General features: G+C 33.5%; 6 protein-coding genes and 1 long non-coding RNA gene across 7 annotated transcripts; 5 read left to right on the forward strand and 2 right to left on the reverse strand.

Annotated features, from left to right (window-relative positions):
- Window positions 1-2816: 2816 nt before the first annotated feature.
- On the reverse strand, window positions 2817-8522 carry LOC134245519 (DCN1-like protein 1). Its single transcript, XM_062727802.1, has 7 exons — window positions 8467-8522; window positions 8168-8381; window positions 6197-6365; window positions 5036-5166; window positions 4823-4905; window positions 4145-4241; window positions 2817-3140 (listed from the first exon to the last, which is right to left on the reverse strand). The coding sequence occupies exons 1-7, from the start codon at window positions 8467-8469 to the stop codon at window positions 3064-3066; spliced, it is 774 nt and encodes a 257-aa protein (XP_062583786.1). The 5' UTR covers window positions 8470-8522; the 3' UTR covers window positions 2817-3063.
- A 2562-nt stretch (window positions 8523-11084) lies between these two features.
- Window positions 11085-19895, forward strand: LOC134245530 (DNA replication licensing factor mcm7-like). The gene is made up of 16 exons (XM_062727810.1): window positions 11085-11214; window positions 11294-11373; window positions 11707-11871; window positions 12038-12168; window positions 12945-13125; window positions 13412-13549; window positions 15038-15142; window positions 15407-15484; window positions 15646-15859; window positions 15983-16066; window positions 16234-16445; window positions 16942-17127; window positions 17161-17167; window positions 17284-17356; window positions 17650-17928; window positions 19342-19895. The coding sequence occupies exons 1-16, from the start codon at window positions 11184-11186 to the stop codon at window positions 19547-19549; spliced, it is 2172 nt and encodes a 723-aa protein (XP_062583794.1). The 5' UTR covers window positions 11085-11183; the 3' UTR covers window positions 19550-19895.
- A 645-nt stretch (window positions 19896-20540) lies between these two features.
- LOC134245520 (uncharacterized) lies at window positions 20541-28243 on the forward strand. The gene is made up of 11 exons (XM_062727803.1): window positions 20541-20579; window positions 20659-20691; window positions 21278-21360; window positions 24594-24665; window positions 24858-24981; window positions 25179-25273; window positions 26013-26081; window positions 26197-26362; window positions 26451-26852; window positions 27164-27559; window positions 27772-28243. Exons 1-11 carry the CDS (start codon window positions 20549-20551, stop codon window positions 28143-28145), a joined length of 1845 nt encoding a protein of 614 aa, XP_062583787.1. The 5' UTR covers window positions 20541-20548; the 3' UTR covers window positions 28146-28243.
- A 5774-nt stretch (window positions 28244-34017) lies between these two features.
- On the forward strand, window positions 34018-47296 carry LOC134245521 (uncharacterized). The gene is made up of 3 exons (XR_009987450.1): window positions 34018-34094; window positions 46868-46900; window positions 47118-47296. It is a non-coding gene; the product is annotated as an uncharacterized LOC134245521 (long non-coding RNA).
- A 501-nt stretch (window positions 47297-47797) lies between these two features.
- On the forward strand, window positions 47798-49488 carry LOC134245541 (uncharacterized). Its single transcript, XM_062727822.1, has 2 exons — window positions 47798-48162; window positions 49202-49488. The coding sequence occupies exons 1-2, from the start codon at window positions 47874-47876 to the stop codon at window positions 49486-49488; spliced, it is 576 nt and encodes a 191-aa protein (XP_062583806.1). The 5' UTR covers window positions 47798-47873.
- A 19545-nt stretch (window positions 49489-69033) lies between these two features.
- On the forward strand, window positions 69034-71133 carry LOC134245522 (uncharacterized). Its single transcript, XM_062727804.1, has 2 exons — window positions 69034-69374; window positions 70631-71133. Exons 1-2 carry the CDS (start codon window positions 69083-69085, stop codon window positions 70903-70905), a joined length of 567 nt encoding a protein of 188 aa, XP_062583788.1. The 5' UTR covers window positions 69034-69082; the 3' UTR covers window positions 70906-71133.
- A 17314-nt stretch (window positions 71134-88447) lies between these two features.
- Window positions 88448-131848, reverse strand: LOC134245531 (glypican-5-like). The gene is made up of 7 exons (XM_062727811.1): window positions 131494-131848; window positions 131045-131224; window positions 111528-112234; window positions 100810-101075; window positions 93290-93395; window positions 92943-93159; window positions 88448-92668 (listed from the first exon to the last, which is right to left on the reverse strand). The coding sequence occupies exons 1-7, from the start codon at window positions 131666-131668 to the stop codon at window positions 92556-92558; spliced, it is 1764 nt and encodes a 587-aa protein (XP_062583795.1). The 5' UTR covers window positions 131669-131848; the 3' UTR covers window positions 88448-92555.
- Window positions 131849-144179: the final 12331 nt, after the last annotated feature.

Raw genomic sequence — 144179 nt, forward strand, 5'->3', positions numbered from 1 at the left:
ACGCTGTATCTTACATGGAGTATATACACGATATTGAAACTCACACAGGAGTTCAGAGAGAGATGACACGTGTTATTATTAAGCTTTACGGTATCCTGTGTGGGTGGGACCAACTTGGTGTTACTCTGCCTAATGAGAGATTTCACCCTCGGTCCATTGAAACCCACGACAGGCAATTAAGATATGATTTTATGTTTATAGTTTTAAACAATGTTTTGAATGTTCTACGAATTTTAAGATGATGTAATTCACATTAAGCGGATGTTTTTATGATTTTAAAATAGATTTCAGGATTTCAAGTCACAGATTATCGGACATATTCCTATGTCATGATAGGAACAGATAGTTTAGAATATTGTTGTGTTTAATATTATAAGTGTATTGAATTGTGGAAATAATTCTATGTACAACTCATAAGAAATAAAGTGGTTTTGAGACACTATTGATGTTTAAATTTCATACTAGATATTTTTTTCTCAATTGTTATCTAATGTTAGTGAATATTTCTCTAAGAAATATAGAAAACATATAAAATGAACCATACATACTAGTAGTTGAAAGCAAAACAATGTTTTTGTTTAGTTTTGTTATTTTTAAAAAGGATTTTGTGAATTTTCAGTGAAAGAGGGATAACTTCATTTAACATATAGAATCAGAATTCGATAAGGGTGTATCGAGATAGGTCCGTGGGATTTTTATAGATGTATTTTAATTATATGTCAAGTAGATTACCTCCTCCAGAACGACATTTAATCTATAAAAAAAAATGTCGAATATTCAAAAAGGATAACATATAAAAAGCAATATTTCTTATACTGTAAGATCACAAAAATAAACATGATTGTAAATGAATGATTGCATTTCATATACTTAGTATTATGCAATTGCGGATCTTGCAAACAACACATGAAATCAATAGCCCAGCAGTTTTTCTGCAGTTGAGCATCATAATTCAACATATTTCCGAGATGCACTTTACATCTATCTTTTTTAATGTATGACAAACATGATGATGTTTGTCAACAGCCAGCTATCTTTATTTATGTAGCAATATTCCGCCATCACTTGCATAAAAGTGTACATCTCCTATCGTATTTGATACTCAAGAGTACGCTCTGAGTACGAATAAGTTTTAAACTGATGTAGGTTGCTTACAGATAAGTTGATGTTACAGGGAGTTCGACAATCTCTTGTAAAGAAGGCATCTTATAAATTCTCTGGTCGTCATAAAATGAGCTTCATCGTCGGAACCCATGGGTTTCTCTTCATTACACTTCGTTCAAAGCAGTGTAACAGGGAGAAAAACTGTGGGTTCCGAATGACCTTGTTAGCAAAAAATTAATATAATCTATCGAAGTTTCGTTGAATTGTTTGAATTTGTTTCATATTATTGTTTATTTTGTTTGTTGTTTTTTTTCTATTAAATTTGACTACGAAGGTTCAATCTACTTAAACAATGTAGGGCTAACGACGGCTGTGACCGATCAACGGGGATGTTTACTCCTCCTAGGCACCTGATCCTACCTCTAGAATTTCTAGGGATCAGTGTTTATTCCCTGTTCACAATTTCAATTGTTTGTAGATTTTTTTTAGATCGATCACTGTTCGTTATTTTCACTTTTTTTCATTAATTCTCCATGGCACCTGATCACACGTTTAATGTTTTTGGAAGTCCACGTTATTTTAAATTTGTATTCAGAACAAACTTTTAATGTCGTTTACTATTGGCTGTCGTAAAATCGTGGCCAAACAAACCGATGAAAAAAATCAGTCCATGTCTGAATTAACGATATATTGTTTTTAAATAATATATATATACCACGGTATATTTGAATTGTTAGGTTACCATTAAAGATTTTTTTCCAAAATAAGTTGATAAGACATAAACAACATAAGCAGGTGATAGTGGCTCACAGCGGATGTGACATCAACAAGGGATGCTTACTTCTCAAAGGCACCTGATCCTACCTCTGGGATTTCCAGGGGTCCATGTTTCATGCCCTCTGAACTGAAGTAAATTGTATCTTAATTTTTTCAGATCGGTCACTGTTTTATCTTTATTCTTTTTGTCTTTATCTTTTTTTTTTAATTCTACGTTTCACTCGATTTAAAAGAAAAAATTCAGATACTTTTTATCAAGCTGTATATGTTGATATAATTCGATATGTACCATCAAATTGCATCATTTTTATTAATTGAAACTTTCTTTGACTCTGACCTTTTGTTTTAAATTTGGAGAGAAATTCAAGATAAGTTTATGCAAGTCTATGCACTTGTAAATACAATTTTATTTTACTTTGACCTTACAATAACCATTTAAACATTTGGTTATGTCTCATGTTCCACAGACAATTACTCCTTGTTGTCTGTCTGTCTCCCTTTGTCTTCTACACTAATCTTTCTTAAAAGTCTTTGAGTAAAAATCATGGAAGTTTATTCCTTGCAAAAAAGAACATCAGCTTTTAGTCAGAAAGCATTCTAGGTTCTTTGGGCAAATTAGGGACTGTATGAGCATTTTATTGTCTTGTTCTAGCTGCAGAACTATAGCTCTCTGGTTGAGAAAATTCGGAAAGACAAAACCAGAGATTTACAGATCCAAGCACTAGACAACATAGTCCATGTTTAACACTTAAATAACACTTTCTGTGCATTTGACTTCACTAATACTCACTCATGTTTATAAATGAATTCATATCACCACACAATTCAACATATCACCTGAGTTGAAAGTATTTAGCACCAAATGCCTTTCTTACTGCTTGATGCCATTTAACACAATCAAAAAAACCATGTACACTTTTTTTTAAGATATATTACATAAAACATATACAAAGACATCACTCCATCATCATGTAAACATATCATTAAATAATTTGAATATTTAATATTCTTTGCATGTCTATTAATATATTGTGGCAAATGGGAGGAATATTTGTGCTATCATTTAACAAGATAAAATCGGATAAACTTTTGTCTATTCTGGTGTTTTTGATGAAAGTATTCTCTTTTTCAAGTAATCCTCCTTGAGAATAGAGCACAAAAGTCACATAATATGAGCCTTTCTCAGACTGTTGTACTCTTAGGCCCTATCATTGGTTTTGCATATTCCACAAATTCATCTATTAACACCGGCCAGGCTCCTGAAACACAGAATATGGAGGATTTAGTTGTTTGTTGACCATCTTTTTATAAACAAGGTACTTTTGCTTTTTCAATTGATTTACCCTCTTACACTATACAGAGGGTAGAAATGGGTTTACTTTACAAAAGGCACTCATCAAAATGTTACTGTGCAATATTGTTCACAAGAAAAGTTATTTTAACACAAGACTTTTGACATTTTATTCATGAAATAAATCATAGACGAAAACTTAGCTAATCCAGCTAAAAATTACACTAGTAGCATGGTAAATTTGCTGCAGTGTAGGCAGCAAACATATGAAGACCAAGTCTTAATACTAAGCTACTGACAGAGGGGAGAGAATCACTTCTGAAAAAACATAATTATTTGCAATGAAACACCAACTAAAGAATAAGATAAAATGGATTGATACCAAAAAATGTTACTGTTAAAAAAATATACCCGCTAAAAAAACAAAGAACTGCACTAGCTTTTGTCAAAACATAGAGAGGGGGTAAAGAATACAATAGTACAAAGGCACTAGATTTTTTTTAAATTTTATTTGATGGAACTAAAAATTTATTTTAAAGGAAGCTTAAATTCTGTATTTTGTGCATGTAAAATATAACTTTCTAAGAATTTCCAATTTCTGTTTCTAAGTCCAGAGAAAAAAATACAAAAACAATTCATATTTTGAAGGTGATGTCCAAACCAATAAACTATAAGTTCACATTTTTATTCTAGTTCCTCAGACACAAATTGTTTTAATAGTCATTTGATGGTTGATATACCAGTACATTAATTTCTAGTCTACTGTTTTTGAAAGACAGATTAACAGTTTGATATAGGGTGCTTTGAGTCTTGACTGTTTTTTTTTTTTTTTGAGGACATACCAAGATTTTGATACAGGGTGCCTTTGAGTCTTTACTGTTTTTGGAGGGCATACCAACAGTTTGATATAGGGTGCCTTCTAAATCAAACATTTTTAAAGGCCAGGGTGACAGGTTTGATATATGGTCTTACCTTCTTCATCATAATTTGACATATCTTCATTTATCATATTACAAAAGTCTAATAAAAGGTTCCATGTGTCTTTGGGAATTGATCTTTTGTGATGTTCCTAGGAAAAAAGAATATCGAATGTTAGAAGTACAGTAAAGCAGGGTAAAACTTGTTTATATAAACATGAATATTGCACATTTATGGAAAAAGTGAAGGGTTTATTTTTTTTGGGAATTTGAGGCAAAATTCTTAACAAAAATGTTAATCTTGTAAAATATTATGAAAATAACAAACTCAGATGTGGTAAATTGACATTCTTTATCTGAGTTTGAAAATATTGAAAATATAGATCTTTATAAGAAATTTCCAAAGATTTCAATTATTTGAACATGTAGGCATAATATTCATTAACAATTTTTAATTTACATTTCAATTCATCTAAAACTTTTGAATTCTAAGATATCATTTACATTTGATACTTTTTGAAGTACATTTGCTAGTCATACTTGCAAATTCACTATACAATATAACAAGTTTTTTTATAAGGACAAAATTAACATCAGATATAACATATTAAATTTGCAAGTGCCCATTACTTCAATAAAACCAAGTTTACTGTTATTTCATAGTTCACAAGTATTAACTAAATAAAGTACGATTGAAAAAAAATATTTATTTGTTCTAAGAATTCATATTTACCTGCAAAAATTCACTCCAGATTTTGAGAAACTTGAATTTGCCTGCAAGAACTATATTCCAGTATGCTATTGCCATATCAAGATCTGTTAAAAAAGACAAACATTTTAATATTATCAAACAAGTCAAAGCATACAATAAAATCAACTCTTAATTATTTTTAATGCATTGGTCATATTTTGCTAAATCCATTGCATTCATCTCATATACACTCACCTAACCCTTTTTGTCCTGGATTTTTCGCGTAATTGAATGTGAATTGATAAAAGTCTTTAAATCTGCTGGAATCCCTGATTTCTTGCTCTAGCACAGGACACTTACTTTTCAATTTGTCTACTGAATCACAGCTAAAACAAATCAGCAGATTAGATTACTAGAGAAACATGTATGTGATAAAGTAAAAATGTTATTAAAAGTTATACATGTTTTACTGTATAACATTTAATGCAAATAATTGCATCACTTTAAAATAATATATTAAATGAAAATATATCTAGACAGTAGACATCATATGAATCTAAATGTATAAATTATCAAAAATTATCTGGTGATTGTTTGATTGATTTGTAAAAAAAAAAAAAAAATACAAATGCTTTTCCTTAGTTAAAAACTGTTTGATAAGTAAACCAATTCCTATGGGATAATGATGATCTAGTATCAATAATGTGGACTAGCTTGTGAAACAAATTCAGCTTTTTAAGTTGTTTTTTTCCTTCTATTCAAATCTTACTACTAGGTACTAGGAGTGAAACGGTTCACCGCGGTATCGGTCCACCGCGGTATTTTTTCTCGGTTCGATACACGGTACAAAATCTCAACTTTCGGTTCAGTTCGTTTTTTGGTCGGGCTCATCATTCAGTCGGGTTTGGCATAAGGTATTCTCTGCTTCTCTGTATAATTAGTTCAAAAACGTAAATTTTTGTGGACTTAAAGTTTGTAAAATAATTTTTAACAGACAGATCAATTAAATTTATTTATTATATCCATTCTGCACAAACTTCTTTTGACTAGATTAAGTTAAAGGAAGCATAAAACAACAGTTGAATATGTTTCCTTCTATCAAAATGTATCGTATCGAAAATAATCGAAACCAAGACCAAAGTTTACGATACGTATCGAACCGTGAAGGAGGCGTATCGTTTCACCCCTACTAGGTACTGTGAAATCATATCCAATATTGACAAAGTTGCTATGTGTTGTATGAAAATGTACAGAAACAATTAATCTTTGTTTATAGAATTTCTGTATCAAATTTACAGTTTACTAGATATCTGAAAGAATTGTCAACTCTGTTGGAAAGTTTGCAGCTTCAATGTGGATTCTGTAGTTAATAATTTGTATTATTTTCATTTTTATTAAAAAAAAATCAAATATTACTTTAATTCTGTCATGCCGTTGATAAATTCTTCTTTTGTAAATTCACACTGAGTTGCTGCCTTGAACTTCCATGCTATGAGTAAAACAGTTCGTGATTCTGGACTTAAACTCAAATCCTCCAGAAATTTCATTACTCCGTCCACTGTCATCTTGTCTTCCTCATGGGGATCTGGAAAATGTTATAATTAATCGCTAGGACATTAATGAATATTTATTTAATTAAATTACATACCTGTCAACTCTCCCGAATTTATCGGGAGTCTACCGATTTTTAACCATCCCTACCGACTGTCTACCGATTTTTTTTTTAACTGCCGTTTCTACCGATTTTGAAAAAATCCGGATTTTTTACCTACTTGGGTTCGTAAAATACCGACTAGTCAACACAAAAATGGAGGTCATGCAGTGTTTACATCGATAGCTAATCTGTTTATTGCCACTGATAACAGGTAATCAACAAGGTGTCAACTGTGCTAGCAGATGTAATTGCAGTTGTAATTGCTCCTTATTCTCATTAAAAGTGTATATTATCAAAAACAGAGATGCCAGATGTGAAAATTTTTACAGAACATTACGGTAAATAACGATATGGAAGTACTTGATACTTTGCTGCAAATAAGTTTACAAGTGCCTAAGACCAAACTATTTCTCCATAAACAATTCAGTGATCAGGAAAGATGTAGCTACAGCACTCTATTATTACTTTAACAAGGAGAGGGAAACAATTCCATGGAAGCTAATATGAATGAAGAGTCTGGAGATTTCCCCACAGATTTTGAGATTCAATGACAATGTCTTAGTAAATCCTGCATCAGCATCAGCATATAACAACCCCTGAAACTACAGAGCAACAAGACAGTGTCTTTAGAAGACTTCTTTAAATTTTCAAAGCTAAACAGGGTAATGCATTTCTAAATTAAAATATAAAATTAGCACATTAGAACTAAAGTATTATATTTAAAAATTCTGATATATGTTCTGAGATTAAAAGAAAAAAAATACAGTGTCCTTGTATTTCATTCATACTAGATTACACATTATTTTAAGAATATAAGCCTGAAGTTTTGACAATTATTTCAATTTCAGATCTTTAAATCCAGGACACAACTCATGTTCCTTAGACTTGGAGAGAAATATCCATTCAAACATCTATTAAAAGCTGGAAACACAGACTTTCTGCAGTACCTCATTAATTTTTCTAATTGCCAAGTTAGACTACAACATTTGCCATGAATATTATATAAATGGTGCTCTTATGGACAGGCAGAATATATAGTGAACATAAATTTTTATAATTTCAAAATTAAATCATATTGTACAAGTTTCTAAACAATGTATGAATAAGAAGTAAATTTTATGAATTAATGATAATGTTAATATTAATAATAAAGTTTTATCTTGTAAGTTGTTTATTTTTGTTCTATAAAACAGTGAAATGCGCGACTTTTTGTATTTGCAAAAGGTCGTCGCGCATTTTCTCCCCCGAAAAATTTTGGCAATGTTGACAGGTATGAAATTATTAGTTCAGATGACAATGATTACCTTTTAAAATAGGTATAAATTGAATTTTATATAGATATAGAATTTCATTATATGTTCATTTAGAATATTTTCTTTCAATTAATTACTCTCTGACATTTATAAAATGAAAAAAACATAATATCATAGGATTAAGAGTCTTACAAGTCCAGTATGCTTGACTTTATTCTAATAACGGGACACATATCATAAACTTACTTATCTTTGGGAGGTATCTGTCAAAACATTTACCTACCTTAAAGATCATGTGTCAGTTCTATTTAGCATCTTAGCATAGACGTATTCATTAATACTCAGAAATTTGGAGATACTGTATAAGAAGCCCGGGTCTGAATTTGCAGCACCAGCTCGTATTACAGCATAAACACTGCAGAGAAAATTCGAACTATATAACAACATTACCATCACAGTACCTCGTATCTGTGTTTTTACCTCTGTATCTCTGCCATAGGGCATCGAGTTTCTTTTTGTCGACGGAAGATCTAGGCTCGCTACTATAGCGATCAGGGTTTTGAAAGAAATTGTCAACAGCAACATCGAGTTTCCAATCGTGAGCTCCTAAGCAGTTGATTGCTGACTTTTCTCCCGTTTGTGTGAAGGCAATAAATTGCCTCACTTTGTCTTTCTGGGAACTTTTCAACTTGTGCTACAAAATCAAATAATAAAAATATCACTTTAACACAACAGATAGGTCTCACTATTAATAATCGTATCGTTTTCCATTTCCTTACCATTTCAGATATTACTCCATAGTCTAGGGTCAAGAAGGTTATCGCGCATGCGTTAGAAAAACTTGTAAACACAACTGCCTTTTCAGGAAAAATGCTTACACAAAGCACATTTTTGTGGGTTCTTTTTTTCAGTTAAATTATTCTGAATTTATTCCCTAGCAAGGAAATATTCCACTGTTTTGAATCTTTTAAATTTTCATGATGAATATATATACATCCAATATTTGACTTTTCTCAAATAAATTAAAAGAATATTTTTTTTGAATATGAACTTTCTCACTTGCTGGTCCGGCCTGCACAACAAGATAGGTAAGTAAGATAATTAACCAAAGTAAAAATTGTTTTGTACAAATATGAACAGATTCATTAAGTTTTAAGTTTAAAAGTTTTTTTCTTAAAATAAAATTTATCTGCATGATATACTGAGAAGTACACTTCTAAACACTGGCGGAGCAAGGCGCAAAATGAAGTGCATGTTCAAAAAGAGAGGAGATCTATGAGCGCTTTTTATCAATGCGCGTATACGTTTATAATTAATACTTTTATTTTATGGAAAGAGTATATATTAACATTTTCTTTATTATGAACATTTTCAAGGTTACTGAAAACTTTGCAGTGTCCTAAATAAAATAATAAAAGAGGAAGTCTAAATATTTATTTAAAATGATTATTTTTAAATCATTCTTTCGATAGAGTTACCTGGAAAATCGTAGAAATCGTTCTTTTAATTTGAATTCTTTATTATAAAGTTAACATCTCTCTTCTAAGGTAAGTTAAAGTTGTTTAATTCAAAAGTATTCGACTCTCAATTATGTGATATTTCTATAAAAAGGCTTCGAATATTGCATGAAATTAAAAATATATACACGTTTGGACAATATATCATATCGAAATTCATAGATATGCAATTAATTCAGATACATCATAGTAGTGCATTTAAGGGGGGGAGGGGGGGACAAAAGCCAACTTGTTCCAAAACAGGTAGTATTTTAATGTTGAAAATGTTCTCATTAAAAGGGTTAGGATGATTAATAATGTGATGATGATTATTTTTTTTTTTTTTTTTTTTTTTGGAATTAGTTGGAATCGAAATCATATGGTATTTTGAAGTTTTCAGAAAGAAGATGGGCGCATTTGGCGTGTGATCTACAGGAATCATTTGTACGAAACATTTATGGTTTAAATGTCCATGATTTCGTTGGTTGAACATAGCTGGTCAGATTTTACAAACACGTCCATAGAGTTTTTTTTAATTTAGTTTGAAATACCTTGTGAGATTGTAACATTTAAGTCCGTTTTTCCTAGGGGGTACTATAACAAAGTAATTTTTCGCAAACAAACACACATAAAATATTTAATTTATAGATGCATGATACGTGTACATGTACATTATAGAATAGAAGATTGGAATTGATTTCGCTCGAGAACCAAACTGAACCAAAATTTATCTAATTCAAAATTTTAATACATCAGTACATAAAACGAAACTGACAAAATAAATGGTCGTTTGCATGAAAAAAAAATTAACGCCCCATGACAGGCTCGAACCAAAAACTTTTCGCTAAGAGTGCACTCAACAGGTAGCGCAACTTACTGAGCTACATGTATTTCCGCTACGCATATAAAGACGATTTTAAAAGGACAAAGAAGCACCACATTCACACATTTGGATTTTTTGGGAAAAAGTTCATTTTTTCGTGGTCTCTGGGTCTTGTCTCCATTTTTTTAAAAATGTGTATTCGTTTCTTTGAATTAAAATACACAGAAATAACGATTCAAAATCATGGAGAGAAGACCCAGAGATAGAAAAATTTTAGAAAAAACGTTTAAAAATGTACCATTTTATACCAAATGTCTGATCTGGCCAATTTTCAAGTTATTTTTTAGCAAATCAAAGCTCAATTTTGGGAAAATATTTTCCTTTCCTGTTGCACAGAAACCCGATAAATAAAACAAATGTTTAAATTTCATGTGACATGTCGATAAAATTTTCACTTTTCAATTACGCCCAGATTCCTGCCGAATGCCAATCAAAAGCGCCCTCATTCTTTCAATTAATGATTGAGATATATTTTTTCCCTACGTCATGTCACCGGAAAGATTGTCCAGATAGTTACCCCTATCATATTATGACTATGTGAGTGACAGTACACATGTATAATAAATGTCTGCTGTCTTACATGTGCAAATTGGAAAGAGTAGTTGAAGTATTATAGAATACCATAAACCAAAGTCAACATAACATAGGCGACGGAACTCCGGGGGGGGGGGGGGGGGGGGGGGGGGGGGGGGGGGGTTGGTACTACGGTGGTTAGCCCCAACCCCACCCCATCCCCACTTTCTTTTTTTTTTTTTTTTTTTTTGCAAAGACCAGCTTTGAAATTGTTGTTCTCTTTGAACATGTTGAATTAGCCCCCCCCCCCCCTTCCAATGTGCTTCAGACGCCAATGCATAAAAACTGTACATTCATCGAAGACAAGAAAATAAATGTTTATTCCATTTAATATGTGTTCTTAGCTTAAAAAATGAGAATACTGGAAATGGGGGGGGGGGGGTGCCGATAATATCCGAACGACATCTTTTAATCCGTTGAAGATTGTCACTTCCTATTACCGAAACCACGTGGTACGATCTTCGCGCCATAAATCGAAGCATTGTTGTTATTTGGTAGACTGCTGGAAAGTTGTTTTACAGTCAGATCACGCCAAGAAATCAAAATGCCACCAAGAGATTACGCAGCAGATAAAGGTTAATAATGCTTCCAAAGACATTTAACAATTATATATCAGCTGATATGTATGTTTAAACTGAAATGTTTTTGTTGCAGAAAAGATCAAAACATTTCTTCGGGAGTTCTATGTGGACGGCGATGATGGTGGAAAAGATTTTGTCTATGGCCAACAATTGGTAACGACTTTTGATATTTATTATTTAGTGTGCGCATCTCTTTGCAAGAAAGTGTATGAAGAGTCGTATACAATGTATTTTTGAACACATTAATATTTTACATACCACAATTATATTCCCTATAAACAGAAGGTTGAAGTGATTTACTCAATTGCTGACTTTATTTGGAGACCAAAGAAAAACACCTTTATATTAGTTTTGTTTTGGATTGCCTCAGGGAACTAGGATTCAAAAAGGTGGTAAAATATGGACAGATCAGTAGACCAGCAGGAAACCCATTGACTATTAAACATATGGACATCATGAACTTGAGTAACAATTGTATTTTGACAGGTCAAAATAGCCCACAGAGAACAGGTAGCCTTGACTATTGATCTAGACAACATTAATGATTTTGACCCAGAACTCAAGGAAGCTATTGAAGAAAACACTCGCAGATACACTGCACTTTTTGCTGATGCCATTCAAGAAATTCTACCAGATTATAAAGAAAGAGAGGTAATTTTGTATGTAAATTTTCATAGTTGAATGAAACTAATACATATACAAAAATGAAACTAATACATATACAAAAAACAATTCTTAACTAGTGTGGAAAAAAATGTATGAATTCCCTATATCTTGAAACATGGAAAAGATAAATTTGATCTGTGTATTATTGTAGGTTGTCCATAAAGATGCCCTTGATGTTTACATTGAGCACAGGTTGCTGATGGAGCAGAGAAACCATCCTGATGGTCAAGAAATAACCCGTGACCCCCGGAATAAGTACCCAGCAGAGCTGATGAGAAGATTGTAAGTACCCTGATAATGTGGTAGTTTTTAGTCTGATTCACAGTTTTTTGGGGTGATTTCAATTTCACAGTATGCATTGCAATAAAATATATATTATTAAACTTCAAGATATAATGTTTAATTTGTAAGAGATGTCGGTATATCTAAGTTCTTTAATACCACCCTTAAGTTCTGGGGTTCCTTCTGCCAAAATGGGGTTACCAGGTATTTATTTAATTTAATTTTTTCACATTTTCTACTAAGATGGAGTTTCATGTACTTCTTTGAGATACTGCTAACATTTAATGAGTGGGAAAACATTGTTCAATTGATCTACTAAGCTGCCACTATGTTTAATAATAATTATTAGCATGTTTATTATAAAATTTAGGAGAATCTGAAGTAAGTGGCAAATTCTGATAATTATACCATGACTTGTGATGCATGTTTAATTATACCCCCCGCTTGAAAAGTGGGAGGGTATATAGTAATCGGTATTTCCGTCCGTCCGTCTGTCTGTACGTCCGTCCGTCTGTCCGTCCGTCTGTTACGCTTTGGGGTACCCATCTCTTATCCGCAACTCCTCTTATACTACTGAGTGAAATTTAACGAAACTTTCACAGAATCTTTATTATATATTGCCATTGTGCACCTCCTATTTTAATTTTTAATTTGACATATATTTTGGATTTACCAGAGCAAAACATGGACACTGCTATTATATTCATATGGGAGGCGGGGGGTATCATTTAGTGAGCTCATTGCTCACAGTACCTCTAGTTTGATATCTTTTGCAGTGAGGTCTATTTTAAGGCCCCAGGCCATGAAAAGCATCAGCTGATTCGAGAGGTGAAAGCAAACTGCATTGGAAAGCTGGTGCAGGTCAAGGGCATTGTGACAAGGACAACTGAGGTGAAACCAATGATGGTTGTGGCAACTTACACCTGTGATACGTGTGGAAACGAAACTTATCAACCTGTAAGTGTTTACAGAGAAAAACACAGTTTATATAGATACATGATCTGTTTAAAAGAATTAATATACATTTTAAATTTTGCAACCTGTTGAAAGAGAAATTTTCCAAAAAAGTATTCTTGTTACTTTAAAGTACATGGTATAGCACAAGTGATCTATTTGATGTGTTTAAAGACTTCTTTAGAAATAAAGTTCTGGTTTCAACATATTCTACTTGAAAAGAAAAAAAGAGATTTTGCTCAACTTGCAAATTTTGCTCTCAGACTGTAATTAAATTTTTTTTAAACAGATAAACTCCCCATCTTTTATGCCTTTGATCATGTGCCCTAGTCAAGAATGTACCACAAACAGATCTGGTGGAAGATTATATCTACAAAGCCGAGGCTCAAAGTTTGTCAAGTTCCAGGAAATCAAAATACAAGAGCATGTATGTATATCAATGGAATTATATTCCTTCAGTTGCTTAATTGATCATTTCTTTACAGGGATTTATCAAGGCTGTTTTTACTACCGGTAAACGGTACCTATCCCCTCTTTAAAAAGGTGAAAAATTCCCCTTTTTCAGATAGAAAAGTCTCCAATTAAACTGAGAATATTTAAAACATCGTACTGAAATTTTCCGTTTTTGTCCGATTGAAGTTTAACAGCATATCCTAATTCACAATCCTAGTCATTCAAACGCTTTTAAAAGCGAGAGTAGATTATTCAAGCTTCTAGTTGATATTGATCGGTAAACATGTGCCATGTGGCCATGATGTCAAAATATACGTATGCGATTGCAGAGTTAAGAAAAGTGTAGATGAGTAAGATGGAGCTTAAATCACTATGAATCAGAAGAATGGAGTAACAACAAAAACAATGTTAGTAGTGAAACATGAAAGACAGAATTGATTTGTGATAGATATTGAGAGAAAAAATTAAATAAAGTACTGACTTGGTTTAAATTTTTTTTTTTTTTGTTATTTAATATTTTGTCTCAAAAGTGCAAGTTTTTGTGGCTTTTGTAAAGGTCTACAAATGACCCTCAGAAGCTCTAAGAATGCAGGATTTTGCTCCATTTATTTAAAAATTTTCCGGGGGGGCATGCCCCAGGACCCCCCTAGAATACTCGCGCCTCCGGCGCTCAGATCGAGCCTGCGGTTCTCATTTTTCCCCTTTACTTATAACACGGTAGTAAAACAAAATAGCTAGATAAATCCCTGCTTTATACCCCCCGCTTGAAAAGCGGGAGGGTATATAGTAATCGGTATTTCCGTCTGTACGTCCGTCCGTCTGTTACGCTTTGGGGTACCCATCTCTTATCCGCAACTCCTCTCATACCACTGAATGAAATTTGATGAAACTTTCACAGAATCTTTATTACATATTGCCATTGTGCACCTCCTATTTTACTTTTTGATCCGACACATATTTTGGGTTTCCCGGCCACAGGAAACTACTCATAAAAACTTAAAAAAAAGAAACATCATCAAGTGTTAAAAACAGTTTTTACATTTAATGTAATTTCACATGGACTTTTTCACCAGTTAAAGTCATATGGGAGGCGGGGGGTATCATTTAGTGAGCTCATCGCTCACAGTACCTCTAGTTTATATACTAACTGCTATTAAAATTTAGTTCAAATTTTTCAAGTTTTGCATATATCAAATTTATATTATTATGAAGATTATGAAAAAGGCAGTTCACAATTTGTATGAAAATCTTTGAGAATAAGCAGAAATTGGACTTTATTCAATAGAAAACCGAGAGATGTGTTAATCTATATTGATACAATTTAAAGAAAGAAAAGGGTATTCGTGCCTTTGTATGGAGAATATTTGATTGGATATAACAACTTTTTTATAGCAAATGCAGTATATGAAGTTTGATATGTGAATAATTGGTAATAATGAACGTTGCTGAATGTTGATTTCAGAGTGACCAAGTTCCAGTGGGAAACATTCCCAGAAGTATGACAGTGATTTGCCGTGGGGAAACGACAAGATGTGCTTTACCAGGGGACCATGTCAGCATAACAGGTGTATCCTTAACACAAATTTTTTTTTTGTTCTCTGTGTCGGCTCTCTTTAATATCTCTTTTTTTCAACTATTTGAGCATTTTTGTTTTTAAAAAAAAAAAAAAAAAAAAAAAAACGCAATTTACAGAATTAAGCAATGACTTAATATCTCTTAATCTCTCATCAATAGGGTCAGTTAAGAACAGAAAGCTTCCTTTAGTTTATCAGATTTCAGATAGTTCGAAATAATGTTGATCTAAGCTAGATATTTCCTTAACTCTGCGAAGGTATTTCTACCTTTGATGAAGCAAGGATATGGACAACTTCAACAGGGACTTTTGTCAGAAACATACATGGAAGCTCATGTAAGTGGCATTGATGTAAAGTTGCATATTTGTTAAGTTTCTGATTTAAAATTTTTGAATTTTCTTTCAGAAAAGATCTTCATATCTGATGAAAAACCAAACTATTCCAAGTATTCATATTTATCAATTATTATTAAAGTTACTTTACTTTTCATTAACAGAGAGTTGTCAAGATGAATAAAACAGAGGATGATGAGTTAGGAGCTGAGGAGTTGACAGAGGACGAAATAAAGCAGGTGGCTGAGGACGACTTCTACGATAAACTGGCCAGCAGCATCGCTCCCGAGATCTACGGACACGAGGATGTCAAGAAGGCCCTCCTGTTACTCCTGGTAGGGGGCGTGGACAAGTCTCCCAGAGGCATGAAAATCAGAGGTAAAACTTACTTCTTTGTAGGATTATTTTTGTTGGACTAGTTTTGCTTAATATTATATTTAAATGTAAATGCTGCTGATGTTTTATAAATAATTGATATCTGTGATATGTGTGTACCTTTAGGTAACATCAATATCTGTTTGATGGGAGACCCTGGTGTGGCCAAATCTCAGCTTTTATCCTACATTGACAGATTGGCTCCTAGAAGTAAGTTTATTAAAGCAGAGTCCAATGAATGATTATGGAATGGAAACTTTAATACAATAAATCTGTAGAACTTAGAATGAATGAGTAAATCAGATGTTCTTCTGATCTCTCATTGGAAAGGACGTGAAAGTAAATACGAGTTCTTATTTCTGATATTGACATTTTAGGTCAGTACACCACAGGACGGGGATCTTCAGGAGTCGGTCTGACCGCAGCCGTAATGAAGGATCCCATCACAGGCGAGATGACTCTAGAGGGCGGAGCCTTAGTCCTGGCTGATCAGGGCGTGTGTTGTATTGACGAGTTTGATAAGATGATGGAGGCAGACAGAACAGCTATCCACGAGGTCATGGAGCAGCAAACCATCTCCATTGCCAAGGTAACATTTTCTTATCTTTTACAGGTCTTGGAATTCAGCATTCAACAGCACTGTTGATCTGTTTTTTAAGGATATCTGTTTTTCACGTGAGGTCTGTTTGGGTAATGGTTTAGACAACTGAAAGGGTTTAGAACTTTTGCATTGTTAATTTTGTCATTTTAATTTACCAAATTTGCCTTGAGGGAATTGTTTTGAAAAAATAAGGAAAACATTTTGCATAATATAAGAAGTGTATAATACTATTGTGATTAAAGTATTGTGTGAAGGTGGTATAATTTTGCCAAAGTGTCTGATTGTAAAATGACCCAAACTAGTATTAAGCAGTTAGCTTTCTTTAACACTAAGATGTAGTATTAAGTTAAGATGTAGTATTAAGTTAAGATGTAGTATTAAGTTGTAATTGGAGTATTTCATTAATCAAATCTTGATATATATATTATAAAATCACTCATTAGATAACCATCAATTACCTTCTTTATTATTATGAATTTTGTAGGCTGGTATCATGACAAGTCTGAATGCGCGAGTCTCCATTCTGGCTGCTGCTAACCCAGCCTATGGTCGATACAACCCCAAAAAGTCTATAGAACAGAACATCCAGCTGCCCGCGGCTCTGCTGTCTAGGTTTGATTTGCTTTGGCTGATACAAGACAAGGCAGACAGAGAAAATGATCTGAGACTAGTAGGTAGGTAGGCTTTTTTTTTTTTTTTGGAGACAAAATGTCAGAAATAAATTTCGATGATATAGAGGTATTAACTATGTCTCAATTTTCACCTTACTTCCCAGGAAAATTAAAGCATTCTAAATGAATTCAATCTTTTATTGCTCAAATATCAGCCATCACATATGTCCACCAGCATAATGTTCAGCCTCCATCCCAGTTCACTCCCTTGGACATGAAACTGATGAGGTAGAAATTTTTTTTCAATAGATGAATTAATTTTATGAGAGATTTCAGCTGCCTTTATTTTTGATCTTGCATAAATTGAAAAGATTAGGATTTTTTGAAACTTGAGTAAATCACATTTTAATCAGAATGGTCTCTTTGAAACTCAAATGTAACAATTTATAAGTTCACAGAGAACAAGCATATTCACAATATTTTAACCTCTTTGGATTGTGATTTGGGTCATAAATATCTTGCATTTTAATTCACATAGGGAGGATGAAGCTTCAGATACACAAATATTTTCTATTTTGTAGACGGTATATTGCCCTATGTAAGAAGAAGCAGCCAGTGATTCCAGAGAATCTGTCGGATTACATCACTGGAGCTTACGTAGAAATGAGGAAGGAGGCCAGGAACAGTAAGGACACGACATTTACCTCCGCTCGTACTCTGCTGGCTATCCTCCGGCTGTCCACTGCTCTCGCCAGGCTGCGATTGGCTGACGTGGTGGAAAAGGAGGATGTAAATGAGGCCATGAGACTGATGGAAATGTCCAAGGATTCACTCAATCCAGCTCATGAAATGCACAACAGGTAAAATAGATGTCCTATTGTTATACTGTCGAAGCATTTTCTTCCACTTGCTTATTATATCATGTACTGGTCACAATAAGAAATCAGAGGTATTTTCTATCCACAGTTTGAACAGAAATTTTGATTCCATAAAATTTTGACCATTTGTAGCAATGCCCAAGCAAGGGGGAGATAACTTTCCAGATTTCCTCAGCCTCGTTTTGATTCCGTATCAAAAAAGAGCTTAAAAAGTACGGCTTAATACACTACTTTCCCTCGTGTTTTCAAACGTTTTGATGACCTTTCTATGAAGTTTGAGATGCCCCCTAGCATTACCAACCCTGAATGTTTGAAGTATGGCGCGATTAGTCGTTTTAAAAATAGATTGAAAAAATTAAAAATCTCTAATTTTCATATACGGACGAGTACAGTGTCAAAACATGCAAAAATAGCTTCTTCTGATATACCACTACAAATGCATATCACTTACAGGCAAGTATTCAACCGTTCTTGTTCGCCACACGAATTTTCTAAGGCCTACTGGAGCAAATTCGGATTGTAGCAGCCAGCCAACACGTGTGTAGAAAAAATGTACACAACGTGAATTGAACGTCTGATGGTCTGTTTACTTCATTGTCAAGCTGATACAATGTTATATTCTTGTTTTTGAACTATCCTGAAGCATTTTAATAATGAAATTCCGTTCAAAGACTATTTCGTGCGCGAAAACGAAAGTAGGGTTCATCTCAAAGTGAACAAGAATAAATTTCAAGATTGACTTACATTGGTGAAGAAAACAGTGAAAGTCAAATGAAAACTTCATTTATAATCATACTTTGATTTTTATTGCTAAGTTTATTTCTTTAAATGACAACACAGCATACGAATAATGAGACATAAGCTATTCTGTATAAATAAAGAAAACAAAGGAAGACAACTCTTGCATTTCACATTCTGTGTCATATTTTCTTCTGTGTCTCAACAGTGGCACGAGAAAATTATGAAATTTCAGATAAAATTAACAAACTGGTACATAGGTTATATTCTAAAATTGTTTTGATCTAGTATTCCTGCATTATCTGCTTTTAATCTGCTGATGTACACTTTCCAATCATTTTCCTCGGAAAGATGGATAACTCTGCAAGAATTCTGCATTTTTTAAACATTCATTAAAAGCTCAATTTTCACCCGATTTTAGAAATGATTTCTGATATGGAATCAGTGGGTCATACTTTACACAATGGACATAATAAACTAACAATTTTTTGACTCTTTAAAAATCATTGGGCATTGCTACCATTTGGAAAAAAAAATCTTTAACAGTACCTTGATACTGATAATAATGAAAGGAAATATTTACGAAGGATTTTGAAAATGTGCTAACATACTTAACTGAATTGAAGGTATTAACATGATTATGACATTTGTTTTCAGAGCCCACAATGTGACTGATCAGATATTCAGCATTGTCAGGGAAATGGCTCCTTCCAAGGGTCTTCGATCAGTGAAGATTTCAGAGGTGATGGAACAGTGTGTCTCCAAGGGATTCAAACCAGACCAGGTGGACGCGTGTATAGAGGAGTACGAAGAACTGAACGTCTGGCAGACAAACCAGGCACACACCAAGATCACCTTTATCTGAGCCAGGAGTGGCCATATTACACTCAACCTGAGGCCCAGCAATGCCAGAAATTGTTTGTATGAGGAACAAATCTCCCATGGGAGTAGATTAAACTTAATTCCACAAAAACTAAAAATAAAGGAGAATGTGATTTATCGAACAGATTATTTTATGTTTTGTAAGTAATTTTACACAAATGTTTTGACATTGTGTTCAGGTGCCACCAATTATGTGTTCAAAAGCAAGCTCAGAATTAACTGTGTTCATGATAAGGTATATAATGCATGGTTTCAAGCTGACATTTTTATGATGTATATGTATATAATATTTATAGAAATGGAATTAAATAAAGTATTAAGAAATGTGAGGAAAATGTTTTCATTTGATATTACCTATCATTGCTTTGAAACATGTATTAAGAAAAGTACTAGCAAAAGAGAAAATTTTATTCCTGGACTTCTGGTGGGAAAGGGAAACGTCTGGTGAATTCTTGGCATTTGCGACAGCCTTATTGCTGTGTTCAAAAAGATATTTACAGTAAATAAATTTCAATGTTTAAAATGCTGACTTCATGAAATTCTATCATTATACTCGATGAGGTCTTAGTGGCAAAGAATTTTGAAAATCCTCTGAATTTTGGCTAAAGTTGAGAACCCAGAAAATGAGATTAACATTAAATTCAAGTTTTGTGAGATACCTAGACCATGTAGTACTTGTGATATTTTTAGAAATCTATTTCCAAAGCATTGGGAATAACTATTAAACCTAATAGTTAAGAACTCCGAGGCTTGTCAATTTGAAGATGATTGCTAATTATATCGCCTTGCCAATAGTGAAGAGGACAACAGGACCTGGTTGAAAATCATGTATTTGGTAACTGAAAAGCATTGTCCAATAGCTTGGAATTTGTTAATGCTGATTAAGATACAAGACGAACATGTCCAAGGACATATGTACTAAGTCTTCAAAGATAAGAGTACTTGCATTAATTGATAAAGAAGAGATTGTCACATGCCAGCCATGTTGTTTCCAAGTGGTGTTTTTCTGTTAGGTAAGATTCTCTCTCTCTCTCTCTCTCTCATAAACCATTCACCACTGAGTAAATAAAATGTTTTATATATTTTTTGCAGCCCTGACCACTTTGTTTTCCGTCACTGTTATTGGTATGTATAGACATTTCATTCATCACATTACTACTCTTTTCTCTTTACTTGATGACTCTTTAATAAGACAATCATTTCTATTTGATATTAAATTCTCTGTACCATCATATCGGTAATGCAGAGCTTGTCATGAAGAACTGGTGACGAAAACATGTTTATACATTGTGAATATTATTTATTATAATTATGTAATATGCTTTTTTCCCCAACCACTAAACCCGAAAGCCTTGACAACCAAAAAAAAAAAAAGGAAATTGCCCGAACTCGAAAATCCTAAGGGGGGTGGGGGGGTCAACTTCTTTCAGTACCAAATTTTATTCCTAAGATACACACCACTACATTACATTATCCTTATTCGACCCCACTATAACAAAAAGTGGGGGAAGGGGGGGGGGGGGGGGGGTTGCAATGAACGTTCTCAATAGTAAACAGTTATGGTTGGGGACCCTCCCCCTCCGTTGCTGTGTACCTGCTATGGGATCTAATCTAAGAACAATTAACGTTAATCAATTGACTGTACATTTCTACTTTATTCTTAAAACCATGAATAATTTTTCTAAGCCTGTTTTGCATATCTTACTCCAAGGTCTTGGATTAAAGTGTCTACGCTGTGATGACGTACTAGAGCCTCGGTTCTGTGAGAGAATTGAATACTGCTCGACCGGAGATGTAAGTCAAGTTTCTTTTCTTTTTTTAAGGACGGATGATAAAAACAAAAAATGGAATCCTGGAGTAATACGCCAGTTTCGAGATTGTAACTCTCCTACGATAGAGGCACAAAAAGTATCCATTTCGGCAGGGAGGTGGGACAGGTTGTTTCTATATACAAACGTGCATAAATAAATGAACGATATTTATGGCTTTTAAAATTTATTAAAAGTTATAAAAAGATAATGATATTATGCAGTGATGCATTTGATGATTTTATCAAGTACAACTATGCATATTTACACATAATACTTTAAATTATAGGTACAAGTGTACTTTAAAACGAAAGAAACGTCGTAGTCTTAATAAAAAGTTATCTATTTTCTTGATCGTACAAACTATTTTTAATAGAGGTCAAAATTTCTTCCCTCGTCTGAAAAGTCTCACATCCACCGACATTTTCTTTTTTGTTACGATTTCTTTGCTTTACAAAATGACGTCTTTAAATTAATTCAGTTATTTTCGAAATGTAGAATGCATCCTAACAATCATATAGTTATGATAAACTAAATATATCGATGATACAATGTATCCAATATATAAATATCAAATATTAGTCCCACCTGTTTGTTTACGCGGCAACGAAACTCCCCTCCTCAACCGAAAGAGCGCACCAAGGGAGATAATCTCGAAACTTGCGTATTGGTACATATTTTTGGACTTAATATGCCCCCCTTTGAAGAAGGGAGGGCATATTGCTTGCTGCTGTCTGTCGCTTGGTCTATCGGTCCACTTAGTTTCCGTTCATTTTCTTCACAACCGTTGTACATACTGTTCAAAATGGAATTTGGTATACAAATATATCAGATGAATATCTAGGTCAAGTTCTGTTTTGGGTACGATAGGGCCATTTTGATAGAGTTATGCTCCTTGGACTTAGAAAAAATTCAATTATTAGCTGTATCCGTTCATTTTCTTTACAGAGGTTGCAAATACTGAAATGAAATGTAGTATACAGATATATCAGATGAATATCTAGGTCAAATTTGTTTCCGGTACGATCGCGCCATTTTTGACAGAGTTATGCCCCCTTGCACTTAGAAAAATTCCCATTATTAGCAGTTTCCGTTTATTTTCTTCGCCGAGGTAGCACATACTGATTGAAATTTAGTATATAGAATTGCAGATATATCAGATGAATATCTAGGTCAAGTTCTGTTTTGGGTACGATCGCGCCATTTTTGACGGAGTTATGCCCCTTGGACTTATAAAAATTCCAATTATTTGCAGTTTCCGTTCATTTTCTTTACAGAGTTTGCACGTACTGAAATGAAATTTAGTATACAGATTTATCAGATGAATGTCTAGGTCAAGTTCTGTTTTGGGTACGATGGCGCCGCCCTTTTGGGCGTAGAAAAATTCCAATGTGGGGGAGGGGGGCATTAGTGTTTTAAAAAAGTCTCTTGTTTTGATTGTAAATGATGCGAAAAATACATTTCTAAAATATTTTAAAAATTAGTAAACTTTCTATGATGTCCAAAGTTCTACCTTTCTATAACACTCCTTATTATTTGTCACATAAAATCATATTATTGTGAAATTTTAGATAAAAAATTACACATATTAGTTAAATAAACATGAATAAAGTCTTTATTTTCTTTAGTTAACAACTGTTTGACAGGTAAACCAATTTCTCTGGGATATAATGATTTAGTACAATAACATGGACTTATGAAACGAATTTAGATTTTAAAAGTTATTTTTTACTTTTATTCAAAATCTTACTACTAGGTACTGTGAAATCATATCCAATATTGACAAAGATGCCATTTAATTATACATTCATATTTCCATTTCCAATTGTTTTCCCTATATGATAAACACTACAAAAGAGAATCTTGTTAATTTCTCCGTGATTCCTCTGGCATGTAAATTTCTCTATATTGAAATACTGCTGAAAGGTTAAATGTCAACCTATACGTATGGTATTTGACTGGCGTATAAATACACTGAAGAAAAAATAGATGTTTTGTTTAATTGTTTACTACGTAATTAGATATGATATATATTTTTACAAACAAAATAATTACTGAATTATCTCCGGATCAAAAGCAAGTCACCGAGGCCCCGCGAGACCGAGAACTCCGCTTCCGTAAACATGGAAAACAGCCCATCTGAACCACGTGGAGAAATCGGCATCACCAAATAGATCTCCACTTCATCATCTGATACAGACATCGTCCCTCAGTCATTACCATCCAACTTATTAAGCAACTCAACTTCCTCCGTTATTTTAACATCCACACAAATCTGTTTCCTGACCATGCTGACCAACTCCTGTTTCATCAACTGCAACATTGCATTCAATATGGCGGCGGAGAAGTCTCCTAGGGCCTATACACGTGTTGGTGCTTCCGACAACCTAAATCTAGGTCACATATATAATTAAAGTTAACAAGATTGCTTTGGTCATAATTTAAAATTCTCTTGTTGTTTATTCTATAAATGTTGATATTTGGCTACAGCAACTAAATAATCATTAAATTTGGATCGTGTTTTATGGGACTATTTTTTATAGTAAAATTTGAAATAATGGGGCAGGGCTATGGAAAATAACATGGAATGCCTCGTGTATTTCAAATCTACTAAATTAGACGGTATTCCGATTAATTTTTAGCTTGTTATTTATAGGGATATATAAGTAAAAATCAAAGCTATGAAATATATAGAATCATCCTCAGGTAGTGTAGAGGCTATGCCAAATGATGAACGCCTGGGGGAAACATGGGATAATTTAAGCATAACTGCTTCGCCCGTTATGCAAATTAGCCCCTGGGCCTCTTGTTTAAAATCTTACCACTAGGTACTGTGAAATAATATCCAATATTGACAAAGATGCCATTTACTCGTAATTATACATTCCTCATCGCAAAAACAAACAAAAAATATATACATGTATTCAAAATCACAAACCGAACAGTCCTTCAAAATTTATTCTTTTCACAGAATATTAGCTTTCAAAGGCCTTGCTTAATAATTTTGTAGATTTATTTGTTGTTGATGGTTCTCTCTCTCTCTCTTATACTTAAATGTTATGTGTGGTGTCATATTAATTGCCAACATATCCTTTAATATATCTTTTTGGGGGAATCATGTTTGAATAATTTTTTTAATACTAAAATGTTTTGTGTGGTGCCATATAAATTGCAAACATGGATGGACAACAAAAATAACTTTATGTTATTCTTTGACAGGTGTGCAGTGTGCAGAGATACCGTAAAGAAAATGGGGACATCTCCTTTTGGCTCGGATGCCTCTCTACCATAGTAAGTTACAAAATTACATAGAGTGCTCTGAAGGTACAGATTGCTTTCATCATATGTACAGGTTGTGTACAATATAGCTTCAATCTAATTGCTACAGCACCATTTCTTCATTATTCAAACAAGATTTTAAAAATCACACTCACAATAGGATATTATTAAAAATAATCCTTTTTTGTTGTTGTTACTTTTCAGTCATGTGCTAAGACCCCAAATAAAACAGTGCTCCACCCTAACAAAAGAACAATCCATGGATCTATATTATGTAATGATTGTTGCTTTGGGGATCTGTGTAATATAGATGGCTGTGGATCGCCAGGTGATTTTTTTTTTCAAACTTCTATTTTAGCAGGATCATGTACATGTATGTTGATTTTTAAATCCTACCGTATTTATAACTGTGCATTTTATTGTTAAATGTATATGTAACTTTCAAGTAATGGGTTATGTCACTAAAATTTTCCTCTTTGGGACACCGGTCTTGATGGGTTAAAATAAAATAACGTTTTTTACCAGCTTTTTCGACATCACGTGGACCGATCTGTTTTAATTGTGCTCACACTATACACCCAACTGACTGTCACCATGTGACTCTTTGTGGAAACAATGAGGTACGTACATTTGTCACCCGCATATTGAGTTCAATTGATACACAAGAGCATACTCTCCCTGAGAAAAGTTTCTTAAACGATGCAAGCTATTGACAAATAAGTCGTTGAAACATGGATATCAACAGTCTTGTTTCAATTAGACATTTTGCAATGAATACGGTCGATACAATGACCTTATAAGCAAATGCAATCTATCAAAACCCGACAGGCATTTTCATACCATATGTTAAACCATTTACACACTGAATTGTCGCCGGATTTTCCCGTTATTTTCCGATCAGGACAAGGAACACACGGCGGTGTGACCGGTCGGAAGGGAATGCTTCCTTCTCCATGGCACTTCATCCCAACTTAAACTGTTTTTTGTTTTCCAGAATCTATTAGTACATGTATTGCAAATCTCCATAACATTGCAAATCCAAATATTGACTGTTTTTCGTTTTCCATAATCTATTACATGCATTGCAATTTGTCCATAAAATTGCACACATTCTAATACCGGTAAAAGATTTCATTAAACTTTCATAATTTTTGTAAAAAAACGAAGTTTGACAAAACAGATATACATGCCAACAATATTAAATACACAACTAATTGCAGAAATCTAAAGAAAAAGGTTCTTCCATTGAGATGTTGATATCTAATTGCAATTGACTACATTACTTATCAAAATACATATAGTGTATAAACAAGCGTTTACTTGTACTTCTATTAATATTAGTAACGTTTTCTTCTGAAGCGTTGTTTCCTTGGGGAAAAGCCACTATTTGGTCAGCGTTACTTCACTAGCCATTGTGAGGATGTACATGTGAGCTATTAAAATAGATTCATATAAGTAAAATGAATTGAAAGTACCAAAGATTGTATTGATTATGTACATTATAGTGACAGTATGCTGTATTTTCTCCTGTAAATATAACCAGGCCTGTGACAACCATATATCGGCACCGATTATTGTTGGGAAGAAAAGATCAGAGATCCAGCAGCGGTCATACACGCCCTGCTCCGGATGCTGCAGTGGGGACTTGTGCAATAGCAACTGTAGTGCTATCTTTACATCAGGGACTGTCATTAACTCAGGGACAACAAGTAAGAAACTTGTTTCTGATTCATTATATCGAAGCTTATTTAAAGTTTTTTTCTATGCAACAAAAAGGAAATTATTATTTTCATCAAGAGAAACCTGGAGCTTCAGAAATACCCGGAAATTATGCATTCTACGCCCAGCTAACATACACTGTGACAAATGAACATGCCATTTTTAAGAATGTGACGATCAATGAGGGATCCTCTTACAGCAGTTCCACGGGAATCTTTACTTGTAAATACAGTGGTGCTTACGTGTTCTCTTGGACCATTGCAACACATGGTAGTAACAAGGCCTTTGCAGACTTGTATGTTAACGGTAATATCGTGGGAACTGTCATTTCTGACTCATCTGAGCATTCAGTTAATGCAGATTCAGCCACAGGTTTTGTAGTGACTAATCTTCAAGTAGGAGACGAAGTCAGAATCCGGATTTTACAGGGCTCGATAGATGGAGAATTCTCTACCTTTTCTGGATGGCGTCTAAATCACAGTAAATGTTTAAGTTTTTGATCACTTTATTTTGAAGTTATGTAGTTTGCATATAAATTTGTTATTGTATGCAGTTGTCGACTTGCGCAATTGCACTTTTATTATTTTTTGTCACTCTAATAAGAACATTGCTTAATGTATGGAATGCATACATTTATAATGGACTGTAATCAGAAGCTTGCCATTGGTAGTGAACAGAGAACAATGTCACTTTATCTAATATAAAGTTTACACCCACGTGGGGCAATCAAATTCAAACTTTTTTAAATTATTAAAACATAGATCTACTCTTATTCTATTTTACTTTTACAGATGTCTCTTTTTATGCTAAGGCTGACAAACCTTTAACAAAACCCAGTTCTACCCGAAATGGCTTTATTTTCAAAAATGTTATTACCAACAATGGATTGCCGTACGTGGCGGGAAATGGCACCTTTGTTTGCCCAGAGTCAGGACTTTATGCTCTTGCTTTCAACGTTGAGGCTCTTCACAAGGATTATATGGTGTACTTTTACAAGGACACGTCTAAGCTGAATACTCTTGGTGTGTGGCCAGACTCCTCCAGTGGCAGCTATAGGGACTCGTCCACCACCCTACAGCTGTTTCAGCTACATGCTGGGGATGCCGTCCACCTTTTCAGTGGAGATAGTGATGCCATATTAGAGTCTCCAAGGTCGTCTTATTTAGGATGGCTCATTCAGCCGGGATGTAAGCATTGTCAAAATCCTATTATAGTATATTACAAATATGTTATGTTATAAATATAGAGCACTCTTTGTTTGAAATCCAATTCTTTAATGTCTTTAACGGTTACTAGATGTCAGATTGGTATGCAATCTATACAATACATTTGTATTTTAATTACAAAGTCATAGCTTTAAAACAAAGTCAATACTTTTTTTCCAATTGCATGTTTGCAGCCTCCTTGAATACCCCGGCCTTTATGGAACAACTAACTTCTACATCTCCCTCGTCATACAGCGCAGTGTTGTTCAGTAGGGAACTTCTCGATACAACAGGATCATTCTATCGCACCACCGGATACACCGCTCCTAAAGATGGCGTCTACGTTATATTTTGGAATATGGAAGCATATGAAAATTATTTGAAGTCTACGCTAGTCGTGAATGGGCTGGCGTATGGATACACCGTGTCTGATGGCCGATCTTCTGATTATGACAGCGGTTCTAACGTTGCTGTTCTGCGGTTGCGTGCAAGAGACGTTGTGAAAGTGATGCAGTCAACATCTGCAGATGGCGATCAAACAATGATATCCGGATTCATGTTGTATTAAAATATTAATAATCTCTAAATTCTAGTACGCCAGACTTTATATTCACTGCTTCTTGATTATATTGATTACATATTATGGATCAAATTCTATAGGTAGCAGAAAACGGAAAATAGGCTTACGATTTCCATGAAAGTAATTATTTGGAAACGTTTTTCCTGAAGTCTTAGAATGTATTTGAATCCTTAATCGTAATGAGAGCAGTTAAACTCGAAGCTTTGTTTTTACTCAAAGGTTTAACTTGCACGAAGGTCACATTTTAGCCGATGGCCGGGTTACAAAAATTTTCTAGCATCTGCTGAAAGAACATGATCGGTCCACACTAGCATGGCTTGTATCGGACGACACGATGCATTAACATCAATTCATAGGAATACTGATTACTGTAAACCCTCTTGCTGATATTCCAGTACACATATTGGGCAGACAGTAAGTTATTGATGTGATTGAAAGTATGTTAATGATATGATTTATAAAACAAGCCACTTGTCTTAACTGGAGGCTTTTGACGTCCTGTCGATCCATAGTGCTATGCCACTACTCTCTCTCTCTCTCTTTCTCTCTCTCTCTCTCGTTACCCCCAATGAATCGAGTTGTGTTTCTATAGTCTCTTTCCACAGCTTGGTAGGTTTTGTTAAACTTGTCCAATAAAGAGGCAGGATTAAACTAGACTCTAATAGCTGAGTTCAACACCTTAAATATTTTCGGAAACCTGCAATATTCCAATACTACGAGGGTTGTTCGAAAAGTTCGTGGACGGGTTCGGTACTGACGGCTGTATTTGTATGTTTGAAGTGAAACTTTATATACTTTTATTATACCATGTTTCCAGTAAAAGTACAACTTTTCAATTTTGGGGTCCATTGAATAAAAATTTTGAAGCCGTTCTAATTTCTTTAGGAAGGGGTCGCGGAGCATCCTCGTTTTCTACGTATATGAATATTTTAAGTCGATATCGTCATTACCTGCGCACAAAATCTATGATATTAAATATGAAGTCACAATAACATGCACTCGTCATATTTGAGAAGTTTCAGTTATTTAAAGCAAGTGGTTCTCAGCTTACCGATTCATAATGAAAGGGGACGGTCTCGATTCACCGTTGAAAACGGCGCAAGAATTGGACGCCACAGAGCAGTGCGCTGTGATGTAATTTTGTATGGTAGCTGGAAAGACTCCTTTTGAGACAAAACAATATAGCTAGATGAACTTGGGGATAGGTCAAAAGTATCAAGATGAATGGTGTACAAGTTGTATAAACAAATTAAAGAAGGTCGATGTGATTAAACTTGACGAAAAGTCAGAAATCCACCTATTGATTCTTTGCGTCAATGAAAACAAAGATAGAAGAAAGTAAAGATAAATCGGATAAATTTGAAATAAGTACGTCTTCGTATGAAATAATCACAAAATTCTTGGATTTGAAAACTGCTGTTTTATTTATGAAGATTAATAAAACATAGCGACGTAACGACGTCAGAAAAATTACGCCACAGTTGCTCCGCGGGCATTGACAATGTATCATAAAAATTGGTATAACTATAATAAATATAAGTAAAACTGACTGAAATTTTGCATATTATTTCAAAATATATTATCATTTAATGTAATATACAAAATTTTTCGAATTGCAACAAATCGGCGGAGAAAATTACACCGTCCACGAACTTTTCGAACAACCCTCGTATAAGGCTGTTTTATTTGTTTTCTTAGTCCTAAAATCGTAGGATATCTTACCAGGACGTAATGAAAACAAAGAAACGTTATAACACATGGTGAACCACCAGTGTTGCAACCACTATTGAAATATGACCACTATTGAAATGAGAGTACATTTCAATAACAAACACAGGTACTAACCACTATTGAAATACGACCACTATTGAAACTAGAGGTACTGTGAGCAATGAGCTCACTAAATGATACCCCCTGCCTCCCATATGAATAAAATGGCAGTGTCCATGTTTTGCTCTGGAAAATCCAAAATATATGTCAGATCAAAAAGTAAAATAGGAGGTGCACAATGGCAATATGTAATAAAGATTCTGTGAAAGTTTCATCAAATTTCATTCAGTGGTATGAGAGGAGTTGCGGATAAGAGATGGGTACCACAAAGTGTAACAGACGGACGGACGGACAGACGGACGGAATTAACGATTTCTATATACCCTCCCGCTTTTCAAGCGGGGGGGGGGGGGTATAATAATTTTTTCAATAGTGGTTGAGAGTAATTTTTTCAACTATTGAAATAATTAGTGGTTGAGAGTACATTTCAATAACAAACACAGGTACTAACCACTATTGAAATACGACCACTATTGAAATATTTTTTCAATAGTGGTTGAGAGTACATTTCAATAACAAACACAGATACTAACCACTATTGAAATACGACCACTATTGAAATAATTATTTCAATAGTAGTTGAGAGTACATTTCAATAACAAACACAGGTACTAACCACTTTTGAAATAACACCACTATTGAAATGATTTTTTCAATAGTGGTTGAGAGTACATTTCAATAATAAACACAGGTACTAACCACTATTGAAATACGACCACTATTGAAATAATTATTTCAATAGTGGTTAAGAGTGCATTTCAATAACAAACATTGTTACTAACCACTATTGAAATACGACCACTATTGAAATAATTATTTCAATAGTAGTTGAGAGTACATTTCAATAACAAACACAGATACTAACCACTATTGAAATAACACCACTATTGAAATGATTTTTTCAATAGTGGTTGAGAGTACATTTCAATAATAAACACAGGTACTAACCACTATTGAAATACGACCACTATTGAAATAATTATTTCAATAGTGGTTAAGAGTGCATTTCAATAACAAACATTGTTACTAACCACTACTGAAATACGACCACTATTGAAATAATTATTTCATTAGTGATTTTATGAACTTAAGAGGTGCTGTATTTCACTGTAACAAACATGCTTTTAAAGAAATTTTTACTAACCACGTATGAATATATGAAATACGACCACAATTGAAATAATTTTTTTCAATAGTGTTGTTGAAAATCTATTTTTAGTATTTGCATTTCAATAACAAACAAGTGTGTGAAGTAACCACTATTGAAGCCCATTACCACAATTGAAAGAATTATTTATTTATAGTGGGACATATAATATTCAATCCTTGTCCTGAAATTGATTAATTGAGTCGATTTTTTTGTAATTTTGTCAATTTCTCCAAAATATTCTGTGCAGTAAGTTAATTGGGTGTATTTTAAGCATTTAATCCCTTGTTTTTGCTTAAGAATAGATATTTCTTCTATTAAAGCAGTTTTAATAGTTAGATCAAATCATTTGAAGGGCGCCATTTTTATGACTTTTAAGCCTGTGTTTTATGTTTTGGCTTGTGTGTTTTTTGCGAATAGGTAGGTAGGTTTTTGAAAGATGGGTGGACGCTAAACAGAGAAAAAACTTGGAATGGCCTAAATAATAAATGTACATGTATGTAATTTTTTATATTGAACTGTGTTTGGGGCTAGAGTTTAAAAAAAAGACAACAATACGAATGACTTTTATTGCTGCAGAAATGAACCGATTCTTCACAGATGTATACTAGTATTTAAATAAAAGTAATTTAAATATTGTTTTTAGATGAGTTCTTGCGTTTTTTTTATTTGTCATACCTGTTATTAAACATTCATAAAAGCACCCATTTTCTTGTGAAATTAAGTACGTGTCTTCACCGGCTACAAAACTTTTGTGATGCATTTGAATAAACTGATCATAGCTTGGTTTTCTTTTCTAACTTGATTGGATGATTGATTTAAGATGAAGTTTATAAATATACTCACTGTCAATAGAAACGCAACACCCTAATTTTAGGGTGAAAATTATATACGAGATATAACTATGTACCCAAAAAGTTAGGACATCTTTTACTTTGCCAAATCAATTATTTAACGGTTGAATGATTTTCATTCCATTACCGAAAGTTGCTTTTTAGCCCTCTTAACAGATAACTTAAAACTTTTTCCTTCCGACTATTTAATCAAAACGTGCTAGTCCGCCATGTACAACATACACAGCCGGATCTCTACTATGCATTAGGTTTATTAATGTCTTTATCTGAGCGAAATAAATATTCTTGGGCATTTTTAAATGCCTGTTTTTCAGATACGGAGGTCGAATTATCTCTAACTTGGCGTAGTGTAGTAACCCTAAGACTTCCGGTCAAGGAACTGTCATTCAACATGCTCTTGAAACACATGAGCCCGAAAAGTCGTTATGTAGTGTATATTTGCATCTGTAGCTCTCCTTTTTCTTTATTTTGAGAATTTCCAACATTAGCCATGAAAATCCGTGCTTTCAGTCATTTTGAGGAAATACAGGCATCACATCCGGAAAAGAAAGAAGGATATTTTTCCGGGATTTTAGAACAATGCTTATGATTAACAGGTACAAAACCTTAAAAACCCATTTATTGTCAATAATTTTATTTAAAATGCTAATTTTTGGTTTCTGTTAAGAGGGCTAAAATCAACTTCCGGTAATGGAATGGCGGTGAGCCTGCCGAGCATTTGAAGACATAAATATTTTTATTTTATACATGGAGATTTCTACATGGATATTTTTATTTTCTACATGGAGATTTCTAGGGCATTTATAAGCCATTTTTTTCTTTCTCGTCTATAGATGCTTATTTTTGTTCCGTGATCGCCCGTCTGTTTGTCTGTATGTCTATTTAAATCTCAGAACTCACTATGCTTGAATAGAAATGGCATCAAAGTATCAAAGATTTGTTTATTTTCATTATGATTCATTTTCTTAAGAAAAAAATCACATCTTAAATTTACTCTTTAGTCGAGATATCACAGTACTGGAGGGTGATTGTAAACGAAGATTTCATAGATATTCATCACAAAACTAATTTGAGTATTTTGCTCGCGACAAGTAATAATTAATATACATAAAAAGATAAAAACAAATTGCATTTCATTTGTTATTTTATGCAAGTTTATTATCAAAGATCAATTATAAAGAAAAATAAAGGTTAGGATAATTTCCTGTCTTTTTTCACACATTTATTTTTTTTTATTCGGGACACAGTTTAAATTCTGTTTCGTATATTCATTGTGAAAAACTCTTTCATTGAGTGAAAACTTTTTGACCTTGACCTTAGTGTTTGACCTACCTTTCATTTCAAAAACGTTAACCTTGACTATTATTTTTATTCCTTTAGAGCTTGGGCTCTCAAATTTCACTTGTATTTCTTGTGACAAGACCTTCATTTGAAAACAAACAATTTTGACCTTGACCTTAGAGTTTGACCCACTTAAAAAATAAACCTTGACCATAATCTTTGAGCCATTAGTACCTGGGTTTTCGTTTTTCACAGGTTTGTCACTTGTGGGAAAACATACTCCTTTGAGTACCAACAATTTTGAAATTTTGGCCTTGACCTTAGAGTGAAAACTGCATTTGTGAAATTTCGATCCTCGCGAAAGGCTGTCAAATGGGGCATCAGTGTATCACATACACATCTTGTTAGTTATTTTTTGTATATTAATAATAAATGTACGTTATTGTCTTTATATTGAACTGTGTTTGGAGCTAGAGTTAAAAAAAAAAGGACAACAATACGAATGATTTTTTTGCTGCAGAAATTCTTTTAATAAATAATTACCTGTCATTAAATTTTCATAAAAACATCCATTTTCTTTGTTAAGTGAACTAAAGTACGCTTCTACACCTACTACACAACTTTTGTGATGCATTAAAATAAACTGATCGTAGCTAGGGTTTTCTTTTCTAACCTGATTGGATGATTGATTTTAAGATGAAGTCTATGGGTTTAAAACATTTATAATAAAATTCAAGTATTTTATAGATTGAAGGCAAAGAGATTCAAAAGGAGACCAGAAAATCATGAAACTTGGCGCTGCACGTTATTTACTGCTCTTTATTTGTAAGTACACTTTGTAAGTCATTAAACTCTTCTCATTAAAAGAAATAAAGGTTGTTCTATGCAATTAATTAAAAATATCATTGAGATAATAAATACTGTTAATTAACAGAGAGATGTTTTTATGGGGAAGGTTTTACGTTGACTTTTACATGTACATGTATAATAATTTTGCAAATGTATATATAACGATGGTACAATTTCAAAGAGTAAAAAGTTGATTTTTTTTCGAAAGTATAATAAAAATGTATTTTTCTTATGTTTGTTGAAATGTTTTAAAATATTTTATTTTGAGTACTACCTGGAGATTCCTAGGGCATTTATTAGTCATTTTTTCCTTTCTGGTTTATGGATGCTTATTTTTGTTCCCCAAAGGCGGAAGTTCTGTGACCGTCCGTCTGTCTGTATGGCCATCAAAATGTCAAACTCTCCATACTTGAATAGATATGTCATCAAAGTATCAAATATGTGTTTATATTCATTATGATTCATTTTCTTAAGGAAATAAATCACATCAGATCTTCACTCTTTATTCGAGATATTGCATTACTGGAGGGTGATTGTAAATGAAGATTTCATTGATATTCATCACAAAACTAACTTAGAGTATTTTGCTCGCGTCAAGTACTAACTTATATACATAAAAAGATGTATACAATTTACAATTCATTTGTCATTTTATGCAAGTTAATCATTAAAGATAAATTTTAATGAAAAATAAAGTTGGAGAGTTTCCTGTCTTTTTTCACACATTAATTTTTTTTAATTAAGGACACAATTTAGACCCTATTTCGTTATAAGTCTATCATGATATGAAACTTTTTGGGGAAAAAGTTTATAACCTCTTATTAGATTTTTTTTAAGTGTTTGCCAAATAGATAAAGCCTTTTATCAACTTTTTTGTACTATTGTATTTAACAACATGCACAATGTTTATTAACTTTTGAGTTGAGACTATTGTAATCAATTTTTTTTTGTCATTTAATATTGCGATATATTGCTTTATGAAGTTAGATGTATATGTACTTGGTTTACCTCTATTGCACTGCTTTTATAAATACAATGAACATGTTCATACATAATCATTAACCAAGAAATATTTTCGAAACCTACTCACATTTCTTACCATATATTACCTGTTGTTTATACAAAATATTATTTTTAAAATCTATTTTGATTACCATAAAATATTTACATCCACGAAAATTTTTATTATTTAAGAATACCATTGCTGTTTACCAGTTCGTAAACAACACACGAAGCATGACACGAGTAAACATTTTTTTTGATCAGTGGTTCGTCTATTTTCAGTGAAACTAACAGTGACGCAAAAATCAGTAATAAAATGTTTAATTTCATTAATTCAGCTTTAAATGATAGTTCAAACAGATATAAACAATGAAATGTCTTTCTTTGTGTGTTAATATGGAAACTAACGCACAGCTATTGCAGAAAAAAAACACGATGTATTGTGAAACACTATGCGCCCGGTGGCAACAAAGTTCGAGAAAGTTATTTTTAGCATAAAGGCCAAAGTCAAAATACAAGGTCATTGACCTTGGTGTCATTTGAAAGAACTAAATTAGTAGAGTATGCATACTAAATGTGAAGTCTCTATCTCCTATGGTACAAAAGTTATGGTGAAAATTCGAAAAAGCTATTTTTAGCATATAGTTCACAGTCAATGTCACAAGGTCATTGACCTTGATGTCATTTGAAGGAGCTTAATTAGTTAATTATGCATACCAGTATGAAGTCTTTATCTCTCACAGTTTAAAAGTTATAGCGAAGGTCAAAGTTGACAACAGACAGACAAACAGACAGACAGGACAAAAATAATATACACCACGGATCTATCACAGAGCAAAATTAACATTTTTTAATTAAAATAAATTTTTAATATTTTATACAAAATTCGGACGTTTATCTGTGAAATTCTTTATCTGTTTTTAATATGTGCTTATTTGTAGTAAATTGTGTCTTATTTATCTCATTCCCTTTGAAATAGGATTAAGACATTCCAATTGACACTCTGTGACTCTCTCAAAATAAATGTTGCTCGTTAGGTGTTACGGTACCTAATGCCTCCGGATTGATTAATCCTTTATCAGTAACTTTATTTGTACAATTTCTTTTAATAACCTCTGTCATGTCCATTTTATCAAAGAAACACACCTGTCCATCAATTAACTCAACTAGTGTCAAAAGTCAATTATTGTTTACTCTTGTAGTATCTGCATTTCAAAATTATAAATCATTTTCTATTTCCCGCACTTTTATCATGTGATGCTAAGCGTAGGAATATTTTGTAAGTGATGACCATGCAGTCTCCATTAAACAGTGAACTATAAACCACGTGTTATTCTTACAACATCCTTTACACAAGGATATAATAACTCTTAATCTTATATCTATGTCCATTATAATCCCTTCAGTTTGGAGGCCCAACGCTCTACCGGCCACATCCAACTCGATTAAGTCTCGTATGCTATTGTTAAAATTCATGTTTGTTATTCACCATCGTCTTTAATAAATTCGGAAACCTGATTTACCAATTGTTGGACCTTATATTGGAAGACCATAAGGAATACGGCACCTTAACCCTGTACGTTTTATTACGGCCCCACAGCGCCACTACTTTGTTATACCCGCCAACATTCCTTCTTCCCCGTTTACGCAAAACAACGGATTTAGTCCAGGAATTACTTTACAACTTATGACCACAGGTGCTTGAGGACAACTATACCCCCGGGCCTGTTAGACTTTTTTCACATAAATTATATATGAATGACACATTTGTGATATAATATATCCTATCCATTTAGAAAATTTGCTTAAATAAACATTTTATAAAAATTTCTACCCCACTCTCTATATATAAATTAACAAGGTTGCCAACTTCGTCTGCAAACCGAGATTTATATATATACCGAAATACACAGTTCTGCAGAAAGTCTGAAACACTGTTTTGAAATAAACATTTGAAGAAATTTGGTTGAATTACATTTTAAAAAATGTCTTTCAAATGTATTGAAAGAATAGAGTTCTAAACTGTAAATGAAATATTTCTAATTATTTTTAAATACCTGATTGGCATGTATCGGTTTTGAGAGTTATGCCTTTTTAAAATATATTTTATTAAAATACCTTCTTTTCCGTAAATATTTCGTGTAAAATCGACAAAACATTTGAAAATAATATCTTTATGAAGAATTCGTTCAAAAAACAAGAATATATCTATTGTTGATATCTTACACACATGTTTGGTTATATGGGGAATATGGGAAATTAGTCCTCTCCTCATCACTTCCGTTCGATAAGCTTTTTACGGAGTTGGCAACCTTGTTGATTTTTATATACAATGTAGGGTAGATTTTATAGAACATTTGTTTTAGGTAATTCTTCGATTTGTTGGTATAGATCTTATCACAAATATGTCAATGAAAGATTATTTATGAGAAAAAAATCGAAAAAGCCCAGGGGTCTATTTCGAAGGGGGGGGGGGGGGGTCCTGTCCTCAAGCACCTGTGCTTATGACCGAAAATCTAACTGGTTATAGATCTATGGATTCGGGCGCATAATTACATCACCCGCGAATGTTGATAAGAGTAAGTGAAAACGTCACCGACACGGTTGGTTTGAAACTGTTTCATTTTTCTAGATAACACGGATAAAATGCTCTGTGGTGGAAAATTGCCTTTTTCTTCATTTCGGCAATTTAAATACTAGACCCAATGGAATAAAAAGTGACTAATCTGCAATAACTCACACAAAACGTTAAGCATTCCTTAATTATTTATAAAACTATGTTGCCTGGCTTATGTAAAAAATTAAACATTTTAGTTGACAAATCTGCAAACAGAGTACAACATACGCGCAACATAAATCAATAATCAGATATCAGAATCCCTTTGATTGTTGGTGATAAGGGTTATTATTTTTCAATTTTTAGGATTTCTTAAACAAAAACATAATATATAGCTCTTTTAGATAAACACAATTGCAATTGTATTTGTTTTGCTGACGTGAGACATCATTTTTGCCAAGGAGATCTACAGACCTTTATTCTTTATTTAATGTGATTGGAGAAGTGATTTGAAACTGTCTTTTTGTTTCCTTTCTAATCAATTAGTATTGCAATGTTATAATAGAATTTTAATGAAGGACCAGTGAACAGTAATAAGCCTACTTTTTATTGAATTAATCGACTTAAAGAATACTCGAAAGGTTTTAAGAAAGTATGGTCGAGACAAACAGACAGCAGTACAAATCAAACTGGGAATAGAACGGAATATCTAATCTTGGTTTAAGAAGTGTCCTATTCACTTTTTGTAAGTAAAGAACCGGTATTGTAGAGTAGGGTTTCCCCCATTGCCAGCTTTCCCCCCGGAAATCGTACTCTAGAGTAGGATTTCCCCTCGAGTAGGATTTCCCCCCGAGGGGAAATCTCACACCAGAGCCAAATTTTCCCCTCTTTTCTTCTCACAGTAGAACACCCCCCACCCTTGTTATAGAGTCAATATCAACCACAGCCGCGATATTTTTGTTAAAAAAAAAAAGATAAATGACAAACTGATTTTAAAAAGGTAAATGAGTGGGGGTTTTTTACCTATGTTATAAGAATTTTCTTAGCATATATTTTGAATCATGGAATCTCAACCAAAATATATAGATTTCAAAAGAAATGTAAATATTCTCAAAACATGATGAAATAAAAAAAAATGGATGTCTGGATTAGTATATATTCTGGACCTATTTTGGTTGTAAATGATTATATAAATAACTTTTCTTAAATATTAAGAAATTGTAAACTTACTATGATGTTCAAATTTCCACCTTTCTGTACATGTAACCATCCTTATTAATCTATACATTTTTATGTATGTTTTTCAGAAAAAAAATCATGTTTATTTTTCGTATACGTATGTTCAATACATCCGGTCATCATTTTGAAGAAGGGACACTTGTAGCGATGTGCCAGCCGTTCCTCCTAGAAAATAAGAAGAGCAATTATATTGCATCGGGGGAAATTTAACTAGGGGAACTCGCACTCTATAACTACTACACAGAGTAGGATTTTCCCCCGGAAAATTGACTCTGGGATTTCCGTAGGGGAAATCCTACTCTAGAGCTAGTTTTCCTGGGGGAAAATTCTACTCTAGAGCCAGTTTTCCGGGGGAAACTTCTACTCTAGAGCCAGTTTTCCGGGGGGAAAGATTTTAGGGGGGAAAGCCTACTCTACAAGACCGGTATATATAACCTTTATAAAACCTTTCCGAATATGCTTTAAGTCGATTTATTGAACCTACTTTCAAGTCCTCAGGTTATATATACTTAGGAATTAAAAGTAGGTTCAGTGTCTGTAACATTGACATTGTCTAATAGATGAAAGGGACATATAGTTTGTCTGTATATCAGCTAAAAAAAACTTTAACCTTTCTTGTAACTTTTGATTGGTTGGAGTTATGGCTTTCAGTTTACACCGAGGAATTCCTTGTGTCATCTTTCTATTAATAATAGCATATTTGAACTGAGTCTTGACCACATATTAGAATGTTGTATTCTGTCTCTGTCAATTACTTTATTATGTTTATATGTAATTTTATTATATGATTGAATAATTTCCAACTCTCTGATTGGCTGAGATCCAACTATGTTAGAAAAATACTACGTTGTATTGACCTGCACGTGACGTTCCCGGTCAATACAAGGATTTATTTCCTCTACATTGATCTAAAAATAGATTGGGAAATTCCAAATTGATACAAATTGTTTTAGAAAGCTATTTATATGACTATGATTTTTTTATGTCAACAAAACATAAGCGGATACATATTTTAGAGTGAGGGTGGTAAGAGGGGATGCAGCCCCCCCCCCCCCCAACACTTTTACTGAACAATTTATTTTTTACTTTTTGGCAGTCACTTTTCCCGGATAATACTCCTTCCTTTCAAAATATATTCTATGAAAAAGACTGACATTATGTATTTTTTCATGGCAAATAAAACTGATTAAAAAAAAGATCAAATTGATATGACTGGTAAGGTTTATTCACATTTTAATTCTGCTTCTCTCTTGTATTTGGCTATATGTTTTGAACAGTTAGATCTTTCATACTTCACATATATATTCCTGGTAATATGACCATTCCTTAGATTTAATATATTTTAACCTTTAGAGTTTTGTCGTAACGTTTGATCTAGTAATAAAAAAACTAACAATGGACAAAGGTTTGAATCTTTGAAGACAGAACTTTCACAACACACTCTAGACAGGTGTATTTCTTGTGAGACAATCTGTCTTAAGATATCAACAATTTGTACTTTGACCATAAAGTTGGACTCTTTTGGTCATCACCTTTGAACGATTAGTGCAAGGGCTTTCATATTTCTTTATTTATTTCTTGTAACAAGACCGTTCCTGGTTAGAAAGAATTTACTCTTTCACCTTGCCCTTCAAGGTAATCTACTTAAAAAAAAATTACCTTGGCCATATTGAACGGTTGGAGCTAAGACTTTCATTTATATCACGTGTGTTACAACGCACTTTGAAAAATTACGCACTTTGAAAAATTTTTTGAATATCAACATTTTTGCCAAGGTTAACGCACTTTGAAAAATTTTTTCAAAGTGCTTCATTTGAAACGCATGAAAAAATTTTTCAAAGTGTTGACTATCACTTTCAACATTTGCACTTTGAAAAAATTTTCATGAAACAAAAAATTATTTTTAGAAATGACAGCAGTAATCGAAACGTATGATGGGTATATAGTGATGCGATTATGTGTGTTATTACTTTATGTGTATGTTATTTTTTTCTGTGTGGTCGTAATTTGTATCGCGATCGATGTCAAAAATTAAAATTTGATGCTGCCTTGATTCATAATGCTTTTTTGATTTAGTGGAGCTTTGATGTGTGACTTTAAAAACATATTTCACATGTGTATGCCTTTTGATAAGTCCTTTCTTTGAGTTCCACCAAATTTGACCTTGACAATGGATTTTGACCTACTTTTACAAGGAAATTTCAAACTTTTACTTTGGCCATAACTTTTGTTCATTTTCAGGAAAATCAGAATATTAATTTTTAATTACATATTAATTTTATTACAATACTTCACTTTTGAATGGTGAAGGCTAGGGCTTTTTTCTTCACATACTAGTATGTAATCCTTGTGGAAAAAGCCTTCAGGTATTTAACTTACATGATATTTGACCATGAATTGAAGTTTAACATATATTAAAAAATATCTTTTCCATGTTTTAAAAGGTAAATAAGGCATATATAAATTAATAATTTACAATATTTAGTTTTAAATAGCTTTAAAATTGGTGAAAAATCAAGCATTTTTTTTGACACTTTGACCTTGCAGTTTGAAACACAAAAAGCTTTGTGCATAAATTCTGTAAATTTTTTGCGGGGGGGGGGAAGGGGGTTGTTTTAAAAATATTTTCAGTTTTCCAATGATTTCTATGTGGAAAACACAAGTTGACGGCCAAAATTTTGAGTCTGTCTCTCCGTGTATCCCAAATAAGTAAGGTTTTATGAAAACATTAAACCGCTACAAAAATTTTGATGCACACTAAATGTTAACTTTTGCAAATTCCTGAGGTGCGTAGCTCCGGTTATCATCATACTTAGCCCGTGTTGCGTTCATCTGTGTTAAGGTAGGATTCTTCTCACATTTCTTGTTTTTAAAAATTAATGAAATTTTCACAGAATGAAGAGGACAATATCACTAAGTGATGGTATCAGTGAGATTAAATTTTACCGTTTAATATTTGAGGAAAGGTCAGGTCAAGGTCATTTTTTTTTCAAAGTCGTTAATAGACATGAAGAATAAAAAATTTTTGTTTCAAAGTGCGTTAACCTGGCAAAAATCCCTACTTGTAATTTTTAAAAGATTGAATTTTTTCAAAGTGCGTTGTCACACACGTGTATTCTTTGTGACAAGATTTTCTTTGAATATAAATAGATACTACAATATGAAAATACTTTAATGTTGATATCACTTTCAAATTGAAAAAAATTAATTTAAATAAAATGGATATTTGCTAATCCGAATTTCCGTCTGTGTGTCTTTTCTTCGCAAAAATTTTTAGGATTTATTAGTGATTTTTATATGCTTCCTATATTTAACTTTCCAATTTCCACATATAGTAAAGTTGTCACTTTTAAAGAAATTTCAAACTTTTACTTTGGCCAAAAACTAAAAGTTTTGATCTTCATATAAGAGAGAAATAACACTTTTTACGGATTTTTTTCTCAAATTTGTACATAAATTTGAAGCATTTAAAAGCCAACATAGTTCTAGTATGTGTAAAAAATCTTATTTATTTGATATACTTTGAAACTTTAGTCCCTTATTATTAATTTAACTTACATTTGAAAATTTCATCTAGTCTTTGATTGAGTCAAAATTATAACTAAATTTAATGTTCTATAATAATTTTGAGAGGCAGAAAATCCGAAGATAAATTTTCAACCTACTGGTGCCACCGGTTATCGCCAAAATATAGTCCCGTGTTGCGTTTGTCAAACGCAGTTTACCATTTTTGTTTTTAAAAGTTGTATAATTGTGATGAGGAAGAGAAAAACTATTGTCTTTTAAATCTCTTAATCTAAATATATAAGACATATCAACAAATGTACTTTGAATATTCCATGTAATTTAAAAGAAACGTTTTGCATAAATAGATACTACAATATACCTATAAGGTATGAAATTGACAGCATAATTCAACATTGTTATCAAATCTTAAATTATGAGTTTGATAGGATTTTTATTGTTTCTATAAATCCAATATCACATGAAAATAAAGTTGTCACATTTACAAGAAATCATGAAAAACACTATTTTCATAAACATGATTATTCAAGGGAAATAAATAAATTCAACAATTGGGTTTTAAAACCCCATGTTGTCCTTTAAAAAATCTTATTTATTTGATATACAATTATAAACAAGGTCCCTTGTTTAATTTAACTTACATTTGAAAAATTTCTTTGATGAGTAAAATTATAATAAATTTAATGTTCTATAATAATTTTGAGAGGCAGAAAAGAAGATAAACTCAGGTGACCTATTCCGCCAAAAATATAGTCCCTGCTCGTTTTCAAACGCAGTTTACCATTTCTATTTAAAGTTGTATAATTGTGATGAGGAAAGAAAACTATTGTCTTTTAAATCTCTTACATCTAAATATATAAGACATATCAACAAATGTACTTTGAATATTCCATCTAGTCAGAAACCAGAGAAGAATCCTACCTTAAGGTATGAAATTGCAGCATCAACATTGTTATCAAATCTTAAATATGAGTTTGATAGGAGGTGTTTCTATAAATCCATAATATCAATGAAAATCGATTTAAAAAATCATGAAAAACACTATTTTCATAAACATGATTATTCAAGGGAAATAAATAAATTCAACAATTGGGTTTTAAAACCCCATGTTGTCCTTTAAATAGATCACAGGTAACCAATTATAAACAAGGTAGTTGTTTCATATACTTTTTCAAAATTTCTTTGATGAGTAAAACAATGTGCGTTTCTTTTTTTAGGTCACCTGAGTAAACTCAGGTGACCTATTGCTATCTGTTTTCGTCCGGCGTCGTTCGTCGTGCGTCGTGCGTTAACATTTGAACATTTTCAGCTTCTTCTCTGCAACCACTGAACCAATTTCAACCAAATTTGGCACAAAGCATCTATGGGTGAAGGGGAACAAAAATTGTGAATTTCATGATCCCTGCCCTGCTCTATTGATTATATAATGAAAATACATGAATTCTTTGAAAATCTTCTTCTCTGCTCCTGGGTATTAAATAAAATAACTAAGTACATAGTTATGATAAGCAAGAGTGCCTCTACCAAAATTGTGAATTTTATGGCCCCAGGGTCAGGAGTTCTTGTTTTAGGGTGGGGCTCTAATGATTATATAGTGAAATGCATGAATTCTTTGAACATCTTATCCTTTCTCCTGGTTAATATGCTAATGATCTAATTACATATTTAAGGCCAGGATTTATTTTATTTTCAGTTTTACAAACCCTCCGCTCAAGGCTTTGAATTTTTAGAAAAAATAAAACAATTTTTTTTCTTTCCGATGTCAAATTTGAGTCGGGATCCAGATTTCAAATTTACGAACTCGCACTTCCGCTTTTACGATAAAACGGCGGGTAAATAAAACTAGATCTGAGAAGATAGCTTGGTTTAGTGTAAAATTCATCGATAAGAGTGCCATTCAAAACGTTTCACCCGTTCAAAGGACAAATAAAATGCTGACGACTTTGTTGCACAATGACATGCTGGTGAGATAATTATGTATTCGTTTCAAAAGTAACTGTAAATTATTTTCCTCCCCCAGGTTTTAAACTGCCCGTGGTAGCTATTGCATATTGCCAGGGACATTGTTTAGGTCTCTGTTATAGCTTACAGTCTAAGCATCATTCTTCAGAAAAGGGTTGCTTATGCATCAGATGTAATGAATAAAACTATGGGAGAAGTGAAGTCCATTTGAGGAAGAAATAAACAATAACCTGAAGAAATAAAAAAAAAATCAACTATTAAAAGGCAAGAATATACAAATATATACAGGCATGTAGTATCATTTGTATCAGCCAAAAAAAATATTTTACACTTAATTGAAAAAATGTTGACCCTACTCAGTACTCCCCAATATTCCCTGTCTGTTTTATGATAGGAATTATAATTTAAGGCATCAAGTAAATTTTAGAACTATATCTACACATTCACTTAACACATATTTAAAAAATGAAGATAACTTGAAAGACTTTTAAAGAATTGATTTTTTAAAATATATTTTGATCAACATCACAAAATTTATATAACTGGCCAAAACTGGCAGATGATGAAATAAGCAATTAAATGTTCTACTTTCCTATTTGTAAACATTATGTGTCCAGTGGTAAGGAGCCGATTAGGATAGCATAAAAAAAGAATGTACAAATGTTAATAATTGATTTATCAAAAAAAAAGATTTATTTCCTTCTCCTTCGGGACTTTTTTATTCTCATGTTCATAACTAAACCTAAACATAAAAAAATGCTGGCCTTATAATGAAGAAAGGGGCCTCTTTCAAAATAGATAATTTCAGGGCTGCTGGGTCAGGGGTACCAGGGGGGTTTTTTTACTAAAAAAATGCTTTGAAATCTGAAATATATAAGCAATGGTGCCTCTTTCAAAATTTGTGAATTTCATGGCTTTTGGCTTAAAACACGAACCAAATACAATCGCTGGAAAGTTGTTACATGATACTCAGGTGACCTATAAGGCCCGTGGGCCTCTTTTTTTTTTTTTTTTTTTTTTTTTTTTTTGTTTTGTTTTGTTGAGTATACAACTAAATGTGCAATGAAAATAAGTTCTTTAAGGATATTATTAAATATCTTAACGTCACCAGTAATGGCGTGTTTAACGGGACTACTGCGTATAGTTGTAATTAAAAAAAAAGAAAATCAACATATTGAAGAATTATCTTTCAAATGTTCGATATCTTTTTACTTTAGAGGTTTTTTTATGTAATCAAAAAGTTTGAAATGAAATATATGGAGATATAGAACAGTATTCAAACGAAGAAAGTTCATGCAAATAATACAAATTAGAAGCAGGACAAGCACGAATCTCTAAAACTCAGAGGTGAGATCGGATACCAGGAAGGAGCTAGCATCCCCTGCCGACCAGTTACATCCGCCATGTGTTCTTTGAAACGATCGGTAAATTTAAAAAACCAAAGCAAAAAAAAAAAAAAAAACTTCCATCAGCAATTAACTTAAGATTGTTTTTCCTTGTCATTTTATCGCCCATAGAACTTGGAATGTGATGACCACCAATAAACTGTTGATATCCTTGCCTTGTGTTATTTACTTCTTTGTCAGAAGCTTTACTCGTTTTAAGGATTTTTCGTATTTAAAGCATGGTTTTGCGCATCGAATCAACTGAGAGGTATAAACTCCATTTGTAGGTGGAGAGGGTACATTGCTACATAAGTTTGGGAAGTTGACTATTGAAAAGTTAAAAGTCCTTACGTTTGTTGGAAGTTGACTATCCTTACGTTTATTAAAAAGCTTGCTGTAAGACTACAATTAACTTTTTTCTAGTAAAATTTCCAATTATGGAACAGATATGTAAGATATTTTTTATTTCTAGCTCACTGACATTTGATTTGGAAGTATTTCCTTATAATAATGGATCCTTGAGTTTAAGTTTGATTACCCCGTATAGAATTACACCCCAGTACTCCTAAAATACAATAAAAATAATGAGCCTTTCAAACAATGACAATGTTGTCACCTGTTTTATCAACATCATCAAGATGACTTTACATTCCGTAAACAAAATTAGATGATCCCAGTATTCTTAAAATATAATAAAAATAATAAGCCTTTTAAACAAAGACAATGCCGTCACCTGTTTTATCAACATATCAAGATGACTTTACCTTCCTTTTTGAACATTCGCCGTAACGTTTGAACCATAAGAGATAGAGACTTTATATTTGGTATGCATACTCCACTTATTAAGCTCATTCAAATGACATCAAGGTCAATGGCCTTGTGACCTTGTCTGTGTCCTATATGCTAAAAATAGCTTCGAATTTAGTTGCCGTCGGGCGCATAGTTTCCAAACACCTCTTGTTCTTTTCAAAACGTTATGTTGTAATTAAGTTATCGATATCATTTCTTTCACAGCCTTTCTTTAACACACTCGAGAATTCTAGCTAGATACAAATGTTAAAAGAAATAAAATGTTTTAGTTGCAGTTATTCGTGGTGCTGAGATAAGATGTCGTAAGTATAAATAAAAATATTTTTACTTCTATTTTTATTTCCTTTACTTGACAATAATGAGTTTTGACCTAGATTTGATTATTTTTATGAGGGACCGACGTGATTTTGATATAATCTGATGATCAGTAAGATTTTGTATAAAGAGAACAAAGGAGTTATATCCATGATTCTCTTTATATTTGTTTAATTCACGGAATGAATGATGAATCTGATTTAGAATTATGCCCAGTTGTACAGTACGATGAGGAAGCAGTGATGTATACATTAGATTGTGGATGGTCTCGGAAAAGGATAAGTTTTCAATGCAGAGATGGGTATTCATACCAGTCAGGATCGTACCAGTCAGAATGTTCGTTTTCGTGGACATGGTGGAGATGGACAGGAACTTCAATGAAGTGCATCTGTAAGTTAAAGCAGTATGAAAGGGCTCACTGTAAATTCAATCCAAGTAGTTATTAGCATAAAGTATCTATGAATACATGTTTTTGTTTTTGTTTGTTTGTTTGGTTTTGGTTTTGGTTTTGTTTTGTTTTGGGTTTTTTTTTTCTTCTTTTTTTTTTGCCAGACCTTATGTTCACCATATGATTTAAATTCTCGAAAGGGACATGAAAGACAAACAAACAAAAACAGAATGTTAAATTTTCAATAGATAACAGCTTCAGCTATACAGTTCTTTAACGACGCAAACAATTATTATTCCAGTCTTTTCCCTACATAAATAGGTTATTTAGTAGTTTTTTAAGTTTTTTTTCCAACAAATTGTAAGTGTGCAAAATAAATATTAATTCGATATAAATCACAATTTCAAGTATTTTTTGTCTTACCCTGGGTTTTGATCGGTTAGTCGTAATTTTACATAAAAGTTTAATATTTGTGCTTTTGTTTCACAGTCACGAAGACGAGCACTACAACCACGACGACAACAACCATCTCTCTCACGGATGTTACAATTCCTACCGGGAGACCTACTACGATGGATTTATCTGTCCCCCAAACTGTTCAGTATCCCTCCTCCACTGTTAGAAGTTCAACAAACGATTTCAAAACAACTTCAACCAGAACTTGTAGTGGAGAAATTCTTCTTTCAAAAATGGATACGTTAAATGCAGTTCCACTTCTAAAGTTTGATCCAAACGCCACATTCAAAACAGATGATAGGGTTTTGTATGAATGTGCAAATGGTTATAGGTTTATGAATGGACCTTTGGAACACGTATGTGGAAATGACGGTGCCTGGAAGGGGGCATTACCTTATTGTAAAAGTACGTTATCGTCTATAAAACTACGAGCAAATATAAAGTAAAGTTTTTTTCACTACTAACATCTTCACCAAGATGTTTCTGATACGGCACTCTCATCATAAACCCTTGGCATATGGTACTGTGAAAAGAAAGGGACTGTTTTCATCACGTGATCTCGAATTTGAACAGCTACACACAGATTGCGTCATCAACAAAAATAACGGAATTAAATCAAGAAAGTTTTTAGAAGAATGTATTGGTTTTTCCTTTGTTATTTAACGTGCAAATCTACATTTTCAATGTAGATTCTTAATTATATTTTGCACGTATCTAAGATATTAGACGACACCATATCTGTTCATAGAATAGTATGTGGTCGTTGATGATTAATACTTGCGTTTTTCATTCCCGAGAGGAAAGAGCCAAAATATGTCCACGAATCCAGATATCGTCATTTACAAAAAAAAAAAAAAAAAAAAAAAAATACTGATTGGTCGATCAATGTCGATCCAATCGAATCACAACTTGAGAAGAAAAATCCCAGCCTTTGTAGCACCGTATGCGAAGGGTTTATGAAGTGAGTAGCGTATCAGAAACCCCTGACTAGCGAAGATGCACTAATAATTACTTCAAGGAACCTGGATTAAAAATATGAATTTTGTCACAAGTTATAGATTTTGATATTCACTATGCGTGAGTGGCGGTATAGCTGCATAGCTCTCTAGATGGAAAAAAAATCGAAGAAACTGGGAAACCCTGATTTTTTTGGCCGAATTTTCTCAACCAGAGAGCTAGTATACTAAATACATGTAGCTAGTAACATGAGGATGATTTTATTCCCTAAAGTGTGGCCCCAAATCTTAAAGTAGGAGCATGGCTTCAGAGGCATTAGATTTCTTGAATTGGGAGAATTAATTTTATGCAGTGTTATATTAACACAAACTTGTGAGGATTACCAAAGTTTGAACCATGGCAAAGGTTTACAATGTGTAAAGAAATACATACAATGTATTGTATACTAATTCCCTCACATCACATTGATAACCTTCTAATCTTTTAGGATGCAGATGTCCATGTAGCCGAATGAAGAACCAGGTTATCATAAAAACACAAGAAGAACTTCAAAATAAAATAAACGTCATGACAGAAAAGCTTAAAGTGAAGAAGTCAGATTTAACCAGTGTGAAGAGTAGGAAAACTTCGGCTCCCGATCCTCGCCCCTCCTCAAAAGCTGTGGGATCTCTTATTGGTATAGGAATCCTTGTATTCATTTTTGCCGTGATAATCATTTCAGATTTTCCTCTATTATACACACATATCAAATATGGACCTTACCATGGAAGATAAATCAATTTAAACCAAACGTGTGCGAGGACAGTTGACTGATGTACATTGTATTAATATTGAGTGTTGTTTGTTGATGCTTTGTTGATATTGTCTTTTAACAACGGATATTGGAGTCACACAATGGTTTCAATTATCATAGGCAAAAATTAGATTTTTCGAGTTCCAGATAAGCTTTAGCATCATGTGTAAATTAATAATTTAAAACTATATGTATTTGCAAACATTGGTTTGTAATATATCAGAAATATATATATATTTATTTTTCTTTCTTTTTTTCAAGAAAGATTGATTGCTGTGTATCCTTGTAGCTTACACTTTATACTTAAATGCATTTTTATTTCATATATCATTATACCCCCACTTAAAAAGCGGGAGGGTATATAGTAATCGGTATGTCCGTCCGTCCGTCCGTCTGTCTTTTACGCTTTGGGTTACCCATCTCTTATCTGCAACTCCTCTCATACCACTGAATGAAATTTGATGAAACTTTCACAGAATACTCATTACATATTGACATTATGACCTCCTATTTTACTTTTTGATCCGACACATATTTTGGGTTTCCCACGGCAAAACACTGCCATTATATTCATATGGGAAGCGGGGGTATCATTTAGTGAGGTCATTGCTCACGGTACCTCTAGTTCATTTCTACGCCTGGCTATTGAGCAACAAACTAAGTGTAAGAGTATACTAAACAGTGATTACTCTACTTAAATACCCGGTAGTTAAATTGTGTAAGGGGTTCTGGTGTTAGGATGGGGTTCCGTTTATCGATCGTAAAATGATATGCATGGATTGCTTGAAAAGCGGGTGGCTGTATAAAGTAATCGGGATCTCCGTCTGTACGTCCGTCCGTCCGTTACGCTTTGGGGCACCTATCTCTTAACCGCAATCCTCATACCACTGAATGAAATTTGATGAAACTTTCACAGAATCTTTTTTACATATTGCCATTGTGCATCTCCTATTTTACTTTTTGCTCCAACACATATTTTGGGTTTCCCACAGCAAACACCGCTATTATATTCATATGGGAGGCGGTGTATCATTTAGTGAGTTCATTGCTCACAGTACCTCTAGTTTTTTTTATTCTTTTCCTCTGTTCATGGACGTCTAGCAGGCTAATCAAATACAAATGTACATGTAATTCATGAAGATATGGCCACTAGTAAAGGCGGTACTGGTGCTAAGGCAATACCCTACTGATCATAGATATAAATTTTTCTCTATTTTAAAATTATCACTTAATAAATCTTAGTAAATTATGCAATGAATAGCTTGTTTTGAAAATTTTCCCTTCTGTATTGTAAATACCCCGGTATATTTTAAAGAACAAGAAATTATGCAAAAGGATTCGTAACTTGAAAGTTTTTATTGCCATTTTATGGATCATCAACAGTGTTTATTATATTCAGGTGACAGTTCTGGCCATGGGGCCTTATGTATATTCTAAGCATCTGTTTACCCATTTTCATTAATTTCTTTTTCCCCTCATTTTGTCAATTTCATTAGGCCTAAATTTCGTTATGTATTCATTTGTTGTTTTTATGCCCGGATCGAAACTCGGATCGAAAGATCGCAGGAGTACATAGTTTTTGTCCTGTCTGTCTGTTTGTCTGTCTGATGTCAACTTTCACCTAGCCCATTACTATTGCGCTGTCAAGGGTAAGTGTATACCACTTCAATCTACGCCCCACTCCAGAATTTTGTTACCCTCTGGAGCATAGTATTTCACAAATCACAATCTTGTTTTTTTTCTTCATTGATTTTCCAGAATGTACTGTTACTAATAACATAAATGATTATTTGTCCAAATTTGGTTAACTTATTTCCTTTCCGAAGTAAAATTGTCCTAACAGGCTATTACGGGTTTGTTTTGGCTTAATCTTTGGTCGTATATACAATATTTTAGAAATCAACGTAATCTCTTGTACATTTTCAACTTTTTGGAGACACTGAAAATGAAAAACCTTGGTGTATTTTGTTTTAATTTATTCGTTTTATGTAAGTTTGTTAACAACTATTTATGAAATTTATATCATTCTTAAAATTCATGAATTTTTAAACATAATATCATGATTATTTCAACTTTTTGGAGACACTGAAAATGAAAAACCTTGGTGTATTTTGTTTTAATTTATTCGTTTAATGCAAGTTTGTTAACAACTATTTATGAAATTTATATCATTCTTAAAATTCATGAATTTTTAAACATAATATCATGATTATGCCTATAGAATTTTTTTTACTCGTCACTTCCGTTCATTAAGCAGAAACGCTGGCTGCAGCCTGACATCCTTTTGAAAAACTGACCATAACGACTGTTAAAGTGCCTTAACCTTCATGAGAGTTGGTGGTTAATGAAAAAAATATTCAATTTACAATATGAGTTGTTGATTTTAGGGCTTTGTTTAGATTAGGAGACGATTCAACCAAAATTTCTCGCAACTGTAAATTCCTTTCCTAGTTTTAATTAAGTATCGAATATGTTTATTTTTTTAAGAAAGAACATTGAGTGAAATTATTAACGATCCTATTATGTATTTAAATGGGGGAAATGAAAGGTCAGTTATGTATAGTAATCGCAGAATGTCCAGAGATACGTGTGATATAGAATCATTTTCAATATTAAAATCAAATTAAGAACCCTCCATACATAGCACATTAAAGAGTTCTGTAGTATTTTTTGGCAGTTAGAGTGATTTGCCAAATTCTTTGATCTAAATTCCAAAAAAATGTAGAAATGTATTGTATATTTCTCAATTTTGATCAATTCAAGTGTTCTTAATATTTCAAAAGGCCAATGTGAATTATTTGAACATATTAATTTCATGTATTTCCTCCATGGAAGTAAAAAGCAGAGATTTCATTCACTGACACTGTATTGTTGTCGTTTTTGATCATTTTGAACATTACTATATACCGAAAATTAAGCTCAATATAAACACCTTTATACAATATATATTTCTCAATGTCGAAAAAAAAACAATTCGCACTGGTGTGGAGAGGGTCCTTAATAAAGATACGTTGATACTGTTGTTTTGCTTTTCAAATCACCAAATAGCAGAAATCAATGCCTCTAAAACAGGATTTTTTTTAATTGCTAAAAGTACTTAAAAATTTCAGCTGTAAGACAATGAAGTAGGTCCATACTCAGTTCAAAACAGTTTATGAAAGGCTGTTTTGACCGGTCGACAAGAGATGCTCACACCTCCATGCCACCTGATCCCAGCTATGCTGTTTTAGAGTTCCATGCTTGCGCTGCTTCTGATTCGTATGAATTTAATTTACATTTGAGCTTTATTACTGTTTCTTATTTCCTATATTTATACCCAGTATCAGTGTCGGAGCATTTGTGTGAACAATTATTTTGCAGATATACATTTGCTCACCTGAGGCCAAGTGAAAGAAGATTGGAGGATAAGGCGGACGAAGTGCCTATAGTGCGACAAAAATGAAGTGAAAAATTAAATCTCAAATATAACAAAATTTTCTTTGATATTTCATCTAACATTAAAGTACATTTAATGTAAAATCTCTTTCATTTTCAAAAATCTCACAAAGACTGAAATTATTTGCCTATGAAAATGCACAAACACACTAAAAAGAACAAAAATATCATCGTCTTATACTTTTGACAAAATTTTCCATTAAAAGTGGGTCTTCACTCCATTTTTTGAAAGATAATCCTAAAAGTTTGCCATAAAATATACATTTTTGGTTAACAAAAACATGGAGCAAAGACCCTCTTTACTTTAAAAGTACAATTTTATGACATAACATTCGCATTTTTCATAGAAATACTTCAAGTTCATTAAGTAAAGGGTCATATTACAAACATTATTTAAACACCCCAATTAAACAAGCCATGTAACCTAGTAGTTAGCACGTTAGTCTCAAAGCAGTACATGTATTCTATTCCGGATTTGTATTGCTTAAAGTTCAAATCCCAGGATTACAATCTTATATTTTTATTTTTTTTTTAAATTCCGAAACTTTTTTCTCTCAAAAAAGGTTTGTATTTTCATAAATTCATAAATTTTAAATACTCAATCTACAAATTGAATATCATTTCATAATATCTGAGGCTCTAAACATTCTGCACGCCTTGTTCCCCCATACCCTGTGTCATCGTCGTTGTTCTCGTTGCAAAGATTTCACATTTTCGTCTTCTTCTCAAGAACCACCGGGCCAAGTTCAATCAACTTTGCCACAAAGTATCCTTGGGTAAAGGAGATTCATGTTGGTTCAAATGAAAGGCCATCCTTTCCTGCAATGGGGGATAATTTTAATTTTGTTAAAAAAAGAAAATCATGGCGTCTTTTAAAAATCTTCTTCTCAAGAATAGCTTTGAAGCTTATGTGGAAATATCTTAATTTTTTCAAATCATGTGCCCCGGAGGAAGGGTGGGACAAAGTGGGTGATCAAGGTTTCACATAGGAATATATAGGGAAAATATATAAAAATCTTCCCAAGAATAGCAAAGCCATAATTAGTCATATTTATAGGGAAGCATCCTCAGGTAGTGTAGATTTAAGTTTGTTCAAATTATGACCCCTGGAGGTAGGATGGGCCCCAGTTGGCGATAAAGTTTTACACTGGAATACATAAGGATGATATTTAATAATATTTTGAAGAACAGCAAACCTATGATATTTATAATGAAGCTTCCTCGGGTAGTTTGTATTACAAATTGATTAAATTATAACCCCCAGGAGTATAAAAAAGGTCATAACATAATTTTGGACATTTAAAAATAAGTGATATCAGGTCCTCATTGTCAACTATTTTGCATCTTTGGTAGTATAAGTTTCACGCAGTAATATAGTTGTAGGATAATGAAAAACAAACAGAATCGTGTTTCATTTAATATGCCCCCGCAATCAAAGATTCGGGGGTATGTTGTTTTTACCCTGTCCGTTTGTCTGTGTGTCTTTTCTCTATCAATTTATCTGTTTGTTAGTTTTGTACAAATAAACTGTAACCTTGTCCATAACTGTTGATTGGGTGGGACAATGGCTTTCGTATTTCAAAAGTGTATTTTTTGTGACAAGACCTTTCTTTGGGTACCATCAAATTTGACCTTTTATCTTGACCTTGGAGTTTGACCCACTTTACAAAACTTTAACCTTGACCATATCTTTTGAAAAAGTTTATCTAGAGACTTCATACTTCATATGTGTATTCATTGTGACAGTACCTTTCAAATTGCTATAAATATTTTTTTTTACTTTGACCTTAGATTGATTGATTGATTGTATATTGTTTAACGTCCCTCTCGAGATTTTTTCACTCATATGGAGACGTCACCGTATACCGATGAAGGGTTCAAATTTAGACCTATACTCGGCCCTCAGGGCCATTAAGCAGTGAGGGTTCTTTATCGTGCCAGCGCCTACCGTGACACGGACCTACGTTTTTAATGTCATATCCGAAAGACCCGTGACTTTCACTTCTAGTGCCGAGCGCTTGGCGATGGAACAGTCACTACCTTTGTTTACGTCTTAGGTATGACGCGGCGCCGCGAACGAGAATCGAACCCGGGCCTCCCGATCTTTGACCTTAGAGGTCTACCTGCATCGTAAACCCTAAATCTTCAGATAACTTTTGAACAGATAATACTAGGAATTTCATATTTCACAAGTGTATTCCTTGTAAAAATACCTTTTTCTTGATACCAACAATTTTGACCTTTTGACTTGACCATAGAGTTTGACTTGCAATTGAGAAACTCCAACTTTTGCCATAAGCTGCTATATGGAGGCAGCAGTGTCTCACGATAGCATCTTTCTTTTTCTTTTTGGTAATAAAAAGGTTTGGAAGCAATAGTCGATGAATGTTAGTAAGAAATACAAGGTGTGGAATTCAATTTGAAATATGGTGGAATGCAATGTGCGGTTTGAAATTCAATTATTTAATTTCAATTAGTTGACATCTGTTATGGAATTTAGGTCAAACGGCAGTGTCGTAAGTACTACAGCTTTTTTACAAGTCCCTGTGACAGTACATATTTCTGTTTTGTACACATACTGTTGTCGACGTCAATATATACCGGCCATTACTGCACATATTGACGTTCATCTGTATATATTGTACAAAGTGTATATTGTCGTCCATCAGTATATGGCACACGACAGTGCATGGAAGTGCTTTCATATTAATATGACTTATCCACGGAAGCGTATTAAGGTAATATTTTATTTAAGTTGGTAATTCCAACTTTAAATTTAACTTTTCCGACTTTAATCTTGGCTTTTTCCAACTTTGAAATTAGTATACGTAATTCCAACTTTAACCTTGGATTTTCCATCTTTAAGCATGGCTTTTCCAACTTTAATTTGTTACTTCCAACTTTAATATTGGCTTTTGCAACTTTAAAAATTAGTAATTTCAACTTTGATTTTGGCTTTTTCATCTTTTACTTGTTTTTTTCAACTTTAATTTAGTTCTTCTGGTCCTTTTTTCTTAGTTTTTTCTTTGTTTAAAATTATTACCAACCTTATTAATGTTAAATTAGTACATTAAAATAGATTGGTTTTGGTTTCCAATGCATCGTCGCAATCGAGAAGGAGGGGTCGATTTGTGTAGTGGGTAGGGAGGCACTTTAAGAAGGACAGGTGGGTCCATAGGGAGTTATGGAATAAAACTTGAATTTATAATTATGCAGAGAATAATTTAAGAAAAAAAACTCCGTACGTGACATGTTTCCAACCCTACCTGTTAAAGAGATCGGACATTTATTTTGTTTCTTTAAAAATGAGAAAATGAGACCTTTATTAGGTATTTGATAAACAGAATTAATCAAAAACATTACACGCTGAAAATTGTATAATTTCTATATATAGAACACAACAGTCCGTAGGAAGCAATTTCATTTTGGGGGGCACAGTCATATATTTTCAGTTGATGGTACTAACAAGTACCAAAAACTCCTTGACATGCAAAAAAAAAATGTCTGTTGAGGGCACCCAACACATTCACACACACCCCTCCCCACTGGTTGTGACATAAAGCTTGATTTAAAGTTTGACAAAAAAAAACTATATGAAATATGGTACTAGTACTTTTCCCAACTTTTAAGTTGGAATTAAAATGTACCAACTTTAAAGTTTATAAAGCGAATGAATAATCAAGTAATGCGATCATCACCCTCGGCCAAAATTTATGGAAACATAAAATTTGAGTGTAATTATAGATTTCTCAATAATCTATTTTATTCCATCCTTGGAAGACAGGAATGCAAGTTTGAAGTATTCTTTTTCTCTTAAGCTTTCTCTTCTTTTCTTTGATATTGTTTTTAAATTGGTGTTTGTGTTCCCAAAATTCTATTCAATGCACCATTCCCCTCGATAAATCAAAGTCTAGGCTTTATGATATCAAGACAACAGTTTTTGTAAATAAAAATGGAACGTTTAATTTACTTGCATAGGCCATTTGCACATTTTATCAATTTTTTTACGTTCTGATTGTACACACAAGTACCCTGAAGTTGGTATTAAAAAGGTGCTTGAGTTAATTTCTCATTGACAAGCTAAGTACTTTTTGGAAATACAATGACCTTGCCATCAAAAACTATCTATCATTAGATCAAACGCTGACTGAATTGTTCATACTAATTGTTAGGCTATTATTTAAACACTGAAATTCCTTCGGATTTTTATGTTTACGCAATTAAGTAAAAGAGCACATGATGAGTTTGAACAGTCAGGGGATATTTACTTCTTTATGACACTTCTAATGTCTCTAATGTTTTTGGAAGTCCGTGTTTTTTCTATTCCGATTTATCTATTTGTTTGTTCGTTGTTTGAAAGTTGTTTATCACGTTAAAAATTATTTAACGTGTAAAATTCTTATGCCGTATACTGGGTTTGTAGTATTGCCATAGGTTTACCAAACAAACTCCGTGACATTTTCTTTACATTGAACTGTGTTAGGAGCTTAAGAGTGTAAAAATGAAAAAAAGGAAACAATACGAATTTAATGACTTTTATAGAAATTAATTATATCTTTACAGATAAATATTTGTAAAAGAAAAGTAAAGTAATTTAAAAATAATTGTATTCAAATAAGTTCCTCTTCCGTTTCTTATTCATTTTTAAAGAATAAATACCCTGATTAGAATTTCACTAAAGCACCCATTCTCTTGTTAAATTAATTACTTACATGCATCGACTGTCAACATAAGGATGCCAGTGAGTTAAATGATCATACTCTGTAGCTCAGCTTTCTTTTCTAACTTGATTGGATAATTGATTTTAAGATGAAGTCTTCGTATATATAGCATTTATAAAGTACTAGTATTTCATAGACTGAAAGCAAAGAGATATAAAAGAAGACCAGAAAATGATAAAACTTGGCGATGCATGTTATTTACTATTCTTTATTTGTAAGTACACTTTGTAAGATTTAAAATATGTAACTCACTTGTCTTTTGAAAGTAATTAATGTCTCGACATTCAAAACAGACTAAACGTTGGTCCATGCTATTAATTAAAATATTATTTAAGGAAGGATATGGAGATAACGAACAGTATTCAAAATCAAAGTCCATAAAACAATACAAAATAGGAGCAGAACAAACACGGACCACCAAATCATCGGAGGTGGGATCAGGTGCCATGGAGGAATGAGTATCCCCTGCTGACCGGTCACACCTGCCGTGTGCTCCTTGTCATGATCAGGAAATAACGGAAAAATCCGTCGTCAATTCAGTGTATAAACAATGGACTAGCAATTAGTATGAAAAAGGTCAGTCAGCATTTGTCTCAATGATAAATTGTATTTGCTGACAAGGTCATTGTATCGACCATAGAATTTACGAAATGATGCCTTTAAACGAGACTTTTGATATTCTTGTTTCATTAACTTGCTTGTCAATAATTTACCTCGTTTTAGAAAGTGTTCATACGTAGAGCATGCTCTTGCGTAACGAATCAACTGAGATATATAAACTCCGTATGCAGGTGATGAAGGTTTATTGCTGTATTAGTAAGGGAAATTGATGATAGAAAAGTTAAAAATACTGTTAACATAGAGACGTTTTAATAGGGAAGTTTTACGTAGACTATAACGTTTTAACAAGTTATATAACAATGAAAGAATTTCAAAGCGTAAAAAGTTTGGATTTTATTTAAATTTGTTGGAAACATATGAAAAAATACATTTTTCTTATGTTTGTTTGAATGTTTAATTTTTTTTTTATTTGGAGTTGTTCTACTTGGAGGTTCTTAGGACATTTATTAGTCTTTTTTTTCCTTTCTGGTCTATAGATGCTTATTTTTGTTTCTTTAAGGCGGAAGTTCCGTAACCGCCGTCCGTTTGTCTGTATGACCATCAAATGTCACAACTCTCCGTGCTTGATTTGATATGACATAAAAGTATCAAAAATGTGTTAATATTTATTATGATTCATTTTCTTAAGAAAAAATAACATCTTCACTCTTAAGTCGAGATATCACTGAAGGGTGATTGTAAATAAAGATTTCTTTGATATTCATCCCCAAATTAACCTTGAGTATTTCGCTCGCGAATGTTCGAATTAATATACATTTAAAGATAAATACAAATTGCAATTCATTTGTTATTTTCTGCAAGTTAATTATTAAAGATAAATTTTAAAGAAAAATAAAGTTTAGAAGACTTTCATTTTTTTTTCAATTCAGGACACAATTTAGATCATCTTTTGTAATAATTCTAAAACTTTTTTTTCAAAAAAGGTTTATAACCACTTACTAGTATTAGAATTTTTAAGTGCTTGCCAAAAAGATAGCCTTATATCAACTTGATTTACTACTGTATTTTAAAAAATCACCATATTAACTTTGAGTTAAAACTGTTGTAATCAATATTTTCATTTAATATTGTGATATATTGCTTTATGAAGTTAGATGTTTATGTACATTTAGTTGGTTTACCTCTATTGCACTGATTTTATAATTACCTTGAACGTGTACATATATAATCCAAAAATATTTTCGAATATTTACATCCTTGTAATATTTTCTCCATTATTTCTTAAGAAAACAATTGCTGTTTACCAGTCCGTAAACAAGACGAGTACCCATTTCTTCATCAGTAGCTTTTCTATTATTAATGAAACGTACAATGACGTACGAGCGTACATATTAGTAATATTAAAATATGGGGCGCCGTTTTGGTATTTACTGTCAAAAAGTGATATCATCTATTCGAATAGGTGATATCACCTATTCAATTGGTGATATCACCTATTCAGATTTTGAATAGGTGATATCACCTTTTTCGAATAAGTGATATCACCTATTCGAATTGAATAGGTGATATCACCTTTTCGAATAGGTGATATCACTGATTCAGCACGAATAGGTGATATCACTTATTCGAATAGGTGATATCACCTATTCAAATTATTTATGAAATAACAACAGCTCCAAAGATTATAGGTCCCTCAATCTTATTTACTTTCATTCTAGGAGACAATAGATTACAGTTTTGCATTTAATTTTAATCAACCCCAATAGAAATTGTAGTTTGTTTTTCTCACAAATTAATTTATTTCACTTATCTATCATTTAAACGTTAAGAAAAATTGGAAAAACGCATGAAAACTGGGTAGTCCGAATTTTCTTGGTTCCAGTACGTGGTAATCTGTATATTATAGGGAGCATTCATTATTTAATGTTGTAAGAAATTCAAATAGGTGATATCACCTATTCGAATTGGTGATGTCACCAATTCAAATTGAATAGGTGATATAACCTATTGGAAAAGGTGATATCACTTATTCAAATAGGTGATATCACCTTTTCGAATAGATGTTATCACCTATTGAAAATGAATAGTTGATATCACCAATTCGAATACGTGATATCACCTATTCGAATAGATGATATCACTTTTTGCCAGTAAATACCAAAACGGCATCTCATAAAAACATTTAATTTAATCAATCCTACATTGAATGATGGTTCAAACAGATATAAATATAAACAATAAAATGTCTTTCTTTGTTTGTTAATACGGAAATTAACGCCACAGCTGTTGCAGAAAAAAAATACACACATAACCCACTGATTGCACACACAACTCCAATATAAGGATAAAGTAGTACTTTGACTGAAACAATAACATATAACAATAACATATTCATACATCACTGTATATTTCAGTAATGTTACGGAGTGAATTATTTCTACATTCCACACATGAATTTACCGTCGACCAGGGACAGGTTGACGGTTGACAGTTGACACTTCCCTTGTGTTCTAGTGTCGACCGGGGACAGGTCGACGGTTGACAGTTGACACTTCCCTAGTGTTCTAGTGTCGACCGGGGACAGGTCGACAGTTGACAGTTGACACTTCTCTTGTGTTCTAGTGTCGACTGGGGACAGGGTTGACGGTTGACTGACATAAACCGGGGACAGGTCGACAGTTGACAGTTGACACTTCTCTTGTGTTCTAGTGTCGACCGGGGACAGGTCGACGGTTGACAGTTGACACTTCCATTGTGTTCTAGTGTTGACTGGGGACAGGTCGACGGTTGACACTTTCCACATGATCTAGTGTCGACCGGGGACAGGTCGACGGTTGACAGTTGACACTTTCCATATCTTCTACACAATAACCCTAATCACATCTATAAATGCGAAACTAACCCTAATCACAGCTATAAATGCGAAACTAACCCTAATCACAGCTATTTATACGAAACTAACCCTAATCACAGCTATAAATGCGAAACTAACCCTAATCACAGCTATTTATACGCGAAACTAACCCTAATCACAGCTATTTATACGAGACTAACCCTAATCACACTTATGAATGCGAAACTAACCCTAATCACAGTTATGTATGCGAGACTAACCAACACTGTCCCCGGTCGACAGTAGAAATGATTAAATGTCAACTGTCAACTGTCCCCGGTCGACAGTAGATAGTTAAATGTCAATAAAAAAGTAGAAATGGTTAAATGTCAACTGTCAACCGTTTGTCAACAGTAGAAATGGTTAAATGATTGTCAATCGACAGTAGAAATGATTAAATGTCAACTGTCAACCGTTCCCGGTCGACAGTAGAAATGGTTAAATGTCAACTGTCAACTGTCCACGGTCAACAGTAGAACCGAATCACTACTTTTATATATATATAAGCTTCCGAATTGGGACTACATACCCTTATATTGGAGTTGACCCCACACAAGTACTCTGAAGTTGACATAAAAAAGATTATTGAATTTCTGATTGACAATATCTATGTGGATTTTGGAGACCAGGTCTTTCAACAATCTATTGGAATTCCCATGGGTACCAATTGCGCTCCGTTATTAGCAGACCTATTTTTGCATTCATATGAAGCAATTTTTGCACAATCTTATGCGTGAAAAGAAGAAAACACTTGCTGTGGCCTTCAACTCAACATTTAGATATATCGACGACGTATTGTCAATTAACAATTGTAATTTCCATTCCTATGTCGATTCGATATATTCTGGTAAGCTTGAGATAAAAGATACCACAGAGTCTGGCACATCTGTTTTATACTTGGATATTTTACTTGAAAAAGACGTTAGTGGTAATCTAACAACCAAGCTTTATGATAAACGTGATGACTTTTACTTTTCTATCTTAAAATTCCCTTACCGATGCAGCAATATACAATGAAGCGCATTGAAGTGGTAAAATTTTCCGTTCGAATGGAAGGTTTTGAGCTATCTTTAGAACGTTTATTGTCATCTTATGACACGCCCATTTCTTTAGAAATGGATAAAACTGTCAATTTGTTTATTGGAATACCTGTAGAGCAGGTTTTCCATAAATATAATAGCCAATGAAATTGTCGGTCTACATAAACACCGAGTAAAAACGTGTTCGACCGGAACATGTGTTGTGGTAACTTCAATAGACATAAGTTCAAAAATATGTACATATGCGTTGAAGTTTGAGATTTACAGAAGCAGGGAGTCTCTAACTCTCTCTTCTAATTTTTATAGCTCCATTTTACAGTGTAACTCATATTGCTTGTCGCGAAGATTGGGGTGTCCTAAAACATTACGACGAATATTTTTTTCTCGTTTCTAAAAATATGGGCATGTCATTATGTTGTAACTGACGTTCAAAACATGACTCAGAACGTTTCGTCCACACGGAAAATTTTACCACTTCAATGCGCTTCATTGTACCTTCATCATTTGCATATGGCGTTTATATATCTCAGTCGATTCGATATGCAAGAGCATGCTCTACGTATGAACACTTTCTAAAACGATATAAGCTATTGACAAACAGGTTGATGAAAGAAGAATAGCAGCAGTCTCGTTTAAAGTCATTATTTCGTAATTTCTTTGGTCGATACAATGACCTTGTCAGCAAATACAATTTATCATTGAGTCAAATGCTGATAGACGTTTCTCATACTAATTTGTTAGTCCATTATTTATACACTGAATGGATGACGGATTTTCCGTTATATCCTGATCATGACAAGGAGCACAAGGCTGGCGTGACCGGTCAGTAGGGGATGCTCAATTCTCAATGGCACCTGATCGCACCTCCAATTTTTTAGAGGTCTATTTTTGCTCTGCTCCTGTTTTCTATTGTTTAATGGACTTTGATATTGACTACTGCTCGTTATCTCCATATCCTACAGCTAATATTGATAAGGATAAGTGAAAACGTCAACGACACGGTTAGTTGGAAACAGTTTCATTTCTCATTTATGACAACGGATTAAATGCTTTGTGGTGGAACATTTAAAAACCTTTTTCTTCGTTTAGGCAATTTAAATACAGGGCCCAATGGAATTGTCTAAGTAAAAAAATCTGTAATATGCACAACAATTGATCACACAAAATTTAAAACATTTCTTAATTATTTATAAAACTATATTGCCTGGCTTATGTTTAATAAAATTAAACATTTTAGTTGACAAATCTGCATAGAGAGTACAACATACGCGCAACATAAATCAATAATCAGATGTCAGTATCCCTTTGAATATTGGTGATAAGCATTATTATTCTTTTAATTTTTAGGATTTTTGTAACAAAGACATATATAATTCTTTCAGATATAAACAATCATATTAGTTTCGGTGACGTAAGACATCATTTATTGCCAAGGAGATAAACCTTTGTTCATTATTTATTTTGATTGGATGAGTGATTTGTAACTGTCTTTTAGTGAATTTAACAAAATTAATTAAAATTTTTATGTAGGAACGGGATACAGTAAGCATAAAGACGTCGCACACGATGTTGTTGTTAAAATGTTTTCTCGGTTTGTGCGCTTAGAATTACACTAATTAGATTATTGAGAAAAAAATAAAGATACTCGTATATGTAATATTGTGTACTAATCAGCTGATAGGAAAGTGGACTAACATAAAATATACAATAAACTGTAGAATTTTTTTTTCATATTTGAGAAATCAGTTTACGTTATATAAACCGCCAAGAAAGAAAAATTTACACAAGTTACTCAGCATAAATTCTAGATTTCTTTTTATTTAAATTTATTTTAGAAGGAGTGAACAAAACTATAAATAGACAATTTAACCCTAAACCTAACCATAACTGCTTACGCAGGTTATGTATTCTTCCCGCTGCAACAGCTGCGATATTCCTTTAGGTACTAACAACCAAAGAAATCATTTTCATGTTTGTTTTTTTTTTCTTTAGAGCATGGTTTTGCGTATCGAATCAACTGAGAGATATAAACCCATGTGTAGGTGTAGAGGATACATTGCTACATAAGTTTGGGAAGTTTGAAAAGTTTAAGTCCTCACATTTATCAAAAAGCTTTTTGTAAGACTACAATTAACTTTGTTCTACTAATTTCTAAGAATGAATCAGATATATCAGACTCTGTGATGTTTTTTTTTTATTTAGCTAACTGATATTTGATATTGAAGATTGTCCTCCCTAAAAGGGATCTATAAGTTTAAGTTTAAGTTTGATCCCTTGTAGAATTACATCCTAGTACTCCTAAAATGCAATAAAATTAATGAGCCTTACAGTGTACGAACAAAGACAATGTTGTCAATATTCAAGATTATATTCCGTAAACAAAATTAGATGATCTGCTGTTCAAATTTTCCCAGTTTTAATATAAAGTCTCTTTCCATTAAGGTTCCCAGTACAAGAAGAGTTGGTTATCAAAATGTCACAGGTGTTTTCGAAGACATTTTGAAATTGAAGAATGAAGCATTGTCATGATTTTTGACACATTCTGCGTCGATCATTTAAGTTTTAAGCAAAAGATTGGTTTTTCTTGGTACCCAATTTCTTTATCTTGTATTGTAATACAATGATGTAGTGATGAAAGGAAATATATTATGACATGGTGGATAATCAATCGCATAATGTTTGGTTAGTAAAGATTAATTAATTGATTGAACGTCATCATTGTATATTATTCAGAAATATGTGTAGAAATCTATTACAAGAGGTCTATGGGTCACATCGCTCACCTGAGCACATGGGTTAGTTTAAAAAACACAAATCAGATGTGTATTGAAAGGTTTACTTGTTGGGGGAGGGGGGATTTGAATTTTTTAATACTTGAAATACATAAAACATACATGCATAATTTTGCCATACTTGAGAACAAGAGTTTTAAAAATTTTCTTAATTTTTTTTTTATGTAAAGATTCGATTCCCAAGGGATAATGATATGAACAAACTTGAATTAACTCTAACTGATATCACCAATCATAGCTTTTCTGATCTTGAGAAGAAGATTTTAAAAAAGATTTCTTCCTATGTATTCCTATGTATCCTATGTAAAACTTTGATCAGCCATTGTGGCCCCGCCCTATCTTTAGGGGTCCTGATTTGAACAAAATTAAATCTACACTACCTCAGAATGCTTTCACATGAGTTTCATTTTTGCTTGCCCAATGGTTTTGGAGAAAAAAATTTTAAAAGATTTTTCCTATACATTCCTATGTAAAAATTTGATCAGTGATTGTGGCCCCGCCCTACCCCTGGGGGGTCATGATTTGAACAAACTTGAATCTACTCTTCCTGAGGATGCTTCCACATGAGTTTCATTTTTCCTGATCCAGTGGTTCTGGAGAAGAAATTTTTTAAAAGATGCCATTAATTTTTCATTAAGTCATAACTATCTCATTTTGAAAGAGGGTTTGGCCCTTCATTTGAACAAACTTGAATCCCCTTTACCCAAGGATACTTTGTGGAAAGTTTGGTTAAAATTGGCCCAGTGGTTCTTGAGATGAAGATGGAAATATGAAAAATTTCACGACGACAACAACGACAATGACAGACAACGGACAAATTTTAATCAGAAAAGCTCACTTGAGCCTTTGAGCTAAAAATCAGTCGAATGTTATTATTTGTTATTTTCTAAACGTTATGTTGTAATTTAGTTTTCATTTCTTTCACAGCCTTTTATTACCTCACTTAAAATTCTAGCTAGATACAAATATTACAAAAATAAATTGATTTTAGATGCAGTCATTCGTGGTGCTGAGATAAGATGTCGTAAGTATAAATGTGATTATTTTTACTTTTATTTTTACCTGCAGAACTTGACTTTAATGAGTTATGAACTAAGTAGATTTCTCTTTATGACGGACCGACGAACAAACAGAAAGACGTGATTTTGATGTAATCTAATGATCATTAAAGATCATTTTTTAATAAAGTGAACAGAGGTGTAATATTCATGCTTTTTATTATAGTACTAGTAGTTTAATTCACGAAATGAATGATGAATCTGATGTAGAACCATGTCCAGTTGTACAGTACGACGAGGAAGCAGTGACGTATAAATTAGTTTGTGAATGGTATGAGAAAAGGATAAGATTTCAATGCAGAGATGGGTATTCATACCAGTCAGGATCGCACGAGTCAGAATGTTGGGCAGAATTCTCGTCGATATTGCGGGAATGGAGATGGGGATGGACAGGGATGTCAATAAAGTGCATCTGTAAGTAATAGCAGTTTGAAAGCATTCACTTAAAGAAGAAGGTACAGTTTGGGCTTCATTGTGCCCTAAAAATTTAATGTTTTTAAAAGGTAAAGAAATTGGCTTTAACAATACTTGAGTAGATGAATATGATAAATTATTAACGAATATGGCATAAAGGAGGACCATTCTAGAAATATGACGTTACTAACTTGGTACATTTCTAAGTTTTATGCAGAAAAGCTTTAGAATGACTCATTTCTGTGCTTATTTTTATTTAGAAATTAGTGTCTGCCACCGTCGCCCGCTTCAATTTTTGGTTATATTATGTAAACTGCTTTAAATAATCATATATCTCAAAATCTTTGTGGGCGACGGTGGTAGAGTATGTTTTATGGAAGAAATTCCACTGAAAACTGATGTCTTCTGCAACTTGTTGGGAAAATATTGGGAAAATGCACAAATCCAAACACATGTTCCTTTTGCTGTCCATATGAGTGAAAATTTTTGAGAGGGACAACAAACAAACAAAAACCATTCATTTCCCCCATATCTTGCAAAATAATCATTGTTAGAATTCCGTTTTCATTAATTATCCTATTCTATCAGATAGAACAACTTGTTCTTTGCTTTATAAATCATTTATAAAGTCATCATTTCGTAAGTTCTATGGTCGATACAATGACCTTGTCAGCAAATACAATTTATCATTGAGTCAAATGCTGACTGATGTTTTTCATACTAATTGTTAGTCCATTGTTTATACACTAAATTGATAATGGTTTTTCCGTTTTATCCCGATCATGAAAAGAAGCACACGGCGGGTGTGACAGGTCAACAGGGGATGCTCATTCCTCCATGGCACCTGATCCCACCTCTGATGTTTTGGAGGTCCGTGTTTGCTCTCCTCCTCTTTTGTATTGTTTTATGGACTTTTTGTCTTGAATACTGCTTGTTATGTCCCTATGTTTCATCATAACAACCTTTGTCCTAGAAGAATAGTGAAATACTAAGCAATATGTCATTTTCCTAGGGCTATGATATTTTTGTGGAATGAAGAGACAACGAATTTGCGTCCTTTACAAGATCCGATATATATACCGGGTATATATATACTGAAAGGAAAAAGAAACGCAGGGTAGCATAATATTCGGTATGTTCTTGACTGCATAACCGAAAATTTCGACTGGTCAGATGAGAATGTTAGTTACTATTCACAAAAATCGATGTTCAGAATTACTCAATCGTAAAATGTATGACGTTCGTCATGTAGGTAAAACGCTAAAAAACAAAACATGTGCAAATTGATGATGACAAGTTTGTCAATAAATCGTATTGTTCCATTTGATGCACCTGAGGTATACACATTGTTTTTTAATATTTACAGACGATATGAATTTCTTTTAATCATGGTACAATTTACGAAAGTTCCTTGGGGTCTGATTTTCGAATTGCCAAAGTAAGGATAAAGGCAACAACGGGTTACTGAGCAATGCCTTATAAATTTTCCACCATGTAACGTGTTATCCGTTGTTAGAGAGGGCCTGGAATGGTTTCCAAAATTCGTCTTGCCCCTTGTTTAATCGCCACGGCACTTCATCAAAAACCGATGCTAATACAGTAGACTATCCTAATCATCACATTCACCCCAAAACTGAAAGAAACCAATTGCGCAATTAGGATTTTTTTAGCCGGTCAACTTTACGTGTTTGTTCCTCTCACTGGCGCATGCGCGCGTCGTTTGACTTATTTTTCGGCGTGGTTACCCATGTCAAATATAGCCAGAGTTTAAAAGATAAACATTCTGATGAATTCCATGCAAAGGAGAATCAAGTCTGTGACCGATGCGCGGGGGAGACCCTGGAGATAGTGAGAGCTTTCGATTTTGTCAATTTCATATCGTCATATGAGTTTCAATATCATCATGATTACAAGACAAAATCAAATGAGATTTTGGATACATTTCTTTCAAATGATTTTAAAAGTAAGATAGAAATACTGAAAATGATAAAAAGGAAAATAAATTTTATTCGCCTCAAAAGTTTACCTTGCGTTTCTTTTTTCCTTTCGGTATATAACAGATTTTCATTTCCTCAACGGAGAAATCAAATCCCAGCAAAACAATTATTATTCCAGCCTTTTCTGTACAAAAATATATTATTTTATTAGCATTCAAACAATTTTTAACTAAGTATAAAATCAATATTAATTCAATATAAATCATAAATTTAAGTTTTTTTTTTCTTGTGTTCGACAGATCTCTAACCGTAGTTTTTGATCGGTATATTGTTTTATAGCAAAGTTTATGTATTGAGCTTTCGTTTCACAGCTACGAAGACGAGCATCACAACCACGACGACTGCAACCATCGTGGATGTTAATATTCCTACCGGAAGTCCTACTATGACGGCTACAACCATCACGGATGCTAGAATTCCTACCGGAAGTCCTACAACGATGGATTTATCTGTCCCTCAAACTACAACCTTGTCTATCACGGATGCTAGAATTCCTACCGGAAGTCCTACAACGATGGATTTACCTGTCCCTCAAACTACAACTATCACTATCACGGATGCTAGAATTCCTACCGGAAGTCCTACAACGATGGATTTACCTGTCCCTCAGACTACCACCATCTCTATTACGAATGTTACAATTCCTACCGGAAGTCCTACTACGATGGATTTATCTGTTCCTCAAACTGTACAGTATCCTTCCTCCACGGTTAAAAGTTCAACAAACGACCTCAAAACAACTTCAGCCAGATCTTGTACTGGAGAAATTCTTCTTTCAAAGATGTATACGTTAAATGCAGTTCCACTTCTGAAGTCTTTTGATCCAAACACCACATTCAAAACAGATGACAGGGTTTTGTATGAATGTGCAAATGGTTACAGGTTTATAAATGGAACTTTGGAACACGTATGTGGAAATGACGGTTCTTGGAAGGGGGCCTTACCTTATTGTAAAAGTACGTTATCGTCTATACATATCAAACAAATATAAAAAGAATGCCATATTAATTTAAATATTTATATATTTGAAACTTTCTTTAAATAATTGTACATTTCTTCGTATAATTGAACCTATCTCTAAAAGAATTGAAGATAGGCACAATCGAATTAAAGATAGGTACAATTGAATCAAAGATAGGTCTAAATGATAAACCTATCATTAAATAATTAAACCTAGGTTCAAATGAATTACACCTATCTTTAATGCAGTAACACCTATCTTTAATTCAGTTAAAGATATATTAAAGTGAATTATACCTATTATGAATTCATTTACAGATAGGTTCAATTGAATTGTACCTATCTTGAATTCTTTATACTCTTTAAAGATAGGTTCAATTGAATTATACCTATCTTTAAGTCATTTCAATTTTGCCTTCAATTCATTTCAAGATAGGTTCAATTGATTTAAAGGTAGGCACAGTTGATCTGAAGATAGGTAGAAACTGAACATATCCACAGAGGTTTTTTGAAACTAGCTACGTTTCACTTATACCAAGTATAAACTCTTTTTGAGAAGTAGTTGTTATTGTCAGTATCTTTTTTGTTATTAAATATAGATTCAATTCAATTGCACCTATCTTAAATCAATTGTACCTATCTTTAACATGCCTAGTAAACTCACTTAAAGAAATTGTTTGAGAAGTAGTTGTTATTAGCAGTATCAAAATTTTCACGAAGTGTGTTATTATAATAAAGGAATTCAATTCAATTGCACCTATCTTAAATCAATTGTACCTATCTTTAATCCATAGTATTTATGCCTATCTTCAAATCAATTGTACATATCTTCAAATCAATTGCACCTATCTTCTAATGAATTAAAGATAGGTATAACTGAATCAAACCTATATTTGAATTTAAAGAAAGGTACAAGTGATTTGAAAATAGGTACACTTAATTGAAAATAAGTTGAAAGATTTGAATATATGTTAATTTGGCCTTCCATATATATAAAAGAGATTTTAAATGTAATAGCTTCAAGGAACCTAAATTAAAAGAAAATGAAGTTATCGATTTTAATATTCATTGGTATGATTTATTGAATTGGGAAATTAAAATTTAAATAAGTGTTATATTAACTTAATGCCAGGTTTACCAAAAACTGAACCATGGGGAGGTTTACAATGTGTTAAGAAATGCATACAATGCATTGTACAAGAATTCCCTCATCATATTTCCTTCTTGTTAAAACAACCCATTAATCTTTTAGGATGCAGATGTCCATGTAGCAGAATGAAGAACCAGGTTATCATAAAAACACAAGAAGAACTTCAAAATAAAATAAACGTCATGACAGGACAGCTTAAAGTGAAGACGTCAGATTTAACCAGTGTGAAGAGTAGGAAAACTTCGGCTCCTGATCCTCGCCCCTCCTCAAAAGCTGTGGGTTCTCTACTTGGGATAGGAATCCTTGTATTCATTTTTGCCGTGATAATCATTTCAGATTTTCCTCTATTATATAGACATATCAAATATGGACTTTAGGCACGGGAGGTAAATTCAAAAAAAAAAAAATTGTGTGAGGACCGTTGACTGATGAATATTTTATTAATACTAAGTGTGTTTGGATATTGTCTTTTAACCACGGATATTGGAGTCAAACAATGATTTCAATAATCATAGGCAAAAATTAGATTTTTCGAGTTCTAAATAAACTTGAGCGTCATGTGTAAATTAATGACAAGAAAATATTTTTATTTCATTTATTAATTAAAACTAGTTGCAATACATCAGAACATTTATTTTTTTTTAGATTATCTGGTATTTTTTTCAAGAAAGAGTGGTTGGTGTGTACATGTATTCTAGTTGCTTATACTTTATACTAGTTTGAAATTTTATTTCATATATTATTCATGTGGCGTTTGAATTGTTATTATGTTTAGGTCACAATTATTTTTAATTGAGATACCAGCATTCGTTGCCATAGGGATTAGAAGTCGTAGTATAAAATTAAAGGATGCCTTTATTGTACTGTAAATGCATTCATTCTTTTCTGCTCCTGGCTATTTAGCAATAAAGTAAGTGTAAAAAGCATGGCAGACAGTGATTACTGTTCTTATTTTAAAAATTGTGTCAGGGGTTCTGATGTTAGGATGGGGTTCCGTTGATCGTAAAATGATGTATATATATTTTTTTAAATTCTTTTCCTCTGTTCATAGGCGTCTAGCAGGCTAGTCAAATACAAGTGTACATGGAATTTATAAAGGGTCTTTATTTAAGAGTGTTTATTATATTCAGGTGACCTTAAGGACCATAGGGCCTCTTGTATATTTGAAGTTTCTGTTTTCCCATTTCCATTAATTTGTTGTTTTTTATTCATTATGTCAATTTCATTATACCTAAATTTCGTCATGTATTCATTTGTTGTTTTTATGCCCCTGGAACGAAAGATCCAAAAGGTATTTTGTTTTTGTCCTGTCTGTCTGTTTGTATGTCTGTTGTCAACTTTAACCTAGCGCATATCTATTGCGCTGTCAAGGGTAAGTGTATACCACTTCAGTCTACGTCCCATTCCAGAACTGTGTTACCATCGGGGGCATAGTGTTTCACAAAACATATAGGTTTTTTTATGCGCCTTGAATGATAGATCCGGGACGTTTATTGTTTTATCCTGTCTGTCTTTTTGTCTGTTTATATGTTTGTCTGTCTGTTGTCAACTTTAACCTTCACCATAACTTTTGAACCATGAGAGATGGAGACATAATATTGAAAATGCATACACCACTAATTAAGTTCTTTCAAAGGACACCAAGGCCAATGACCTTGACTGTGACCTAAATGCTAAAAATAGCTTTTTCGAACTTTTAAACCATAAGAGATAGATACTTCATATTTGGTATACATACTTCACTTATTTAGATCTTTCAAATGACATCAAGGTCAATGACCATGTGACCTTGACTGTGACCTATATGCTAAAAATAGCTTTTTCGAACTTTGTTGTCGCCGGACGCATAGTGTTTCACAAACACATAATGTTTTTTCAATGATTTACCGGGATATAATGTTTTTAATAACATTAATGATTATTTGTCAAAATTTGATAAATTTATTTCCTTTCCGAAGTAAAATTATCGTAACAGGATACTCCGGGTTTGTTTAGGCTTAATCTTTGGTCGTATATTTTAGAAATCAACGTATCTCGTACATTTTTCAACTTTTTGGAGACGCGGAAAATGAAAAACCTTGGTGTATTTTGTTTTATTTTATTCGTTTTATGTAAGTATGATAACAAATATTTCTGAAATTTATATCATTCTTAAAATTCATTATTTTTTAGCATATTATGATGATTATGCCCATAGAATCGAAAAATTCATAAAGGTATGTTATAACTGTTGTTTTGCTTCTCAAATCACCAAATAGAAGACATGCAGACTGAATAAATGAATGCCTTTCAAACAGTAATTGTAAAAATTGAAGGATTTTTATGCTCCCGTAAACAAAGTTTCGGGGGTATGTAGTTTTTGCCCTGTCCATCCATCTGTCTGTCTGTTTGTCCGCAAAAACTTTAACCTCGCCTCGCCCATAACTTTTGAGTGGGTGAGGCAATGGCTTTCATATTTCACAGGTGTATTCCTTGTGACAAGACCTTTCTTTGGGTACCACCTCTTGGCCTTGACATTGGAGTTTGATACAAGTTTACACCAAAGAACTTTATTTAATTCTTAAATAGGGGGGTATATGCTGACTTCAATGCACTGAATATTTTCATAAGTAATTACGTCATATGTACGAAATGACGTCACAAACATGACTTAAATTTCAGTTTTTTATGAATTCTGCAGAAAAATGTAAATATTTCGTCGATATTTTGAGTAATAATCACCGAGCGCATGTGTGTTCAGGTTCAATATTTTTAAATAATGTGTAGAATGATAATATCAATGAAATATGTAAATATTGTTCCTGAACAAACTTGCTTTCTATTAATTTCAAAGCTAAAATTGTTGAGATTTTGTCCATTTTGTCCTCTTTCTGAAAAAGGATACAAAATCGGACTAGTTTGTGACGTCTTAAAAACAAAAATTGTGAATAAACTACTTTGAAACAATAATATGTTCTGTTAATTTATATTTCTCATACAATTTATTGAATTTAGCACATTTCAGGAAGTTTTCAAAATCTGACTTTTGTGGGGGGCAAATATATGCAATACACCGCATATAGTTCTTTTCAAATATTTACTTTGGTAACAACTTTTGAATGTTGGTGCTAGGACTTTCAGACTTCATACACATTTGCATTAGATACTCTAAACTTTGACCTTTTTACCTTGACCTTGGAGATTGACCTACTTTTAAAAAACTTCAACTTTAGCCATAACTTTTGAATGGTAAGGGCTAGTGCTTTCATCCTTCACATACTGGGTATGTAATCCTTGTGAGAAGACCTTTTGATACCAACAACCCTTTGACCTTGACCTTGGAGATTGGCCTACTGTTTAAAAAGTTTAACCTTTTCAATAACTATTGAACGGTTAGGGCTAGGGTTTTCATACCTCCCATATGTAACCTTTCTGTCAAAGCCTTTCTTCAGAAACCAACAACCTTGACCCTTTAACCTTGGCTGCGGGAAGGAGGACATATATGTGACGTCATTAATTTTATTCCGTAATATGTAAAGTAATTTCAGTAAAAGAAAATTTTGTTAACCTTGTTCTTTATCTTATTTTTTTAATTACAAATTACACTGCATTTTAATGTAATTTCATTTTTGAAAGTTTAAAGAGAAATATAATTCATGTATGTTTTTGACATTTTCGTCCGCATGTAAAAGAAGTTTTACTATCTGTAACCAACACTGTTTTTTATTTTGATTTATTCCACCTGTCCATACCGAGGAAATAATGGTCGATTTTGAAATTATTACATAATGTGGCATTTGAAAGGTAGTGCTAGGGTTTTATATTTCACATTTTTATTTCGCTGGCTGAAAGAATAGTCTTACTTAATTGAAATTTATATATTATAATATTAAATTTGAAGTTTTTGGGTCGAAACAATCGATTAATGAAAGTTGAAAGTTAAAAAAAATATATTATAATAAACATGTTTGATTTACATTAAAATTGAGAAAGCTATTAAAATCCATATTCACTACCTCAAAAATAGTTTTACTAGGTACGTGTATTGGGTATATTTTACTAGTAAGATAACATTAGTGAATTGAGAATTCATAAGCAACTTTCACTAGGCCGGTATCTAAATATCAATACGACCCTAGCTCCACAACTCACTTTCTTAACTGAAAGCTTGCAATTTACGACAAATGATTTAGTATGTTCACTAGTTAAATTCACTAGGTTTTTGTCTTAGCGAATACCTTTTTGCAATTTAGTTCTAACATAAATACCGGTAATATATGTATCTGTAAACCTAAATTAAGGATCTTATAGTCAATTTTGTTGAGGAAAAATCATAATTGTATATGATAAAAGATATTAAATTAAAATTTTTACTAAATGAAATTACAGAACACACGTTACAGAGTATATAATTTAGAAATATTTCAAAAAAATGTACAATATTCAATTTTTATTCATTTACACATTTTTTCCAAGAATTGATAAAAAGTGCTTCTAAAAATTATCTTGATTTTTAATTTAAATAGGAAACTGACAGCGGAAATGATGTTTCAATTTTTAGAAGTATCATATCTCAGTTCAGCAAACCAACACCTTGCACTCATTTAAACCCAACTTTTATGAACAGGAATAATTAATAGATTATCTGTACCTCAATTTAAAAGCTTTATCAACTTTCTTGGAAGAAGAAACAAGTCGCTTTAAAGATCTGAACAGGTTTTATTTTCGCAACATGACCCCAGACTGGATTCAAGTAGGTTTCTCCATTGCAATGACTGATATAAATGCGATACCTACATTACTATTTCGTCTAACTAAAAAAATCTTAAATATCGGAGTTAGCATCGTACTCTTTACGCATTAGTTTTAGAAGATCCTGAAAAGGAATACAATGTAGTCCCCTGTTTTTTTTTATGAGTACAGCTGTATATATTGTATTTTTGGTTTTGTAAATTTTCCTGTTCAGGTCATATTTTGTTGTCGTAAGGTCAATGTAAATTTCAAGACATTGACATTTTTTTTGCTAAATTGTCAGATTTAAAAACCCTCATTTTATTGCAATGTAAACTTCTGAAGTAATTGCTATATCACTAACAAAACCACACAAAGTTTTATGTATTGTCAATATTTATGCTTTCAAAATTTACGTACCCCCTCCCCCAAACCAATTCTTCTATAGAATTTAATTTAGATTCAATTTATATACCGGTAGTCAATGTTTCATTGTAAAAATAATTGAATATAGACCTGACAAATACGTAAAATAAATGAATTTTGTTATCATTTGTGTGATACAATTAAAAAAATACTGTTTTGCAATCAGGTGATATGATTTGTAAATACATGTTTTTGTACATATACGACCCCGGGGGATGCGGGGGATTTAATCGGTGTATGGTTATTGTTCGCCCTCCTGTGTCCTTAACATGGATGTTTATTATTTCGACTTTTTCCAATTTTTGATAAACCCTGAACACACAATTGAACATCGTGTAAACAAAGATGTACGATCTTGTGATATATTCTGTAAAATATCAATATACTTCAGGGAACTTTCATCTGCAACAATAACACGGTTTAATATAAGTTTTAAACTGGATCTTTTTCCAATGCATATATTTTCTGTTATGCCTGCTTGAATTATCGAAATAAAAAAGTGGACCATGATAGAAACAGCACGATATTTTGCAGGAAGAATAAAAATGCGCTTGTCAAATGAATTCTCTTTACAAGACACTACGAATAGCAGCTTTCTATAAGCTTTTTAAATATATTCCATTCATTGTGATTATGGCGAAGATTACATATCTTTTCAATTCTTCAGATATTAAATTAAGTTTTGAATTATCCTAATCCCGCCAATTTCTCTGATAACATAGAACAGTACTTGTGTGTTTTCTACATCATCATGTATACTGAACTGAAAATTAATTTTTATTTTAAAAAATAAAAATGATAAGATGTAGAAAATGGAATCCTTTAGGTTATTGATTAGCCGTGTCGACTTGTCCAAAAAAAAAAAAAAAAAAAAAAAAAAAAAAACCCAGAAAAGTAAGGAAATCCTCATTAAATACTGACTGTTGAATTTTACTTCTAATAAACTGAAACCCGTATCCTTTTTTCTAATTCATGTAAAAAAAGGCAAATGGATTAATTGTTTCGGATGTTCTACACATTTTACAGCTAAAGATTTTTAATTAAAAAAAAGTTTTCCCTATTTCACCAAAGATGTTTTGTTTGAAAACATCAGCCAATGTCTGTATGCAAACGTATATTAAACTTATAAGCACGGGGCTTTGTACCAGTATGAAGTATGAGTCAGGTATTTTTTTTTTAATTTTGCCAAACTAAATATTAGACCGGAAAGTAAATTTTACGTAAATAAGGAACTTAAATAAGGAACTTGTTGGTAAATCTTCTTCATAATTCTTGGATTAATTATCGGCAATCAAGTGTTGAATCATTTAAAGTCAACATTTTTAAATGTCTACTAGAATAAAAGAATTATTTAAACAACTTTTAAAAGAATTTATAAAATTGTTTTCGATACATTTTAATTTGAATTATTATGTTAAAAAATTCTACTTTAAAAATTAAAAAATTTTTTGTTGGGGGGGGGGGGTAATTTAATTTTGGTTTGTATTCAATTTTTGAAGAAAGCGATAGATCTGTGAGCCGAGAGACAGAATCAAATATTTGAATTTCTATTATTTTTTGAGACCGCGCAACGTTAGAAATTGCAATGCATGCTGATGGAGAATACATGTAAAATCAAGAATATGAAATACTATAATTGGTCTATACTATTTTCATTTTTATTTAATTATACTTACAATTACTTTTAAAAAGTTTAGAAATAATGATTATAATTGCATATCAAACTGTTTTTAATTTGCGTCTGATTTTGGTGTATATTCATTTCTCGCAATAGTTTATCAGTTTTATTTGGATAACTTAAAACAATTAATTGAAAAAAAAACTTAATATAATAATTAGAATTTACGCAAATGTATAAATAAAACATCTTCATAATTTTGTTGATATATCGCATATGAATTAATTCCACTTGTACGCATTCCTGTAAAAGACGCGCACTTAGCGTTAATCCGAAATATTGAAAAGCCCGCAAAATAACGTCAAAGAAATTGTGACGTCGTTTTAATCTCGCAGTGACGTTAACATTTCTGTACACTGACGTCGCAGCCAGAGGGTTAACCTTGATCCCGGGGTTTGACCTACCTGTAGAAAAGGTTAACCTTGGCAATAACTTTTGAACAGGTAGTGCTAGGGTTTTATATTTCACATTTTTATTTCTTGTGAGAAAGTCTTAGGTAGTATTATCAGTGTTTCACAAACACATCTTGTTTTTTTTATCATTAAAAGTACATTAAAGTTTCAACTGTTCATACTCAGTTCAGAACAGTTTATGAACGGTGGTTTTAACTGGTCGGCAAGGGATGCTCACACCTCCATGGCACCTGATCCCACCTCTGATGTTTTAGAGCTCCATGCTTGCTCTGCTCCTGATTCGTATTGTTTTTAGACTTCTGAGCTTGATTACTATTTCTTATTTCCTATATTTTTAATACCTAGTATCAGATTCGGGTCATTTGTGTGAACAATTATTTTGCAGATATACATTTGCTCACCTGAGGCCAAGTGAAATTTGTCCGTTATCTGTCGTCGTTGTTGTTGTCGTCATTCTAAACTTTTCATACTTTCATCTTCTTCTCAAGAACCACTGGGCCAATTTCAATCAACCTTGCCACAAAGTATCCTTGGTTAAAGGGGATTCAAGTCTGTTCAAATGAAGGACCATGCTTTCCTCCAACAGGAGATAATTGCGAATTCGTGGGAAAAAAATCATGGCATCTTTAAAAAAAAACTTCTCCTCAAGAATCAGTGTGCTAGAAAATTTGAAGCTTATATATGTGGAAACATCTTCAGGTAGTGTAGATTCAAGTTTGTTCAAATCATGTCCCCCGGGGGGGGGGGGGAGGATGGCGCGACAGTGGGTGATCACAGTTTTACATAGGAATACATTGAGAAAATATTGAAAAAAAACTTCTTCTCAAGAATAGCAAATCCAAGATTGGTCATATTTATGGGGAAGCATCCTCAGGTATTGTAAATTCAAGTTTGTTCAAATAATGACCCCGGGGGTAGGATGGGGCCACAATGGGCGATCAAAGTTTTATATAGGGAAGAATTTTAAAAATTTTATTTTCAAGAACAGCAAAGCCATGATTGGTCATATTTATAATGAAGTTTCTACTGAGAAAGTTTAGATTCTAATTTGATTAAATCATGACTCCCCAGGAGTATAAAGAGGCCATAACATAATTTTGTCCATTCTAAAAATAAGTTATTTAAGGTCCTCATTATTGACTATTTTTCATCCCTGGTAATATATGTTTCAAGCTGTAATATAGTTGTAGAATGATGAAAAAGAAACAGAATCGTGTTTCATTTTTTATGCCCACGTAATCAAAGATTCGGGGGTAGGCCTATATTGTTTTTACCCTGTCCGTCCGTCTGTTCTCTGTCTACCTATCTGCATTTTTTCAGTTTTTTTCGCATAAACTTTAACCTTGTCCATAATTTTTGACTGAGTGGGGCAATGGCTTTCAGATTTCACGTGGGTATTCCTTGTGACAAAACCTTTCTTTGGGTACCTCCAAATTTGACCTTTCGTCATGACCTTTCAGTTTGACCCACTTTACAAAATTAAAAATTTGGCCATATTTTTTTAATAGTTTGTGCTAGAATTTTCATACTTCACATGTGTATTTATTTTGACAAGACCTTTCAATTTGCTATAAATATTTTCGACCTTGACCTTGGACCTTGACTCACTTCGTAAAAAAAATTAATCTTGATCGTGACTTTTAGACAGTTAGTACTAGTTTCATATTTCACAAGTATATTCTTCCTCTTGTGACACCAATTTTGACCTTGGAGTTTGACTTGTATTTGAGAAACTTCAGTGTTCCCCATAAACATCAGTGTTTCACAAACTCATTTCTTTGTTTTTGTTATGAAAAGTTTTGAAAGCAGTAGTCGATCAATATTTGTAAGAAATACAAGGTGTGGAATTCAATTTGAAATATGATGGAATGCAAAGTGGCGGCTCGAAGTTTAATGATTTGTTTTTTTTAATCAGTTGACACCTGTTATGGAGTTGAGGTCAAACGGCAGTGCCGTAAGTATTAGAGCGTTTTACGAGTCCCTGTGACGATAAATATTTCCGTTTTGTACAAAAAGTCATATTGTAGTCGACAACAATATGTACCGCCCATGTTCCTTTTCTAAATATTTTTTTCAGCTGACAGTTACTGTGGAAACCTCTTTTATAATACAGCGACCTTGACCTACAACAACACAAAATGTCCGGGGAGTAAAACGGTTACCGAGTTTCAATGTAAATATGGTTATCCATCAGGAAAGGTCTTCATAATGACCTGCGAATTCCGAAATAAATCTTGGAAATGGGCTCCGTCTTGGGAAAAACTACGTCCATCCTGCCTGGGTAAGGTGGCATCTTTAGCTATGGTTCTAGTTTATAAGCATCCTTAGATGTTTCGCTCTGAAAAACAAGCCATTCTAAATCTTTCATTCCAAAATCACTGGACTTAAAGAATGAGTCCTTTGATTGCTTTATAAAGCGTCATAGTACGCATGTTATTTTCGTGTATAAGTGACCAATAAATGAAACATGACATCAGTACTGTCAAAGCAAGAAGACGGTGCGTATACAAGTTACATATTCAAAAAGGGCAAAAAACTAATCTTAATAACTTTTTTAAGCTTCATTTTTGTACATCAGATCTTTTGTCATGGGGGCTCTTTTAACATCCTTCTATACATATTCAAAATTTACAACATGATGACACCAGAGCTATTAACTATACGTACTATTAACAAAACGTACTTAGCATGCATCTCTTTAACAGAAACTGTAGGCAATATTTCAAAATATGGTTATCTTTGAAAGTGTGTACAGGATTGTTAGAGCAGAATACTGGTATGATTACAAATTAAATTATTTTCTTACAGTCATATTGGCTTTTTTATTCTTTTAGTTGCTGGAACATTCTGGACTACTTTGCCATCCACTACTGTCACATCCCTCCCAAAACCATACAAAGAACTTAACATGGCTTTAACCACCAAGTTATCAAGGACCAAGAAGTCTCTTTACCAAGCATTCAGCTCTAGAACATTTGTATCAATTTTCACTCCAAAAAGCATGCCATGGAAATCTACTGGTCAAGTGGATTCATCAAAGGAACAGTCAATTATTAAGATGTTTGATCAGTCAATCACATCTACTACTGAAGTATCAAAACCAACCACTGAAATTTCGCTCAGACAACCAAACGTGTGCTATAGAAGCATATTTTTAGCAAATTTAACCAGTCTGAATGCAGTTTTTCTATTATCAGATATATATACTCTAGGAAAAGTTACTTTTCAACAAGGAGAAAGAATAAGATATCAATGTGCAAAGAATTACAGGTTATCAAGTGGTTCATTGGATCAGGTCTGCGGTCATGCTGGAAACTGGAAAGGAGAGAGGCCTTACTGTAAAAGTAAGTTTGAGAAGTAATGAATTGGTACGGACTTTCTATTTGTAAGTGCGTTTTTCTAAAATAAGTAAGGGGTTTACTTCGGCATTGCGGGTTCGAATCCCACTGCGGGCTTCGAATGAGACAGTATATGATGTCTGGTGTTATCACCAAAAAAAATCCTTCACTTCTCAGTAGCTGCGAGTGTCGAATGAAGCGTTAAATTTGAAGCTTTAAAAATTCGAAACAAAAAGCATGTATGTAGTTTGTGACAATTGAGATTTACTAGATCATAACAAACCTGATGTGGTTATTAAATTTTATTTTTCAGGATGGGATAAAGAAATAATTGTGTGTTAAGTCTCGAATTTCGTTGTCCTGACTCAAAACATTAGGCTTGTTTTAGTTATCATAACATTATTTTTTCTAATTGCTGTCATTTTCCTTTTACAGGATGTATGTGTCCATGTTCTCGAATGAAAAAACAAGCCACTGTAACAACAAATCAGGAACTTCAGACCAAAATAGACAACATAACAAAACATCTAAGATTGAAGAAATCAGATTTAGCCAGTAGGAAGAGAAAGAAGATATCTGCTGCTGACTCGAGGCCTTCGTCAAAAGTTGTTGGGTCCATTCTGGGTACAGCAACCCTCGCGGTCCTTTTAGCGGTTATTATATTGTCTGATATACCTATAATGTACAGACAATTACGATATGGTCCATATGCATAATTTTATGTTTAATTCTTTATGAGTATTGTATTATTTTATGGTGTTTTAGCTCACCTGAGGTGAAAGCTCAAGTGAACTTTTCTGATCATCCGTTGTCCGTATTTAGGTCACCTGAGTAAACTCAGGTGACCTATTGCTATCCGTTTTCGTCTGTCGTCGTACGTCGTTCGTTAACTTTTGAACATTTTTAACTTCTTCTCTGGAACTACTGAACCAATTTCAACCAAATTTGGTATACAGCATCTGTGGGTGAAGGGAAACAAAAATTGTGAATTTCATGGTCCCTGCCCCCCTGGATCTTTAAAAATCTTCTTCTTTACTCCTGGACATCAAGCAGTCAAACTGATTGCATGATTGTAATCAGCATTGAGTCCTCTACCAAAATTTTGAATGTCATGGCCCCTGGGTCAGAGGTTCTGGTGTTAGGGCGGGGCTATATAGATCATATAGTAAATGTGCATTATTTCTTTGAAAATCTTCTTCTCTGCTCCTGGGTATTAGATAAACCAACTAAGAACATAGTTATGATGACCAAGAGTGCCTCTTCAATAATTGTGAATTTCATGGCCCCAGGGTCAGGGGTTCTGGTGTTAGGGCGGGGCTCTATTGATTGTATAGTAAAAAAAACATTAATTCTTCAAAAAACTTTTTCTCTGCTCCTTGGTATTAAAGTAGCTAACTAAATACATAGTTATGATGAGCAAGAGTGTTTCTTCCAAAATTGTGAATTTTGTGGCCCCTGGGTTGGGGGTTGTGATGTTAGGGTGAGGCTATAAAGTTTATATAAGATTATATAGTGAAAATACATTGTTTCTTCAAAAATCTTCTTCTCTGCTCCTGGGTATTAAACCAGTGAACTATGTACATAGTTATGATAAGGAAGGATGTCTCTTCCAAAACTGTGAATTTCATGGCCCCGGGTCAAGGGTTCTGGTGTTAGGGTGGGGCTCTCAAATGATTATATATAGTGAAAGTGCATGAATTCTTTGAAAATCTTTACCATTGCTCCAAGGTATTATGATCTTAGTACATATATTTATGATGAAGAAAGGTGCATCTAGCAAAATGATTAATTTCATGTTCTCTGGGTAAGGGGTATCAGGAGAGGGAGGGGGGGGGGGGGGTAACAGTACATAGTCTGAAGATAAATAAATGCTTTGAAATCTGCTCTGTGGTATTAATCAACCATTTATAATGAAATAAAATTTATGATAAAATTTCCAAAATTTTGAAATATGTAGCCCCAGGGTCAGTGGTTCCTGTGGGGTGCACCACTGGTTATAAAGTGAAAATGCATTTTCTCTTTCTTACTCTGATCTAACTCTGGGTATTAAGTAACTAGAGTAAGCATTCTAAGTGTATAATTATGATAAGCAATGGTGCTTCTTTCAAAATTGTGAATTTCATGCATCTGGTTTAAAACACAAACCAAATTAAATATTTGCCATGGAAAGTTGTTTCATGATACTCAGGTGACCTATAAGGCCTATGGGCCTCTTGTTTCGACTAGCTGTCCATCTGTCAGTAAACTTTTCACGTGTTCAACTTCTTCTCAAGAACCACTGGGCCAATTTTAACCAAACTTGGTACAAAACATCCCTGGTTGAAGGGGAGTTTTAATTATTAAAATGAAGCACTGAGCCAGGAAAGCTGAAACTTTGTGGAGACATCCTTGGGTAGTGAAGATTCTAGAATGGTCTCCAGGATAGGGCGAGTACACAATATAGGGAAAGCAAATTTTACATTGTAATATATCGGAAAAATCTTTTAAAATCTTCTCAAAAAAAACCCACTGGATCAGAAAACCTGAAACCTAGGTGGAAGCATGTTGGAGTAGTGTAGATCTATGCTAAATTATATCTGTTCATTGTTCAAATCATGACCCCCAGGCATAGTATTGTTCCACAATAGGTAATACAAGGGGAGAAATCTAGTGAACCATTCTGATTCTACACACAAGTATTGAAAAAAAAAGTGGAAAATCCAATGGGTATTTTTTGCGAACCAATATTAGCAGATCTTTTTTTGTTTGTTTGTTTGCTTTCTTATGAAGTAGAAAATATCTAATAACTTCTATTGTTAGGAATCTATTGCTGTGATCTTCAGATACAAAAATAATTTTCATTTATATATTGATCGAGTTGATAAATCACATTGAAATCGCATTGAAATCGATCAAAAGACAACAGAGTCTGACACGACTGCTTCATGATAGCTAATTTTATGTGAAAAGTTTGTGAGGACTTTTTCACCTTCAATCTTCTTCCTTTATATCAATTATCTATAAATGATTTGAGCATATTTTAAAAGAAGACAAACAAGTGAAGCCAATGAAAAAAAAGTTGTTGCAACACTAGTATCCACAATCTCTTTTGACGTCAACATTAGGAAAATTCTTAAGTCAGTTTCATGACCTTTTTGCAAACGCAATTTTTCGTTAGATCGAATGACTAAACATATTCAAATCTGTTACACAGAATCCCAGAAAGTCAAATAACTGCTGACTTGGTTATAGGGGGTACCTCTGATGTCAAATATGGCTTCACAACATCCAGTCTGTAGGAGGTTTTCTATTTAGAAGTACTTATTAACTCTTTAAACCGTCACACATTTCTGATTCAGTGTCCCTTCATTGGACACGTTTTCGTTTGCCCTCTAAGATTTACGCCTCCCTATTACATGGAGGGTGGTATTTGTGCAGACTTTACGTGACGTACTCCATTTTCCGTATTTATTGTCTCGAATCCCTTAGACACAAAACATGCCAAAGCTGAATTACCCATCGTTTTTACCGAGAAGCATTCAGAAAAGACTTTACAACATCAGTATGAGAATGAAACATGGAAATAACGAAAAGTATTAGAGCTCAAAATTCAATTGGAACAGAGCCAACAGTGACCTCTAAAACATAAGAGGTGGAATCAGGTGCTACAGAGGAGTAAGCATCCCCTGTCAACCGGTTACAACCACCGTGTGCTCATTGTCATGTTCGAGCAAACAACAACGTTTTTATCAATAAATTGAATAATTAATAGAGAGACATCTCTCAGCTATGACGCCTGGAGAGACAGGTGGCATCCAGGGAAGACTTGAATATGGATGTGAAGGGTTGGCAGCCCAAAACACAGTTCCTGTGAGGGAACACCACAGCAAGCTACAACACAGACAGAAGAGCAACATTCCCAGTGTCGTCTGAGAGGGGGGAGAATGAAAGACCAAGCATCGTAGATTCAACAGCAATGACTCGGCTAGTCCAACAGACATTGACAGGAATACTGGCAGAAACTAAATGTTATTGCGGAAAACTATACAAAAACCTGAGGGGGTTAAAAATACATCAGGCAAGGGCAAAATGTAGACCTGAGAGGCAACAGGAAATGCATAGGTAACACTGATCAGACGGAGAAGGACTACAGTCAGGACGAAGTCGAAAGTACTGAGAACCTTTTACCAACTGATGCTTTTCAGGCCAGCATGGAGTCAGAACCAGATAAGTCAAGTGGACACGCGACAATCCCAGAACCATCTAGAGACAATAGGAAACCAACAGTACAGTGGCCATCAACAGATGACAAGAGATGGGGAGCATTTGACAATGACCTAGACAAAATCATACACAGCTAAAACAATCCGTCTTTTCCTTAAAGTTCAATATGCCAATAAAGGAATTGACGCGATTAATATATATAAAGTAATATTCTTAATCACAAAAGGTTCCAGTCATATTTCAAGTTAAAAACTAGACCTTATATTTCCTACAAATATACATCGACCTTTGCTTCCAGACTTTTCAATTACAAAAATTTTTACATGGCCTGGATATCGGGTAAGATCCAATTTCTTTTGATACAGTTTTTTTTCCAAACACGATCAATTGCTCTTTTTGACCTGAACTACGACTAACTATTGAAAGTGAGAGGGGGCTAATCCTATGCCCCGATGTTCAATGTCTATATCATGGTTATCTTTGCAAAAAAAGTGGGGGGGGGTGGTGGCAACGCACTTTGAAAATTTTTTTTTCAAAGTGCGTTAAAATTAGGACAAAATCAACGCGGTTTGAAAAATTTTTTCAAAGTGCGTTAAGTTTTGGACACACTTAACGCACTTTCAAAAAATATTTCAAAGTGCGTTAAGAGCGTATATATACATTTTTTTACCTTGGGACATTTGACGCACTTTGAAAAAAAAATATGTATAAAACAAAAAACTCTATACCTAGATTTTAGTAATTGAGATAATCAACTTTTATTAATTATATCTTTCGAAAATTCATTTTAATTTACATGTATTCATTAAACCTCATTGGGAGCAAGGAGAAGGCGAGTAGAAGGTCTCTCAGCCCAACTCTTTTTTTTTTATACCTTGTACATAGTCGTCGGTAGCAAATTGAAAGTGGACACCCCCCTCAAAGGCAAGCCCCGATTTTCAATGCCTATATATCTTTGCAAAACATTTGAGTTCCTAAGAACCCCCCCCCTTCCCGGTACCGATGCTTACGCTACACCCAATGGTATGTATGTATTTGCATAACTGGTATGACGTTGAAAACTTTCAATAAATTTTAGTTTACATATAAAATGCATGCAAACTGCAAAACTTAAGTAAAACATTTAAGAGAGATAGAATTTTCAAAGTATGGAAAAATCAAAATCGCTCACTTTCACATCCTGTAGTGACCTCATCACCAAAAAGTTAGCAAACATGCAGGTTCAATTATTTACCATACCCAAGATTTGCAAGAATATTGAAAAAGCCATGCATATATTTTTTCAAAGTGCGTTAATATGGTCGATATTAAAGCACTTTGAAAAGAACTTTTATTTTCTCAAAGTGCGTTGATTTGGTCCCATATTTAACGCACTTTGAAATTTTTTTTCAAAGTGCGTAATTTTTCGAAGTGCGTTGTAACAGGGGGTACCCCCCCATTCGGTTCCGACGCCTTGGTATATATTGGATTCCGAAACTTCATAAGAATCTTTACAAACAAAGATACATAGCGGGTTCCAGTATATGTTCAACCAAGACTTTTTCTTTACTCCTCACTAAGATATTGATAGTAGTGAAGGAGAAACGGCAATAGTACTGTGCAAATATATTCAAGAAGTGCTTAGTGTTGAAAATCAAATGTGCATACTTACAGATTCCAAGGAACTTTTGGACAATTTGAAATCACAAGATTTCACCAAGATCAACAGCTTACCACTTTTTAACTTTATGCACAACCATTCCCCACGATAAATTTAGGTTCAGACTTTTTGATATCATTGACAGAGCTGCTTTTTCAATAAAAACGGAACTTGTAAATTCACTTACCTTGTCATTGGTCATTTGCAAAATCATTTTGTTAACAAACATTCTGATAGGACAGTCACAAGTACTCTGAGGTTCACATCAAAAAGATGCTTGAATGAGTTTCGGATTGACAATATCCATGTTGTTTTTGGAGACCATGTCTTCCAACAATGTACTCTATTGGAATCCAATGGGTACCAATTGCACCCCGTTATTAGTAGACCTAATTTTGAATTCATATGAAGCAGAATATTTGTGTAAAATCTTATGCGTGAAAAGAAGAAAACATTTGCTGTGGCCTTCAACTCGACATAAAGATATATCGACAACTTATTGTCAATTAACAATGGTAATTTTCATCCAAGATTATGTTGATATCATATATCCTGGTGAGCTTCAGACAAAAGATACCACAGAGTCTGACACATCTGTTTCATATTTGGATATTTTACTAGAAAAAGACGTTAATGGTAATCTAACAACCAAGCTCTACAGTGGCGTAGCATCGTTTTTGAACGTGGGGGGGGGGGGGGCCAGCCGGAGAAAAATTTTTTTTACTTACCTGAAAAAGTTGACAAGCAAAAAAAAAAAAAAAAAGGGAAAAGTTGCCCAAAGCCGAAAATCCTAGAGAGAGAGGGGGGGGGGGGGGGGGGGGTGTAGAGGCTAACTTTTTATCACTAAAACTGGGGGGGGGCCAACCAGGTTTTCAAGGGGGGGGGGGGGGGGGGTAGAGGCAAAATTTTTATCACTAAAACTGGGGGGGGGGGGGCAACCAGGTTTTCAATTAACATTTGCTATAGTATAGGTAAGGTTGGGAAAAAAAGTGGGGGGCCAGGCCCCCATGGCCACTGGCCCCCCCTGTTGCTACGCCCCTGCTCTATGATTAACATGATGACTTTAACTTCGTCATCTTCCATTACTTATGCAGCAAAATACCTTCATCACCTGGCTGCATACGGAGTTTATATTTCTCAATTGATTTGATACCTGCGAGCATGTTCTATGTATAAACAATTTCGAGAACAAGGTAAGTTATTGATGAACAAGTTGATGAAGCAAGAATATCAGCGGTCTCGTTTTACGAAATCTTTGACCAATACCCAGCCCTAGTTATTTCCCAATCGTGACAAGGAGCACACAGTGGGTGTGATCAGTCGGCAGGGATGCTCACTCCTCCATGGTGCCTGATCCCGCCTCTGATGATTACCCCGCTCCTGTTTTGTAATGTTTACTGGACTTTTGAGCTGGAATACTGTTCATTATCTCCACACATTTCATACTCTTTTCATTGTCTGCAATTCAAATCATGACCATTTTCTTGGTTTATAACAACAACCAAATAACTATTTAAAATATCACGATTTAATCAACAAAATATAAAGATAGATTAGAAACATTTCTTATGTAAACAACAGAAACTGCAATTTCTGACATTAACTAAAATCCAGAATGTTGTTTTGCAAAGCTGTGGCTTAAAACAAAACTCAGTGTAATTCAAAATCTTCCAAAAAATTGGGATACTTAATAAAATCATTTCTACTAAAAATTTAATCAGAAACTATGGAAAATTTTAGTTCTTTTGAAAAAAAAAAGATGTTGATAAGCAAGTAAAATGAAAATGAAAATTAAAAAAAAAACATGAATTAGGCCAAAATAAAATTATAGTTTGTTTGGAATTGCCTCCCGCCTCATTGAAATGCCCCCCTCCTGAAAAAATTTTATTGACCAAAAGTAGGAAGATTTTTTTTCATTTAATCAATTTTTTTTTTTTATCCATTACATGTATCACATGCACCATACAAAACACTGAAATATAGTGTCAGATCTATGTAAAATTAGGTTTTTTGTTGATGGTAGATACTTTTTTAAAGTCAGAAAATGTATTTACTGTTTGCTGAGATTTTTATCAAAAATTTAAGATTCATCTTCAATTAAAAAAAAATAATTTCCCTCCCTCCCTCCTGTGTCTGAAACCCTTCAGGCGGCAATTCCAAACAAACAATATTTTAAGGATGGCCTTATGGTAATTTCTTGGAATACATGCATTTCTAAAAATAATTATTTCAAGAATTTTCAATTTATTAAGAGAAAAAATTGTTTAACCTTTTCACAACAGCTTATAAACTTTAAATTTCTGCAGTCAAAAAAAAAATAGATTTGCAATTTCTGTATAAGATGGCATATTGAACTGTACAAAGTGACATCCATACACAGGCACTCATACAGGTCTCTTTTATAACACCAGTCACTACAACTCATTTAGAATGATTCACATTTAACAATCATAATCACACATTTAAATAATTAAGAGAAATACCTTCAGAAAAATCAAAGCAATATATAAATTTATCCTATATGAGATGTAATATGATCTTTGTATGATAGTCTGCCAAAAATTACGCCATATACAGCTAGGATTTCTTATGAATGTTTCTGATGATTCTACCAAAATGATAAATATCTTTTAAAACTGATTAATTACATCTATTATTTTGCTTCGTCTCTATTTGGGTTACATTATCGTAAAACTCTACATATTTCAAGTACAGTTTTCTTTGTAGACTTCCAGGCTAGTATAATTATACGTGAATAATTTTAAAAAACTTTGTTACAAGCTAGTAAATACTTTCAACTCCCCCCATTTTTTTTTTCAGAAGACCAATTACTGTGTACATACTATAGATACTAGGGTTGATCCAAATGTAATGTCACAGTGTACATATCTTTTGTGTTTGGTGTCATTTTATCAAATACAATATACCAAAATATGCACATATATAAATGTAATAAACATAGAAACTTTTTTTTCTAATAATGTTAAATTAAATTAATTTTATACATGTTTAAAAAATCAAACAATGGGGGTGTCGCCGCGACACATCTAAACGTCACATTTTAAAGAATTTTTTAGGATGTGAAAGACAAACACATTAAAAAACATTTCAAACGTGTCTTATCGCCTAAAAATTTTAAAAGACAAAATTAACTTAGTATAAACATGTTTGTCTAATGATTAGTTAAAATTAAACGACGCCATTGTAATTTTTGATTGAAAAAATAGTATTTGACTCATACTCATTCTGATGCATTGAACAAAGGAAGTGTCAAAAAGGGGGGGGGGGGGGTAACGAGCTGTTATGCATTTTTACTTCAAAATGGGGAAATTACCAGTTTAGACAGTTACACTGATTGATAAGACTTACAATGATAAAAAAGTAAAGAACAGTCATGTTTATAGATTTTAGGAAGTGTGATAGATTATTGAATCATTATCAGAAGACAGGAAGGCTGAAAGTAGAATGGTCGGAAGGAAATGTTTAACACTCACGGTATCTGATGTTGTCAAAAGACATCGTGTATCTGTTATGTAAATGTATTTAAACACTGCCTTACTTCATTGTTCTAGGAATTTTGACAAAGGACTTTGTTATGAAAAGAGTGAATGCACAATGGCTACCAAGAATTCATTAAAGAACAGAAATTTGTGAACATATTCCGAGAATCTCAAATAATTATATTGGGAAACGTTTTTAAGTATGACGGCGAGTATCCATAACATGGCGTTATTTAGATGCAGCTACTACCAAATTCGCATAGTGTATATAACTCTATATTTTTAAAAGTATTATTTACCTTGAATTAAAATTTTCAGGTCTGATTTGAAATAAATATAGCTTCCATTGTTCATAATTATGTTGTTGTACATCGACCAGTAGCAGTTTTATTGAAGTTGTGACATTACTTTTGGATCAACCCTCGTATGTTCCAATTCAACAGGTTACATGTTTAAAATTTTTGAATGGTGGCATCGAGATAACGAGATAGTGTAGGTAAAGTTGAAATAATGGTGATATTTTTATTTAAAGTATCTTTCCCCTTTTCCCCCAGTATGTAGATGAAGACAACCTTCAGTTAGAATGGAATTATCTTTTAATTGCTGCTACTTACTGTAAATCACTTTTTCTTCGCGAGAACTTTATTTTCGTGTAATTACGCGAGACGTTATGCTCGCGAAAATTTGATTCTCGCGTATAATAGAATTTCTTAAGATCATATAGAGTACTGACCACAATTCGTTAAAATTTTGTTTTGCTAATAAAGAGTAAATGACTATATCGTGAAAATAAGGTGTCGTGAAAATTAAGTGATCTACAGTTTATATAATACATAACCTACAACAGGAAAAGTCATTTGTGGAGGGAAGAGGTATATTGTTAAGTACAAAAGAAAATCAACATCTCTATAATAAATCAAATGTGTGAAATAGTAAACTAGTGCGTCTTCCACATGGGGTACTGTCAAAAATTATATAGAAATCACAGATAGATAATGAATAAAAGACAAATGATTCATGTACACACTTAAATATTCTGCTTATTAATTTACTCTTTCTACAAAGACAAGGAAATCAAGACGTGTGGACTTTGAGTCCATCAAACACAAAATAATATACAATACGTAAAATTTTATACATCACGAATCTGATTCATTCATATTACATACATGTATGTACATATCATTAACACAATGTTGTACATTATATAACATCACAATTAAACAAAAATACACAACATAAATTGTAATACTTTAATTGTCTTGAGAGTTAATGATGCCCCCCCCCCTTCCATTAAAAAAGATACTCAGTGTTACTTTAAATTTTGAACTCTTTCAATCTGTTCAGATAATCTTTTTATTTTCATTTTTAAGTGGCTATATATACATAAAAAATAAAATTAAAAATAAACGTACAATTTAAACTTGGTTTCATCTCAGAATTCAATAAACAATAAACATTTTGACTGTTATAGTGATTATAGAATATCAGATATTTCATTGTTAAATGTCTGTAGAAATAAACAATCAACTTGCTAAAAAAGTGTCTTTAAATTATGCATAAAAAGTTCTCAGAACATGAACAGAAAATATAATAAATGAAACATGTATCATATACAAAAATGAAAATGTAAGATTGCACATCATGCCATAACCTTGACCAAACACCTCTAACAATTCCCTCCCGATTCTGCACCATTCTAAAGCAGGACCACCTATCTCAATCACTGACATTATTCCATGAATTCACATCCTTAGAATCTTCATGCAAGCCTTCTTTTACATAATGTGAATGAAAATGAGACAACATGCAGCACTTTTTTTGACATTTTAAAGCCTTTCACTCATAACAGCAATGAGAATGATAAAAACAATTATACTGGATTTGAAGTTCTCCAGATACACATTACAGTAAGATTGTTTGCTAAATACCTTGATTTTTAACAACAAAAAATGGCTCTCTTTGGAACAATGAAAACAACTAATTCTTCACTATACATTCCTGTACTTGGAACCTTCAGATGTTTTTCAGGTTTCCTGGAAGAATGGCCAGCCAATTTTGGATTTTTTCTTCATATATCAATGTAACAAAAATTTAACACATCAAAGGCACTACATGTATCATAACACCGTTAATGTCAAAATCACCATTAATACTGTTGCTATGGAAACAGTCAAACATGAACTTCCTCCTGCAGGATTTGGTTTTTTAGGAGGCAGTTTTGTGGTAAATCCTGGAATTAAAGTAACAAATTTCTGTTAGATGTAGGCCTATTCTCAAAGTGTCAAAAATTGTCATAATACCAAATATACTCAATGAAAAACCATTGTCAACCTAAGTCTAGTGACATTGGTTTTCCTTGTGGTGTAAATTTTAACTAAAAACATGTACTCTTTGTATAAAAGCACACTTTTTTAAAAAAAGAAATTTCACAGGGCAAACTAATATAAAAATTGGAATCTTTTTCCATTATGATTTTACAGTTAAATTATATAGCCACCACTTACTGGTATCCTCTACCGTGACATCAAATATGGCGGGCGTGCTACCACTACCACTACCACTGTACATATCACCGGAGCTACCATAGAGGTCCTCGTCGTCTGTCAGTAGATGATCGTGATGTACGCTGTAGTCCCCGCTCCCGTACTTAAAGGAGTCCGACTGCATGTGTTGTCTCCGGTCCGTGGCATAGTCAAAGTCAGAATAACGTGTCATCAGGTTCTACAATTAATTAGGATTTCCAATTTAATTATCAATCTTTGCTAACATTTTCAAGCATTAAAATTTCAAATACCAAAATGTTTTCAATCCAAGACCTATGTTCAATAAAAGACCTTGCAGTAAGCCTTACCACTCTCATCGAAGCTAGTTTATCTTTCAGGCTAACAAGCTTGGGGTCTATAACCATAGCTGTTCTCCTTAGTAGGGTTGGAATATCTTCAACTACCTCAGTGTATCTGGAAAATAAAAATATATATTTAAAGTGTACCAAGAAAGACAAATCTTGTCAAACAGAAATCTCCATTGAGTTATTTCTCTTTGACTGTTTCAGGCATAGGAATTAAGTGGCATAACTATTAACATAATAATATGGTAAATAAATATTTTGTGAATTTGCTAGGTCTGTGAATCTGTTAACTATCTCCCTCCTATTTATTAACTATCATTCTAACATATTTCATCAATTTTTTTGAAATAAAATGAAATTTATTGAAAAAGTGAGTTACCTTCAAATTGAAACATTTCAGGAGAAAAAACACAGTCAGTATGTATACCTTGACTTAATCAAGGGATATGCTAATTCCTTAATTGTTTTAGGTGCAGGTATTATATTGCTCAGATTTTTAATTATAATTCAAATATTTTTTTTTATAATAAACCAGAAACCTCCAATTGATTACAGTTAGCATTATATTTGTGCAAAATTTTGACAATTTCAGGTCCTATGCACTTTGTGCATGACTTGTTAAGTTTTGGAGTGGCCAAGTAGACAAAAAAAAAAATACTAAAGTATGTTTGGGAAAAATATCTAGTAATTTTTTTTAGGTAACAGCTTAATTTTATGGAGAAATATAAACCAAGAAATAGTAAAAATGCAATATACTTTTTTTCAATGGGTGGCCTTGAAGGTACCTCAGTCCATCCCAGTTCTTTTTTTTTCAGACCAGTGAGCCACAGATCAGTAGTTATCATATTTTTTGTAGAATACATTTACAAAAGGGTAGTAGTGGTTTGGTTAAGAAAATGACCCTAGATTTGTCTATACATAGACGGTATGTAAATTTTGAACATCTGACCTTAGATGGCGGATTTGTAGAAAGGCCTCCTTTAACTTACCTGGAATGCTACTTGTATAGACGACATGAGATGATAAAAGGCCTCTAAATCAACGACAGTTTATAAATATTGTCATATTCGGTCATTGATATTAATAATAATTTCTTAGGCATTGCTCAAATACCAAAAAACCCACACCTGTTCTCAATGATTTATGCCATATTAATAAGTCTTATCAGTTCTTAGAACTGATGCAAAGTGACAATGTAGTAACAATTTCTAAGCAGTAAGCAGTATCCTTTCAGGGAATATTAATTGTTATAAATTTATGTTTCAAAGTGCTCTGATATATATCTAAAAATCAATTTAATTGTCTAATACTCTATCAGCCAAGGAATTTGTGATCAGTTACTTATAATGGAGAAGTTATGACACATTACATCTGTAAAATAAATCTTAATAACCTAACAACCTGATAATGATCACTTAAACTTTTCAAATATTACATACAGTGTTGCCAACTTGTCAAGTATAAAACAAATGAACATTTTTATGAAGTCACTAATCAGTGCACAAAAAATAGGAAGAATACAGGTATCTCTTCTATCTACCAAGTCATCAAGTTTAAATTGTGGTGTATATATATATAATAAAAGGAATGTTATCTTGTATCTGGGACTTTTCACGACAATTTGCATTCCTTTGTCCCGTCCTTAGTCACAATGAAACAAACTTTCTATCACCTTAAGCTCACGGAGCATAATTGGCCAATGTGCGTTTACCTACCCCTCAATTTGGGAAAGTCTTTATGAAAGATTTAGATAGGACCACAGCAATTTTAAAATACACCATATATCATGGTGTAGCTGACAAAAAAATAGAGGGACACCTCGCAACAAACTTCCAAATGCCTGTACTTAATTAAATACCTTACATCTAATTGTATGTATCAGAGTGGAGAGTTCAAAGGCAATTTAATTGATTCAAAAAAGGTTGTGATTCTTACAGCCTGTTATTATAATCATTTCACACAGTTGGGGTTATGGCAGAAATTACTAGGCCTCAAAACAGACACATGCGTCTCGTTTTTTAAATGACCCTTCTACAGCTTAATATTAGTTTGATAATGAATGCTTTAAATACTTGGGTGACAGATTTACATCAAAATTGCAACATTGTCAAAAATAGCCTGGTTTTCCTCTCAAAACCACAAAACTCTGGACATAGTCCCTTTCTTTATTGCAACATTGTCAAAAATAGTCTGGTTTTCCTCTCAAAACCACAAAACTCTGGACATAGTCCCTTTCTTTCTTAAGCTTTTAACATACACGAAATCAAACAGTCCCCCTAAGAAGTCGCAACAAGGAAAAAATTTGTTTTTCAGATGCCTTCTGAACAGGTGAAAGGATTTAAACGACAGTCAGACATTTATACATATATATATATATATAAACATTCAATCTGAATCTATTATCTTGCAACACCCCTTCCTGCATTAAATTACAGCTTTAAAGTCTTAATTTTTATCCAATGACCCACATTTAAACTGTCTAGCTTTTTTGATGGCTACAATGTGCAGCAACAATGAATTATATACTTTCAGTTTATTGTTTTGAACATTTTCTACCATCTGCGGAGTAAGATGGCTACCCAGTAAGTGAACACCTGTGAGGGATGGCCCTGATCTTCAACACACATTCTATTTCTCTGCCATTTCCTCTGTCTTAATTCATTAAATTTGATATCTCTTTCCATTCACTAAAGTACATCCTCTTCTTGAAGCGATTAAATGGAGATGATTCCATTGACATTCATTTAATGAGAAAAGTGATCCACTGAGAACAAGAGAGAAAATACGCAGAACGTGAAAAAACTTACAGGAACCATGAAAATCTGACACATTACGTGCAGAATTGTAAAAATTTGTGTAATTCATGAGGTAAAAAATGATGTAAAATTGGATCAAAAGGAGATTCCCATGGACATATTGAGTTATTCTGTAAAACATCTTTTTGTGGTGTGACTTAGGTTTCCATATTCTTTCATTCATATTATCAAACAATATTAATTTGAATCTTTTTATGTTGAAATTATTTTCATAATCACTCAATTCTGGTTCTTTTGGTGTTATTCAAAAAGGTGTAAATATGTGTAGATGATCAAGTGGTTTGATGTATACAAATTAATCAAAAATCTCTGATGAAACTGTAGCTCAAGGGGTTTGCAATATAGTAAAGTCTTAAAGCACCTGGAATTATGTATCCTGATGATTCCTAAAATTGTGTTATTTGAGTTTGAAGTTGCAAATCAAACTGTGGGAGGAAGAGCATTTTTAGTAGTTATATAACTCAGACCAGTCATTACAGGAGTAGTAGCATTTTGAAAATGTCTGCAGACAAATGGATGACAGGCAAACAGACAATTACCTGGGATAGCTTACCAGAAGAGCTAAAAACAACTGAAGAAAAAATAAATAATCCAATACACACTGAACGTAGAGTGAAAGTAAAATGCTTTCTAAATTCCTGAGGATATTAACTCAGGAAACAAAATAGACCTAGGGTGTGAGGCCATAAAACAGAAGTGCAGAACAAGGGTGTGAAACAAGATCCTGCATTGTCTAATGAAGCAGAAGATCTGTTAATGAACCATTGATGTAATTCTGCTTAAAGACGTTGCAAAATAACAATAGGTTTTAGCTTCAGGCAAATTGCTTCTCTGTGGTTTTGGTATTCTATATATTTTTTTCCCGACATCAGATCTAAGCATCTTAACTTGGAACATGCAACTGTTCGAGTTCTTACAAAAAAACAATTGATACTTTTTCTTGCCCCCTGACCACACCCATTGTTTGTTCTGGCTCGTACAGGTAAGTGTCCGATTCCAATGTTTTATGTCATATCTGGTGAGAAATACTCATATTTAGCCCTCTTGTAATGAGAAAACCTGCCCTTTGTGAAACTTCATACACACATTAAAAATATTGGGGTGTATTCTACCCCATTCTCTCCTTTGAAATTATGATAATCACAAAAAATAGTTCATCCCATTTTATTATGAAGTTGTATCACGTACAAATCGGGACAAGGCCTTCTTTATCTGATAATATCAGGTCTGAACTTCTTTTGTTGCATTTATAAGACTGTACATATAAAAACTTCCATACTTCTCTAGTTTCATATCATATAACCTGCTGAATGCCTCAAAGATTATATGAAGTACAAACATGTCACTGATACAATTGATGCACATTTTGAGAAAAGTCTTAAAAATTTAAATCAACCAAATTCTGAGATCTCTTTTTGCAGCTAACTTATTCGTTAATTTACACATGTATCATAAATAGGTGTTTGGCTTTTATACACCAAAAATGCTCCAAGAACTTTTAATATATAAAATTTGATTGTTTTTAGATATATTTTGAAGATTAGTAATGTGATACAATTTTTCAGTGACCAAATCAGCTGTATTGGAATCACACAAAAATATAGTTTGACGACCTATTGTAATTTTAAATGTGAATATATTATTTATGTATATGTCTGGGTCACACACTAAGTGACCACCCATTCACGGGGAATCTCCTTATAAATACGCAAAAGATTTATGGTAATTAGCCATATCTAGCTAGGAGGCACCAGACCATCATCCTGTCCTGTGACCTTTCATGCTTGACTGCCTCTTGTATCGGAGGACGCGTTTGGTCAAAAGTAGTGATGTTTGTCGCACCGTTCAGGGAGAAAAAGGCCCTGGTATTTTGTGATGTTTTAAATGTGGTGATGATGATTCAGACTACGACAATTAGGGTTTCTCGGGGCATGCTCGGTCAAGTTTTTTAGCAAAGCATGAACATTCTTCCAACTTGTGCAAGGACTAGATGTCAAATAAAAAATTTGCTATATTAAAACCAGCACCCACATACGTAAAGATGTCCAATTTACTCTTTAATATTTACATTTGCAAATGTTTTCCTTTATATAACACTACTGAAAGCAAGCGTATTTATAACTGTATAAATACAGGTGCGGGGTCAAGAGGTCATAGATTTGCGTATGGATAAACGTTCGACGTAATTTCTCAGTGACGTCATAAAGGGTCAATGCGCGTTCAGTGGATTACTAGTATATACATGCAGTTGGGTTTGAAAAATAATGCATTTCACATGTTAAAAGTCACAATCAGGCAAATTTAAAGTATGAATAAGTCACAAATGTAAATATAAGAAATAAGGTATCATTTTTTGAGTTTTATTGGGATGTAAAATGGGTTGGCACATGATAAAAGGGCTTTATGGGATTTGATCACGTGACCAACCCGTTTCACATCCCAATAAAACTCAAAAAATGATACCTTATTTCTTAAATAAGCAGTAAGGATAAGGCAATGTACTAGTATATCATAACAAAATTTAAAAAAATCATGGTTCATAAAAAAAAATTGGTAAAAAGATCAGGATACTAGGAATATACATATATAGGCATTTCTGGAAATGAGGTGCAATAAATCTGTAACATTGAGCAATAATCCGGGCAGTGTCTAGACTGCAAAGTCCGGGCGCAATGTATCACAATCAGCGTACTCTCTGCACAGTGTAGTGTAGGAAGCCTAGCACTAGGATACTTGCTTAATCGTTACCAAGCTTGCAAGATCATCAAAGAGATACATTTCTGATTACTTTTAATATCATTTAGAAATATGATGGAACTAATGGATTAAACTGTTTATCTGCAACCAAAATGTCAGCAAATACCAAGCAATTTAATGTCATTATGATTTAATTTTATCAAATGATCCATGTCCCTTTCAAGTTTAAAAGCTTTAATACATGGTAAGATTGCTAAATATGTTCCTTTTCACCCAAGAAACATTTTTATGCTTCTTTGCATCTGTTTATTTGGGAGGTGGGGGTAGGGGGAGGGGAGTGGGGAGGATGAGTCTGAAAAAATGAGAATTGGTTAAAAAAAATTTCAATAGCATCCAAGCTATAAAGGGGTATTTTCCACTGGTTAAGAGGAAGTCTTTCCTATTCCATCTGTTGTTGCATCACACTAATTGTACACATATTTTCTCTCTTCTGAAAATATCAGAGTGAATTCAATAATTCCAGTTACAGTGAGTTTTCCCATAAATTCATTACAAGAACACTTTGCAGGAGATTCTTAGCATTTCTTCATTCTGTATGAGTGCAATTTCCTAGTTGGCAAGAAGCACACTGCCAGGAGCCACTTTCCCTATGTGTGAATACCAACTGCTCAACAATTTTTCTTAACAATACTCCCCTACCCATCCCCCCAAAAGTATATTGCAGGTTTTTTAAACTTAATACCGTGGACTGTACAAAAAGGGAGATTACTCTAGGTGCACTTTTCAGACTTGTTTCAATAAAACAGAAAGAAAACGCCACTCCTTGTGACAAATTTACCTGTCAGGTGCAAATGAATGTTTAAAGATGTAAAACCTGAATGAAAAAAATTTGAGCAATTTTTGTTATCATTGGTACGTAATCTTTGTACTTTAATTCATCGTCCCAGCAGATTTGAGAAGCATTCAATGAATGTCATCTCACAGCTACACGATTAAAGTTTTATTTATGATCAATCCTTGTCCCCCTTTCTATATAATGTGGACGATTTTTTCCTCAGCTCATGATTAGATTTGCTTTTCTCACCTAAGATAAGAGCAGATATACCTGGTAAATAAAAAATGTGTGCATTTTCTTTCCACTAATCACTACAAATACATTGTATATATCAATATCCTTCTTTACTCCGAATACATCTGATTTTGTTAATTTGAACTTTTTTAGGGGAGGGGGGGTTATTATAGAATTCAGTTCAGTATCAATGACCTTTAACAGTCTGACATTGACAAAAAAATCATATACTAGTTATGTTATGATTTTATGTTATACTATTCTCAAGTAGCCTTATATGATTGCACAATGCTTATTTATAAATGGTAGATTGTGAGGTTGAGCCAGGTGTTACAAAAATGAAAGTCATTAATTGTAATCAAACAAATATTGCACACCTTTTATGAAACACCTAAAGAAACAAGAAAAATGATGACCTCATCCCCTTAAAATAAACTCTGATCCATTGATCAGACCTTTCAACATACTTCAAATATTTCTTGCGAGTCCTGAATGAGAAGTAAATTGAATTTAAATCCCCTGGTTTCTGTTTGGAAGCTGTTTGCTTACACACCAATATCAGTCCCTGTCTGGCTGGCTGGCCTGAAGGAGGTCAGCCAAGGTTAGACGCGGCCTACACAGGTAGTTCACTGGGGTACAGGGCCTGTGTGTGAAACAGGAGCTGACATCTCTTTTTTGACACTTTATCTATATATCTATGTTTGTGGTGTGAGCAGTGATGGCCTGATGACAGTCTGATATCTTTACAACAGCCTGGCTTGCTCCTCTATTCTCCCACCTTGTTACGTCTAGCTTTAATGTCCCTTCTCACCTCAGCATTTATTACATTCTCCATTATCATAAACTCATTTTAAGTTATTCAGGTCATTTTTATATTGTGCCACAAATTCATATAGCAGATTTTAAAGGGAGATAACACTATAAAGTTTTTGCATTCTTACCTCCCCTTTGTAAGGCCATTCCAGCACTGAGTACTGTTAATATCCTGGTCATAAAAAATCTGTTGATCGCAGATATCATCAGCGATGGTGTCAAACATCTTCAGGGAGGTCAGCAGCTCCTTCATGACCTCCAGAATTTTCTCGTACATTTCCCCGCCAATTTCTCGTTTTGTTTTCAAGGGGCCAGAGCTGGAAGATCCCGGTAAATCCTTGGGGACTACCTGCATTGAACTTGGAGGAGTTCTAAAACCACAGATTTGTTGAGTCTGGAAAAAAAATAGGAAACATTAAAGAACATTTCTAATAATTCACACAGGAAACTGCCTTAAAAAATGAAAAGTGGTTAGTTATATTTGATACATCATAAATAAAATTGTTTAATAAAAAAATCTCTGGAATGTAATATATGCAACCTCTTTATTTGGCCCATAATTTTGATTCACTCTTTATCATTAATTACTGTGACAGTCTTTTTGTCACAGGGAACTTTGCTCTCATTTTAAAGATAAATTGCCCACAATTGCTCAAGATTTTTGCCTGTATTCACAGTGGGCTGTAAAAGGGAATAGTCGCTGATCACTACGAATAGGAGATAAAGTTCATTGACTGAAGGAAAGGGGGAGTAATACCTGATCACTTTAAATGGGAGATAAATCTTCCTCAAAGAGAAGGGAGGTAATCCCATATAAGCAGTAAAGGGAAGCTAAATCATTGGGAGTTTTCATTCTATTTCATGTATAAACAATTAAAAGTGTAATAAATCTAAACCAACCAAACACAGGATTCTCTGCCATATGCCAAAGCAAGCATCCCATACCAATAATATTTGCAATCCAGCTGATAAGAAAGAGAAACAATGAAATCTGTATGGAGTTTCTATTACAAAAGTAAGCAGTATGGGCTGTAATGAGTTAAAAGTTCTCCCATTCTTAAGATTTGTGGCCCTATCTACTGCCTTACAGCTAGCAAATAAAAATGCAACAAACACCAAATCTTTTAAATCCACGGGACAAGTAAAGAAATATATTGAAATGTAGTAAGCATATGGAGTTTGTGCAGACCAAGGCTTCCAGTATATTTTAGCTCTTAATTTTGTATCATTTATGTCACTGCAGCCACCATTCAGTTGAAGACTAGCTGTGACATGGTATTTTATGTTCCATATGATACCGAAACTTTTAGATACCTTAAAATGAAAAACAATTGAGATAATTTGTATATTTTGAGTTGTTTGAGACAGTGAATGCCGTAAAGCTTATACAAACAATCAATAAAAAGAACACATGAATATTTAAAGATTGCACATAATGCAGGGGGCTGTTTACACTGTAGAGATGAGAAAAGGTAAATTCAATACACTTTAATGTAAAGGTGTGTTTAAACACTGAAAAAAGCTACATATTTTCTCCTCCCTGATAGGCAAAAAAACTTTGTTTGATTGCAAGTGTACCACAAAATGGGCAATGTCAATATAAAAGAAAATTGTCTAGACATCCAATGCACAGCTTTTTCATGATGTGCTGTAACTCTTTCTTTTGAGCACTTAAGCCCTGATGCCTCTAATTTTGAGTTGCCATGGAATATCTATAAAAGCCCAGGATAAAACAACCATTTTTAAACATTATAAAGCAAAAAAATTCTATCATATCCTTCCAAAAACTAAATAAGAAAAGATATATATTTTAATCTGTGGGATCTTACACAATATAATAAAGGAAATTTAAGATAATAACAAGCAGTAGTTTATAAGGCTCAAGAGGCTTATTTGAAACAATATGTTTTGGGAGCAGAGCAAACATGGACCTCTAAAAACACTAGACATGGGATCAAGTGCCATGAAAGAGTAAGCATTCCCTATCAAACAGTCACCACTGCTGTGCACTCCCTTGTCATAAATATTATACAGTCAAATGGGAAAATCACAAACAGTAATAGATAGAAAATAATAATGTAACATAACCTAGAGTATGAAAAACCTCAGTCAAGATTTGACTGAATGGTAAATTGTACTGTAACTATATGCCCATATGAATGAAATCATAAGATTAAGTTTCACTCTTTAAATCACTGAAATTTAGGAAATATGGGGACAATTGCCCATGACTTACTTAAGGCTTTAAGGGCAGCCCTCCAGACCTCCAATCTTAAATTGAAAAAAAATTCAACTGTACCGACCCCCTACCCAAACAAAATTTCCAGATTTTCAGAATCCACCTGAACCCTTTATGAGACAAAAATAATGATATTTCATTAATAATTCACTCCCAGAAGCACAGTTTAAAGTTACAATTGAACTGTGCAGCTTGGAAATTGGCCAATAAAACCACAAAAAATTAATCCAATAAATCTGTTATAGCAAGAAGTCAATGAAGTTTCAAAACATAGGAATTTCCAAACAAAAAAATTTATTGATGACTTCTTTTGTCTAGCACATTATTATAAGGTCTTGATATTCTGGGGTCATACTGAATCTGCATAACTTCAAATTGCAGAGCAGGGAATAAGCTGTTTTTTGGACAAGGAATAAAGTTGTTAATTGTCTGAGAAGATGGCAGGCCTGGGACGTCTACACCAGCTTCCGCTACTGAAATCTGACATTGATTTGCCTATTAGCTTCCTCTGTCGTCTGCGTAACAGAATTATAGAAAGATCTTTTTTCTGCTTAGGCAATGAGAGTCACAACTGTCTCGTCAGGTCCTACAAAATACGTGTTGATCTAGCTCCGCGCAAAATTCCAATTTCTGATATGACTTGAATCACTACGCAACTTATCTCTCCCTTTTTTATTCTGATGCTTGAAAATTAGGGTAAATAATGAATTGGTCTTTTGTTTCAAAGCAAGATCATAAAAATTGCTCTCGTAATTGGAAAAATTCTTAAGTCAATGTTTATAGAACACTTCAATCCAAATCTGGTGCTAGACAATAAACTCAGTAAAATAGAGTCAGAGGAATTCAGTTACAAATAAAACATAAAGCTGCCCTCACTGAAGAAAAACATCAATCTAAGTTTTCCTTTATTAATTTCAACCTTTCAAAAATTTTAATTAGGTAAAAGTTTGTGACTTTTCATTCAGAAATCAAAAAAATTCAAATCTGACCCAAAAAAATGCCTAAAAATTAACCCAAATTTCAACAGCAAAATGAATTTTTGGTTCTCAAATTTTAAAGTCAAGATCTCCTTGTAAAAATGACCTGATTTTTATTTTCAGGTGTCATCTACAACTGATACATACTTTTTTCAATTATTAAAATATTCAATTCACCATTAATTAAAAATAATATGTTTTGGTTTTTGTGTATCTAATAATAGCTACTCCGAATAGCTACTCCAACTAATTCAAAAGTTATGAAGACCTAAATAAAAATAGCTGCCAAACCACCACAGCTCACATAATTAGCTAGCATTATTCCTTAAACAAATTGCAGAAGGAAAATTTGTTCCTGTTATATTATGTTCCTTGTTAATCTTTTTTTATTTTCACAAGTTTCAACACTATTAAATACCAAGTAAATATTTTCCTCAATTTAATCTATCTCCTGACAAATATGGGATTTTTTTCTGGTCAAGTAAAATTGTTCTTAAAATGCATTGGTAACCCCCCCCCTTTTCACCAGTTATTGGATTCATTCATTTTCATCCCCAGACAGTGAAAGTTAATTAACTACCCATCACTAGGACTAGAATAAGTGTAGCAATATTTTTGTGATCTTTTTCACCATAAAAGAATTAAAAGGATGTGCCACGAAGGACACATAATGAGTGGCCAATTATCTCGACTGCCAGAAGTTGCTGAAAACGATCACGATCTCGCATGCTAAGAACACTTTAAACACTAAATGTATGAACAGGCTTCATACTTTCTGTTCTCTATGATGAATTGAAAATGCTACATCAATTTCATGAAGGACCAAATACAGCATATAATTAAATCCCCTAGTTGTTGGAATAAGTGGCGATTGCAGAGAAAAAGATAGTGCTCTTTTTTTTCTCGTATGTGTTGGGGATGTGGATGACTTTGGATCCTATCCAGACCAATTAGGGCAGCTGTTACTTCGCTGTTGAAGGAAATATATCATAAGCCCACATAGGCCCCAAAATAAACGATCATTCAATATAGTCTGAAGTTGCTGTTCCGTTGACATAATTCAATCACACTTTTTATTGCATAAAAATAATTATTAAATCAAATCAAGACATTTCGATAACATTAATTTTCCCTACTCACATGACTTTTCTCAAAGAGTGAAAACTCAATAATTGCAAAACACTAGGGATGAATTTAGGTAACAGAATGTTAACTCGTGCAGTTTGAAAAATTCAATTTTTCTGCCTCGGAGCCACAGGTGGCTAATCAAAAGATATCCTGGACTTTCCCAATCAAATTACGAAGAATCTGATACAGGGGTAAATCTGCTAGTAGAAACAGTAGTGAACAGGTATCTGTTTTCCCTGCATCTGTAACATCATGGCTGGTCGCCAAGCGCCACGTCCCAAAATAAACATTATTTGTTTACTCATCAGAGGAGAGGATAAACAATCGAAACCATATCTTGATCAAATTTATAACATACATTCTACCATGATATCAGAAGTCTGTCATTATTTTACTATGAGATATTACGATTGCTGCCAATTCATTGCACTTTCCTTGTTATATAATTTCTACACACCAGATCAAACAAATAAATGAGGATAAAAGGTTCCACAGTTCTTGCTTTAAATTTGCAATTTCATAAAAACAACTCCGAAACTCTACATCCCCCACTCCTCTATATCTTTCAGCTTAGCCTGACTAAGAAACAACTCTGTGGTTCCAACACATTTCTTTTCCTTTCTGTCTTTTATCAGAGAGAGCACTGCACTCTGTTCCTCACTAAGACCTATCTGATATATTGACCTTCTGCTACAGAAAATTAGCAGTTTACAAATTGGTTTTTATATCGCTAAGCCAAAGAGGTGTTCCCTACATCTGAAAGATGTCTTCAACACCAGGAAGGTAGGAAAAAGTTCCAACATTTGGCAACAATATAGTGTTTTACCATTTTCTTAGACCAAAATAGCTCTAAAGCATGGGGAAACAGCAGTATCCTCTTTTTAATTGTTTTCATTTTTTAACCCAATTCAATCTATTATTCTTACTTAACTATTTTTTTCTTCTAAAGTAATTAAGTTTATTTGTGTCCTTGAGAGTAATCAAAATGCTGTTTACTGTTGCATACTATTGCCTTGTTTGCAGACTTGGTTGTGAGACATCTCTAGTGGATTCTAAACTGAGGCACTATGAGCATTGAGCTCACAAAATGATATCCCCTGCTCCCATATGAGTTTATGGCAAAGTCCATGTGAGAAACCTCAAATAATGTACTAACAATAGGAGACGCAGAATACCACTATCTAATAAATATTCAGCTAATTGTACAGTGATAATAGGAGTACTAAATGAGGATTGCAGAAATAAGTACCCCCAACATTACAGAAAAAAATTGCCAGTGCCCATATTTTGCTATGGGAAAATTTGGTTAATTCATTTCTAATTTACATGTAGCTAGATGTCAAATGCTAGTCTCACTTTCTCTCTGTCTCTCTCTCTCTCATTGCAAAAACAAAAGGGTCTGCTTTGGTAATCTGCCAGTTTAAACATATCCCAGTAACCTGGAATGCATAATACCTGCATATAACCACATGCATACACCTCTGGCAAACTTATAAAACTAACAAGGTAAACTGTAAAACATGAATCTCAACAGGTATTATACAAATACACACCACAGGCAAAAAAATTGTTAAACCTTGATACTGCACCTGGGTCAAAGTTTAACCTTAGATCGTGTGTTAAAAGGGCAGTTTAATTCCATGCAGGCATAAAACTAGCAATGCTAGGTAAATCTTACATTGTAGACTTAGATTTTACATCTGATATAGGATGTAGACAGACTATATAAAGTAATGACTTTTAGCTGATTCTTTCTTTCAATGAATACTCATAGTCTTTATTCAAATACAGTCAAACCTCATTATTTGGACTGAGAAAAAGTCGGAGATATCCAAAAGATTCAAGATATTAAGGGTAATAAAATACAAATTAATGTACTCAAAGAACATTTAATGCTGGGGACTAAAGAATTACATATCCATGCTGCGGCACTGCGGTGTTCTTGACTTTGTCCTCCTTTTAGTATGTTTTTTTTGTGTATAAGGTGTATATATAAATTTATATATATTTATATATAGAAATTTTAATGAAGACCTCAAGCAGACAAAAACATATTACATCCTCTTGTACTGAAGGGCCTTCCAGCTAATATCCCAAATGACACAAATTCAAAGAGAGTTTCGGTCATAAACCGAAATAACTTCAACCACCTCAGGTGATCAATATTGAAATATTTCATAGCAAAAACATCAATAAGAGTTTTGCACATATTACTTGAAAAAGCAAATTTGTCTTCGTTTTGAGTGTATTTTAACTATGGTATAAATCTTCATACAGTGATCCAAATTGATAGCTAACAATAGCGACTGGATAGCTCTAATAAATCATGATAACCCCAGGAGTAGTGTCATAAGAGATAATCTAAATTTGTTACCTACACACAATTAAACTTGCCATTTAACTTCTCATCAAGAGGTAGGAATGGAGATAACGGTTAAGGTCAACGGCACGCAAATCTGTCCTCACAAAACACTTAACGTATCATCAGTCATCTTCTGTGAAATGGATAGACGCAGTTTTTCTCAAGAAAGATTAATCAAGAATTTTAAAAAAAACAAAAAAAAAAATCTTGTATCATTTTTTTTTTCAAATTGCAGACTACATATATTGCATTGGGGCATCTTAGGTGGCTGTGATTAATAATCAGGCTACCTGTATTGTAAATTGGGTGTATCATCTTCGGTAGCAACTTAATCAAGGACCGTTAATGTTTAACTTTGTCTGAGGTGAGGGGTACGTGTGCCTTACACCTGTCCCTCAAATTCCGTGGGGGGACACCATGAGGCCCCGCATCTGTCCACAACATTCCTTCCCGACAGGTGAGCATCACCCCCACTCCACAATTACCTGAACCTGCGGTGAATATCATTCAGAAGTCAAGCAGCTCAGTTTCCATACCCTCTGTGCTGCCCTCGTCACATGTCTTTTGCCAGTAATTACCCCCATTGAGGAATTTATCAGCAGGATTGGCTGTTTAACCTGCCACGAGCCAGCGGTATCAAATTCCGATTTAATTTCTTTAATTTAAGAACTATTAATATTTTGATAAAGATCCATTAAAAATTTTTATTCCTTCATCTAAGTTACAGAACATCATGACAGACACTTAATGGCATTGTGGATTCATTTTTATATTAAATTTATGCACAACTGGTTTGAAAAGAATGGGTACTCGATTTCAACATTAAACTTCTTAATGATTGAAAAACTTGCAAGTTTCCCTTTGTGATGTCTTTTAACAAAGAAATATTAGAATTTCAAAAGGGTAGTAATATTTTTTTTAGCATTTTTTAACAATAAAACATCAGTATATTGAATTTCTGCCTTTTTGGCATGTATAGATAATATTTTCCCTGAGTCATTTCTCTAATACAAGGAAACAAAAGTGCAATATATCTAATGCTGTCTGGCACTCAGACACAAATACCTGCAATTGAAATAGAGAATCACATAGACATTGAAATACAGCTATCTCCATCTTTCCTCTGGCATTCCATTAAAATCTAAATGAGAAATGTGCATGCAAAATCAATTGCATGAATTTATTGAAAAGAAATTTTTTTTGTTCTGCTAGTTTGTTTTGTTAACTTTGTTTTTTTTTGTTTTTTTGTTTTTTGGTCGATTTTTGTGTTTTTATTAATTGGTTGAACAAAAAAATTAGATATATATTATAGCATATAACCTTGAGCCGTAGCTGCATTAACATTTTACAACGGATCAGCCTGATTTACTTCATGACCAAACCATAAAAGGACAGCTAAATCCTGCCTCCCCACTTGATCCCCTCCTGAACCTGAGGGGTGCAGCTGCAGACCGAGTGCAGCACATGTGTACAAGTGGACTTCAAAGTCTATCATAAAAACCCTGAAGCTGTTTGTTCTAATATTTCATGCATCTGTCCCATTAAAATGCCTCAACTTAAAACCTCAAAGATTTGACTATAAGATTTATAATTAAAATCAGTTCTTGTGGGCAGAACACAATTTTTCTAAAGAATTTCCTTATAGATCTAAGTATAATAAAATTTTTATTTTTTTTTAAAAATATATTATTACAGTAGTAAAACTGTGCAGGACCTGCTTTCTTTAGTTTTAGAGGCTTGTTTTCTTAAATGACAAATGTGATCTGTCAGCGCAGTGGATCATGCCTGGTTACATACTGATGGCTCTAATACAGCATGAAATTCACCACCACCGGGGCCAAATAGTTTGTCTTAACAAAAAAGGTGTAACTTGTGCCTTGTGAGAAATCTGCCGATAGAAACTACTGATAAGTTAGTTATACTTTTGGTATAGTGTTCATCTGGGTTCTTTCTTCAAACATTTCACCTGCTCTTATATAAATTATAGTGTTTTTATTATGATTAGTAATATATGATACCATATTCCATTTAAGTTAGTAAAAATGTCAATAAATAACATGCTCAAAACTTTTTGCTGAGAACCTATATATCTTTCAATGGTTGCTAGGTATCAAACAAACACATGATAGCCATACTAATTCTTCCCTAGGTTTTGTTTGGCATCTCGCTCCATGTCTTAAATGTTTTATGCATCACACAATATGCTCTTTAAGACTTTAATTCAACTTTACAAGTGTGTATTCACAAACAAACTGTTCTTTTTCTAGTAACAGAGAAATGTGAATGATGCTCTAAATTCTAAAAGGTCGCTGTCAACATAGTCAGGTCATGAGAAGATGACATAAGATCAGGTGCGTCATTTGACAGGTATTTCTTAACCCAAAAATAGAACTGATGTAACCTTGACTGCGTAATGATGTTTCCAAAAGTGTATTGACCCATTTCTGTGTAACACAAACCTTTAAACAACTATATAGATAGACCCATGGGCCACAATGCTCATCTGAGTTATTATGGCCCCTCTCTCTCTGTATCAATGAATTTCTTTTCAAATATATTCCTAAGTAAGACTTTGCACTTTGTGGCACAACCCCATCCCAGGGGTCATCATTTGAACACATTTTAATCTTATAAATACATGAGGATATTTTCATATAGATAAATATTACTTGGCCTCTGTTTACGAATTTTTTTGTTTAAAGATGTTCTTTGTATATATTATATACACTTTGATTGGCCAAAACAAATAACAAAAGAAACCGATATATTACCGAGAAATTATGATTTACGGGGTTTCTTTGATTGGATAGATAAAACAATGAAACAATGAAACCTTAATGAGTATAATTCATTCCGCTGCTATATTATTAATATGACTGTTTCCTATGTATGGTCTGTCTGTCTCTATAATCCTAACTGACAATAAAAGCTTTCACAAAGAATAGGAACTATTCAACAATGTTTTTAAAAGCTTGAATTCCAGCTTCAATTTACTTTTGCCAAAAAACCTACTCCCAAGATCAACAAATGACAGAAGAATAAAACACTTGTCTACAAAGAAAGAACTGATAGAAATTTTTAAAACATGATCGGAATTTGTGTGCAAACAGCGGGCCACTGAAGTGTTGAATTGTCGCAGTAGGATAAATAAACTGACCACAATGGAGTGTCCAAACATGGGCGTTTAAACTTAAATCAATTATCTGAAACATTTGAGAAGATGCAAAGTAAAATTGTATGACTGATATTTGATGAAATATTTCATATACGTCAATGAATAATTTTGCCTGACAAAGCACACGGTTGTCTTTTTTGGCTTTGAAGATATTCCAAGAACATATTCCGTTTCAATTAGACCTTGGTGTGATTTAGCAGGGCCTGTTATTTTGTATAAAAATGTCAATAATAGTTTGTTAATGCTCAATCTCATTATCTCCATAAAAGCTATTAGAAAGTGGGTGTTAAAATATTTCATTAAATTCCTATGAATAGATTTCAAATATAAACTAGGTGGCTGTACTTTTGCCTTCCACAAATTTCTCAATGTTCTTCATTGATATCTTATTAATGGGAACTCTAACATCAACAAAATCATCATCGTCATCATCATCATCCAGAACATTACTATCTGTTAGGCAATGTATAAACGATCAATGCACAAATATCAACAGAGGCCTACACAGGGACTCAGATCCAAGGGGACATTTCACATTTAAATCACCTTACATCTTGAAAGATAGCTTTCAATCAATAAATGAAGCAAACTGCTGATAATGAATTAAATATGTACTAGACTTCAAAGCAAGAATTAATCAATCATTTAGTATTTTAACCTCGGAGATGCCATTCATTATGTATTCAGATAAAATAACTGTGCTACTTTATTGTTGGGAATCTTCTTTTTTCCTCTTTTTAGCCTTTTATTTATTACAGTCTCCAGTAATAAAAACATATATTTTCAACAAATCAAAACTTCTGTAAAACAGAGAGCTGTCTGTGCACAATATACATAAACCCACGGACTCGTATTAGAAAAAGAGGCATTTTTGACCAGCCTACCACAATTCCTACAGACAGACAGATGGACAAATTATGATCTTTATGCTGTCTTTGTGATAAAAGCAAAGATTCAATACTTACACTATTGATGTACTTCTCGCTTGTGGTGAGGGCATGCATTATAGCCGTGTCCAGTTTCCCGTCCAGCTTATTCAGTGTGTGCTCGGCATCATACTTCTGGGCCATCCAGGCCTGAAGTCGACCGACTGACATAATTAATCCATTCCAATCATTACTTATAACAGAAAGCTGGGCCAAACACCTTCTCATTGAATTTAAGCAGAATCCCTTGCACGGTTTGATGTCAATTTCCTGTTGGCAATGTGAACAATACTGAAGACGGGTCACCGCATGTTGGCACTTTTCGGTCAAGGTCATCTGATCCGTTGTATTGATGGTCTCCACCAGCAAGGTCAACACATCCATGTATGATTTGGCTGTAGACAAAGCCTTATTGAGGATATGGGATATATTGTAAGGCAATGGTCCAAATGGATTGGGGACTATTTCTTGTCGTTTATTTTTTAAACACTCAGTGTTTTCTGGAGATAGGGTCATTGAAATATTTTTCCCTTTAATAATGTATTTATACAAATATGGAAATAAAGAATCAAATAAGGAATTCACAGAGCCGTACAGACTCACATGTTTCATTTTTAAGTAAGTCCTAATGTCTTGGTAGAAGTCATTTAGGGGTTGTTGATGGACACTTGGTGGAATATCATACAAGTCTATTAGCAGCTGGCTCGTTCTGTTGTACGAACTCTGGATTACGTTTTCCAATCGTTCTGAAAATAGAAGTAATAAAATATATAAAGACTATTTCATAAACTTGTGATTTGTTAATGTCTTTTAAGTTTGGCTAAAAGTATTTCCCTTATATGTGATGACTTAAATTTTTCTATGGTTAACTTCCCTTACTTGTGTACCCTTATTATGGTATTACCTGTACATCAAGTTTATGTCTCCCAGTTGCTTCCATACAAAAGAGCATGCTCTATGTATGAACAATTTCTAAAAGGAGGCAAGCTATTGACAAACAAGTTGATGAATCAAGGATATCAACAGTCTTGTTAAAAGTCAAGATTTTGCTGTGGCAAGTTCTGTGGTTGAGAAAAAGACCTTCTTAGCAAGGACTGCTATCTTTAAGTGGAATGGCTGATATTTTTCCTACCATTTGTTAGAACATTATTAACACACTGAACTGTCTATGGATTTTTCATCTGTCTGTTCATGACAAGGAGCACACAACGTGGAAGACCAGATGGCAGAGGATGTTTACTCCTCCATGGCACCTGATCCCATCTCTGATGTTTTGGAGGTCCATGTTTACTCTGCTCCCAATTTGTACATTGTACAGTATTGTTTTAATAGATCTTTGAACTTGAATATCTTTATATTTTATTGAAATGTTACTAGTGTTTACAATTTCATTATTTGCAAGGTTGAATTATGAAACTCTTCTCTTTTATGGAAGGGAATTACCGCCAAAAGTCTATGTATCTTACTTTTATTCTTATTCTGCCTACTTCTTTATGCTTTGTTGTTATTGTAATTATATGTCACTTTATTGTTTTCATATTCGTCTTAATTACATTTCACTTTGACTTTTATCCTTCTTCATTTTGTCTTTACTTCTATGTTGCTTTATTCTTGTAAATTCATTCTACTTTCTTTTAAATTTAAACAGTTTCTTTCATAAATTATTAGCATTATCTCTACTACGAATGTTAATTCAATCACGCTAACAATGAAGCATATTCAATGAAGACGAATGGAAGTTGTCAAACCGTCAAAATTTAGTGCGGCATTATAACGCTAGGTGGCGTGGTGTTCGCTACGAGTGTTGGTAAAACTAGGTAAGCAAACCCGGGTCGGGTTATTTGAGATTCTTCAATACGACTATATCAATCGAACTTCTGAAGGCTGGATCCGATCTCCCGATCCAATGATGGAAACTCCATATTTATTTTCTCTGGGCACACAGGAAAAGCGGCTTCTTTTTTTCAGACATATTTTTATACTATACTGAATATGTTCATTTATAGGCCGACCCACTTTTTGTAAGAGTAAGGGTCAAATAAGTAAATGTAGTATATACGTATAGTAGGAAGAAAATTTAAATTTGATTCTATAGAAGAATTTGAATCTAACTCAAAACCCACCCCGCCCCCAAAATAGGATTTCATCAATTTGGCGTCGGAAAAGCTAATTGAATGTTGGGGGGGGGGGGGGGGGGTAAGTGTAAGAATTTTTTTAGACCTTCAAAAAAAAACTGACAAGCAAAAAAAAAAATGTCCATTTTCCAAACACAAAAATCCTATTTCGTGAGAAGGGGTGGGCTGGGTATAAGGTTCGAACTCCAGTGCCAAAGTTTTTTTTTTTCATACACCACCACTTTCCCCATTTTAAACCTTTACTGCATCGTGTCCATGGAAAGTGGGGAGGGGGGGCTAAACCTACGCAGGAATGTTCAATGTCTATACTAAGTCTATCTTTGGAAAGAAGTGGGGGCTAAGCTTCACACCCCTCCCCGGTTCCGACGCCTATGTATTTTCAAGTTTTGACAATTTCCTGGGGTTTATTTTGCGCTTGTCAAGTTGTTTTCAGCCGGGTAGCTTGAATATTTATTCTCTTATTGCCCCCCTCCCCACTTTCAAAAACGATGCTACGTCACTGTTCTCTCGCCTGAAAAATATAACTCTACTAAAGTTATTTGTTGGATATTTGAATTACAGTTTCATTGTTATAAAAATGTTAAATATTTTGATACTAGTTAACCCTTATAAATTGGGTTGTTTTTCAGAACCTTCCACTGAACTGAACTTTATTTCATGACAGATAGTAACTGTTGATGCGCGTGATTCTAGGGACAGGGCTTTGCAAAGGAGTGAGGAGCGTTATGGGTAGGCAGGCGCGGATCCAGAATTTTTTTTCGGGGGGGGGGGGGGGGGGGGGGCAACCAAGTAAAAAAAATCCAATCCCAGAAATTTCTTGACAAGCATAAAAAGAAGAAAAAACTTAAACTCACTCAAACGTCAAAAATTCTATTTCGTGTGTGTGTGGGGGGGGGGGGGGTCCTTGTTTTAGTAACCTTGTTAATTCCAGGGGTCCCCCCCCCCCTCTAGATCCGCGCATGGAAGGCGAAGTCTGAACCAGACTACATGCACCCAGGCATACTAGAAACACCCCGGTCTTTTTTTCTGCGTTAATATTTTATATTAAAATAGCACTTTTCAATAAAGAAAGAAATATCTTTAGTACGCACCGTGTTTGTCATCAACCAGGAGAGCAAAAAAAAAAAAATCCTAAAACTCGAAAATTCTATTTGGTGGTGGTGAAGGGGGGGGGGGGGGGTCGTCAACTTTTTTCAGTATAAAATTTAACTCATATGCCACTAAGTACATGACTTTTAATATATAAATTGACTATTAGTACTGCAACAAAAAGTGTAAGGGATTAGGGATGGGGGGCAACAAGCCTTTCGCTGAACTTTTCCAGTAGTAAAAAGTTACGTTTAGGAAAATGTTTCGTGGGCACCCTCCCCTCTACCGATGAAACTTACCCCATAGGAGGTCGTCCACCCGGAAGTCGGTATATATATATATATATATTGAGACTTTGGTGGTGTGATTGTACATTGTATAATTTCATTTTCGAGAATTTTTCACTCAAATGGAGAAGCCACCTCTTGCCGGTGGAGAGCTGCAAATGTGTCCTATATATTCGGCACTTATAGCCATTGAGCAGTGAGGGATCTTTTTTCGTGCCAGCACCTACAGCGACACGGGACCTCGGATAATACATTCTAGATCTCATCCGAAGGACCGAACTCCACATCCTAAAGTGGGATTGGAACCCACGACGTATTGGTCGACTCCTTACTACTGTACTTCGTGACTCTATACAGAGCAGACGCCGTAACCACAGTGCCACGCGGGCAACTGCATCCAAGGGGGGGGGGGGGGGGAGAGAGAGAGAGAGAGAGAGAGAGAGAGAAAGAGTCATTATCCATATGCACTCGTGAAGATTATCTATGTTTAAATAAATTGTTAAAATGATTTAATTATAAAAAACTATCAAAATGATATTATTTAAATAATTATTCATATAGAACCAGGGACCTATATACTACAGTATATACTAGTATATAGATCCCTGATAAAACGGATAAATTTTCTTCAAAAACTGAAAACGTTAGTATATATAAACATTGTTTTACGATTTGTTTTACGATTTAGAAAAAACTAATCGGGGAGGGGTTGCTAGGAATGGGGGCGAATTGCTATATATAGCGAGATTTCCCACGGAAGACTAGCTATATATTGAAACTTCCCCGGGGGGAGTCCCACTGTGTAGTCTTCCGAAGAAAGCATCACTATGTAGTCAGTCTTCCAGGGGAAATCTTACCATCTAGCGAGACTTCCGAGGGAATGGCATGTATCAGGTACATACCTGGACTTATAACAAACATCAGTCTTTTAAAAATTTAAGTTTGATTAATAAAGTATTAAGGCAGAAAATTGAAAAAACTCGAATAACCCCGGCACGGGTTTGCTTACCTAATTTTACCAACACTCTTAGCGAACACCCCTGCCACCTAGCGTTATAATGCGGCACTAAATTCGGACAACTTGTATTCGTCTTCATTGAATATGCTTCATTGTATTCGTGATTGAGTTAACGTTCGTAATAGTTATAATCATTTAAGAAACTGTATCAATTTAAAAGAAAGTAAAATGAATTTACAAGAATAAAGCAACATAGAAGTAAGGGCAAAATGAAGAAGGATAAAAGTCAAAGTAAATTGTAATAAAGACGAATATGAAAACAATAAAGTGACATATAATTACAATAACAACAAAGCATAAAGAAGTAGGCAGAATAAGAATAAAAGCAAGATACATAGACTTTTGGCGGTAATTCCCTTCCATACTCTTTGCAGACTTTCAAGATAAATTTCATACTAATCTACTTCTTCATGCCCTTTAATACCTGATCTCTTATCATATATTCATAAATATGTCCGAATTTTCAATGTATGTGTACGTAAACATGAATATCGTTTAAAACAACTACATGTATGTCTATTTTAACAAACAGGCATTGACAATTATTAAAGAGGGTTAAAGATGGGGGTTTTCAGATACGATTGTTAATTACTATGAAAACGTCATTGTGTATCTTGTCTATCGAATCTCAAATATCGCGGCTGGTCATTAAAAAGATGTAAAACGTCTGAACTACAAAATAATGTTAACTGAATGCTTGAAATGATACAATACACCTATATCGCATGCCAAACAAAAGTATCTCTAATCATCAATAGAAATATATCTTAGCAAGTCGAATTAACGCACGCTTGATCGGAGACACTGGAATGTGCTACCATTTATAAAAGGTTAGATATTCTAAGATGATATGACATAGGTAATAGGCAGAAGATTTTGTCTGAATCGGATACCCGACAACGCGCACTAGACATATAATGGAAGGAAATGCTAGTTAAATATTTACCCCACACTTTACCATAGAGCTGTTTCTTACATTCTGTTTACTCTACATGATGCCCTATAAGGACATTTTTTGCTTTATTGACACAGGTTAGATTTCTTCTTCTAAAAATCTTAACAATTTTAAGCTGAAAGGCCCAGGTTTGCATACTTTTTTGGAGAGCCACATTAGTGTTCTGAGAACAACTTTCAAACATGCAGAATGTGAAATGTCTCAGCTTTTACAAGAAGACATCTATAACAACTTTTTATGATTAATAAAACTTGCAATCAATTGAAATAAGACCTAATTTTTTAATGCCCTATAAAATGTTTTGACATCCATAGATGACACATGTTTCATTTTCATGCATTTTTGCTGTTGGAGAACAAAGCACCTAAACAACCTTGACATGATCCTATAGCATGTTCATTAAAAATTCCATGGGAGAAAGACAAAATCTTGGACCCTACCTCCGAGTTGGCAAATTTATGTCTCTCAGTTTTTTATAGTTTTACTCTGTGAAATGGATATAAAGATGCAGTATTTTATGTGCCTATTTTTCAAGGCAGATTACGACATGTTTTACAATCAAAAACTCACACATGTTAGAGAGGCTGTACAACCATAAAAGCTTTGCAGCTGCAATTCATTAAATGTTTTGCAACTTGCCACCTTCTTTTTACTTATTTTATCGAATACTGAAGCATCCAGTGCAAGTGCCAAATGAAAGCAATACATAAATCATTGATTGACTCTGTTTCATGAAAATATTTACATTGGATATGAATTTCTGATTATTGGTGCTTTTGTTTTGCAACATGAAATGAAAAATTGTTTCTTTTAATTGGTATTTTTATGTATATGTTGTATATTATTGTATCTAATTGTTGAGATGAATGATCTAGAAGCAACATTGGGGCAAAGGACAGGGAATTTAATGGGAAGGTCAAGATCAGAAAACTTTTCCACCTGACCATCAGCGATTATCAGATCATGAGGTCTGATGAAATACCAGCTCTAGTCAAATATATACATGTTGGAGAATATCAATAATTTCCGATTCAAGTGAGAATTTTTCAGTTTGAGAGTGGATGAACTTAGACATTGGATGACCATCCTCCAATAAGAATGGATCTAATAATCTTAACTTCCCTCTCCCCCCTTTTTTAATCTTTGAGACCTTCAACCAAACCAGAACTTCCTCCTCTTTTATATACATGTATTACAGTTGGGATATTATTGTTACATTTACACATTTAATTCATAATTAACGATAGAGAATTTAGGTACTTGGTACGGTTGGGTGGAGCATTATCTCTGTTCTATAGAACAATCAATGTTTTTCCTTGCACTGACAATATTATCACGAAGAACAGGAAATAAGTTTTATTTTGAAGATACACCAAATTATCAAATATCTAAGCCCATCCCTTAAGTACCAACAGTCCCCGAAAATTATGCATTGGATATATAATTTTTATCACATTATTAAATTCTTTAAATTTAATAAATTGCATTTCCAACATTCCTTTGATTCAAATTTATTATGTATTGCATACAGAACAAGATTTAAATGTGTTGTAAACGACACATTTAACGCATCAAAATAAACATTTTGATAACTTTCGATGCTTTATATCACTTATTTTCGTTAGATATACACCACGCGAGTTTACGACAGATACTCATCTCCCAGACACAGTCGCCCGCTGTTTTCTGCTTGTGCATAACATCATCTACTGAGTGCAATGCGTCATTAAAGGGCAAACAATTTTTCAAGCTAAAATTTAACAGTAGTCTGTTATGAAACCTCATTAGTGATAATTAATATGTGCTATAAAAGATTTTACATCTGATGAAAGGTATGTGAAGATATATATATCCAAGCTACAGATATATAATAACCGATTTACTTTTGCTATGAGTATATATAGAAATCTTATAATTGAATTAATTCCATGAATGAGCATTCCAAATGAACAAATTGTGAAAAAGAAAATTTATGAAACATGTGTATAATACAAAGTTCCCTCCTCACTCTTCGGCAACCTTTTCATTAAAGTAATCTCCTGAGCTTGAACTGGTCACACTGAATCATTCATCTTTACAAAAAAAATGGACTGAAATCTGAGATAAGCGATGCAGGTGACACATTCATTTTTTGCTCATCAAAATGACACCGCTTTCCTGTTTATTGAAAATACAAAAGCTTTTATCTTTTAAGTATATCTATGCATATAGAAGATAAAGACCTTCCCTCAACCATAAAAACAGGTGACAGCAAACATTTTTAGCACCACCCCGATGATTTTTTCAAAGTATGGAGGGCCATATGTGTCAAAATATACTCCTCCTACTCAAGAAGTATCTATTCGGTTTCCTTCACACCTGTGTGGCCACATGTAAATGATTCAAAAGAAGGATTAACGAGACATTCCAAGCACTGGGTAAACTGGGTATAATTCGAATACATAAAAATCATGTTAGAAGTCGGTGACGTTTATATAGGCTCGAAGGAGCGCAGGATTCCAATCAGTGGTCTAAATCTCCTGCACATAAAATTCAATATCTTGTCGTATAAAGTAGACAGCCTTCTGATGTTTTGTATGTTCTGTAATATTTCTGCTGTTGGACATATCAGTTTTGGCTGTGAATTATTATGGGACGATAATTAACATTCCATTTCGGGATAGAATTTCATTCAGATGTATTCTAGCTCAGCAGTCAAACCAGCCTGTTCAGTGATTGGCCATCAATGGAGAGTTTCCCAACATAACTGTCTTGTTAACATAATCCAGTATCCTAACTATGAAAAGGATTAAACTCTTCAATGTGACAGGGTAACAAAAACATTAATTATGTGATCAGAGTGGATACTGAAGAGAAATAAATTTTAAGTGCCATTAAGGCATTCCCTAAATATCATTAAAGAAAATTAAAAATAGCATGTCTACAAAACAGAAATATGCTTTCAGGCTCGGAAATATTTAGAGCTAAATCTAGCATTCATTTACCCGAATGATTTCATACATTATTGATTGTCAAACATATAATAACTGAATAGTAGTTGATGGAATGGTAGTTAATATATTAACTTAATGATGGGATCAGGTTTATGGACCTTGTACACTTAGCAGCCTGTGTCACAGACAAGACAAACAAGAGGCCCAGGGGCCACATCGCTCACCTGAGCAATTTGCTAGGAAAAGCACATATCAGATCCCTACTGAAAGTTTTATGAGTTTGGGGGGGGGGGGGGGGGGGGGGGGGGGGGGATTAGTAAGCAAAATGAATTTTAACTTCATAGGGGGTCATGGTTTGAACAAACATGAATTTACACTACAGATTCCATAAAAATATCACTAAGCATGGACTTGAAGTTCTTGAAAAGATTTTAAGAGGTTTCTTTATATATTCCTATGTAAAACTTTGATCGTTCATTTTGCCCCCCCCCCCCCTACCCTCTGGGGTCATAATTTGAGAGCTTGAATCTACGCTACCTGAGGATGATTCAACATGAGTTTCATCTTTCCTGGCCTAGTGGTTCTGGAGAAGAAGATTTTAAAAGATTTTTCCTATATATTCCTATGTAAAACTTGGGTCGGCCATTTTGGCCCCACCCTTGCCCTGGGGGTCATGATTTGAACAAACTTGAATCTACGCTACCTGAGGATGATTCCACATGAGTTTCATCTTTCCTGGCCTAGTGGTTCTGGAGGAGAAGATTTTTAAAGATTTTTCCTATATATTCCTATGTAAAACTTGGGTCGGCCATTTTGACCCCACCCTTGCAACGGGTGTCATGATTTGAACAAACTTGAATCTACACTACCTGAAGATGATTCCACATGAGTTTCATCTTTCCTGGCCTAGTGGTTTTGGAGGAGAATATTTTTAAAGATTTTTCCTATATATTCCTATGTAAAACTTTTTATTCGCGGCCATTTTTGGCCCCACCCTTGCCCCGGGGGTCAGTGTTTGAACAAACTTTAATCTACATATATAATGATTCAACATGAATATATCTTTCAATAACCAGTGGTCTGGAGGAGAAGATGTTTAAAAGATTTTTCCTATATATTCCTATGTAAAACTTGGGTCGGCCATTTTGGCCCCATCCTTGCCCCAGTATTCATTATTTGAACAAACTTGAATCCTTTAGGATATGACTACCTCAGGATGATTCTTCATGAGTTTCATCTTTCCTGGCCCAGTGGTTCTGGAGGAGAAGATTTTTAAAGATTTTTCCTATATATTCCTATGTAAAACTTGGGTTGGCCATTTTGGCCCCACCCTTGCCCCGGGGGTCATCCCAACAAACTTGAATCTACACTACCTGAGGATTATATAAATTTCATCTTTCCTGGCCTAGTGGTTCTGAAAGAGGAGAAGATTTTTAAAGATTTTTTTTATATATTTGTGTAAAACTTGGTTCGGCCATATTTAAATCCTTGCCCCATGATATGATTTGAACAAACTTAAATCTACACTACCTGAGGATGATTCCACATGAGTTTCATCTTTCCTGGCCTAGTGGTTTTGGAGGAGAATATTTTTTAAGATTTTTCCTATATATTCCTATGTAAAACATTTTGGCCCCACCCTTATATCCCAGGGGTCATGATTTGCAAAACAAATGATTCTACACTACCTGAGGATGATTCCTCATGAGTTTCATCTTTCCTGGCCTAGTGGTTTTGGAGGAGAAGATTTTTAAAGATTTTTCCTATATATTCCTATGTAAAACTTGAACCCCTCGGCCATTTTGGCACAAAGATTCCAATCATGATTTGAACAAATTTTTTTTTCTACACTACCTGAGGATGATTCCTCATGAGATTTCATCTTTCCTGGCCTAGTGGTTCTGGACCAAGAAGATTTTTAAAGATTTTTCCTATATATTCCTATGTAAAACTTAATCGGCCATTTTGGCACCATCCTTGCCCCGGGGGATGTCAACAAACTTGAATCTACACTACCTAAGGATGATTCCACATGAGTTTCATTTTTCCTGGCCCAGTGGTTCTGGAGAAGAAGATTTTTAAAAAATGCCATTAATTTTTAATAAATTCATGATTATCTCCCCTTAAAAAAGGACTTGGCCCTTAATTTTTGAACAAAAAATCCCCTTCACCCAAGGATACTCTGTACCAAGTTTGGTTAAATATTGGCCAAGTGGTTTTTAGAAGATGAAAATGTGAAAAGTTTACAACGACGACAACGACGAATAATACAAGACGACGACAACAACAACATTTCAGACAAATTGTGATCAGAAAAGCTCACTTGAGCCTTTGGCTCAGGTGAGCTAAAAATGATTCTACAAAACCCAACTTTCAAGTTATACCATTACTGGCACAATTACTGCCTATAATTAATTAAAGCTCTTTTAATCATCATTTATCTGCATTAGTAAGCAAAAAGAATTTTATGCACAAACAGGACTCTGCTCTAGGAAGTCTTCACCAAAGATCGATTCCATAGAAATAATAATCATACTGCACAAGTGCTCTGGCTGAAAGAAAATACCATGACTATAAAAAAATATTATTACATAATCACTATATGCTTCAAATTAAAGTATAAATATAGGGCCATATGGGGACAATTTTGCGACAATATTAAGGTCTGAGTTTGTCAGCTTATTATATCATTGTTTGATATGGACTCAGTTGTATTTGCAAATACATTGTGGTATAGGATACAATGTTTTGAGGGATTTGACATGAGTTTTGACATCTGATTAATAGAAAGTTCCATAGCAGCTGGTTCAGCAGGAAAGGGAAGAAATCAGCCTAAAAATGAAATTGCGAGTGTATTCCATGGCCACAGTAACCTGGAGAAGGAGCAAAATCATGTGGTCATGGTTTGGACCCAATTCTATGAACTTGTACCCAACTCACAGTAATGGAAAAAAATATCTCACACTAACTTCCATGCAGAGAAAAATCATCAAGGTAACAGCATTACGACTCTATTCAGTTCGGACGAAGAAGGACTTTCTGTCTTCCTTTATTACTGTAAATCACTTTTTATTCGCGAGAACTTTATTTTTGTGTAATTACGCGAGACAGTGTGCTCACGAAAATTTATTTCTCACATATAATAGTATTCTTTAAGAATATATAGAGCAATAACTACAAGTCGCGAAAATTTTGTCTCGCTAATCAAGAGTCAATGACTATCTCGCGAAAATAAGGTGTCGCGAAAATTTAGTGTTCTACAGTATTGTTATATGGACCAACCATAGAACATCCTTTAGGACTATGATTATCCCAATCCATATGTAATATGTCTCTGCAGCCAAGACCATTATAACAAAACCTATCCATCTCTCCACAATAAAATGTCTGTCACATGATGTAATCCCAATTTCTTTGCAAACAATCTGCAGGCATGATATAAATTTCATTTTTATTTCAGAAAGACAAAGCCATAGATTAATAATTAATTTTTTTTGTATTTTGTGTGAAAGGCATTGGTTCTTGTCAATATTTAAATAAATAGATGATATTGTCTTTCAAATCCAATAAAATTTCTTCGAGGAAAAAAAAAGAGTTCCAAATACCATGGCAATTCAATTATTTTTTCTGAGTGAAAAAACATTTTTGAGGCCTCTTTTTGTCCAAACAAATCTCGATCAGCCTATAGTCCCTAACATAACAAATATTTCCTAAACCGTTCAGCTTATATCAACAGGATAGAATGTGCAAAAGAAATGATTTTAGACTCAGGGTAAATATTGATACATGATGATAACCCTTGTTCTGTCTACCTGATTTGGGGCTTTCTTAAAGCATGTTTAAGATGGCTTATTCACGGAGAATCGTACACGGTAAAGCAAGATAAAAATAGAACCCCTCTCCTTTCTGTCACAAAGATTCCAATCAAGAAGACCTAAAGATTTTTTTTTCTCACTTAGAATTTAACAGATTTTGTCTTTGAATGAATACTGAAAATAACCTAACCAACACAGGAATTTTAAATATTTTTAAATCTGATCATTAAGAAAAATAATAAGCACAGACAATAGACACCATTGTAACGGGAGGATGTCAAGCAAACATGCAGTGGTGATGATCTCATGTCCGACTTCACAGCTGTTGCGATTTAAATCATCTCAGCTCATTTTATCATTGATTAAACATTGCACAAGACTTTTTTTTTTTGTTTTTCAATGTCAAATTATCAAATTTATCTCATAAAAAAGGCAATTCTGGTAATTTTTGACAGAAAATCGATTGCTACTTTAAGTACCTTCTATAATCTTTTAAATATTTCATTTTCTGGTCTTTTTAAACATTTTAATCTTAAATATTTCTCCACTCAATAAATAATATTCTAAGCAGACTAAATTCACATTTCAGATATAATATTTTATCAACAACAGATGTTTACCAACTAATATAAATGCTATTTTATACAGGAAGCTTTTCAATTTAAAATTAAGAATTAATTATGTTTCCCATTGCAGTGATAATGGAAAGCCATACTATGGATGATACTGGTAGTCAGCCAGAATAGATAATTAATTAAAATGAGATAAATAAATTTCATTTTATATCATGTACATATTATAATCGCACATTTTCATGTGTACATGGAAGATTAATAAATCTAAGCTGCATGCAGTACGTGATAAATTTGCAGAAAGTTATTAATTCAGTTTCTGGAACAATAGGGATCCCCCAAGAATAAGTTCATGGTGCTTACTTAAAACATTTTTTTTTCAAAAATTAATACTGCTCGTTTTCCAAATTATTCCTGTGGCAACCATCCAGAAAACCTGCATGAATTACTTTGCACCTAGCAGTTTGCACTCAAAATCGTCTGTAACCAGACTAACTGTTAACCCACTGAGAGAGAAAAAAACTTTGTTTGAGAATGGATGGTTGTCAGTTTTAAGCCCTGGATACTAGACCAATGCTGTATCCTGTGATGCAGTTTGTCAGTTTTCAATTAATTGATTGCCTCAGAAAGAAACCTGTCTTTTGTTTTAGGATGAAGTTGCACAGATTCTACCTCCCAGCAGTGAAGAGTTTCAATCATATTGACTTCCTTTTTATTAATTCTGAAAAGGTAATATGTTGCACTCTAGACAAAGATGAGCTCAATTTTTATTCCACTTCGAGAAAAAAATATATTGAGTCTAGATTGTAAAACTATGTACTCTTTATAGGGACAAAAAGACCATGATATATCAAATAGCCAATAAGCTTTAAAAAACTAAAATTATTTATAAATAGTTTTTTCCCAAATATTTTAGCAGACAAACATTTAATCAGTAATAATATATTATGTCCCAAAAAAGAGATTCTTTGATATATCTTCCACTCAACTTTCAAACTTTATCTAAAGTTCTTTTTAAGCTCTATTTGATACTTTTAATGGCAACATCAAAATTTATTCATTTGATTATAATTATACTGCTTGTAATTTTCAACGAAGGATGCATAATATGCACAGGTAATGCTTGCGACCTATCATATTTGATGTGTATCACCACATAGAGCAAGAAATCGTATTAAAAGTGATCTAATTTCACAGCTGCTCTCTTAATGCAATACAACAATGAAGTATTTTTCTACTCTCAAGTTATATAAAAGCATGGAACTATAGGGGTGTGTCACAAGACATCCAATCATATCAATCTCACACCTGTTTACAACTTTAATTGAAATAAAGGTTCTTATTTAAAAAAATATATTTTAAAAATCTTCCTTCAGTTTGAAATAAGACAAGTATTTGAATATATCTAATGCTTTCTGTTCTGTTTTACTCTATTTTAAAAGAATCGGACATGCAGGCAATAGCATACATTCAGTGAACCCTTACTACCCTAAGTGTGTGCTTCTCTATAAAGAAAAACTATAATGCTCTGGAAAGATTAAAAAAAATGAAATTGTGTGTGTGTTTGTCTGTGGGTGAGTGAGTTCTGTGTGAAATAGAAGTGATGTAGTTTGCATCAGGATCAATGTGAAAAAGCTGCTTTGATTTAAAGATATGCACTTTGCAAGGGAATGCTCTGCTTTGTGGTGCCTTAATTTCTTTTTCTTTTTTCAGAAGATTTTTTATTATAATTCTAGTGATTGAGAGCATCTCCTTGGCCCCTCTCTTTTGGACAGTAGCCGCCATGTTTTGTACATCCCTGTGTTTAACAATACTAATTACTCTTACAGACAGGCTCCAATTAATTGATCATCCCTGATTAATTACTTTCACATCTCAGTCAATTACCCTCTGATTAACGATGTCCAGACAAGACACCGAGCCAGGATCACTCCAGAGAGCCAGTTACTGATTACGTACATATAAGCTGTCTATTAGCTAACCTTGATCTGTCTCCATTTCTGAGCCAAGCCATAGTACTACAGAACTGGATAAGGTCAAATTCACGTAAAATGTAAACATTTCTTTTTTTGAGTGTTATCATGACTAATAAATAGCAGATGGTCAAATTTACACACATTTTATATACCTTATCTCAGATAAAGCACAAACTGTCAAGATTGATATCCTCAATCAAAAGTTAAATCATTTTAATTATTTGCTTCCTACGATTTATAGAACAATATAGTTAGCTGGAGCTGCTTCTGAACACAATATTGTATCATCAGATTGCCAATTAGGCAGCCATCAAAAACAAGTCTACACCAAAATTAATCAGATAAGGGAGAGAAATAAAAGTGTTGTGTATTTTATGCGTCTTCTACGCCCCCACTATATATCACTAGGAAAATTGCAGGGGCGTCTGATGAGAGATGTCACAAAGTCTCCAATGGCAGACCATAAACTGCAGCAATCTTACAGCACTAAGTTAAAAAAAAATCCTCGCTTGTCTGTATTTTTTACAGTTCAGGTGAGGGCTCCATTCTCTTGCCAAAGGCAAGTCCTGCATGATCTAAGCTAAGGTGCATGTCCAGGTACATATCTGGTTATTTACGTTGATTACTTATGAGTTTGTAATCAAACTGCTGGCCATGAAGCATCTATAAACATAAACCTATGTGGTTTTACATTGGGGGAAAACTCTATCAATTTTATGATGATTGAGATTTTTTCTGAGATTTGGATACCGTATGACCTTATTCCTTTGATGAACAAATGATTTAATTGATCAGAGTCTGTATATTCCTACATGTTAAGGACACTGTGAAAGAATTCTATGAAGATCTGTGTACATTGTTTGAATCAATTTGTCACAGCTGCAATATGATGTTCAAATTAAAATCAATACATTAAGTGTCAGTTTATTTTGTTAATTAATGTATATTTACTATCAGAATATTAATATCAAGTGTAAATATCAATTTTAAAGGTGATCTGACTGTTACCTAAATTGGAGGAGGGGGGCTGCTATTACATATCTATATCAAAATTCAACCATTACCTGAAGTATATCAATATCTTCCCACCCATTTAAATTTTTTTCACCCAGACACCCTTGAAAAAATTGCATCCCCACCCTACCCCACTGATCATAATTTAGACATTTTGAAATCTACAACATGATCCTTATGGGCACATAACATAGATTTTCGAAAATATATTTTTGTAGCAAATTGGGCGTAAATGATATCATAATACTGGCCCAGTGATCAAAGATTTTCCATTTAAAGTGTGTGATTTAAACAATGACCTTCTTCCACAAAGGGTGATTTTTCCTATATATTTCTATTAATGTGTGGGTTTGAACATTAAACACATTACATGCTTCCACATAAGATCTGGCCCAGAGGCTTGAGAAGAAGATTTTCAAAGATTTTTCCTATATATTTCTATATAAAATGCTTTCCTTACTACAGAATCAATATATGTTATATTGATATGTCCCTTCATTTTAACAATTTAAATTCCCCTTTATGCTTTGTACCAAGTTTGGTCAAAATTGGCACAGTGGTTCTTTAGAAGAAGTCGAAAATGTGAAAAGTTTCTTTCAGAATCACTTGATAATTATGAAAATATATTTTTGTAGCAAAGATGATGTCCAATAAAAACTCCACAAAGGGTGAAATTAAATATAAAAAGAATCAATATATTTATATGAAGGAAATGATTGTCCAATAAAACTTAAAATATAAAAAGATTTTATATGAAGGAAATGGCTCGTTACGTCTGTTTTTTTCCCCTATTTCTCTGATTAGGTTATTTTCTTCATTCAGTGAAAAAGTTGACATAGATCTAATTTTTATCAATATTCAACAGATTTTAAGGAGTCCTAAATGGATTTCAAATTTTCTTGAAAAACATTATTCCATTTCTTAAATGATAACCGAATACTTTAAAATCTAAATTTGCGAACATGTGTGTGGTGAGGGAGAGTAAAGTATGTTACAATTTTCAGACAGCATGTTTCCGATATAGAATTACCATTCAATGTGTCAATCATTAACTGGAAATTTGTTTTTAATATGTTTGTATAGGAATCAGAATTATCAGGCAACTGTTGGCTGCTGATGTGTTGATGGTTATATGGATACATCAAATGATTCAACAATATTCTAAGACCTGCCATCATCAAGGCTTTCCTCATTTTCATTTCTCTTCAAGCTGCACTAGACTCGTTAGCTTTGAAATTTCTCTACCATTAATTTTTGTTCTTAAATTAATCACACAGCACATCATATAGAAAGATATCGCACATATGAAGGTAATTTTCTAAATGTTTTTGGATAATATTTTCATCAAGATTTTCTTTTTTAAAAAGTGGTGTCTAAAAAACTTGATCTCTTGCCAAAACAACAGTTTTTTGTATCTACATTTCACCTGTACACTCAAAATTGGCTGATCACATCAATTTTAATGGCCACACCTGATTTCCTGTGTAAAAAATTCTTTCAAGAAGCAGCAGGATACCCATTCTTCCAGCCTTTCAATGACTTCTTTTTTATGTATAAGTAAATTTTAAAAACAGTCAATATTAAAGTCATCAATATTTGAAGATCGACACATCGAAACAGGTGCTTGGGGTTAAATGGGATGTACGATGTGATCAGGACTGACATCGTGTATGCACAGAGAGCATCCTAACATTGTCTGCAGAATAATTTCACATACAGACGACATGTACACTACAATGTTGGAAAAAGAACCTGTAACAGTAGCCCTGGCAGATCAAGAAGGGGGGTTTTGACACTGCATGCAAGAGAAATTCACTGTGAATAAATGATTTAGCAGAAAGGAAAAAAGGTACAAGTTTATACGGCTTAGTATAGATTCCTTAATTATCATACAATTTAGCAAGGTGCACCATACATCAAATAAAATCACATGCATTATTTATATTCTCGAAATGCATGTCAACACTCTGGATTAACAGACCAATATTACAAATTCATGTACTCATAACCTGACGTCTAGGAGTCATTTTCTTGATATGAAAAATAAGGAATCTACAATACCAGGGTAGGCAAAATTTAAATGAACAGCACAGAAACTGTAAAATTTACTATTCTTTTACTTGTAGAAATGGAGTAATCTTTCAATAAATCAGTTAATTGCCATTCCAATGAAGCTCTATGATCAACAACTCCCTAACATAAGTCACCAGAGAATGGCTCATACACTTCCACAAATGGCTCGTGAGGTTTTTTATGAACCACTAACGTCAAACCACTGCCTTCTCTGTCACCTTGTTTCCACACCTAACCTCGTCTGAAGAAGCACCAACCTAACCAAAAAAACCAGCAAGCATGCATGTGTGCGATTTATTTCTTGTTTGTTTTTGTTTTCAACTCTGAACCCACAATTTACATTTTATTGACTAAAATGGAACTTCAAAAGTTTTTTGTTTCCCATGCATGATTTTTTTTTTAATAAAGTAAGCTCCACTTAATGATTTTAAAATGCATTTATTACAAACTAATCACATCCTTGTGGTATAACATTCCTGACAGTTTGACGACAACTTCATTATTTCTGTCAATTGCATGTTTGTCAACAACGTGTGAAAATTTGTGCTGGTGAGAAAATTGCATTGTGATAAAAATATTCTGTGAGATTTTTGTAATTCATTACAAAAACATTTGAAATTCAATGAATTAAACATTGACGCGGTCAGCATCACAAGCTATGATATGCCATTCCAGGAAACTCATGGCTAAATTATCACGCCACAAACGGAATTGTGGTAATAATCTAACTTAAGTAGATAATCAAGTGTTTTAAACCCAGATTAATCATTATCCCCCCACACGAACAAGTGCAAAAATATGATTTCCTCCAACACAGGGTCATTATTAAATCAGCAAACTTTCATCATTATGTTGGGAAAGATTTAATCAACTTAACATTGAAATTGTTTGCATTAGAAAGTAATTAAGGTCGGGATTAAAAAGGAAATTATTTCAATTTCTCCCTAAAGGCAATGTTTTTTTCCATAGAAGGATTATTAAATCAATGCTTTATACAGGCTATGATACAGTAAATATTTCCTAAGAATCAAGCACCGTGTTTGTATAAGAACTAGGCACAGCATAATTAGTTTAAAATTCCTTAATTTTTTTCAAAGGGCTAATTATACATAATCAGACAGAAGTTTCTATGGACTGGTCTAAGCATTTAAGATATTCGCCACTGTAGTGTATATTCTATAATTATCAATTAGCAGTTTGTCATAATACCCTGCTAAGACTTAAGAAGATATATATGTATAATCTATGTTCTGGATTTTTTGTTACCCTTTGATCTTTTTTACATTGTGCTTTTAAGGGTGTGGGAATAAAAAGTTATGACAATTATAAGATTAAACTGCATTTCCTTAAGTTTGAAGAAATATCACACCTTCTGTGAAAATAAACGTTATTATAATTATCAAAATATAATTATTCACGGTTAAAGGTGATAATTGTTTTCTTTTCACTCAAACATTTGAGTACACTGTTTCAATTGAAAGGTCAACTATGATATATATCAATGCTTTTATTAGCATTATATTCTGTATTTTGTGTAAAGCAGGAAAAGTTTGATCTAGCGTGCCTTATCTACTGTTGCACCACTGTTTGTAACACAGAAGTCTCACCTGTCATTACATAAGTTGTTTCCTTTTACATTAGGAAGTACCTGTTCCCTGTGTACTGTGTACACAAACTAAATATACTGACCTTCATACTGTAAGATATGGTCCATCACTAATTTTTTCAGGTATGCATTTTTTGTGTGAATTGTCTTTCGCAGAAACTTTTCTGCAGCAGTGACATAACTCAGTTCTGAGGCCTTGGAGCAGCAGGATTTTTCACTTTTATCTTTAGAAGCAGCATTAAAACATATTGAAATGTCACCATCTGAAAAGATTAAAACGTATAAGTAGGAAATAGGCCTCAGTGTTTTATTTTATAACAGAGAATTGTAACATATTAATTTTAATTCTACAATAAAATAATTTTAAATTTAGAGTAAAGTAAAAAAAAAAATAAAATCAAAATATTTTTATTTATTAAATTTGATTTTATCAAATTGAGATAAAATATACTTTTCATATTTTAAAGCTCCTTCAAAAAATGCAAAATGCTTATGATAAAACAAATCATTTTTATCTAAATATAATATATACCATAAATAGGTTCACTGGGGACTAGACTAGCGGGACCGATGTGTTCCCGTAGGTATGCTTGTTTTACCCGGTGGCACCCAGTGGTCTGGGCCCCACCGTCTGGATCCGCCAACGATACGTAAAAAGTCCACAGAAAGAAAAACACTAAATGCTGTCCCAAACAAGTTTTCGCCATTTTCCAAGGTATTAAAGGATACAAAATCACAAAACAGAAAATTTTGTCAAGTCTGTGAGAGTTGTTAACCAATTCTATCACATCTCTTTTCACATGTTTCGCATACTGACATCAGCCTTCAGCTGTTCGCTCTATCCGTCGTGACACATTGAAAATGTTTGAGTAAACACTCCGTCGATTGATGAAAGACGGCACGCGATTGGCTAGACTGTTCTTGTACGGAGGCGCATTGTTGGGTATACATAAAATTAGTCATCTTGATTTCAATTGAAATTCCTTCTTCAAATCCCTCAGTGGGTGAAAACAAACAGTAACCCATAGCTCAAAAATATAGATCAAATAAAATATGTTCACCTAAATCATCTACTTTTTAAATTTGGAACATAAAGGATATAACATGCGTAAATATACAAATCATTTTTTTTCTTCGAACAATTTTATCATTTTTATTAAAAGAAATTGTCCCAACAATAAATACAGGAGACTGATGTGGAAAAGTTTCAAAAGGTTATTTGTTGATCAATGTATCTATAGAAAGAAGTATTTGTGAGGGACATCAACATAATTTGTCTATAACAAATCGCTAAAAAAATATCCATCTTATTAAATTGATCTATTTCACATTTGCATTATTGAATCCAAGGAAAGGAAAAACTGAAATCTTTAATCCGCTCTCTAGGCTTTAGATCCCTTAGGGTAGAACCCCCTCCTCCGAGGAAGAGCCCGTGCCTCCGTAACTTTCCCCCCTATATTTAAATTATTACATGACGCAATTGTTGCATAAACTAAGAAAAAAACTAAAACAAAACATTCAACAAAAAGTTTACCCCCATTATGAAAAAGTCGTGAGGGGTTGGTTACATTGATCATGCGAGAAGGGGGACCCTGTATTTGGGCACTTATATATTATATAGATTGGCGGGCAAATCACGCATTTTGAAAAAAAAAAAATGAAATAAAATACATTGTATATAAGATTTGAGCAAGAAAGTAATAGACTAATACGTGTACAATAGCTTCTTTTTATTCACTTAATTCAAAAGCCTCAAGGTCTTTTAAGACGAATTGAGAGTCTCAAAATATCCGACAGACTTTCCTATGTTAAACCGGAGTCATCACGAAACTTGATCAACTGCTAAGGGAGAGGGGGCATAGAAGAAAAAAATGCTTCGTTCAAACAAAATATTTTGTTTCACTTTGAGAAAGATACTTAGATTCGATCACAGTCAGTGCTCAGTCCTGCTTCCGCGTAAAACACGACCAAACTCATTTGTGTAGAGTAAAGAAAGATAACTCGTAAAAGTCGTACATCTTAAAAATAAAGTGTTGCCTCCCTTTAGTCATTTTCGTCTGTTGGTCTTTGAGTGCCAAACGGATGAGGAGGGTTCCAAAGGAATACTTGAAATAATTTTACTTCTGTTTATCTTGAATTTTATTCACCTGAAAACTGCAATCTCTCTCTCTCTCTCTCTCTCTCTCTCTCTCTCTCTCTCTCTCTCTCTCTCTCTCTCTCAAATTCATGTTTTTCCGGGGAATTCAAGGTTCAATTTTTTGACACTCGAAAATAATAAATCAGTTAAAATCAAATACCTACATGTATTCTGGTGGTTGTTAACAGTTCTAATAGGCTACACTTGCATGGTTTAAAATGCAAATTTACACTCTAAATAATATGATAGATTTTCTATTGTACACCTTAAATTCAACTACTTTAATTTAAAAAAAAATTAGGACTAAAAAATTTACTCGAAAGGTTCACCTCATTTTTTTAATCAACCTCTACTTCAGGTATATATTTTTCGTTCACTGTTACAGTTACAGAAAAGGATAAGTTGAGATAAAAAGTCCAGCTCGTGTTAGGGGGAGGACATCCTCGCAATGCCAAGAGTCCTGAGTTGCGTCCATGGGCAACGTATTGAATGAGGACCCCTGACAAAGGATGAAAGGAGAGTGAATTGGCATTACATGATTCCGGATTTAAGGACTACCTCCGAGTGGCGACCACTGATCAGAATCAGAATCAGAATCAGTTTATTCTCTCAAACCATACAACATGGTACATGAGGAACATAAAGTATATACAATGTCTATAAAGTCATCAGAGGTACATTTAGTATAAATATACACACACATATATATATATATACAGTATATATATATATATATATATATATATATATATATATATATATATATATATATATATATATATATATATATATATATATATATAAATATATATATATATATACATAAGTAAATGTTTTACAACTGCATGTAGAGAGGATGTACATATAGTACATGTAATAATAAAGTATATGCAAAAAGAAAACACCAGGAGGACAGCTAAGAAGGACAGACAGTCTCAAATATTTTTGAAATAAATGTACATAGTTTTTGTAAAGATTGTATATTTGAATTGGCCATGAGTTCATAAAACTTGAAAAAATTTGGTCTGGTGCAGTAACTTTTGTGTAAAAATTTTTTTCTTATCTCTGAAAAAGCTGTATACTCTAAAATGTAGTGGTATTCATCACCTATCTTTCCATTGTTACAAAGTAAACATACTCTTTCATTTAATGGGGTGTCACACCACCTCCCTGTTTCTACAGGTAGATGATGATTTGAGGTGCGCATTTTCATCAATAATTTTCTTTGTTTTGGGTGTAGATTTTTAATATAGCTTTCAAATCCGAATTTGTTTTTAAAAATTCTGTAAATCTGGCCTTTGGAAGAACTATTTATGTCATTTGACCATTTCTGAATGAACTGGTCTTTTAAATTCTGATTTACAATAGCACTTGGCCATTTAGCATTGACCACACCTTGCCCATTCCATATAAATGAAAGTCCACAATTATTTAGAATCTTTTGAATACATTCAATCCATTGACATTGAATACCATCATTACTTAATTGGTTATACATATACTTGTACACAATATTGACAATTTTATCTTCTGTACATGTAAACATCTTTGACCAGTATGTAGTCATTCTCGTTAAAAACATTGATTTACAAAGGGAATCTTCCAGTTTCTCCGTAAATCATGTAATTTGGTGTAGAACTTTTCAAATTAAATATAGTTTTTAAGATTTTTATATGGACACGTTCAATAATATCCATATTTTCATAGCCCCATATCTCACATCCGTAGAGTAAAATGGGTGTGACTACTTTGTCAAACAAGTCAAGCTGACATTCAATCGGTAGATTGAATTGTCTAATTTTTCTTTTTACCCCGTACATTGCTTTCTGTGCTTGCTCACAAAGCTGTTTCTTCGCTTTACAGTATGAACCTGTTCTTGATAATACAATTCCTAGATATTTAAATTCTTTTACATTTTCAATATTTTGGGTATTGTAATAAAATTTCCTCTTTAACATTGCCCCTTTGGAGAAAACCAAGACTTTTGTCTTATCAACATTCACATTAAGTTTCCATCGAGTACAATAAGTATGGAATTCATTCAATGCCTTTTGTAAATCATCAGCAGATTCTGCCAATATAACAGTGTCATCAGCATAAAATAAAATCAAAAGTTTTAAATGTAGTAATAATTCATCTTCGATTTCTTTACTAATAGTTTGTAATCCGACTACTGAGTATGTCTTTTTCTACCAAAAATTCTTCAAGATCGTTTATGTACAAGAAAAATAAAAAAGGTGACAGATTTTCGCCTTGTCTTACCCCGACATTACATTCAAAAAATCCCGAGGACATTCCATTTTGCTTCACTAAAGACTTAATTCCCATGTACATATTCTTTATATAATTGAAACATTTTCCGTTAATACCATTTCTGAATAGCTTATTCCACTGATTACATCATATGTTTAAAACTTTAATTATAATGACTTGACATGCTTTTGATTATGAATTAAAAAAAGACACAAAGTATCTAGAAGGGGAACACTTTTCTACAATTATAGACTTAAAATACGATTGATATTTTGATTGAAAGGCCTCATGTTCCTCATTGTAGCTGCAGTATAGTCAAATCGTCCCAATACATTTGTGGAAAATGATGGTATCTAACTACCTCCCCCCCCCTCATTCCCATGAAATCGAATTTTCGTGTTTGGAGAATTTATTTATTTTTTTGCCTAGAGGTAGAGATCTATAAGTTGCCAAATTTTGTGACCACCCCTTTCCCTTTGAAGAACGATACTACGTGCGTACAAGACGTTTCACAATCATAATCGTTCCGTATATAACGGAGTCAATAGTCAGAAAACTCGATATGTACCGTCACCTTTGATTATTTTGTTATCAAAAATTTACGATGGGACACTAAACCAAATTATGCCATCGCACTTGGAAAATTTTTTTTTTTTTTTTTTTTTTTTTTTGGTTAAAGGTGTACAATTTTTTTTCCACGGAGACACTAAATGAAATGGGGTTTGTTTAAGGAATAAACACAAACATCATGAGATCATTGTAGATATGTATATATTCAGTATAGGCTACATATTACTAGGGGAACGGGGATGCCCCTAACTTTTTCGATATATAGAAAACTTGGCTACTTTATCAGTGCTTGTGGCCCCTCAATAAAAAGGTCTGATGACCTTTTTTTGGCTTGTTAAGGAATTTTGGTAGTTGATAGTGCCTCCAACTGAAAATGTTTGGCTGTGCCCCCTATACTGAAATTGCTTCCTAAGGGCCTAATATATAATACGTACATATGGTGAAGAGTTATTTCCCTTTAATTGTGCTCATATGTTTTACTGCTAACATATGAAATACACTGACATATGAATTCATGCAGTTTTGGTCTGATCGGGCTTGCAGTTCCTTGGGAAAGGGCTTTAATATTTAAAAACTTAATAATAATCACATAGGTCCCGGTAGGCCTTAATCGCATAGATCTGCTCTAAAACTTAAACCTGCATGGTCAGTCATCAGGACAGAGTAAATGCAGATCAGATCCAGCATCCGAAACAAGTCCAGTAGTGTTCATTCCTTAGATGTATCATCCGTGTAAGTTTGGTCCAGAAAAGGCTTATAGTTACCTTAGAATAAACCTACTCCCACAACTTTAACTTTGTCACTCATCCGGAAATTTAGGTCAGATCTAGCATCAGAAGCAAGCCTGGTAGTGTGTTATTTGGATGCATCATTCATGAAGGTTTGCATCTCTGATAAATATAGAAGGCATAGAATCTACTTCTAAGTCGGAGGCAAATTGAAAGGGGGGGGGCTAAAATGTGCCTATTTGGGGAGGGAGGGGGAGGGTAGGATCGAACTATATGTAGTACAATTTTTTTTTTTCCAAATACAACCACTTACCTTTTTTTGACCTAAAATGCAACATGTCTGTTGAGTGGCACTAATGTTAATTACTACCGGTATATACATGTATACGAGAAAAAAGTATAGAAGGCTTGTGGCAACGCACTTTGAAAAAATTACGCACTTTGAAAATTTTTTTCAAAGTGCGTTAAAATTGGGACAAAATCAACGCACGTTGAAAAATTTTTTCAAAGTGCGTTAAATTTGGGACCAACTCAACGCACTTTGAAAAAATTTTTCAAAGTGCGTTAAGAGTCTACATCAATATATTTTACCTTGGAGACACTTAACGCACTTTGAAAAAAAAAAATCATATTTTAGTCATGGAAAGATTTAATTTGTTATTTATCTTTCAAAAAACTAAGCCTAACCCTAACATCAAAAATGAATTGATTTTACTCCCGTCGAAAAGAGGAGAAGACGGGTATAAGATCCCTAAGTCCAAATCTTTATCTTTCCAATACATAGGTGTCGGTAACGGGGGAGGGGAGCAATAAACCTAAAAAGGGTACGCTGCATTTTCAATGCTTATACGATGTATACTAGTATATCTTTCCAAAATAAGTGTGGGGGGGGGGCTTAGCCCCCCATCCCCTCCCCTGGCCCTTCGCCCAGTCTCGATGTCTATGCTATACTCAAAGCATTCATATAATTATGTATTCACCTAACTGGTATGACGTTGAAAACTTTCAATAATAAATGAGTTTATTAAAACAGATGAAAACTAGAAATTAAGTACAGTAAAACGTATGAGAGAGAAAGAATTTCATAGTTTTGAACAATCAAATTGGCCCCTTAATTTTATTATAATAAATGCTAAGTTGCTTGAAGCTGTCCTCTGTTAGTGCCACCTATACATCTTTACATCTACTTATCAAAGACTAGAATTAAAAAAAAAGAAATAACGAATTAATGAACTTAAACAATCGTCACTCTTTTTTTCAAGACCCTTTAATTTTCCCTTTTATTTTATCAAAACCTTAAATATTTAAAACGTCAATATCTCAGGTCCTACAGTGACTTCATCATAAAAAAGTTATCAAAACAGGATCTGTTATTTATCATACCGATTATTTGAAGGAATATTGATGAATCTTTACATTTTTTTTCAAAGTGCGTTAATATGGTCGATATTAATGCACTTTGAAAAAAACATATTTTTTTCAAAGTGCGTTAGCTTGGTCCCAAATTTTAACGCACTTTGAAAATTTTTTTCAAAGTGCGTAATTTTTCAAAGTGCGTTATAACAAAGGCTTCTGCGGCGGGCTCTGCTTATACAAAGTAAATCTTTATGTATTATTACAGTATATGTTACAGAAAGGAACAATGCACGTGTTTCTCTTAAGTTATCTCTCTTATTATGGGATTAATGAATCTTGATTGCTAATAGATTGCATGTTTTACCTTTCAGGGATACGTGTATTTGCAATCTCTGTTTGATTTACTCAGGGACCTATATACTAATAGTTAGTATATAAGTCCCTGATTTACTTGATTTAATTTATCACTTTATAATTTTATATGATAAAATAATAAAATAATATTCTATTTCGAAATAACAATAGTACATATGCCAAAGACAAGCATTTTTTATTAAAAATTTTAATCTGTTCTGCTTTTGAAAAACCATCGCAAACAAGATAGTTCGTACAGCATCAACACTCAAAAGTCAAATGACAACATACAGATCAGTGGCAGGGCAAACACGGGCCTCTAAAACCAGGTGTCATGGAGCAGTAAATATCACCTCTTTTGTATCATAGAATTTGGGAAATAAAGACTTTAAACGAACCTTTTGATATCCTTAATTCATCAACTAGTTTAATAAATTAAACCTTGGTCGATCCCTTTTTTTTAAATACTTTTCTTTTTTCTTTTTTTTAAATACTTTTTTTTTTTTTACTAAATGATAGTATTCAGCATGCGAAATGAAAAATTTATGAGGTTATAAAATCATCATTACAGTGTGAAATATATTCAATATAAAAAGAATCTTCTATACATATAATATAGAATAAGCAATCAAATCTTTATATGCATATTGACATACATGTATTTTATCAGTATACATGTATACATTTAATAATTCTACAAATTCAGTCAGGGGGATCCGACTATTTCCCTAAGCGGGGGACACGAATTCTCTGAATTAGCTTGTTTGTTTTGTTTGTTTGTTTGTTTGTTTGTTTGTTGTTTTTTTTGTTTTTTTTAAATTTTTTTTTTGTCTTATATACATGTATGTATAAATAAGCTTTTGAAAAAATTCTGCTTAATATGAATACAGAAATAATTCTCCGCACAATTAATGGGACGCCAATGGTACCTATGGAAATTCCGATAGAGTGTTGGAAGACCTGGTCTTCAAATATGACATAGTTATTGTCAATCAAAAACTCAAGCATTATTATACTTAGTAATGTGTCAATCTCAGAGTAGTTGTAATGAAATATAAGGAGATAACAAACAGTATTCAAGCTCAAAAATCCATTTAATTAACAATACACATGAGCATCATTAAATTTTATTCAGTGGTTCAGTGGTATAAGAGGAGCTGCGGGTAAGAGATGGGTACCTCAAAGCATAACGGATAAACAGACGGACTTACAGCTAGAAGAACGTACAGACGGACATCCCGATCACTATATGCCCTCCCGTTTTTCAAGCGGAGGTATAATAAATGTCAGGCACATATATATATGATCGATTTTATAAAAGGACAAAAGGAAAAATTGACAAATTAACTGGAAAAAATATTTGTCTAGCCCTCCCATCTGGCCACCCGTAAAAAGAGGAGAATTGATTTGAATTATATCTTCCGCTTAAAAAGCGGGAGAGTATATAGTGATCGGGGTGTTCGTCCGTCTGTTACGCTTTGGAGTACCCATCTCTTATCCGCAACTCCTTTATTACCACTGTCAGAATGAAATTTTATATTTTTACAGAATCTTTTTCACATAATGCCATTGAGTACCTTCTTTTTATGCCCCCATAATCGAAGATTCGGGGGTATATAGTTTTTGTCGTGTCCCTCTGTCTTTCTGTCTAGCTGTCCGTCCGCAAAAACTTTAAAATTGCTCATATCTTTTGATTTAGTGGAGCTGTGACTTTCATATTTCACAGGTGCATTTCTTGTGACAAGGCCTTTTTTGGGGGGTACCACAAAATTGGACCTTTTGACCTTGACGCGTGACCCATTTATACACAATTTTTTTTAACCATCACTTTGACCATATCTTTTGAACTGTAGAAACCAGGACTTTTATACTATATATATATATTTATATATATATATTGAATGGTAATGGCTATAGTGATCTCATACTTCACACATGTAATTTTTGTGAGAAGACCTTTTATTGGATACCAAGAACTTTTACCCTTTGACCTTGGAGTTTGACCTACTTTTAAAAAGCAAACCTTGACCACAACTTTGAAAGGGTTAGGGCTAGTGCTTTCATACTTTTAATATTTAATCCTTGTGAAAAGACCTTTCAATTAATATCAAGAACTTTGACCCCTTGACCTTGGAGTTTGACCTTCTTTGAAAAAAATCACCTTGGCAATAACTTTTGAACGGTTAGGGCTACAGTGTAGGGCTTCCATTCTTCACATATGTATTCTTTGTGGCAAGACCTTTCACTGGATACCAATTACCTTGACCTTTTGACCCAGACCTTGGAAATTTCTATGGGAGGCTGGAGTGTCATTTAGTGATCTCATTGCACACAGAATCTCTAGTTTATTATAATTTCATTTACAAATAAAAGTGAATGGGATTGGGCAGCAGGCAAAGCCTATCTTAGCCCTCTTTTTCTACAAGGCGAGTTCTCCCAAAACGAATTTTTTATTTGATGGGAAGTTAAGGTCCATAAATGGGGGAGAGGGACTTTCTTTGATCTTTTTGAAATAAAAGAAATTTAGGGTCTTAAAATAATGGTGGGGAGAGGAACACCCTCCCATCCCCGAAACACCCCCTACCTCTCACCCAAGAATGGAGATTATATACATGTATGTACCTTAATTCTATGTATGAGAAGAAGTCATTTGCAAATTAAACAACTTTCCAAAACTCAACTTCTACATTGCTTGATCTCAGCTAGCCTCAGCGTGGTAGGATCATATAAGAACATAGGTAATCAGAGATCACAGAGTTCACCTCACCGAATGTTGTCTTTAAGTAAGGAGTAGTCCCACAATCAAATAACATTCTAGAAGTTTACATCCCAAAATGCAAAAATAATGCAATTTTGATCTGATAGGGCTTGCAGTTACTTGGAAATAGACCTATACAAAAATTTCAAACCAGTCGCCCTTCAAGAAAATGTACTTCAAATCCAGCATCCGAAGCAAGTTCGAAAGTGGTCATCCCTTGATGCATCATTTACGCAACTTTGGTTTATATATACCCTGCCTTACAGTTTCTTGGTAAAAGACCTGCACCCATAAATTTTACCTGGTCCATTATCTGGAAAATAGATGTCGGATCCAGCCTCCGAAACAAGTCCATTACTGTGCATCCTTAGATGTATCATCCATGCATGATGCAAGCTTGCCCCAAAATAGGGCACATTTATATCACGAACGTGCGTGCTACAAAAACTTTAACCTGTTAACTCATCCATAAAATGTAGGTCAGATTCAGTATAGGAAGCAAGTCCATTAGTGAGCGTCTTTAGAATTTTTATGCCCCCGGATCGAAAGATCCAGGGCCACATTGTTTTTGTCCTGTCTGTCTGCCTGTTTGTCTGTTTGTCTCTGTCTGTCTATTGGCAACATTAACCTAACCCGTACCTATTGAGTGGGCGGGGCTATGGCTTGAAGTTCGATTTTTCATAGATGTATTCCTTGTGAGAAAACCTCTCTTTGGGTACCATCAAATTTGACGTCTTGACCTTGACCTTTAACCCACTTTTACAAAAAATACCACACTTTAACCTTGGCCATTTTTTTAACAGTTGGAGCTAGGGCTTTCATCCTTCACTTTTGCATTCATTGTGACAAGACCTTTCAACTGGTATGTATGTTTTTGACCTTGACCTAAGAGTCTGACCCATTTTAAAATTTTTTTTAACCTTGGTCATAACTATGGAACAGTTAGAAGTAAGGCTTTCATATTTCACACTTTTATTCCTTGTAATAAGCCCTTCCTTTGGGTACCAACACTTTTGACATTTTGACCTTGACCTTTGGAGTTTTACGTGCATTTGAGAGAATTCAACCCTGGCCATAAGCTGCCATATGGGGACATCAGTGTTTCACAAACACATCTTGTCATCCATGCAAGTTTGCTCAACATAGGACTCATAGTTACTTGGAAATAAGGAAATAAGATCTGCATAAAAACTATCCTTTTCACTCATCCAGAAAATGTAGATCAGATTCAGCATCCGAAGCAAGTCTGAATGTGTGTATCCTTCGATGTGTCATGTTCTAAATTTTGAGTTTGCCGTAAATCTAAAATTTAGAACATGATAGATGTGTCTTCCATGCAGTATTAGTCAACATATATAGGGCTCATGTAGTTACTTGGAAATGAGACCTGCACAAAAAACATTAACCTGTTCACTGATTCGTTAAATGTAGATCAGAACCAGCATCTGAAGCAAGCCTGGTAGTATGCATTGCATCCTTATATGTATCATCCATGCAGGTTTGGTCATCATAGGGATCATAGTTACTCGGAAATGAGGTTTGCACCAAAAACATTAACCTGTTTACTCATCCATAAACTGTATGTCAGATCCAGCATCCGAAGCAAGCTTGGTAGTATGCATCCTTAGATGTATCATCCATGCAAGTTTGGTCAGCATAGGGGGCTTAGGGCTTATAGTCATTTGGAAATACCTAGAATCTACACCAACATTGTGGGTGAGATGTCATTTTTTATGTGTGTAATATGAACACCCTATCATATGCCTCTTTTTTAGAAATCATCACTGAACCCAAGGTCAAGGTCAAAGGGTTAAAGTTCTTGGTATCCAATCTAAAGTCTTCTCATAAGGATTACATATTCAAAGTATGAAAGCCCTAGCCCTTACCATTCAAAAGTTATAGTCAAGGTTTAAGTTTTTTATTAGTACAAAAAATGTCCAAGGTCAAGGTCAAAAGGTCAAGGTTGTTGGTATCAAATGAAAGGTCTTGCCAAAAAGAATGCATATGTGAAATATGAAAGTTCCAGTATCTACTGTTCCAAAGTTGTGGCCGAGATTAAAGTTTTTGAAAAGTAGGTCAGACTCCAAGGTCAAGGCCAAAGGATCAAAGTTCTTGGTATCTAGTGAAAGGTCTTCTCACAAGGATTACATATGTGAAGTATGAAAGCCCTAGCCCCTACCATTCAAAAGTTTTGGTCAAGGTTAAAGTTTTTTTCATAATACATAAATCTCCAAGGTCAAGGTCAAAATTGTTGGTATCCAATGAAAGGTCTTGGCACAAAGAATACATATGTGAAATATGAAAGTCCTATAGTATCCACCGTTCAAAAGTTGTAACCAAGGTTATAGTTTTTAAAAAGTAGGTCAAACTCCAAGGTCAAGGTCAAAGGATCAAAGTTCTTGGTATCTAATGAAAGTTCTTTTCTAAAGGATTACATACATGAAGTATGAAATCCTTAGCCCTTACCATGTAAAAGTTTTGGTCAAAGTTAAAGTTTTTTCATAAGTATATAAATCTCCAAGGTCAAGGTCAAAAGGTCAAAGTTGTTGGTATCCAATGAAAGGTCTTGCTACAAACAATACATAAATGAAGTATAAAAGTCCTAGTACCTACCATTCAAAAGTTATGGCCAAAGTAAAAGTTTGGAATTTTTGTGTAAAAGTTGGTCAAACTCCAAGGTCAAGGTCAAAAGGTCATATTTGGTGGTACCGAAAGAAAGGTCTTGTCACAAGGAATACACATGTGAAGTATGAAAGTCATAGCTCCACTAAATCAAAAGTTATGGGCAAGGTTAAAGTTTTTGTGACGGACGGACAGACTGACAGACTGACGGACAGACAGACGGAGAGAGGGACAGACGGACAGACGGACAGACGAATGAGATTTAATGTCCCCTCGCTTTCGCGAAAGCAGGGGACAAAAATGTTAACCTGCTTCAAAAACATTAACCTGGTCATTGCTTTGATGCAATTGCAGCATCTGAAACTTTATCTGGAGCATTGAAACACACTAGAAACATCTTCCATGCATGCCTGATCAATGTAGGGCATAGAAGTACATAA

This window comes from Saccostrea cucullata, unplaced genomic scaffold, assembly GCF_032062105.1.
Source record: "Saccostrea cucullata isolate Sc308-1 unplaced genomic scaffold, CSIRO_AGI_Scuc_v1 ctg71, whole genome shotgun sequence".
Taxonomy (NCBI): Eukaryota; Metazoa; Mollusca; class Bivalvia; order Ostreida; family Ostreidae; genus Saccostrea; species Saccostrea cuccullata.

Bases quoted from the DNA above. Each gene is read 5' to 3' on its own strand.
- LOC134245519 (XM_062727802.1), bottom strand. The intron at 4,242-4,822 runs GTAAATATGAAT...CTTTTTTCCTAG, and splicing joins TCTGGAGTGAATTTTTGCAG to GAACATCACAAAAGATCAAT. The intron at 3,141-4,144 runs GTAAGACCATAT...TCTGTGTTTCAG, and splicing joins GTCAAATTATGATGAAGAAG to GAGCCTGGCCGGTGTTAATA.
- LOC134245530 (XM_062727810.1), top strand. From the start codon at position 11,184: ATGCCACCAAGAGATTACGCAGCAGATAAAG. The intron at 13,126-13,411 runs GTAAGTGTTTAC...TTTTTTAAACAG, and splicing joins GAAACGAAACTTATCAACCT to ATAAACTCCCCATCTTTTAT. The intron at 17,929-19,341 runs GTAAAATAGATG...ATTTGTTTTCAG, and splicing joins GCTCATGAAATGCACAACAG to AGCCCACAATGTGACTGATC.
- LOC134245520 (XM_062727803.1), top strand. From the start codon at position 20,549: ATGTTGTTTCCAAGTGGTGTTTTTCTGTTAG. The intron at 20,692-21,277 runs GTATGTATAGAC...TCTTACTCCAAG, and splicing joins GTTTTCCGTCACTGTTATTG to GTCTTGGATTAAAGTGTCTA. The intron at 25,274-26,012 runs GTACGTACATTT...TTTCTTCTGAAG, and splicing joins CTCTTTGTGGAAACAATGAG to CGTTGTTTCCTTGGGGAAAA.
- LOC134245541 (XM_062727822.1), top strand. From the start codon at position 47,874: ATGGATTTATCTGTCCCCCAAACTGTTCAGTATCCCTCCTCCACTGTT. The intron at 48,163-49,201 runs GTACGTTATCGT...CTAATCTTTTAG, and splicing joins GGCATTACCTTATTGTAAAA to GATGCAGATGTCCATGTAGC.
- LOC134245522 (XM_062727804.1), top strand. From the start codon at position 69,083: ATGGATTTATCTGTTCCTCAAACTGTACAGTATCCTTCCTCCACGGTT. The intron at 69,375-70,630 runs GTACGTTATCGT...TTAATCTTTTAG, and splicing joins GGCCTTACCTTATTGTAAAA to GATGCAGATGTCCATGTAGC.
- LOC134245531 (XM_062727811.1), bottom strand. From the start codon at position 131,668: ATGGCGAAAACTTGTTTGGGACAGCATTTAGTGTTTTTCTTTCTGTGG. The intron at 93,160-93,289 runs GTAAGGCTTACT...AATTAATTGTAG, and splicing joins AACTAGCTTCGATGAGAGTG to AACCTGATGACACGTTATTC. The intron at 92,669-92,942 runs GTAAGTGGTGGC...CTTTAATTCCAG, and splicing joins TGTCACGGTAGAGGATACCA to GATTTACCACAAAACTGCCT.